At 42.5% G+C, this 121,896-nt stretch overlaps 1 protein-coding gene across 1 annotated transcript; it reads right to left on the bottom strand.

Moving 5' to 3' along the window:
- Positions 1-516: 516 nt before the first annotated feature.
- Positions 517-100,047, bottom strand: FLT1 (fms related receptor tyrosine kinase 1). The gene is made up of 30 exons (XM_015852074.1): positions 99,731-100,047; positions 85,900-85,996; positions 85,364-85,584; positions 76,183-76,307; positions 71,451-71,613; positions 71,227-71,363; positions 69,550-69,724; positions 67,989-68,106; positions 65,875-66,044; positions 65,351-65,510; positions 50,937-51,051; positions 42,266-42,374; positions 36,838-37,128; positions 31,921-32,067; positions 30,021-30,152; positions 26,173-26,279; positions 23,165-23,303; positions 18,673-18,777; positions 16,066-16,179; positions 15,240-15,328; positions 13,679-13,838; positions 13,175-13,272; positions 12,462-12,584; positions 11,649-11,760; positions 9,713-9,812; positions 8,296-8,401; positions 8,090-8,220; positions 7,743-7,827; positions 6,994-7,085; positions 517-3,070 (listed from the first exon to the last, which is right to left on the bottom strand). The coding sequence occupies exons 1-30, from the start codon at positions 100,014-100,016 to the stop codon at positions 2,866-2,868; spliced, it is 4,212 nt and encodes a 1,403-aa protein (XP_015707560.1). The 5' UTR covers positions 100,017-100,047; the 3' UTR covers positions 517-2,865.
- Between the last annotated feature and the right edge of the window lie 21,849 nt (positions 100,048-121,896).

The raw sequence follows: 121,896 nt of genomic DNA, 5'->3' as shown, positions 1-121,896 counted from the left end.
GAATCATGAAACATGGCATAGAGCCCTTGATAGAACATTTAAATAGGGGCAGCAGCTTTGGGTTGTGCATCCAGGGTGGGGATTTGGAGGTTTTCTGAACAAGACTGAACAGGTACTGGGTGCAAGCTGCTAGTTTGTGGCACCGCCAGTTCAGAAACAGGCTTTGTTGGTGACTCCTAGCTTTGTGTGAGCAGACGGGGAACCGCTAAGGGATCTTTGTCACTGGGCTGATTTGTCTTCCCCCACAGTGAAACATTGGCTTTCCTGGTGGCAGAGCTGAGTTTCTGTCTCCAGACAGCAGTAAGCATTTCTTAAATATGCTGAGTTCAGTGGATTTCACTCACACAGGGAAGGAATACAGGTGTCTGTGGCTGCGCGATGTTTGTTGTGCAAAGCAGGCCTTCTGTGCAATTGTTCCATGTTCCTATTTGCTCACAAGACTGGTACATTTGGTGTTTAAATGCTGCTCAGTGCTGAACCCTCTGTTGCAGTAATATTTGATGCTGGATTAACTAATTTGGGAGATTCTTCCAAAAAGCAAACTTTATTGTATGATTTTAGTGATTTATACGAAGACAGAAAATGTGAGATAAAGTAAGAGTTATTCACATCACAGAAACTTAGGGGATTCATATAAAAGTCATCTTTGTAGTTCCGTTTTCTTAAATATTTATGCACCAAAAGCATATTTATATATTTACATTGTGCAAACGCTTCAGAGATGCATTATCCCATAATTTGATTTTTTGCTGAACTGGACTTAAGAAATTGTTCTCTGAATGTTTTTGGCTTTTATTTTTACCAGAAAGAGGTGGTGCAATAGTTTGTATTTAAAACTGGTGATTTTTTGGGGAGGAGGAAGTGGAACTGATACTCAGTTTAGAAGTAGCAGTACATACTTCTTTTACTTGCATACATGAGATCATTTTCCTTCGTAAATATACAAAAGATCATTTGCCTTTAGGTCTGTTAATGGGTTGAGGTCACAGCTCCTATGCTGACTCAAGAGATCAGAATCCTATGTAATATTTTCAATGTTTCAGTGCTGTTAAGTGGCCAAATCCTTGTTCATATTGAATTCAAAGATGAAAGGGGGGTAGTGCATCTCTACACGCCTTTAACAGGGAACATTCACGTCCTTTCTGAGATGGTATACAAAAGCCTTATAAATCAGCGATGCATTTTTATTCCTGTACATATATACTATGAACTAACCTAGAAATTCAACTGCTTGCATTACAAAAAAAAAGCTGCCCTAACTTTTCAGATTGCCACGCCACTTCTAAATAACCCCATTGCACTCTAGACACTCTCTAGAAATTAGTACTTTGCTTAAAGTAAATGCAGTTTAGTAGCCATAGTGTCTTTTCAGACAGATTCCCATAAACAAAACATACTCAGTGCAGTGTTAGGAAGCCCACTAGATTTCACAGACAGAGCTTAGCTTTAGCGTATCATGTTGGTTGTTTCCAGTGTATTTATGTTGGCATATTGACAAAGTGCAAAACTTGAGGAATATCTACCCGGTTCCAGTAGGGTTGACCAAACTGAGTTGATCTGTGTTCCCTCTTATCGTAACACTGGCTCTGATCTTAATTAGGTCTTTTGTATCCTTGCAAACTGTGTTTTGAAATTCTTGCTTTGCAAGATTCCCCTCCCTCTTTTTGTCCTCCAGAGCAGTGAGACGTGTGGTGTCTCATCCCAATCCGGCTCATTCAGAGCAATAGCCTTCCCCAAAGGATCTCAAAGTAGAATCTCCACTGAAAACCATAGTGTGCGATCTACTTCTTGTTTCTCTCTTCTCTGAGCATCCTTCATTTTTCAGCAATACCCAGGTAGCCTTATTATAGACCCAAGCAATAGGGTGCAAATTCCAAGATGCTTTATGCTACAGGCTCGTCCCAACTGCCTCTCCCAACTGGAGGCAGGATTAAAGAAAGGCAGCATTGTGTGCCTTTCTGCTGCCAAGGGAGCAAACCATGAACTTGTTTTGTTTGTAATGATGACTGTTCTGGTTGTCAGAAGCACTGGGAAAGTTATTACAGCTATTGCTGTTCAGCATTAGGAAAATCAAGGCCTAAGCGTTAGTATTTTGCTATGTTTTGTACGTGTATACAGCGGTCTGTAGCAACAAAGATCACTTAGATTGTCAATGATATCCTCTTAAATTTCAGCATAATTAAAATTACTTGGGTCAACATGTTTAAACTGACGTTATTTTAGAGAAATCTTTGAAAAAAATGCATATTATGAGGACTGCTCTAAAAGTAATGCCTCCTATTTTATCATGCTGGTCCATGACATCAGAGGTGGTTGTTGGTGGTATGGCAGTAGAGGTTGAACCTTCCCAGCAATGTTCTGATGTGTATTGTGGTGTGACAGATGGCAGCAGAGATGCAGTCTGACAGAATGGCATCTGACATGAAAGCATGTTTAAAGCAAAGGTGTGTCATTGATTTCCTCCATGCAGAAAAGATGGCACCCACTGACATTCATAGAAGCTTGCTGAACATTTATGGAGACCAAACAGTGGATGTGAGCACAGTGAGGAGGCGGCTGATGCCTTTTGGCAGTGGTGACAAAGACGTGAAAGACAAGGCATCATCCAGATGGCTGTGCACAGCTGTCACACCACAAAATGAAGAGTGTCTCAGTCAACTCATCCACATGAATCAACTAATGGTGACGACTGTATTGAAAAATAACATTTTGTAGCTGGGAATTTGCTGTATCAAATACTGCTGTTCTTGTATCTGCTATAATTTCCATGGGAGAGAAAACAAACAAACAAACAAACAAACAAAAAACCACAAAAAGGAGGCATTACTTTCAGAGCAAGCTATGTAAGTCTTAGCCCATAAATACTTAAATGGACGGCTGAGAGTAATGGACCACTGAGCTGTAGTCAGGAGGGGGAGAGTGGCACGCTTTCATTTTCTCCAGCACTGTGTTCCCATAAGTGTATCTTCGCTTGGAGTCGCTGAGTTGGTCACAACTGAAACTGCAGAAGCTTCTTGGCTTTGTTAATCCAGAAAGCCCCGACTCCTTACTCCTACTGACACTTTTCATGCTGAAATAGAGCAGCATCGTTGTCAGCACGTTTAACTTGTACCAGCATTTGTTATAATGACTTGAGCAAAGCCACGTTACAAGAAGCAGCTTTGTTTTATTCTCAGATGATGGAAACAGCATTGATGCAGATGGGATTGCTTAATGGGACAGCAGAGCAGAGGACTGAAAGAGCCCTTCTGTGTCCCCTTTGAACCCCCTTCTGAGCAGAGATGCTGTGATCAAACATCTTTATTAAAGTGATTGTGCTCATTGTATGTATTATGTGCATAATACTGGCTGAGCATTAGGCCTAAGCTCTGTTGTTCATTTTTGGCTGTTGCTGGAGAGCAAAACTTCACTGTGGGGCAAAGCAGTGAGCAGTGTCTGGCTGCTGAGAGTCTCCATGCTTTATAAGTGAAGACTGAGTGGGAGGATTGAAGTAGCGAAAGGTCTCAAGCTGCGTGATTAAAGCAGAGAGCTGCCAGCATAGATGTATCCAGAGCCCAATGCAATGAGTTTTTAAGACAAGTGACCAATGCTTTTGATCCGAGTGTCTCCTATCTCAGCCTGCCCTCAGCAGCAAATGCAAACTGCTGTTTTTTATTGAAAGCATTCCTGTCCTGCAAAGAACTGGTTATCCTTTAGGCTGCCTTTTGTACAATGCAATACCCTTTAGCAGAGGAGGTCTTCTCAGATGAGTAACAGCTTGAGATGCTGTTCACCTTCCAGCACTTTCTTGCCCTGATTCTGAGAGTTCCAAGCTTAAAAGGGCTCTTTCAAATGATACACAAAGTTAACGCAGAGAGAAGTTTTGTGCTGTTGAGCTTGGATGCTGAAGTTTTACCTGTAGATGCAACAAGCCAGGACAAATTCCATCTTTGATTAAGTGTGAAATCCCAAGTTATGTAGGACTATAATGCCTAAAATTACATTCTCTCTCCCTTATGTTTATAAGTTCATGGGTGTTTTGGCCCTCTCCTTTTAGAAGGTCAAGTACCTTGGCTGTCCTACTCTCGAATTCCACCGAAAACAGAACATCTGTTGAGACTGAGAGCTCAGGATTTTACTTTTAATTTGCACTGTTAGATGTGTGTGATTAGCCCAGGGCCCTTCCCAACTAGGAGTCAGACAAGTAGCACTTTCCCTTAGATTTCATGCTTTCTTGCATCTTTAACTCACAAGCCCATGTGTTTTCTAGAGAGTGAGGTCTACAGTTGGAAGCTTGGAGGGTCCTCCCAATCAGACCACTCCATATTTGTTGGTAGGTGGATGGAGTTTATGAGGAGTCTGCATGATGAGTATTGCAGATGCGTCCCATGTTTTTACATTGCATCTATTGGCAGATGGACAAGTAATTGCCTTGGAACAAATTCCATAGCTATGTGATAAGGTTAGTCACAGCCTTGGTGGACTTTTAAAAATGGTTTCACAAAGAAATGCTTTAGTGAGTCACGTTTGTAATTGCTGAGTCTTAAGGAGCAGTGGGCTGGCAGAAGTGCAGTGTGCATGCTAACTAATGAGCCTTAAAATCACCATACTTGGATCCTCTTATTCCTCATCAGGCTTTGCATCCTGTGAACCTGATTTTTCTTGCAGCCGTGGATCACAAGGTTTTGTTGCTGTAGCCCTAGCTTATTCAGAGAGATTCATTACTTAACAAATAATGCCTCATATCTCAAGGCTGACTTGAAGGCCTGAAACAATACTGTGAAGCTTAAATAAAGGAAGCTTCAGTGCTACACTCAGCCTCTACTGAAGCTAACTGACCCATCTTTGTACCAGTAGAGTGCATCTGTTTGTTCTACCTTGAGTGCACTGGTGCACCTGGGCTCCCACAGTGTGATTTTGTGACCTTAGAGTATTGCTCTGTATTTGCCCCCAGACCTGTCTGTTGGGATCTCTTAACTTCAGGCACTGGAAAGATTGGCAATAGCAAGTCCAAGGCATGTGACAGCCAGGTCAGTAGTTGTGCTCCCCACCACCGTCTGGGCTTGAAAGGCTCATCAGGGCTTGGGGAGGTACTTGTGTTCTGTACTGGGATGGGGTGAATGAGGACACTGCCACTCCTGTGAATGCATTTGCCTGCATCTGCATCCTAAAATCCAGCATTGAGGTGGATGGAAAGGGATAAGGAGCGCTCCAATTTTGGCCAAGCATTGCAGTGAATGTGATCTGGGCTGCTCCTACCAGGGCTGAGCCCTTCCTCATCCCAGCGCTGGCACATCTGCCCTGGCTGTGAGCTGCTCCTGCTTTCTGAGTCTATTTCAGGGTCATCCTTCTGATAACCCAGCAGTCTCAACCAGCTCACTGCAAGGCAAAGTAAGCAGAACAAAGAGGGCAGGAGCACAGAGCAGGACACTTGAGGCGCAAGGGAAGAGGTAGCACTATTGAGTTAGATCAGCTTACATGTGTAGGACGTCTACAAGCTCTATCTTGTCTAGTGTTCAGTATTATGTTTAGAGGTATGTGTGTACTGCTCCAGCTTCAACTAAGTAAAGGATGCTTAGCGAGAAAGCTGCCACTTTTAGGTATGTGTGCACACCAAGGGGTCACTGTTAGCCTACATGAATGCTTTTCAGCTGTAATGCTGCAGCAATGCTTGTTTAGCTTGCAGCCAGATGACCTTGTGTGTTCTCAGCCAACTGCTCTGTTCCCTGAGGATTTATATTCTAGCAGGCATGGCTGAGTTCCATTTTTTTTCCTACCCAAGCATTTTTTCCTTGTGGAGGCGAGCAGGCTTCTTAAAGCCATCTCGGAGTGAAGGCTGGGCACGCTCCATCCTGCCTGTGCCACCCAGAGGAAAAGGCAATACATGCTTTTTATTTGGGGAGGCCACAGTGTTGGCTGTACGACTGAGAGCAGCCCCTGCAAGGCGCTGTGTGTTTTGGCTGTGCAAGCAAGACTGCCTGCATGCTCCCACACCTGTGTATCTGTGTACTTAAGCACTGCCCTCCTGGTCACTGGAGCTTTTCTCAAAGCATGACCTCCCCGCCTTGGCTGCACGTTTCAGCTGGCTGCAATTGTTTGCTGAGACAATACCAGGCTGCCTGCTGCAGAGGTGAGTGGCCCAGAATGGCCAGGCTGGCCTTGACCTCTTGCCAGGGTAAGCCTGGGCCTTCCTCAGTCTTTCCCCGTTGCCAGCTTGGCCGGGCCCAGGGTAGGCTTGGGCTGGCTGTGAGCAGAGAGCTGGAACTAGCTGCAGGCATTGCCAGCATTGAGAAGTGTCTCCCACTTACTTTCAGAGTTGGTGCTGGTGCAGTGCAGTGCTGAGCACAGCCCTCACTCCCTACTTGGGCAGCTGTCAGGAATTAGGTGGAGGAAGGTGGCCAATATATTATAGTGCTTAAAGGCAGGAAGAGAAATGAGGCCCTCACATCCATCTATTGTAAAGTTGCCTCTTCAGCATCCTGAGCCCATGGGTGTTAAATGGACCGTGCTTAGCTGACTCATGTAAAAAGAGGGCAGCAACCAGCAGTGGGAGCCTTGTCCTGGCTTGGGTGCCCTTGGGAACGTGCAGAATGACTGCAAATCCTCCTCAGCCAAGTGTTCCTCCTCCCCCTCATTAAGGGCTGGTTTCCTGCAGCCTCTGCCTCTGTGACACATGCCTGCCCAGACTGGCACAGAGCTGATGGACAGAGCGCTAACCGGTCCTAAGGGCAATGGGCATGGAAGGGGATGAGGGCTATTTGCCTCTCTGAGGAGGAAAGGCTGTGGGAGTTGATTGACTCCTGACCCAAATGCTTAGGCAGGGGTTTGGCCAGGTCATGTCCAGATGTCCCTTTCCACTGCAATCATCCTCTAGTTCTGATGACATCTTAGCAAGGAGCATTGGCAGGGCCTGGGCACACCACAGCTGCTTTCGTTAAGCCTGATTCAGCGCAAGGACATTGAGTCCCTCCTCTGACCTCAAACGTAAAGCAAAAGGGAGTATAAAATACAGACCCAAAGAGTGTCCACTTTTGCTTGCTGCCTGTCCACGTAAAGCGTTTCAGTTCTTCTGAGGCCAGCACCATCCCACTGTCTGCTTGGTAGTCCTTAAAGAAAACAGAAACCTATTAGTTGTTAGCTGTAAAAAGCTGCCTGGCTTGATTCCTATTTAGTAGGTTTTCTTGTTTCTTTTCCAAACTGTCCTCATTGTAGGATGCAGTGAACACATAGACGTGCTGTTAATGCAGATGTAGAGTGATAAAAGAAAGCTGCCTAAAAGCAAGGAGAGGGTCTGGCCAGCCACCATATCAGCCATGAGAGCATCTCAAGCCTTTTCTACCTCCCACTGTAAAACATATATATTGTCTGACTTACTAGAACTACCCACTCACCCAAGCAGCACCGTGCACATGTCCTGTCAATAGACATGGCCCCAGCTTGTCAGCCTGACACTAGGATTTGTTCATTCCGGCAACCTATAGAGGAAGCATAACCCCGAAGTCTAACTTCTGCACTAATATTCAAATGGAAATACAAATCCAAAGGATTTTAAGCAGTGGTCCCATGCCTGTGGGACCAAGGAAGGGCTGCTGCCACCTGCCAGCTCAGATTGGGCAGGGAGTGCTTGCTGCAAACAGAGCTGATTCTGCATCTCTTGTCAGTAAAGCTTGCAAAGCTGCACAACTCCTTGATCATCTTTGTATGAATCTGCCATGCAAATAAGAAGAAATCAGTTGCTAATAGTTTTTCCAAGAGTCGCTTACGTTAAATATGAGTGTTTTCTTGATGGGGAGCTCTTCAAATGTCTTTATGTGCTGGGGTGGCTTTATTTTGAAAGTATTTATGTATCTGTTGAACAAAAAGAGAACAACTTTGGGTGAGAGTGTGAAGTGCCTAAGCAGGAACTGCTGGTTTTTTTTTTCGGTGTTTCTTTCTCTATTTGATTAGCAGCCACTGTGGTGGTTTGCAAAAGGACACCCCAGGGCTGCCCAGATGGCTGGAAGCTCAGGGATTTCTCCCAGTGTCCAGGGATTTCTCCCAGTCAGGGCCTACCCGTGCTGTGCAGCAAGCTGCAACACCCAACAGCCCACCCAAACACTGTGGATCTCACCTGACTCTTTCTGTGCTTCTGCAGTTTGGGCTTGGAGCAGGAAACTTCTCATTGCACAAAGGATCAGACACTGGGGGAAACCCACTTTCAGTTGCAAAGATGGTGTTGAGTGGGATGTAGTCCTTGCCTTCCTGAAAGGGGACAGGAAAGGGCAGTGTTACCCTCATGGACACAGGCAAGGTGGCATCTCATGGGCTCCCATGTACCTGTTGCACACTGGCCTGCAGCAGGTCACCCAGCCGCTTCACCAGCTCCGAGAACCGTGGCCTGTCATTGGGGTTGCTCCGCCAGCAGTCCAGCATGATTTGGTAGCTGTGAGGGTAAAAGGAGCATATGGAGGGTTAGGGCTCCTCTTGATGCAAGGCAGCGCAGGCTTTAATAGCTTTACATTGACAGAGTTAACTCCTGAGCCCGTGAGATTTTATGAAGGCACTGTCCATCACTTACCAGGGCATTTTACTAAGAGTGAGCTTTCCAAAAAAAGAGACAATGGATTTCTTCCCACAGGACACCAGGAAGACCTCGTCAACTGAATAACGTAGCCCAGTAGTCATACTTTCTTTTCTCTATCCCTAATTAAGCATTAAACCTTTGAATAAAACACCTATTAACTGGCAATGTTTAAGTTAAGGCATCCTTAGATGACTTATATGAATGTGTCACTTCCTTGTATTGGCTGAGCCAAGCTTTCCTTCCTGCAATAAAATATGTGGAAGAGCACTGTCACTGGGATAATAAAATCAGCCAATGGTTAATGCTTCCAGATAGATGTGGCTGGCTTGCATCCTTTTGCTGCTCCCAGAACTATTTTTTGGCATGTGTTGCTATTTTGAGTCATGATGCAACACCCAGAAAGGCACTGAGGACATGCCTGGTGGGCAAAATACCCTGGATGTTTATGCTCCTATGTGATATACCCCATGAGGTGTGTGTTTAATGTGCTGCAGTTCACCCTCATGGGAGCAGATGAGGGCAGGACACTCCCTGCTGGGGGGCTGCAGACCTGGGGCCTCAGCTGATCCCTAGTCTCCAGGAATGCTGTGTGGCAGCAGCCGGCAGCAGGAGCTGAGGGAGGCTGAGCCTGGCTGGGAGTCTACAGTCCCTGTCACCTTCCTCTGCCATCAGACAGTGGCTCCAGGAAAGGGTGGACCCTCACCAGTGGCGTGTTTGCAAGGAAGCCTCTACTGCTGCTTCCGAAGTTCAGAAAATGTTCCTAATGTCACATTCCTCCAGCACTTATCTGTGCGCACGTCAGTAAGTGCTAAACCTGGATGGGAATGGGTGACCTTCCTTCTTCTGCTCAGGCGAGACGAGGCTGCATGCATGCTGACTGCACAAGAGGATGGGCGCCAGGGCACTGACCCTGCCTTTGCATGGTCACTGTGGACCCCTGGCCTTGGGCTCACAGCCCACCATGAGTGGCCCTAATAGGTTCATTGTGCTGTTCGCCAACCCTGCCCCATGGGAGGGCCAAGATGTCCAGGGCAACAAGGAGATATGAGGCCATTAATTTCCTGTATGTTTTTGTGGAGTGCTTTTTTGGAGAAGATTATACATTATTAATGTTGCAAGGCGGCCCTAGAGGGTGGAGGGATGCAGGGCAAGTAGAAAAAGGCATCTTACATCTCCTCAGTGGCTTGCTCTGGGGCCCGCATCCTTGTGCCTTCCTTTAGTTTGCTGCAGAAGTCCTCGTCTATTTGGACTCCAGGGTATGGAGATGCACCTGGGGGCAACAGTGGGAAAAGAGTATCATCCATGATTGTATTCATTTATCCATCCATATCCTTCCATCCATCCATCCATCCATCCATCCATCCATCCATCCATCCATCCATCCATCCATCCATCCATCCATCCATCGAGTTAGGTGGGGAATTGCCTCTGCACACAAAGACTCAGCTCTCCTGGCATATGACATGCAAGCAGCAGTCCCCATCCCTGCATTGGCACTCAAGCCCTTGAGTGTGCAACATCTGCCATGTCTGAACATCTGGTTCAGAGCATGGAGAATGATGAAGAAGCACTGATGATGATGCTCCAAGCCCTGCTTCTTGCAGGGTAGCAGGGTCAAACCCAGGGCTATTGGTGGTGTTCACCTGACCTGAATCCAGGAAAATAAACATGAATTTGTCTTGAGAAGAATACCTTAGGAAAAAATAAATCTGATCTCTCTGTGCTTTGGATCGCCCCAAATTCTAGTTAGTTAACAAACCCCAAATGCTCAAAACTACCTTGAAAGTACTAAAATCAAGGCTTAAAATCAGATGACTGCACACTTGCTTTGCTTCCCTTCTCTCTGTGGTTTTAAGGTACAGCCTGATGCTGCTGCTGGTGGTGGTGGTATTTTATTTTTCTCTTTCCTGGAGATAAGACAGCATCAGGAAAAGGGGAAATAAAAAAAGCCCTCTCTGAGAGCCAGTCAGCAGGTTCCAGGAGCTGGGGCTTTTAGGACAAAGCAGCAGGTATTGTGCAGCTGACTGTAAAACGACACTAGTTGGCAGGCAAACCAGCAACGTGTATTTAAAGTAATAAATGATTGTTTGTCCTGCTAATTGTATCCTATTATTTCCTCTGCTGTTCTCCTCATTTGTCAGTCTCTGTTTTAAACCCAATTAAGATTCTTCTGTTATGAAGGCCATTGTTATTCCCTTGCAGTATGTGTTTTGTATCGTCTTCTATTTTCAGTATGGGGAAAAAAAGAAGAAAGAATGAAGAAGAAAGTCTCCTTGGATGTTAATGTTAGACTGCATGCTCCAGCTCATCCTGCAGCATCTGTGTGGATGCATGCTCCTGGGGAGGCTGCTGTGCAGGGCCAGGGCTTCAGGCTGGCAATGGGTTCCCTGCAGGTATCTATGGGCATTGAGGAGATTCCCCAAAGCCTTCTCTTCTCTTGGCTGAGCAGTCTCAACTCTTTCAGTCTGTCCTCTCAAGAGAGATGCTCCAGGCCCTTCAGCATCTTCATGACACTGTGTTTGACCCTTTCCACCATGTACAGGTCTAATGCGTTTAGAGAGAAGTGAGAGAAACCTGGGTTTTGGACATGGCAGAAAGAGATGCACTCTGATAGTCATGCTAACCTTTATGGCTTTCAGCCTGTCAAGTCAGCTCTCTTGGAAACATAAAATCATTAGGGTTGGAGAAGACCAATAAGATAATCTACTCCAACCACCAATCCATCCCTTCCATGCCCACTAACCATGTCCTTCAATGCCACACTCGTACCTCCAGGGATGGTGGAACACCAGCTCCCTGGGCAGCCTATTCCAATGCCTCACCACTCTTTCTGAGAAGAAATCTTTGCTAATGTGCAGCCTGAACCTCCCATGGAGTGACTTAAGGCCATTACGTCTTGTTCACTTGCTTACTGATGCCCTTACAGGCACAAACATTTTCATTTCTCAGAGGCATGATGTGCACAGTTCTCTCTGCCTGCTCCCCACCTTTGTCTGGTTTAGGTTTTTCCTTGTTAAAACCCATGGCTGAGGTGACACACAGGTCTGGCTCTGACAGCAGACCTCTTCCTGGCCCCCTCTCGATCCCAGGAGCAGGTTTAACATACCCAAGGAAAATATTTCCCACAGCAGAACCCCAAAGGACCACACATCACTTTGGGTGGTGTAAACTTTATCAAAGATGGTTTCTGGAGCCATCCACTTGAGAGGAAGTCGAGCCTGGAATGAAGTGGACAAACCTGACTGTTATTTTCAGAGACTTAAGGAATTTAATCATAGATGAATAAACTATATATTGTCATGTAAATAACCGCTATTCAAACAGGAACCTGTGGGATTTCCTTATGGGCATCCTAAAGACAGGGGAGAGAACCCTGTGGCCAAAGACAAATCACTCTGTGTTGGAGATGTTCTTGGGAAAGTATTCAGGTATTGCACCAGCTGCCCACGGAGCCCCTCATCACAGTCCGTGAGTGTCTCCTGAGCAGTCCTGAAGCCATGCAAATAAAGTTTTGCAGCTAATACATAGAGCTGTCAGATTTGAAAGCTACATCCAAATGAGGGTAGAGCTGGCAGGTGGGTGAGACATTCAGGAGGAGAGCCTTGTTTTGGAGGGACTGGTTTCCTTGAAGGAAAGTTACTGGGTACAGGAATCACACTGAAGAGCCATCCAAGAGACAAACATCAGAAAATGTCTGAAGTATTATCAAACAAGGGCTGTGAGCTAGCTGCAGTGTCAGAGCATTCTGCTTGAGGATAGACCTACTTTCTGATACATGACACATCACATTCACATAAAAGCTGTGATAGCTTTCAAGCTCTTGTAAGTTCAGGAAATGCGAACATCTTCAGAACGCTCTGGTGGACAGTTTGAAATGGTGTTATAAACATTCGGGTAAAGAAACAGCATCTTGACTTACATCTCCTTTTCTGACATAATCAGGGTCTTTGTAAATGTCTCGAGCCAAGCCAAAATCACAGATCTTCACCACATTGTTCTCAGACAAAAGGATGTTTCTGGCTGCCAGGTCACGATGGATGCACTATAATAAAACAGTTTCACAATCAGGCTGCATTTCCTTAATCCTGCCCACAAATTTCCTGACTGTCTCCCATATCCTTTTTAAAAATAATAGTATTTGAGAGATCAAGTTAATGTCTTTTTTTTTTTTTTTTTAAGGAAGTCAACCATAGTTACATGAAATGGATGCAAACAGTGACAGTTCTTTTGGGGAAAAAAGAAGAGATTTCCCAAGTCCAGAGAGCTTGGAAAGTTTGGAAGAATTCTTTGATTCTGTGAAAGTCAAATATTTTTAAGCCTATTGATGTTCGCAAGGAAAGCAAAGATTTATCTGGGGCTCCTATATGATGTGTGTTCAAATTGAGGAAAAAAAAAAATCACACCTGGAAGATCATCTCTGAATGAATGAGCTTGACCCACTGCCTCCTGCCATGATCCTGTGTTTATGGACTATGGAGACTTGGATAAACACATGGTTATATTTATAATGTCGAGAGGAAAACAGCTCTTCCTTTGGGACCTCTCCCAAGGAAGGTGTCTCTGAAACGTAGACGTGATTTCACCTCTACATCCCATCCCTCCGCAGGGAAAAGTCCCCGGGGCAAAGCTCACCTTTCTGGAGGAGAGGAACTCCATGCCCCTGGCCACTTGGAAGCTGTATGAAATCAGGTCCTCCATAGTGAGGGGCAGCTTGTAGAGCTCAGCAGCATCTGCACAGGTAGAAAAGAGTTTGTTGCAAAGATCGCTCATGAGGAGGTTATTTTTCCTCTCTCTTACTGATAAAACTGCTCTTATAAATTCAGTCTTCATAGAGTCGTATTTGAAGGTCAGCCCACTGTCACTGGCAACAAAAATAGTGCTTGCTTTATACCCCACACTCTGCGTTTTCCCCAAAGATAAGGAGCAGTCAGAAGTAACAATCACACATTTTCCTGTCAGATTTAGTAACCCTGGAAATAATCTTTTTTTAAATCTTGTACCCTCTGGACATGACCCTGTGAGTGTCTCCCACGGATGTTTATTAGGGTGATAAATGAGGAAAAAAATTTCAGGGATGCACAGTATGTTGTAAAAATATCACAGACCATGTAGGGACAGGAAGGAATTAATACCTACCCTCCTCGTCCTCCTCCGCATCACTCAGACTTTTATCTTCCTGAAACCCAGAGCTCGCAAAGCTCTCACTGCTGGTAACACTGGCCAGTCTCTGTTTCTTGCCCTCCACTGGCTCGATACCCTTTTTGTCTTTCATCAGCTCCCCTTGCAGAGTGGGGTCCTTCAAACAGGCAGAGAAGAGGTACAACATCAGAGGAGTAGGAGAGCACCACAAGATGCTCATCCATGGCACGTGTGGTCCCATCTCCCCTTGGGGTAGGGATCCAGCGCCATGTGGTGGGGCTTTGCAAAGCTTGTGGGTGGATACATGCTCCAGACTGCGGCTCTTCTCAGCCTGAGGACATCTGGAAGGACCTTTCTTTTCCACTTGGAGACAAGGGGCACAGGTGGTTCAGTTAAGAAGAAGTGGCCATAAGCGCAGATGTCCCAGCCCCGCCAAACTAATGTTGGCTTTTACTCTCAGGCTGCAGAAGGCACTTGCCTCTAAGCAGTGTTTGGCACAGGGCTGTAAGCCCAGGTTTCCAACAAGAAGAAAAAGTACTTGAAATACAGCTGCTGAAGGAAGTGACTGGCTGTTCTCTATTTCTTTCACCTAATGTTTTCATGCAGCAGTCAGTGACAATTTAATGGAACACACAAAACACCTCTCAGAGAATGCTTTCTTTGTGATCTGGAGAGCACTCTGGCTGCATGGCCAGGCTCCTCCATGGCCATCTCTCTCCCCTGCCATGCTCCATCCCCCTCTGGAACAGAGGCTCAGCCAAATCCCTTTGGAGATGGTTACTCCTCAGCATGCTCTACCACTGCATTCACAGGACCTTTGTGAAAAGTAATGAGATGCCTCTGAGCTCTTGGCAAGGCTGAAAAAGGATTTTGAGCACTGCAGCTCTGGAGTCATGTTCCTAAATGCCACCTCAGATCTTTTAATCCTCTGGGGGATTTGGCTGGATGTACAGTCAGGGATGTAGTTGGCACATTTAGGTTCAGGTTTGTAATAAGAAACAGGCAGCAGATTTGATTCAGAGTGCTTGTGAGATGTGAGGACAAGACTTTAATCTCTTTTCCTCTGGGTAGCCCTGCTCCTCACACAATAAGAAGATTATTGTCAAATCTCTGAACATTAGGATGTCTTGGAACATTGGCTCTAAATGGCATTATCTTGTTTGTGTTCCCAGCAGCGCTGGAATCAGTGGGCAAAACCACTTCCTTCAGCTTCACTGACACGAGCCTCCAAAGTGACCCCATGCTCAGCAGGAATGGGTTTGTCAGCAGAGGGGTGAGAGCATGTGGGGACACTTTGGATAGGATTCACTTCCTCCCACTGGAGATGGCTCTGTCCACATTAATCACAGCAGGCTCCCTGCATAGGCAATGTGGAGAAATGAGCCCTTTCTTAATGCATTACATCCCGCATCAAACATTTAAAGCAGGTCAGGTGAACTGCACCCAAAAGCAGTTTCTCTCCTTTGGTATCAGATAGGCTAAGGAGACCAGTGCAGAGGCTGATATCTGCACTGCTGTCGTGCTGGGCATGATGAACCTGAGGCATATGCCACCTCACCTTGGTGGGGCTGAAAAAATTCCTCTTGCTTTTCAGATAGTTTGATAAATTCCCGTACTTGCAGTATTCAACAATCACCATCAGAGGCCCTGGGAAAAAAGGAAGCGCATTTTAAACACCGTAAAGTGATACGTGAGAGTTTTAGTTCTGAGAAGATGAATAGTCTTTCATGCCCATAGATATCGCGTGTCCTAAAGAAGCAGAAAGCTGTTTGGAGGACACTGGACATGCTAGCAAAAACAGCACTGTTTGTGAAAAGTAGGGATGGGCCTAATTTTGAGTGCTGTGTCATGACCCTGGGTCCTGAGGGACCCTCTGTTTCCTCTTTGGTCAGTTTGAGTTCAGATTGGAGCGCAGCAGCCCACACACCATCACTGAGCTAAAATAGGTGACATATCTAAAACAAATGACCACTCTCACTGGCTCTTTGATTTTCCTATCATGAAGGACTTTACAATTGTTCCCTTGTGACTCATCACTTGGGGCAAACAGCTGATATCCATTGCTCCCAGTCTGTTCAGATCATGTTAACCTGAGACAGCACTGGAGTGGGTGAGATAAAAGACAACAAGTGGCTCCTTATTCAGCATGGTCCAATATTTGCTCTTCTCCTGTTAACACTCAAAGAGAGTTTAAGTAGGGAAAAGGATAATCACTTCATTAAATAAGTAGAGATCTCTTTCTCTCCTCCTCTTTTCTCACCGAGCAGAGGACGAGCTCCAATATTCTAAGTTAATAACTAGACCTCTGGATGGAAAGCAACAAGGCCAGATGGCTGCTATGGAAGGTCGGTCAAACCATTTTCAGTGCAGTGCTCATTTTTTACCTCCATTTTTTGTGCAGGCTCCCAGCAAATTCACAATATTCAGATGATGGCCAATGTGGATCAGTATTTTAAGCTCAGTCATCAGTGCTTTGTACTCACTAGCTGTGGCCCCTTCTGTAAATGCAAAACACGGTCAATGTGATAAGGCAAAAAACTGGTCCCAGTGAGCTTTACCACTTACTGTCACGTTCCACTGAAATAACTTTCATTACTGAATGTATTTCACATGCTAATATTATTTTCTATTCGTCCCTGCCAAGCATCCTCTTACTTGCAATAAAACCCATAAAAAAGTCAAGCAGTCAACTTCCTCCCAGTAGACTTGGGTATATTTAGAAATGAAAGAATTTTTCACATGTTTTGTAGTTGCAGCCAAAAAAAATGAATGAAAAAATAAAAAGAGGTTTGAAGAGTACTAGAGATCTAGAGTAGTTTTTTAACTGACCTGACTTCAGCCACTTAACAGTTACATATTAGTCTGAACTAGTTGACTTCCCAAGGAGTCAGTGGTAAAGCAAGGTGTTACCAGAGGCTGATCAGTGCTATCGCATGTTCAGAGAAGGGATGAACCACCTTTTGGTGAAGCTCCTCTGAATCTGTTGATCACACAACAAGCCTGAAGTATTGACATAGACTGGACACGTACATTTTAAATGGTTGAACTTTGTGGACAAACTCACTCTTTCTGGATATGATCAATATTAATAGCAACAGCAGTGATGTAAGGAATCTCACAACTAAACATAAAAGTTTCTACTTAGTGTTGAGCAGAATTTTTCATTCTATCCAAGCAAAATTCTGCTGCAGAATTTTGTTTTGGCAAGAAAACAAGGAAAAAAAACCCAACAGTGTTATTTTTCATAGACCCAAGAAGACTAAAAAACTTGAATGTTGCCAAGAGTGAGAACTGTCTGGTGAAAAGAACCCAGAGTCAGGTCTTAAAGGGCTTGGTTTCAACATCGTTTTGGAAGCAGATTTTCTTGGTGGACCCCCACAAAACTGATTATCTAATCAGTAACTCAATATTCATCTGTCCCACCTCATGGGAATTCTGCATGTACAAAGCTCATGAATGCCTCCATAGTTACTGGATAATCTGGTGAGGACATAAGGCATGAGACAGATCTTCCCTATCTTCAGGTAGGGAAAAGTGCCCAAAGGACCCAATCACCACAGGCTCTGTTCACAGGCAACAGAACTATACAAGTGCTCAGAACACCAGACTGTGGGATTTGCCTGAGGATGGGATGAACTGTTCTCATCATTGACAACAAAGGGAGTTTGAGTGACAAACTCAGAAACAAGAACCTACTCTGCACATGCGTACATAAATCCCACCATGAAGGATTCTTGCAGCTGCCATTGCTCCCACCTGTTCTAGGAGTACCCCTGGTGCTTTGGCTGTAGATGTACATAAAGAAATGCTGAATGTGGCAAGCCACTGCCAGATATTTGATGAACTCATCTATCTGTGTGCTGGCAGATCGCGTATTGACCCAGGTTGAAGGCTTCCACTGAAACCTGTGACATGAACAGCTACTGGCCCTCCACTGCGTAAGTTCTTCATAGGGACCAAAGTTTTAGTTTCTTCCCATTTCCCAGACATGCTTACTGGAAGATAGTTGCTCCTTGTGTATTGCTAACAAGGCTTTTCTGTGCTTATGGGATAAGAGAGAGGAGGGAGGTTTGTAACCTTGTCAGCTGAAAATTTCCCCTCTGGGGACAATCCTGGAGTTAGCAGTAGCAGGTGCCCCTTGTACAGGCTCCCCAGTGTCCTCTTTAAATTGATTAGAGTCTTTGTCCTTTCCTCTCCAATGATAAAAATGGAGATGATTTCACCTTGGGATGAGTGCTAGTGTATGGCAATTCCATCACCCTACCTGGGCAACAGCATCCTAACACCATGTAATGAAGCTGCAAGTGTCTCAGAGAGAGCACACCTGCTCAGCAACTCAGAGGTTTAAATTGCTCAGTCTGTTTTGCTTAATAGAAAGGCCTTCATGTAGAAAAACTGCTGGGCCTATACTAATAGAGAGTGTTAGAATGAGAAGCTAAAGCCAGGCAGATGCAAATGAGCTACAATTCACTTGTTTTTAACAACGAGAGGATTAATCATCAGAACTAATGACCAAGGATTATGTGGAAACTTCCACCTGAGTGTCATCAAGGTGGATGCCTTATGGCTCAGCTAAGTTCTATGTACTGTGCTCAGTGCAGGGTCAACACAGCATAATGGCTCAATGCAGGATACATAGTAGTAGTTCCCTGCTCTGATCCCATAAGAGTCACTTCATTCCTTCTTTAAGTAATGGAACAAGACTTTAGGAAACTCAGACTATCGGGCTCTTGGTGCACCTGAAACTTCCTCCTGTTCCACCTGGCAATTTAACTTTTCTACTGTGGACATCATTTTTATTTCAGAGTTCTGCTACTAGGATGGAAGATCTTGGCAGCCTTGAAACTGAGTGTGCACATTTTGGATGCTTTAGACAGCCAGGGGCAGGGGGTAGCATCACACAATACTTCTTTCAACAGAATCATGTTAAAAGTGAGATATGATATGATAAAGAGCCTCATTTTTTCCAGCCTGGGTTGGCAGTGAGGTACCTTTCAGCATTTTCACAGCAACAATTCTGCATGTTGGTGATTTCTTAATTCCAAAAGCAGATGCTTGTACCACCTTCCCGAAGGCCCCATGTCCGAGTGACTTTCCTGAAAAGAAAACAGATTGGAGAGAGGCATTCCCATAAAGAAGAAATTTTACCAGCTAATGAATGGGGAAATAAGGATTTGGAAAGAAAAGTTCTTTACAATGAGTCCTACATGTATATTCCTAACATAATGTGAAGTTGTTTTGGTGTTGTTTGGTGGTTTGGGTTTTTTTTGTTTGTTTGTTTGTTTTGGTTCTCAGTTGTTTTTCTTTGCTTAACATAATCAGACATATCAGACACAGAGTCACTGTAGGGTTAAAACTCCCTGCTCAGGCTGCCCAGGGCCCCATCCTGCCTGGCCTTGAGCTCCAAGGAGGGGGCACCCACAGCTTCCATGGGCATCTGTGCCAGTGCCTTACCACACTCTGAGTGAAGAACTTTCTCTTAACATCTAACATAGGTCTCCCCTCTTCTAGTTTAAAGCCACTGTCCCTTGTCCTGCCACTGTTAGACTGTGTTAGGTTGTTTCATGGTGGGTAGGATGCTTCTAGAACAGACATTTGTGGCATGGTATCGTTGTCATGCTGAGCAGACCTTAGGAGAATAACCCAAGGGCCCTTGAAAGAAATCTATAAACATAGATTTATGTTTATATATATATATATATATATATATAAATGAAATTCTCCAGCAGTAAAATCTGATGGTCCTTTTCTTTCAAGTCCAAACACACTGCTGATCTCATGATCTCCACAGCCCCACTTATGACTCACTGCTGTATGGGGCAGGCAGCATTGACTTTGATACAGTGCTCACGCAGCCAGTTCTGATCAGTGAGATCTTGTCAGTCAATTCATTATCAAAGTATCTCACAGCCAAGCAACTCATTTAGACTGCATTTGTGCTTCACCTTCATCAGAATCCAGGTGCTGGCGTGTCTAGCCAGTATGTAGCAGCAGGCCTTGTCGAGCAGAGGAAAGGAGCAGAAAACAAAGTCCAGCATTCCATAAAGGAAAATAACAATGGAAAAGCTGTGACACTAAGGCCACATTTATTTCTCAGCCGTGCACCTGTCACACAGCCATCTTCACAGGACAATTCCTTTTCTCTGTGATGGGCATCTGATGCAGAAGAGATGAATCACTTCAAAGGGGGCTGCTTGAGTGGCTTTGACTTGGATGTCTACCTTGTGAGACTCTATAGCTGTGAGAAATCAAACCCTCCCAGACACTCACAAGAAGAGAAGGAAGAATTGCCTCTAGTTCTAAAATAACTGGATGCTGCCTTTTACATGTGTAGCATTTCTAAGCTGCAGTTCTCAGTCAATGGAAAGTAAACAGCATATGTTACTAAAGCAATGGAAAGATGAAGTGGAATACACAAAGCAAAAAAACCTCTAGCATTTATTTCCCCTTAAATGTGCAAAAGTGTTGCATTTTTTACAGTAAATAGAAGCCATGAAGAACTTAATATACATGGCTGAAAATCACCTGCAGAGTGAGCCTCGGTGTGTGAAAGGCACTGAGTTTCATATACAAATACAAGTGGAGCAGCGCGTGGTTTGAAGGTCAGCAGCCAACTTCTGTTCCAGTTACTGCAGACAGTTCCTTCATCCAGCAGAAAGATCAGGGAAGAGATGTTGAGACAGGGCCCTCTGTTTTCTTGGGAATTGATGTTCATTTTTAATGTACTGACTGTTCATGGGTTGTACCAGGTGATGTTGCAGGTTGAGATCATGTAAAACCCACTGTAGCTTCATTTAATCCAGAACTTCAACCAGTTCCCATTGCTGTTAACACTTCCCACATCAAGATAACCCATGCAGTCTCTACTTGGAAAACACACAGGTTGTCTTGTAACACTCCACAGAGCTGCCAACCTTTTAGGAAGGAGAATGACCACTGGAAACAACACTTCCTTCTCTAAACAGCATTTATGATTTAATAAGGAACCGTTATAACACCTGCTCTTTGTTGCTCTTTGTTACTCTGCTATCATGCTAAATCTTAGCACAGAATAGGCTTGCTCTGAATATCCGCCGCATAGTTCAAACCCTGTGGCTTATTATGTACACTACATAAAGGATGAATGTAACACTAACAGATTGTCATTGCAAAAGCCCCTTCTGTGTCACACAGTAATTATATAATTATTAAACAGAGCAATTAAACAGGAGAATATGAGGATGGCCATCTGAGCGGCCAACTTGTTCTGGCCCTCCAGTAGCTACCGTGGCCAGGTTCACTGTGTGGTATGAAGCGCTGCAGTATTTGCAGACAGACCAAAGAAGTTCAGTGCTCTCCTTACATTTTCTCTAGCTGACTTCTCAGTTTCTTGGTGGAACTGAGAACTCATTGAAATGAACAGACCTTTCAGTCAAAGAATTTAGGATCAGGAGGTTTCCATTTCCATACCACCTTCGTAAGGTTCTTCAATAGATTTCCAGATATCAAAGTGTGTGAGTAGCTAGACCAGAGGAATCAGCAAAAGGCACTTTCAAGTTCCATGCTCCGTGGGTGAGAGCAGAAGCTCAAAGTTGTTCTCATTGCTCAGGTCCTTGGTCATGGTTTGAGCCATCTGGGCTTCACTGTCAGCAGCTCCCTGTTCTCCACTGTGTGAAGGGAAGGGTTTGGCACACAAAGGAGGATGGGAGCAGTGTGCCTGGTAGAGCAGCAGGGTTTAGGGCACGGTGGGAGCAGGGCTCAGGGAGCCATGTGCCTGACCTCATGCAGAATGGGGCAGTCTGACCTCTGGGAGATCAGGAGTGTCAAGCCCACGATCAGCACTTATGCTGATGCAGCATCGTACCGACCACATTGAAAGTGATTTATAACACCAGCATTCTTCTGGCTAATGAAAAGATGACATTTAGATCTCAGCCAGCCTAATCTACATGGAATGTTAATTATATTGATTTCTGTGGTGCCATATGGTATTTTCTCTAACATATGTTGCTGTGGATGAAGGGGGAGTCCTGTCACACAAGCACTGTACCACACGTGTGGGCTGTGTGTATGTGTTGGAGGAATACAAAGCAAAGGAGACATGGGCTAAAAGCAGAGACTTGCTGCAACAAACACATATCTTTGAGGATGAGTAGGTGGAAAGAGAAAAACACGTATCCGATGCTGAAGGAGTTGCATTTCGAAGTAAAAATGTTTATAAAAAAACATAGAAGCATATTTTGCTCATGAGATGCTGATCCTTGGAGACTGCCAAGGTTATTCAAAGGCTGAGCCAGCTGCCATGTAAGCAGGGCTTGCACTGAGATAATCTTGCATGCTGCACATACCCGGCTTCACCAAATCTGGTTCTCATTCATTGTCAGCATTCTTTATTTGTTTACACCAGTTCTTCCACTTCTAGCTCGTTCCCTGGCCATCATTCCTCACCTCCAGCCTCCAAACACCAGCCTTGCAAGATGTGGGTTTTTCTTGGTGTTTACATTCCATTTCTGCTTGATTCTTTCCATGGGATTTACACACAAATAAAGCATCATATAAAGCAGAGATCGTGCTGTCTGCACATCAAGATCTTGGTCCATCATTGTAAGAAAGCTATTTGAAGACTGAAGGCACTCCAACGCAAGGTTATGTTTCAACATTCCCAGAATTGTGTACGACAATAATAAATGACTTATCCACATCTGGTCACCTTGTGCCTTCTATCAGGCGAATTAAGCGTGATGCTAATTGTACTCATGTTTTAATTATCCATGGTCCCTGATCCCAAGGGGGCAAGGAGAGTTTGTCATGGCTTTTAGATGAATGCAAAGAATTTCTTGCCCCAGCTGTAGGACCCATCTGATGAATGCCTGAAGGAACAAACAGCACTATAGCAACAGGCTAAGTTTACAGCTCATTTTTTTTAAGTATTGACTCTCTTGCTGAAGTCCTTGTGGTTTCTGGAGGGACTCCTCAGCTCTGCAATTGGTCCCAACCCTCCTGCCTCACAGCCAGCTCCAGGCTGGGCTCAGAGAGGACAGAATGCTCTTGAGCCTGTGCCTCTCACTGGGGTGAGTGAGCTGCAGGTTCAGAGTTTGTGAGGGTATTTACTTGTGTGTGGATTGGTACGTCACATTCCTGCACTTTACGGTGCACTGACAAGAATGTCTATAAATCTGTGGCACAGAGGGAGAACAGAGACAGTGGGCTGGAGAGAGGAGGAAAGGAAGAAACTGGGAGGGGAAGGCAAGAAAGAACTCATTTCTGCATAGGCATTTTCCAGCTCAGTGTTTAAGCAGGGAAGAAATGTACAGTAAACTTCAAAATATAGAAACAAGGAAGTCAAATAAACACAGCCTGCTGTGATTCAGCCACAGGGGATGGAGTGCTCTGCATGGAACCTGCAGGACTTGGTGCTGCATGTCCAAACTACATCCAGCACCCATGGTCACATGCACAGCTCACCCAGCAGCCACACACTGATGTGCAGAATGCAAACATTACCCAGCTTCAGCCGTTCCCGTGCAATCTCCCACTTGCTGGCATCATAAGGCAGACGTTCACATTGCTCATCTAAGGGCACTTCGTCTGGATCCATGATGATCGACAGGTAATGATTCGTCTTTGTCTCCGAAAAATAAGGCTACAAAACAAGAATATTCCAAAATGAGAAACAGGAGAACAGCACACGTTGGCAGCTCCCTCTTTGGATCAAGGCTTCCCAGTTAATTCTGTCTGTGGGATGGCATTTCACAGACCAACTGAGGGTTCAGTTATACTACCTTTGGTTTATTTCAATATCGCAAGCCTTTTTGATGTAAAAGAAACTCCTTCCTCTCTCTTTCCCCTATGTGATACATCAGCTTCCTCGATGAAATCAACGTGGGTCTGTATTAACATATGGTGTTACGACACAGGCCCTCTGCATAATCAGAATTATTTTCTTCACATGACTAAACGTTGCTGTTAAAAATAACTTTCCTTCACGATTGTGTAAAGTGGCCATATGCAACAGATGGAGTTCAACTGCCTGTGTTTATTGTTTCCATATGCCCAGCAAAGATAGGTCATATGTGGTTACAAGTTGTGCAAGAATGGTCACCAGGGGACTGATGTTATACATTTCTGAATCTGTTTACAAATGTTTAGAATTTTTTCCTTTCTTTGGTGTCATTTCTTACAAGTTCACTGAAATACTGGGATTTGGAGGTACTCATCATTACCTGCGTTCAAAAACATTATTGGAAGTGAATTTTCCAGGAGCAAAATTTCTATTGAACAAACATATCACCCACTTCACAAAACCAATGTTAAGGGAAAGTTGAGCCTAAGCTCAAAGTTTTCTGCAGTTCATTGATTTCCACTTTGAAATATACTTTCCTTTAAAGAGCACTGAGGTTGGCACTCCAACCCACTGGACTTTTCTTGACACAGGAAGCACTGATATCTCTAGAGAAAAAGTCTGTTTGTTCTTATTTCCTATGGGTTGGAATTTATGGAAAATCTGTTGACTGAGACCACTGATGTTACTTTCCCTAAACACATGGAAATGGCTCAGAGATACATGCTCAAACACACATATATATATCTACACTTCTTCATTGCCCTCTGTGGTTTTCAGCTTTCCTCTTCTACAGCTTGGAAGCACATTCCTAATACTTTCAATTCCAGTCATTTGTTAGATACTGCTGGCTTGATGTGCTTTAGTTGCAAATGTAACCAGAATAAAATGACAGTAGCTAACAGCTCCTGTTCCAGTTGCCTTTCATCATCTCAAAGCTAGTCCCAAGAAGGATTACAATGGTGTTTGGACAAAAGTCAGGTGGCACAAAGCCCAGCTACCAACCCTCCACTGTCCCTGGGTGGGACGTGGATAAGTGGGACAGAGATGGAAAAAGAAGCATGTGAAGTGTTCCAAAAAAACAGCATTTGTTGGTAGTGATGTGTGTTACTGACTGCTTCTACTGATCTCTTTAGAAGAGCTGTTGGGTAGACCCAACCTAAAGAGCAATAGGAGAGTGGGAAGGTGTAGAGAGCTTCATAGAATCATACAACAGCATAGGCTGGAAGAGATCTTAAAGATCATCTAGTGCCAACAAACTTCCAGGTTGCTTTGTTCAGACACAAAGAATACCAAAGCTCTGGCACAACTGGAGCTTTGCAACTACATTTGGAATGGTGAAGAAGTGTTAAGTATATCATTTGTAACAGACAGGCTTTCAGAAAATTCTCAAGGAGCAAAGAAGATTTTTTTTTCCCACTGTGAACGCATCATTTGTATATGAAACTTGATTTTAAGCTAATTCCAGACATAAATCATTGAAAGAGTTTGTAATAGGAACACAGAGAAGACCATAAACACTGACTAATGTTTGTTGGAAAAGCTTGTCTGGAAAGAAGCCTTCACTTGTCATCTAGTTTTAATCCCTTGCTCTGTAGCAAGTACAATTATTTTATTCTCTGTTAACAATCTAACAAGCAAAAAACCCCCACCAAAACAAGAACAAAAAATTCCACATCTCCTCACTACTTTTAAAACTTAGATTTTTCCAAGGGCTGACCCCATAGCTTTGCAGTCCTGTTACTAATTATTTTATGATTACTGGTGAACAGACAGAACCAGTCCCACTTTTTGTAGTTTATCTCCAAAGTTCCTCCACAGCTTTAGTCTCTGTTTTTCTCACCCCACGCAAAACTTCCCACACATTTCTCCTTACAAAAGCTTGCAGTAGAAGGAAGGCGGAAGCATGGCTGCTGCCATACAGACTGGGTCCCGTGTTCTCAACTGTCAATAAGAGTTCTTGGTGGGAAACCTAAATCATGGGCAAGTTGAGATAACATGGTTTTACCTTCTATGGGGAGCTCACACTGGAGCACTGGGTCTTCTATCCCACATTGGCCCACTACCTCTGCACACACCTGCACCCACATATTGCTCCAAGAGCTTTCTGCACCACAAAGGATTGGGTTTTCTGCATTAAGCCATCAGTGCACAGCGTGCACAATTGCACCAGGCAATGGGGACAGGGCTGCCAGCAGAAAGGAGCACTAAGCCACCACTTGAACAAGGAGGAAGGGCAGACAGCATCACCACGCTGATACAGGAGCATCTGTGCCAGAGACTGAGCTGCCAAAATAGCTTCAGTGAAACATCACTTTGCAAGTGATGTAATTGCACCAGACACTATGCATTAACCAGACCCCACCAGGCTCTTTGAAGATCTGTCATCCTTACAAGCTGCAGACTTCAAAGGCACTGAGATGCCAAACTCTCTTGGCCTAAAGGCAATGGGGATGCCTTTGGCAGGAGTCAGGCTCCCCAATGGTGCCATGCCCTGGCTCTGCAGCTCACACTCAGCCCTGTGAGTCATGGTTTCCCTACTGACTGCACAGGGAATGATGGAGAGCAGTGAGGCAGTGAGCAAATCCTATTTTTTGTGTTCCTAGCAATACTGGTAGCCTAACACGAAGGAGAGGCAGGCAGAGCTTGGAGAACCCATCACCACTCTTACCCTCTTCAGTTTGCGGATGAAGAGGGTCAGCAGGAGCCAGAAAAGTGTTGCAGCCACACAGGTACAGGTCAGGGTTATCAGTTCCAGGTTTGATCTCTCCACTGTGCCTGGGAAAATCAAGCAGAAAGCATTTTAGAAAAAGACCTGCAAAGCCAGGAACAGTGTGTGTTTCTCTGTCATTAAAATAAAGTACCAGGAATGGCCAGTCACATTCAATGGGGCATTCATCACTTTTTGGACTGGAGAAAGAATCCTCAGCAAAGCCATTGTGTCGAACACAGCCAAAAGTCACTAGATCCAGTAGCAAGTTTTGGGTAGAAGTCAGCCCATCCTTGGGGAGCAGGAGGTGAAGTGGACAGGTGCGTAGCCTGATGATGGGAGCTCAGCTCATGCTGAGCATGGCACAGGCATCTGGAGCCCCATGGAGTGGTGTGGGCAGAAGGGTGGAGGCAGGGTTTCCTCATACCCAGGGCTCAACCCAAGGTGACCCTGAGCAAACAGGGGACATGTGCTGCCCCAGCAATGCTGGCAGAGCCCTGCTGGGAGTGAGGAAGGATCTCCAACTCCCAGAACAAATTGAACACGGGAAAGGGAAATAAAAATGACAGCAGGAAAGGGAACAGCAGGAGAATATGAACATTAGGAATCTGAAGAGTATTAGAGCTGACTGACAGACCTTAAAAAAATATATGTAACTAAATAAAATTCACTCCACACTGCCACTCAGGGACTCATAAAACTGTTTCAGAGCAATCTGTTGCCACGCTTCCCCCAGTGTATTTTCCTTCTGATTGGTAGCAAATGCAAAAAGAACTTGTGCTCTGCCTCTCATTCTAATGTACCCTGTGGTATATAGGAAGGGCAGTAACTCTGCATAGGATCTCACAGCAGTGCTGCCACCTGTACCTGCAAACCCAGCTGCACCAACGTCACTGCTGCACCCCATGTGCCCCATTCCTACACTGACAGATGATCCTGTGATCACAGCTCTGCAGCACTGGGCAGGGTGCTTGGAGATGCCAAAGGATTCCTATCCTTGGAGGTTTTCACCATTTGGCCAAAGCCATCTCTGACCAGAGGCAGTGTTGCTGATGACTGTGGTTTGAAATGGAGACTAGCTTCCTTTCAGTCCACTCTGGTGATCCTCTGATGTTGCAGGCAGTGGTCTCCTTTTCTTATCTGGTCACTATATAACCCAGGCTGAACCCTGCTCAGTGACCAAGGGAGTTCCAGATACGCTTCATAGAAAGAGTCTTGATGACTTCAGAGTTAGCGTGGCCCAAAACATACAACTTTTTAAGGTACCAATCTAGAAAGGTGGATAGCTACAACAGCTGGCAGCTACATGAAAAGCAAACACCCTTTCCACAGTGTCAGAACTGCTCAGTAAGTTCTTCACAAATGTGATGTTTTCCTTTCTCATCAGCAGAGATGACACAAAGTTGTGGAGCATCACCTCTAATACAGAGCATTTTGCTGTACTGTTTTGACTGTTATAGCTCTGGGTTTCAGTGAGTGTGATGCTGCTTCTTTTGTTCTTCTGCCACCAGCTCTGTCACCAGCTTCCTTCAGGGGTGGTGTGCTGGAGTCCCCAGAAGGAGAAAGGATATGGCCTTAAAGGCAACAGAGACCAATGCAGTAGAGCTGTCCCAGACAGCTTGTGTCCACGTTGTGTCTAGCAGACTGTGCCACCAGGTTGGAGTGACATGCCCCTTTTCCATCTGCTGGCAGCTGTTTGCTGTCCTTGTTCTGTCTTTTCAGATTCAGTGTCCCTTCAGTTCCTCAGCCAAGAGCAAATGGACAGCTTGCTCTGACATGTCCACAAACATGGCCCCACTCCCCTCAGACAGCCCTATGAGCACAGCTTCCAAACCAAACAACGGCTGAGATTATTTAAAGACAGCCCTTGGATTCCACCATCCATTCATCCATCTCTGGTACAAAAATAACACATTGTTTTATCTGTGAGAATAAGAATGTTTTTTCAGGGGAAATAAAAAGAGCAGACTGTTTCCTTCCTGACTCATTTGCAAACTCCTCTCCCAACCGCTAAACACAGACACCAACACGAGGCATTGCTCTGCTGCTTTGATCTGTAGCATCACGACCTGAGAGCCAGTGGGACAGAGGGAAGCGCTGACACTGGAGGCAGTGGCATGATGTGCACCCTGGGAAAGGCAAGGAAGGGGCAAGGCATAGAGAGGGACCCCCATGAAAGCTTCAGTCCCATCGCTGCAGGCTCAGGAGTGGGCTGGGAGGCAGTCCTTCCTCATGAGAAGGTCAGGGACTCCTCTTTGGATAAGACTGATGCATTTGTAATGAGTGAAAACACCTCCAGTGACATCCTGTCATGGGATCAGAAGAGAGAATGTGGGAACGCATTTTTCCTGATTATAGTAGATAAGAAAAACTCTCTGTTTGTCTCATTCAGTCTCAAAGCTATATATTTTAATATGCTAGACTTCATCTCTTGCTTATCTAAGAGCTCCCATAGGAGTCATGCAAACACACTGCTAGAGATCCCTACAGGGCAAGTAACTAGAGAAGAGACCTTCCTGGCTGCGGTCTTCCCTCTACTCTGGTTCATGTAAAAGGAGATATGACTTCCTAGAAGCCTTCTGACAGAATGAGTGTGGTTGTAATAAATAGCCGAGATACAGTGGTACAGTAATCAATACCACAATGTATTACATTGTCCAAAACTATCAACTAGCAAGAGACACCAGACAGCAACCGCTAAGGGACAACTCATTATGTTAGTGATTATAATGGCTATTAAATTCTTGGCATCGTTTGGAAGGAGATGGGTGGTTTTATCTCCTTGATTACATCTGTTAGGCCAGTCCACATGTGTATGTTCCTGTCCTGACCTTTTAAAGTAACTTTATTGCATTATCAATGATGCCCATTAACTGAGACTGCTAAAACATTCACAGCAGAAAATCCATACTGATTTACTAGCTGTAATTGTCTTTTGCTGTAGGGTACTATTGAAATACTCAGTGGTATTCAGATACATTTAGCAATTTTATGAGATGAGCCACAAAGACATAATCCCTGCCTAAGAGACTGGATGGTAGCCAAAGTGTTTTCTATAAGGAGGTACTAAGTGAATTTAGGTCTATTTACTTAACACACGCAATCAATACGATAGGTTATGTCAATTTTGTACATGACAGTGACATAAATGGAGAACGCTAGCCTATTTCCACTGCCTCATAATAGATGAACTAAAAGGATATTCAATAAAACCAAATAGTCACTGAATTAACCTTATTTGAATGCACTCGACAGTTACTTGGTGGAAGTCACTGCCACAGAACACCACGGGGTGTTTAAATGAAGAGCAAAGTAACTCCGGTAATGGCTTCAGAAATAAGGAGATCATACCCACTTCTCACAGTAAATACCTTTAAATGCAGCCTCATCTAGTGCTATCCTGACGTCTATCTAGTTCAGTTGCATTGAAAATAAACAAATGAAAATATCCCGTGCCTCTAATTTCTGTGGAATTAAACCAAAACGGGAAAATGAGGGGTAGGAGGTTGTTCCTTATTTTGGTTTTTGTTTGTTTTGATGATGCTAAATTTACATTTGTCTTCTACCCTGACCCGATCTTTGTTGGGTTGAAGCAATTCTTCTTTTTAGGTCAGTGTAAACACACTCTGAGTTAGCATTTCCTGTTGGGCTTCCTTTCCAACCTGGTACGTTTCCCTTACGAGGACTTCCTTCAGATTGCTGCTTTCAGAGCTTGCTTCATGCTGCCCAAGACATTCCCCATCCCTCCCAGCCACAGCAAGAGCATCCCCCTGGCTGGCCAGCCCTTCCCATGTCATGCCGTGCTTTACCTTGTACAGTGACGTATGCTGTGCTCTCCACAGACCCCTTCAAGTTGGTGGCTATGCACTGGTAAAGTCCTTCATCCTCCTCTTTTACTCTTTCAATAAACAGCATTCGGCTTCCAGGCCCTAAAATTATTCCTGTGAAACGAAATATTTTGCAATGAGCTGGAGCCAGGATATAAACACAAACAGGCACTCATGTAATAATATCTGCTTCAAGTTCTCCTCAAAAGAAATCCGAGCCACAGACTGCACAGCGCGGTGTTATCCACAAGAAAGCCAAATATACTTGGAAGTTTTGGGAATGCTTTGGAAATTGGTTTGCAGAGCACTTGTGTGAGTGAAAAGCTCAGCCCGAGGGAGTGATGCTGGGAGCAGCTGGTATCACGTGTGCTGATTGGCACCGTGGCTCAACTCCCACCCAAACAAGCTCCTCAGCATGACAGTTCTGGGAACTGGGTGGTCTCCTTACTTCCTTCTGCACTCACAGGAGCAGGACTGTCATGCTTCCCTGACCAGCTCCATGTGTCCTCATCGGCCTTAAATTCACCCCAAATCCTACTCACTTATGTGACACTGGGCCCCTTCTCAGAAGGAGCTCAGCTAGTGCAAGGAAAGGTCCCATGAGGTGCACCCTACAACATAGGAGTTACATGAAGTTTTCAACACCTCTTATTCCAGCTTGCGCAACCCAGAGTCCAGCCTTGACAATATTCCAGTGAGTGAGGAAGAGGCAGGCAGCAGATTTGGCATCAGGCCTGCATTACAGATATGATATAGCCAGGAAATGTGCAGTCAAGTACACACTTGTGCATTTGGCTCCATTAGGTCCAAAGTCCCATTGAAATGCATCCCCACCAGCGATTCCAGGTGGCTAATTAAAGTGCTCTGACTGACCCCGTAGAGATGTCTTCCTGGTTCCTAACCTTATGTGTTGCATTGCTCAACACATAGCATCCACTCCAGAAGATAATGCGAAAAATCCACGTCACAACCACGTGGTCACTAATTTTAGTGACTGTGTCGAAAGTCTGTGCATACTTACAGCTCACTTTGACAGATACTCAGAGTTCTTCCCACCGCCTTTGCTTATGACATAGTAATTTCCAGTAGTGTAGGCCAGAACTTCAAACACAAACTTTCTAAAAAGTTAAGACTCCACAGGTTTCAAGTTTCCACAAACCAAATCTCCTTGAACATACTTTTTTTTGCTGAGCCTGTAACATGATCTCATTGTGTAAGCCTGATTTGAATGTGCACAAATTCCCATGAGAAAGACTTTGTCTTTTCACTCGTCTCTATCTGAAACTTCCAAGGAGCACTTCTACAACTGAGGTGTCATGACATAGCATAAACTGATGTTTGAAGCCACGTTTGGACACAGCAGTAAACATCTCCCAGAGTTTTCCTGCAGTAGCACAATGTCACCTGGGAAGCTGTTGTTTTCTGCTGCATAAAACCTGGATTCCATTTCTGGGAACCCATTGGATGGGATTAGTCTGATAGCAGGGCTGTGAATCAAGAAGAGACTTTGGATTCCTGACAACATTCCCTCTGGTAATTGCACAGACATCACTTCAGCTTAGTGTTCTCCTGTCTAGCAGTACTCTGACACCTGACACAGCCAAGACACCCGATCTTTAGGCTCCCTCTATAGTAAGTGGAGGGAAACAGGATTCTCTGGAGATGACTCTTCGAAGATGCAAACTGAGGTATCTGCATTTGTATTTTTCCCACTGACTCCATAGGGACATTTGCACTTGTTGACATTTTGGAGTGAGAAAGTATAACCTAACAGACCCGTAATGCTCAGGCAATGCTGCTTTATGTCTGGGTACCAAAGCCAAGGACTCTGCACACAGTTACAGGACACAACAAAAAGGCTGTACAAGGTCAGAGCTCTCACCTGATTCTTGCTGTATTTCCTCGTGATTTTTAAACCAGGTTATCTGGGGCTCAGGGATGCCATGAACCTGGCACTCCAGCATGGCGGAGTTACTGGTGTTCACCGTCTGATCCACAAGCTGCCGCAGCAGAGCTGGTGCCTCTTGCGCTACGAGACAAAACAACACCTCCATTTTACATTCCCGTAACTGTGGGGCTTTATTATCCTTCCTACCAGCACTTGAGTGATGTAAGGACCTCTAAGGCAGTTCTATCATGTTATCTGTCCACAGATTTTATTTACCATATTGAATAGGCTGTCATGACTGATGAACACCCAATGACTTTGTTTAACAGATTTCCCCTGATTCATTATCAACCACACTGGTTTATCAAAGCTAATACATCTGTATGAAAACTAAGAATTTTGCAGACAGCAGAAACAAACTATGAGACCAGGACCATCAACAATTAGCAGGACACCCTTGTGCCAGAGCATCACTGATGGCACTAAGCAATACACCACGATATCCATGAATGTGACTTTTATGTTTTACTTACTTTAAAGAATGCATTTATGAATCATATTCAGTAAACCTTCACAGTTTTAAACCAGAAATGACGATAACAAAAACATTGTGTTACGCATTCCAACAGCGTCACAGATTTTTCCACCTTTGTGTTTCGACTCAGCACAGCGCAGTTGAATATGCCCATATCCTCTGGGAGCCCACGGATGCTTTGGCCCCAGAGGCCAAAGCGAAACACTAGAGTTCCATGCAGCATAGCAATGCTGCTCTTTTTTTGCTTTTATCTACCAAAATTCGGGTGAATGCAGTGTAATAAAACACATCCATTCCATTTAGTGATACTGCATGTATGAAGTGCAGCTCGCATTGAATGTTCTCCCAGCTGAATGGAAGGGCATTTCCAAAACACTTCATGGACGTCACAGTAAAAACATCTCCAAGAGAAGCAAAACAACAAATCCTTCCCATCCTCATTTCAGCATTTTAGCACTCCTTCCCCTGTTTCATACAGAGCTGGATGGTGTTCTGACAAAGGCATCTGCAGCATTTATGTGCTTTATAGGGGAATAGTTTTCTGTGACACTGACAGCTCTCACATGATTCCTTCTGATGTTTGGGTTCCTTAGAAGCAGTGATGGAGAGGGGAGTTCCTGAGCCATCTCTCGATGCAGAGGCACAGCAGATTCCCTTGAATTTCCCCAGACTTACAAGAACTGAATTATTTACAGTCTTTCCTTTTGAGGATGCTGCCAGGATTAGTAGAGACTGACATGGTAAGATATTGTAAAATATGAAATAGACCAAAATGAAATAAAAAAGCACTCTTTGCTGATATTTTCATTTGGAGTGCAGTAGATATCAATACATCCAGTATAATTCTGTCTAAATTTCTGTCATTCTGTGTTAGGAAGATTGTATTTTGTCCTTCATGAAAAACTGACTGTCTATCAGATGTTTTCATCTTCACAATTGCTCTGTTACCAGCTGTGAATAAAAGCTCTCCAGAAAAGTAAAGCACCTACGTACCACTGGCTTACACAGTGTGGCTTACACAGCATGAGCCCTGTAGCACTAAAAGCTTTTTCATGCTTTTACTGAAGTCTACCTTTGCTATGCTCTTATCTCTTGAAATTAATGCAGCGGCCAGTTTGTGGCTTCTCTGAGCTGCAAGTCTGTAATTCCCAAGGGCAATGTTATTATTTGTTGACAGCGTAGCAGACAGTCTGTTCTCACTCCATGAGCAGCAATGCCTATGAGAGCATCTGTACAGCACATTCTTCACTGAATACCTACATAAATGATATGGTCAACAACATCTGCCCTATAGCCAAGGAGGCAGTTCTCTTCTCATTGTCACCTTCTGTGATTTTTGCACATTTCTCATTTTTTTCACAACAGTCTGTCTATGAGAAGGCATCTTTTGACACACATCCACATCCATAAACTGAGAAGAGCTCCACGTTTTGCATTAATCAACGATAAACAATGGGCACCCCAGCCCACACATGTAAAGTGAAGACAGATGACAGAACAAAGGCAAATCACACATTCTATGGGTTATTTGTGATTATTTTAATTTGTTTATAGCCATACACTAAAGTTGGGTTTCCACATCAAGAAAAACTGTCTTGCTTAAAACTTAGTTCCAGTCACCATTCACATATTTCCAATAATTTATCTGCTGCAATCAGCTGATTTTTCAAGGACGTGGTCAACCTGAGGATTAGGTTTGCCAACCACCTGCTTTCTCTTTGCTCACTTTTGCAGCACAGCCAAGCAGAGAGAGTTCCAAATGGGAGCTGTGCTGCCCTACTCCGCTCGCCCCGAAGCCAAGGGCCAGACTCTGCTCTCAGTTGCCCCAAGGAACTTCATTGTAGGCAGAGTGTGGTCCAGGGAGGTGACAGGAGGTCACAGAGGGGAGAAGGGGACACTGGTGTCACAGCACGCGGCCGACCCGGAGCAGAACGGAGGAATACATTATGATTTGTTCATCTGGGGAAATATTTTCCATTCTGTACATCTTTGCCCTCTGTTATAGTCATGTTGTTTTTTCACTTATTTTATTAACCAGTACAAAAATATAAATACAAGCTTTAATTTTAACACTTAAAAAAAAAAAAAAAGGAAATATAATCCACACCTTTCTCCCTAAGTAATATATTACACAATAAAAGATAAACTCCCCAAACCACTGAGGTTCTCCCATCATCTGAGGACATCAAAAGCAACAGTCTAGCCGCCAAGAACTGCTTTCCAGTGAGGTTTCCCCATGCCTCCCAGCACGGGCAGGTCCACAGTGACCTCCCAACACCCTCACATAGTGGGGCTTTCCAAGGCTGGCAGGACGTACACTCAACAGTGATGCACATCATTGCAGCTCGCAGCCATTTCACAGAGGAACAGACTAATGGGCACGTCTTTTTTTGACCCACACTTATATTGTCTGGCCACTGGCTGCTACAAAGCATCACTCTCTGGCTCCCAAGGCCATGGAAAATTCAGAATGTCCTGTCATCACCGCCCACCTTGCCATCAAATGTCTTCCCACAAAACAGCCTTGTAAAAAGGGGGATTCGGTATTGAAATTCTTCTGAAGACTTGCAAATGCTCCAGAGTGCATTTGCCCTATTTTTAAGCCATCACCAATGATTTCACTTGCTTTTTAGGCATATTTAAGGGGAAAAAAAAAGAGAGACCCAGGTCCCTTTGCAAGAAGGTATTGTTTCTGGAAGCCATCACATAATAATGAACAAAAGAGCTACTGTATACAAGCAGGCTATAGGTGACATTTCAAGATATAAATGATTATTCTTTTCTTTACTCTGACAACTTCCAGGTTATCAATTGTTTTCTAAGCATTTTAGGCTCCATGAAGCTGGCATTATGGGGAAATGCTATTGTTTACCCTTTCACACTTGACAAAAGCAATTCCCACGTGAAAGACAAGTTTAGCCGTGGGACACAGTCTCGATACCTAAAGGAGGAAATTGTCTGGTGAGTTCCCAAGCACAAGAAACTGTCATGTTGTCAACCTCTATTTTAGAAGCACGACCACTTTGTTCCTTTGCTGTAGCTATTTTGGTCACTACGGCCTGTTTTGTTATGGCTTATGTAAATGCTATATAAATGATCAATCATAAATGTAACCAAAAATAATAAAAGCTATGTATTGTAAAAAAAATAAATTTATCAGATCTATTAAAAATAGTAACTTCTCCCTTATACAGAATTTATAATACACAGAAACATCTCATAGCAAAATCATGACGAAAGAAAAGAAAAAAAATAAAGGGAAATGCTCACAAGGAAGTTTAAGGTTGCCCTTAATTCTCCTTCAGCAGTTTGTCTGTCTGGTTCTTAATCCCCATAATAAATCCAATTGACATCAGATACCAAAAGCAATGAATATTTTTAATGGCTTCAGTTTGGGACCTGTACTTATAAAAATGTATTAAACCTCTCACTGCGCTGGCTGCAATCTTGTGGGATATTTCTTTTAATAAAATAATCACAACATTACAAATTCCTGTATCGTCAGGCCAGAAACAACACTCACACTTTTATCGACAGCTGTTTACATTAGTGAAGAACTGACTTTAAAAATCGACCAACACAGCAACTGGAAATCTACCTGGATTTATTTGGAGAAACACAATTCACGTCTGTCAGTTTTTAAATCATCATTATTATAAATGATATGATAGAGCTGTGCATAATATCAACATTTTTATTTCTTCCCTGCATACTTCCTTTAGAAGATACTTTTTAAGATTAATGTACTTTAGTGTATAAAATAATTTCAAATAAATAAGCATTAGAACTTGCTCAGCAGGTAATAAGTCCATCAAGATCAGATTAAAATAAAAAATATATAGTCCAGTCAATGGCAAACTGAGTTGTGCTCATTCTGCACATTAACGTTAACTTATTAAATGTCCGTTGTTGACTGAAAACAGCAGTTTTTAAAGTTAATCAGTTTATTCAGCTTTGACTTTTGACGAGGCCGATACCAAAGTGGAAGAAAAGATTGATCCAAAGTTTTCCTGATCACTCAGCAGGAGGCAGCAAGAGAAAAAAAAAGAACAATATGCAAAATGTAGCGCAGGGGATCTTCCAAACCCCAGCTTCCACGTGCTTTGTCAAAGCAGAAAATACCCGTCTGAACTCAACTGGAAGCTCACGCAAAGATTTTGTTTGCTACTCCTCCTACGTCCAACCCATGGGGGAATGTGCACCACCTCAGGGCCTGAAGGGTGGCAACAGCAATAAGAAATCAAGATGATATGAGACACCTGATACTGTTTAATGAGTCCTTTAATGTTTTACATTGCTTTGTGTTGTACAATCATTCCTTGTGCTCTTATATTTGAGGATCCGAGAGTAAACAGCCTTTTTGTTGCAGTGCTCACCTCTGATTGAAACGTCTTTCTTTTGAAGCACTTCTTTCCCCGTGAATATGTTCCTTGCTCGGCAGGTATAGGTGCCTGAGTGTGCCAGGGAAACGTTCTTGATGGTCAGAGTGAGGGTGATGGAGTGATCCTTGTTGAGGGCCTTTCTTGCTTTCGTTTGATTAGTAACTGTCCTCGGTAAAATCCAAGAAATGTCTTTGTACATGTATTTGTTGGCTGAACAGGACAATACCAGATTCTCTCCTTCAATGGGAACTTTTTCCAAACTAATGTGGAATCCATTTGGTACATCTGTCAAAAATCAAGAACACTTTTTAGTTTATGTGAAGTGAATGAGCCAAAATTAACATGGCGTATATCATCCCCTTTATCAGAAAGTCTTTGAACTAATGAATGTCGTTGTCTTCCTGCTGAAGTCTCTCAGCTTTCCTTTCTCATGGTAGGCTCCAGCTATTTGATAATTTGTCTTAGAGCTACAAGATACATGGGTTGGACATCATCTGGTGTAAACTGAAGCTGATCTTGGAAGTATTGAGTTTGTATAAATGTTATGACAAGGCAAGACAGACTGGGGCAAGGTACCAAAAGCAGAATTATTTAAAGACAGCATGCTGGGACTATGAAAAAAGAGATAAATTCTGGTCTCAGCTGCAGCTTGTGAACTGTGTAAGAGAAGTTGAATCTCTAGACAGTGAGAGAAAAATACTGCGGCTCATCATACTTATGTTGTTTTCTCATTATTCATGAGTAGTCAGATAATTTATGTCTATTTCTTAGATATGCTTAAAATCTGGAGAAATTGTGCAATATGTGATTACATGCCTGAGCTTCACTCAGAACAGAGATATTTACTTCCATGCACATAAAACACTTTGGACACATGACAGAAAAGCAGAATCAGTGCTCTCTGGCCTGGTGGCAGTATTGAGACAAAGATCACCTCTATTCAGACTTCTTGGCACTAAATGTAGATGAATAACATCTCTACATGAGAGAAACCAAGGATCACCGCACCAAGCATTTCCCAAGCACAGGCAGTTCAATTAATCCTATAGTTGAAAGAAATATCCTTGGTGAAGCCATGTGGGCAACTGCTTGTAAGATTTACATCACTTGGAGAAAGGACCTGTGGTCCTGATGGCCACCTCCAGGCCCTTTCTACCAGGTGGAAGGCAGAGGCGTGCTGCTGGCATAAGTGAAAGTAGAGGCAGGTTCCTGAGAGAAAACATTTCCAAGTTTTTCTCCTAGAATGCAGTCTCTCCCTGTTTATTTGTAGCCAATATTCCGATAAAGTCATTTCCTTCTCCTTTCAGTGAAATCAGCTTTGGCCAATTTCAATTGTTTTCTCATTGCTAATTGCTACAGCACTTGGCTGTGAAATCACCTCAAATTGTAAGTACTGTTTTGTCTTTTATAAGGGAGAATTATGCTTTCTTTTCTTGTCTCGTAGAGCATGAACAGCTCAACACAGGCTTCCATTCAGCTGCACGCATGCAAGTGTCGCTTTGGACCTAATGTGAAGAGTAGGTCTCCAGTGAATAACATCTCACACTCTTCCAATTACTTCTTTCACTGATTGGCCAATCCACCAGAAAGCTTCTCTCGACTCTCTAAATCCCCTCAGTGCAAACTGAGCTACCTTGTCTCCCCCAGGATCAACAGACATGATTTGCTCACCACTGGTATTCACAGAGTCCTGCTGTCACTAGCTCCCTTAACTGTGTTTGTGTCTCTTTTCTGTACTGAGTGTTAAACATAGGAAAAAAAATGAACTCTTGTTATATTGAAGTATATGTTGACTGAAAGTAGTAAAATAAACCTTTCCCTACAGAACAAAAAACGTATTTAATGTAAGCCATTAAAATGCAGCATCTGTTGAATGTAGTTGTTTTATGGGCAAAGGCTTACAGCCCATGGAGTGATGCAGGCACCTCCAGAGGGCAATGCAGCCCCATCTTCTTTGGATGAGTCAAATTCCAGAGGTCCTGCTCTGTCATGGGATAGACACCCAATCTACACACTTCAGTTAGATGAAGTGAATTGTCTGCTTGATTTTGTTAAAAGCCATTGAGTTCAAAAGCACTTAAATCCAGTCAAGGTGTAAAATTTTGTTTGTGCATAAGTGTTCTAATCTATGAAATTGCTGTATCTTACTTCATATCTGAAATTGTTCTAATATGTTTTGGGAAAGGAAGCTTATTGGTTTGGAATGCTGCTAATTTTGGACTTTTGGATATGCCAGTGCTCAGGAAAGAGCTAAGAAGTGTCAGGCAAATCTCTAAGATGAAATTACGGATCCCCTGGGTCTGAGGCAAACGAACTTCTTTCAACATAAAAGGATAGCGTGCCAGCATAACAATATAGTTGCTACTACTTCCACGTTGTCGGGTCTGGAACACTTCCTAGATGTGTCTTCTGTGAAGAAAGACTATTTTCTGAATAAACCTAAGGACAAAAGTAAATGCACAGGATTCCAAGAGAATCATTTGTTTAAAGGCATCAAGCCCCCTAATATATGACACCTCTCACCAATTGTTACAGACTCAGGCTAGCTAAATAACGTGGCAGGGAATAATGTAAAAGGGTTTTATTTACTTTAGTGATTTGAAGCTTCCTGTGGAAATAGCTCCCAGGTTTCCTGATGGAAGATTTTGTTTATCTTTGCCAAGCACCATCGGGAATCTCAAAATAAAATGCGCTCAGTGACATTGGGAAACCAGGGAGATAAGGCTGAGCTGTTCCTGTTTTACCCTGTATAATTGCAAACACACCCATGAGCCTGCTGTGTGCCAGCAAAACAGCCCAAAATGTAGGGAAAGGGGCAGGCTGGAGGGAAGGGGGCTACCACAGCTGAATTTGGTATAAAGGTGTTTTTGCAGATTGTTTCATCATCAACAAGCAGGAGAGCTCAGAAATCACCTTTCCATATCACTTGCATATAAGACTCACAGCTGCTGTTGTACACAAACACAGGTTGGGATTAGAAACAGGTTAGTGTGCCAGCACCCCAAAAATGCCCTTCATCTGAAAAAAGCAAAAGGAAAGGGAAGCTACCAAGAGCCCATGGAATTCATGTCCTGTACCTTCAGGCACAAAGCAAAAAAATATACCACCCTCGTATCTCCCAGAAAGTCACGTGCAAGCCCAGAAATAATGATATGTACAATAATTTTATAATAAGGCCTTGACATTACTGAGTCCCCTCTGCTACACTTTCTTGCACTAAACTTCTCACATCTACCTTTCCATGAATGGGCTGACAGTGCAGAACTAGGGCTGCTGGGATGGTCTCTGCCTTACCACTGCCTTCCCAGCAGTCTTGACCTGTTGGGAAGAGATTCCTCACACCACCACAGCTGCTCCGCTGGAGTATGTGCTTTTCCTCTTCCTGAAGACAAGGCCTGAGCATGATTGCCTCACAGAAATGGGATTCTTCCTGTCTCTCTCTACTCTCTGGGATCCTTTCTGGCTTGTTCCTCAGTAGCTCCTCCTCCTATAATAAACTGCCTTCTCTGTTTAGACACTTTCCCCTTTTGCACTCAGTTTTGCGTGGTTTAGGCTGGCTTCATATGGCGCCAGCAGTCCCAACAACATGAGATAAACTAACCCCAGGTTGTCACCCACGACCCAAAATGCTGGTTTAGAATTCATCAGAAGTAAATACTCTGTGGTGTCTTCCCATTTCTTTCACACCCATCACTATTTGGGCTCATGATTTTAATTCTCTCCCTATGTATTTCAATGAATCCTGGATATATTTACGTATTTCATTCCTTGAAGTGAAACACAAGCAGTTTGGTCTCAGCCTGACAGAAGAGAATTATGATTACATCACACAATCAACTGATGTGCTGTGTGCACAGAAGAATGAGTCTAACAACATTCTCGTAAGAACAACGCAGAAGCATTGTTTAAATAAGCTGCCTTCAATCAGCACAACTGAGCGTCAGCAGATGAGCAGGACTTTCCATGTCTCACAGTTTATGTTGCTTAGCTCCAGGAACTCAAAGGAAAAATGCTTTTCAGCATCACCGCCTTATACAAAAAGACTGCCACCGGTCAAGCTGTTTCCAAGCCATAATAAAGCACTCCTCTTCTGAACACCAGCCAATGCCAGAGCCTTCAAAGGAAAGTTGTAATATTCTGTACGTTCTCATGCAAGCTCTGATATCAAGGAGAAGGATTTCCTTCAGTCCCTGGTCAAGATCTGAGAATGTGAGTTCTAGGAAGGGAAACTAATCCTCTCACATGTCACAATGCTAAAATGTCTGAAACAGTCAGCATATTAGTCAGCCATCCCTGGATGTGTTTAAGAGCCATTTGGATGTGGTGCTCAGGGATATGATTTAGCAGAGGGTTTTTAGAGTTAGGTTACTATGGTTAGGCTGTGGTTGGACTTGATCTTAGAGGTCTTTTCCAACCTGGGTCATTCTATGATTCTGTAACTTTGAAAGGGAGATTTGCATATTACAAATAAAAATGCAGCTTTGTTTGATTCCAGGATCTTCCATGTCACATTCTGAAGACTGATAATTAAGAGCTAGAGAAGCTCATATTCATTACCTTGCACATTCAATGAGCAACAACCTCTGTGACTCTCAGCCACTGCTCAAAGTTCTGTGCAGTCCTCACACGAGGGTGAAAATACAGCTCAAACAGCACATTAAGTTAGGAGCAATTATGAGTTGATATGTACTACTACAGCCAAAACACTTCAGAAACAAAGTTTTTGGTTCACAAAATGAGTATGGGGGTGTTGTGATATTTCTGAATGGATTACATTGCTTTAATGACCTATCTTGAGAACTGTCATTAGATTAAGTGCTCTGTGAGCTACTACTGTTTTGTAAACAAAACCAAAATAAAATATTTCACTAGGAAACAAATCCTTCTTGATGGCATCTGCAAACATTATGCTGCTAAATCATGCAGTAGTTATTCTCCTAAATTTGTGAGGTTTTTTCCCAGTGATTCCTGAGGTCAAATAATTTCAGTTTGTTTCTAAACCTGCCTATGCTTATATAGTGATGGGAGGAAAAAAAGGAAACATGCTAACATGATGAGCCTTAGTGTCATGACCAAAGCTACATCCAAGGCCATGTCTCAGAAGACTTACTGCCAGGTGAAAATGAAGTGCCATTGCAGGTCTGGAAAGACTGCAGAAGCTAGGTGATTTCAAAGGAGGAATTACAGGTTGCTATAGTCAGGAGGAATCTGTGTCATGCAGGGATACTTGTTGAAGCCGTGAGTCATTTACCAAGTTTGGTGCCTTTCTTACAAATTCAAGCCAGCTGCTGTCACAAATCCTTTCCAGGGACACCAATAAGCATGGAGTAAGTTTACAAATGCACATATCACAACACCACCCAAACTTAGGTATGTGAAAAATCCATCACAAATATAATCATAGGACTAGAGTAGATCGTACCTGTTACAAGGAAGCTGACGTTTCTTTCGGCTTTTCCTACTTTGTTGGATGCCACGCAGCTGTAGATTCCAGAAGATCTGGCTTCAGCTACAACAAGAGTGCTAGCAGTCTGCAAAAAAATAGATGATATTCAGTTTTCATTGGATCAGGAGCTCGGTTAAACCTTCCCTTTTCATTTTCCTAAGATGACAGCCCTATTTCAGTCTTTCCATTCATTATGTGACAGACACCACTGAAGTTATTTAACAAAGTTATCATCATATAAAGTTTAGAAAGAATAATAGGAAACAAGCTCCTTGATAGACAGTTATATTATCAGAGCTGTCATAGCCAAAAATCTTTGAATGTCTTTCAGATTGATTTGTCTCTTGCTGCTAATAAGCCTCAAAAGACAAAGAGTGACACAAGATGATTTGCCCAAGGAGATGACCACACTGTAGGGCAGCCAGACTGCAAAGGGAATGGATGGGGAGTGCTTCAGGCACTTCAGTAATGCTGGGAAAAAAGTTTATCACTCAATGCATTTCATTTCTCTTTTGTTTTCTCTCGTAAGTGTTAGATGAGAAATGACATGGGAAAAGAGAAGTTCACTCATTCTCTTTTGGACTTTCTCCTATTCTTGGACTTAGTATTTCTAACATTAAGTAATAATACATTGCAGTCCTTTTCACTGTATCCTAGCACCATCTTAAGAGGTTCAGCATACTACATATTTTCATGAAGTGATATATATATAATTTACAAGACGAGACCTTGGCAGGCCAGGGGATGATAACCAGAGTGCCTTTGGAAAAAAACATTGTAGTAATTATAGTTATACCTTCAGGGTGATGGAAAGCCACGCTATAATGTCTTGGGCACTAAGTGAAAGAAGAAAGTCATGCACAGACAACCAAGGTGTCAGTCTGATTTGGAGCTGAGACAAGGGGCATTCACTGGGGGCTCAGCAGAAGGACATACACTCAGATACAATAGCAGCTTAAGTTTCTGTCTGCTTCCACTTCAGTTCTTCCATAAAACATACTTTGGCTAAAGTTATGAGAAGAACTGGGATTGTGATAAAAATAATTTGTGTGGCCGTGGAATCCTGTTGTTTGGAATTATTTGCCTTTTCTGAAAGTATTCAAAATAATTTTTGTGCAATTAATACATTCTTTTAAGTCTGTCTGACTGGAGGGGCTCTGAGACAAGCACAAGATAAGTCAATGGTAAAGAATCAGTTATCTACAATTTTACATCAGGTCTGGCTGAGCATTTGCTTGCTTCTGTGTCTCCTACTCAGAGTCTTCATGGCAATCCCCAAAGTCCTTACTGTATCCCTAAATAATGTAGACCTTCTGGTTTCCAAACATTCTGTGGTGGAAAGAGTCTGTTACTTTTCTTCCTATGCAAGCAAACACAGTGAAGTCAGGTTGTTTGATTTTGGCTAGGTTGTTTGTTTTAGAAAGCTGCCTTATCCCACTTCAAAACTATTGACGTTAATGGCACCTCTACGCTAAGCTGTCTCAATGGCCACCTACTTATCCACTACTAAACAGCATCTCATTTCCACCTAGAATTTATATTTTTGGGTCTTCTGAAAGAGGCTCAGTAATACCAGACATATAATTATAGTCCTTAAAAAAAAATCATGCTCTTCTGTTAAATTCAGTAGGCTGGCCTCTTCAAATTCCTAATTATGAAGCATGTGTCCAGCCATGTCTGTATTTTGTCGTTCTCTTTCAATTCCTTCCAATTTTTAAACATCATCTCATACAGTGTGGACACAGGGCCCAGAGGCAGGATTATTGCAGCCATTTCATCAATGCTGATGAAATCGTGTTGAGAAGGAAGTTCGACAACCTCTGCCAGATGGTTAATGTGGGTGGCTAAAAGCTGTGTCTGCCATCCCAGCCTTTCCACAACAAAACCAGCTTTTCTTGTGTCACTTTGTGCTACCTTGGAGACCCTTTGCCTGGGTAGCAATGATCTGTGACATAAAACAACAGTGAAGGAGAACAAGACTTTCCATCTCTGACTCCAGGGCACCTGTCTTGATCCTACTACAAACAGAACCAGACTGTTTATGTGACTGAAAAATGCAAGCCAATTACTGCTCCCACAAGTACTTCAATATTTTGGATTTTTTTTGAAGGTAGCATCAAACTGTATTTTGCCCTAACATTATCAGGTCTTAGATTTTAATGAAAAAAATATTTATTTTATCTGAGCTTTGCTGCTCCATTCCACAACTATGTGATTATTACTTCTATTATGTTCAGTATGTCACTTGCAATCATAGTCAAGCAGCATGACCATAGTTACTGGCTAGACTGCTTGTAGACGATGCCTTTTCTTATACATTAAAAGACTTTACAAGACATTCGTACGTACTGAAATGCAATGATTTAAACTGCTACCTTGTTCCTAACATTATTTTGGTTTTGACCAACTTGCATTGTCCCAAATGCTACTTTAGGACAGGCTAAGGTTCACTCCCAGCAGGCAGCTTCCATGCGACCATCGTCATTTGAAGAGCAAGGGAAACAAATGTTTTGAACACAGTCCTTAGTGCCATACCAATGGCATATTTACTTGAGTAATGCAGAGATAGCCATAGTGTCTAGCAAAAGCAATAATGACTTTGCAACAAAACAGAGTGTTTTAGAGACAAAATGTCTCTGCATAAATCTCTTAGTTTATAAATAAGTCACAAGGATAAGATAACATCTGTTTAAACAGGTTGTGAGCCCTCCAGTGGTTCAGTCTGTGTTCTGCACTGTGGATGCCAGCCAAAACCCACCAGAGAAGCAGTATATACAAAACTAAGCCTGGCATGCTGCTGTTTATTGAGTAATTATGGTTTTTAGGTCCGTTTGTGCTGCGTAGTTTCTCTATACAACTATTACTGCAAAAGGAGCAAGATGCAAATTTTTGCACCTCTGTATCACCTATCTTTGCAACGAAGAGTTTCAAGCCATGGATTTGCAACCACATTATATACAGAAAGTCTGAACTGCTTTGCCATGATCAGAGTGGAGCAAATCCTACCAGGCATGCTTAACACACTGAATCTGCTCGTCTGTCCACAAGACCTGTTTAACACCAAAGCTTTGATCCTTTCTTCCTGCACCCATCTCAGCTGAAGCACCATGCTACAGACTCAGTTCAGAGCCAGGGGCTGGGGAAACGAATCACACATCGCTGCTGCATTTGCCAACAAATGAAAGAGGTATAAAGCAGAAAGCCTGAGATGGAAGAGGAAATTACAGATCTATTTGTGGTGGAAACTATTGAGGAAAAGACCTCAGAAGTCATTGCAAAGCAAGAGGATGATTGTTGTGGTTGGACCACATTGGTCTGGTCTTTCCCTTGCTGTGCCTGCTTGAATTTCTCTTCCCATAGTACTTTACATAGAGGATTCCTACCGCTCCAGCTGATGGCAGTGGAGTGAGTGGAAGTTTCAGCAAACAGCAAGTTTGTTCCTAACTCCTAGAAAGCCTCTGGAGACACATGCAGATACATGTTCCATTCAGAGATTGTTTTGCCAGCTTCTCTCAGTGCTCATATATTTAAAAGGTAAAATATCCTTTCAGCACCAAGCAGGTTAGTGTAAGTCTGCCAAACACTGTTGATTCCCTTCTAGTTATGATTTTAAGAAAACACATTTGTTGAAAGATTTGGTTTATTTCCTACATATATGCTCTCCTTGTCCCCTTGGATTTATCTTTGGATAAGAGGATAATATTTAGGAAGATACAGATTGAAATATTGGCAGTACACCGCTGCCTTGTTTTGCTTATGCCAGACATATCATCTGCATGCCTTGTGTTGGAAAGAAGCCTCAATGCAAGACATCTGGACACCATGCTTCACCTTCAGAACCACCACTATGTTCACAGAATAAACACCAAAATATCTACAATAGCAGGACATAAATGTGTACGGATGAGCACCTTCTTTCCCCTGAGTCAGTCAGGTAAATCACTGCTGTTTAACAGCAGAGATCCTGTTTCCCTCTGCATCACATTGTACTCTTGGGCAGGCTGAGAATGAGTGCTTCCATCTGACCCATAGGGAGATCGTGATACAGATGGCTTCAGATCCACAGGTACCTCCTACCCTCCTTCTAAGGGTCTACATAGAGTAAAATTTTGCTTTCCTGTGTGCACCAAGGGAGGGAATGTGTTGCAGCAGGGAGATGCAGCTCAGCAGAGGCAGGTGCCAAGTTCTCCTGGTTTTCATCTCACCAAGTGCTTGGCTCAGCTGTCACCTTCGAGTCCTCTTTTTGAAAGTGCTGACAGCAATTCTAGTAGCACTCGGGAAGGCCCCAAGAGATGTTACAATGTGCTGAAAGGGAGGCAGGCTGTGCTCCCAGCACTATGCTTAGTCTGGCTTCCTAGGAAGTTCACACTGTTTGCCTGTCTCTATACAAGTTCTCTGTCCTCAGCAATGCCCCAGTTGCAGCCAAAACGGACAGATAAATTCATGAGCCTTCATGAGTGTTTCATGAAAACCATCTGCCAGTAAACGAGGAAGACCAAAATGAGTGCTGTTGCAATGAGCTGTTCAGCTCATTGTGTGCCAGTTGGCCAACCAACTGGCCACATGGATGTGCTGGCCAGTCAGCTGGTATACCCAGGGACTCAAGTCAGACACAGTATAAGCTTCCTTTTCTCATCTGTAAGACAAGGTCATGGGAGAGAGACAGAGGTTTAAGGCTTGGCATAGAAGATTCTGAGGAGATGGACTAGTCCATATATTCCATTCCAGTTTCTTATCACGTCCAAAAGGGACCAACTCTCCACCTCTGTGTTGAACCGTCACACTTTCTGAATCTACCCACAATCAGCATATGGGTGGATGATCCATCACTGTCAGTCAATCTAAAGGTGGGCAACAGTGAGACTAGGTTTGGTCTTACAGAACCTTCTTACAGGGTCATTACTTTCCAGTTACCCTTAAGTCAGGAAGCTTTGTCTCTCAAAGAGGATTGGACCACTAAAAGTGTGGATCAGTAAGCTATTAATGCAGTGGAAATAAAAGGCTATATATGTACATATGTATATGATAAAACATAACTTCATGCATTAGTACTGTTTATGCACACTTGCCTTCCTATCTACTATCTCCTTCTGTTGATACTCTCGTCCTTTCTTCCTGACCAACACCTTCTCTTTTAACTCATCTGAACACACCTTTCTGGCTCTCTTCTGTACACTCTGTATCCCCAGGATCTTCGTACAGCCCCTCCTGCAGCTCCCAGTGCAAGCAGTACTGCCTCCTTCTCTCAAAGCTTTTGATAAACCAATATGTGGTGTTCCCAGTGACTGCACACAGGGGGCACGTATATACTGCAGAGTTACCAATGAGTGACTGAGCTCTTTGTATCTCATTGTTGCAGGTCATTCACAGTTTGGCACTACTACAAACCACTGATGCTAAAAACAATAATGACCAGTACTAGCCCTGAGCTACAGGTAGGAGCAAGCTTTAGCTGAGAACTCTGAGAAGTGATGGCTTTTAGTAGTTGAATGACAAGGGAGTGTCTGTGATGTGTTTACAAGCCTAAGAATAGCTCAGTTTTGTAGGAAGTCACTGATAATCTCCTACAAAATGAGAACGAAAACTTTGGGTGGGGGAATCAAATCAAGAGTCATTTTATGATGAAGTATTATGACTTCTGTTACAAACTTTTTCCATTATACCACTTGAGTTTCTCAATGTCTGTTTAGAAAGGCTTCAACGGAAATGTTACTAAAACACAGTTGTCACGGTTTCTCTGTCACCAGGGCAGGCTTTCTGCATTACTTTAACCATGCAGACACAGGGTTTGAGGTTTTTCTAACTTTAAAAATATACTTGTGGCTACCTTGATAACCTCAGACAAACAACCAATCAACCTACTACCACAAAAGGCCAAACATTCAGAGGGACTTGGGTGCTTTACAGACAGGAAACAAAGGAACTGGTACAAGGTCTTTGACTAAGGCAAAAACAGCTACCTTGAGAGCTAAAAGAAACCTTTTGAGCATTCCTCATTCATCTCTTCCCTTGATCATAATAATATCCTGTGGACATCCCCATTTTTCCTTTCATGCTAACCCAAAAGTGCAATTTTTGAGTCTCTCCGTTGACTTCCTACTGCTTTGTCTCCTGCTACTTTGTTGTTTCCATTGAGTTTGAGATCTTTTTTTACCATGCTTGCTATGCTCGGATGTGGAAGCAGGGTAGACACTGTTTAGATAGCAGGACTCCATTGATGTGGAAGTGCCTTGGAGAGCTGTTCTTCGCTGTTTGCAGTAGCAGGCTACTCACAGTCACACTTCATCAGAGCCAGACACTTGTGATGACATGCTGTATTCAATGAACTCAGTGCTATTAACAGCTTTACAATATCCCAGCCCATCAGGAAGGGTTTTGTCTGGACTGCGTCCCTTTGAGTTTGCTCTGGGAGACCAAGAATGAACCTTGGACTGCAAAGAGTGAAAGCTATAGACTCTCACAGAGGAAAAAAAAAATATCCTGGATGCTCTAGAGCAGCTGTGTGGACACAAATCATGCGACTTATTTTGGCCAGGAACCCAGGCTTAGAGAGCATTTTCTACTTACAATAGCAGTCCAGCTGTGCCTGGAAAGCTATGGAAGAGCAACAGAAATGAAGAAACCTTTGAAACGCAGTTCTCAGAAGTGGAAAGAACTGACTTCAAGCTAAGTACTTGAAAACTGCAGATGATGTGCGTGTTTCAAGCAAGGATAGTATGCAAGTCAGAAGATTGGTGGAAGCCATTATCTGCAGGCTATGTTCTTCTGAACAGCACTGCAACCAAGAAAACTTGAAATATCTGGGAAAAGAGATTATTTCACTTACTGCCCTTTCCTCATATGGGTCAGAAGGGATAAAGCAATGCAAGATGGGCCTTACTTAGATAGACTAAACAGAATGAGGAAAAATGAGGAGAACTGCTATGTTTTGCTGAAAAACTTTCCACGTAACACATGCAGAGATCATTTCTTCATTCATTTCTGGGAAGATATACATATATATAAAAAAAGGGACTGCTTGCCAAAGATGCGAAACAAAACCTGCAGTTCTGCCACAAGGACCCATTATCAGCATCTTCCTCCACAGAGGAATTTATTTGCTGTTGACTGGAAGCCGGTTTGACATTTCAGCCACTTCTGCTGTCTTCAAAACACAGAGCACACAAGGCGAATGAAGTCTGGTTGTTAGATCTTGTAAGCAGGTAGGCACCATCTATATATAAGCGTACCTTGATCTCTTCTGGAAAATTACTGGTTCTCATGAGTTCATTGCTCCCCCTTTGGAATACGCTGTCTTCCTGTGCTTCAAATGATTTCCCTTTCCTCCTGCAAATCTCTCCTTATATGTCAGTTTTCATGTGCTTTCCTACAATAGTATCTCCCAGGAAGCCATTTGCTCCCATCTTTGCCTTGATCTCTAAGCATATACTGGGCGCCAACGAAATAGAGCAAATGCCCCACTAGGATCCAGCATATTTCTGCACGCTGGAACTGTGCCATGAACACCTGTGGTACTGCCTAAGTAATACAACAGCAGTAGAAAATTCAGTCCCAGGCATGAATCTTGGCTGCATTCAAAGCCGTGTTTATTCCATGGTGTGTGAAAGGGCCTTGGTGTGAGAGTAATTACAAACTGTATCCATTTTCACATGCAAAAGACTGAAAGAAGACATCAAGGAAAGAACACCTGTATCTCCGGTGTCCTCAGAACTATGAGAAGTGTTTCAGTGTCCTTGGAAATAACTATTCTAGAATAGGGTAGGCTTTCAGGTTTACAACTTCATCTGTTGTTCCTGCCTCAGACCAAACCAATCTGAACACAGATGCTGTAATGGCGACACAGCGTTGTGCACCAACTCCTGAGCTCCTCTGTGGCAAGGGCTGCCCAACCACATCAAACCAGCATCGTGTCTAGCCAAGAAAAGTGTGGCTGATTAGGGCATCCTCCAGCAAAACATCTTGATTTAAAGGCTTTGGCTAACTGAGAATTCTCCATGGACCCTCAAAAGCATGTTTACTTCAGCCCTCCTTCAGAAGTGCCTGTCCCTTCTCATGCCTTATGCTTGACCCGGACTTGACACCTAACAATGGACAGTTAATGCAGATAGGGCGACATTCACCATGCAGTCTGTCTCTCTTAAACTTTGCTTCTGTAATCTGGATTCATTTGTCCCTTTAAAATTTTTATTGAAAGAAAAGTCTTGGTCATTTAATAACCCAGGACCGCATCTGTGAATAAACTTTCAGATGAGAGTAAATAGTTTTACTCTCATAGGAAAAACAACAGGAAATTGTGCAATGGCACAAAATGAAGCAAAGATGGCCTGGAGCCCTGCCTTACTCCTCCTAAGGTGTGCTGGCGTGCTGCAGGCCTGCTCTAAGTAAGCTTAGATAGATATATATAATTACACTACTTACCTTAATAGGTCAGCATGCAGGAACAGTACATCTCTACATCTCAGCAGATAGATAACACATCTCTGTCTTCGCAAATGTAGAATTTATTTGCATTTGTGTGATAGTATATATAATATAGTATATTATAAATGTAATATAGAAATACTGGCTTTCCCACTGTAACCTCAACAACAGTTTGAAGTATTGCTCCAGCTAACACAGAGAGATCATTTGCACTTAGGAATCATACCTTGTTTTTGCCCTCTATGATGGCTGTTCGCTCAATGATGCTCTGGATCCTGTTTCCTATGTTGCTGCCAGTTTTCAGGTTGAAAGATCCATCAGTGTGAGAGCAAAAGCCACGCCTGAAGGAAAAAAAAAAAAAAAAAAGAAAGAAAAAAAATAGAAAAAAAATAGAGATTTCATTGATAAATTGCAGCTTGTATAAACCAAAACTGTTCTTCTAGGAACAAAAATCATCTGGGGAAATTGAGTGTGCTGTGACCAGCAGGCGAGGACAACTACATTCCACGAAGTCTTGATGCTAAAAGCCGGATCACTGGCTTCATTTGCACAGCTGCCCCCAGAACACTGGATTTTTGGAGTAAGTCTGAATGTTTCCACTCACTGTGGACTGGGAGGTCAGAATTTACAATTAAAGCCTAATTATAGGATTGTGTGAATCCTGTAATTAGGACTCCAGTGCCCCTAACTTGTCAGTCCTTATCATGATTTAGGCTTGGCTTCAAACTTGAGTTTATATTTTTTTCAGTCCTAAGCTTAAGACAACACTTAATTTGTTTAAAGATCCATTCCTTGTGCTCTTGCAGCCCCAAATGCCAACAGTTTCCTGGGCTGCATCAAAAGAGGAATGGCAACAGGAAAAGGGAGAGGATTGTCTCCCTTTGCTCTGGACTTGTGAGGTTCCATCTGGAGTATTGCGCTCAAGCCTGGGGATTGATGCAGAGGTGTTGGAATGGGTCCAAGAGGAGGACACAAAGATGATCAGAGAGCTGGAAGGGAGCTTACAAGCAGGAGGTAGACCAACATTTTACACAGTCTGATAGCGACAGGACAAGGAGAAATGGTTGTAAACTAAAAGAGGGGAGATTTAGGTTAGATGTTAGGAAGGAATTTTTTGCCCAGTATGTAGTGAGGCATTGGAACAGGTTGCCCAAAGAAGCTGTGGATATCCCATCCCTGGAGGCATTCAGGGCCAGGTTGGATGGGTACATGGGTAACCTGATTCGGTGGCTGGCAGCTCTACACATGGCAGGGGAGTAGGAAATAGACGATCTTAAGGTCACTTCCCACCTAAGCTATTCTATGATTCTATGAATTAACTTTGTGTAGGTTTTTATTATGATCCCCAAAAATACTACATTTTCTCAATTCTGTTTACAAATGTTTAGAATTCTAACATGTTTCCCAAAGTGTAATTCAGTACACATGGGAAATAAACACATTGGAATGGTTCTTACATTCTGTCCATCCCTACTCTTTGAGGATACTGAGTTTTGCTTTTCATCCAGCATTTAGATATTGCTTGTTCAACTCCAGCATCAATGGAAGAGTTAAAATATCAGTCAGGGTCAAGGTCTCTCAAACACAGTGCTTCTCTGGATTTCCCTCTATGTGACGGACAACGAGTATAGTACCCATAAGCAAGTAGTTCTGAAAGGCTGCTGACTGCATCACAGCAACTGATGCAATCCTGACTAAAGAATGAGGTTTATTTCCTTTCAGCCAACTGTGCAGTTTTGTTAAACTTTGTGTTGTTTACAGTATCAGTAACACAATGACTTTATATTGTGTTTAATTGTGCAGCACTGCGTCAAATCAACCACCATCTAAGAAGATAGTGCAGCTTAAAGAAAAATTACATGTAAAGTAACTTACACTGCAATCGTTAGCACAGATACATGATTGTGTGCCCAAATTCCTTAATATGCATCAAGAGTCTCAGTGAGCTAAAAAAGCCAAAAACCAGGAGCAGGCCATGGTCATCCATGCATGGAGAGAGAGCAAGGAGCAATAGCATGGGAAGGAAGCCTGAGCTACACAACCACTTCATCAGGCTCTGGTTTGAGGGCCAACTCCTAATACACTGTTGTTGAAGCCAGGGTGGATGGAAGAGTGGTACATTAGGACAGCTGATGTATTCAAAAGGGAAATAAGCTTGACATTTACTCAGAAAAGTAGTTGCCATTTACTTTGCACATTTAATACTTTAAGAAGTCTGTTTTTTTAACAAGACCTGAACACAGGTGGTACTGGTGATATTAGCCAATAACAGTTCCATGCCATGGCAGGTGTCACTGTTCATTACAGGGGGAGCTGGGCTGAATGATCCCTGAACATCCCTTCCAACTCAAATGATTCTACCACTCTGTGTAGTTCTCTCAGGATTCCAGCACTACAAACACACACAGAGGCAGAATCAAAGGCACAGCCTTGTGACTGGGCAATCTCTGTACAGACAGATTCATTTCATTTCATTCTTACTGATTTGATCTTTACTAAGTCCTTCAAAAATGTCATTCCTCTCAAACAGGTGGAATTAGTTTGTTCTCCCAGAGAATTTATTTGTTTCTTTGTTATAATATTGAAAAGTTGTGCTTTTTTAGAATAAAAGTCCTCACTGAGTCCCTTTTTAGTAAACAATGGAAAGAAGGTGTAATGCATGCTCAGAAACTGCATATGTATCTCCAGAAGGTATTTCCAATCTATTTTCCTGCAGCTCTACATCCATAAGCTTAGTAATTACTATATTCTGTCTTGAGAAGGACTGTATGTATGTATTTAGGTTGCAGAATCTGAGGGATGAGGACAGGGTAATGCCTTTGCCAATGCCTAGCACAATGGGGTGCTGATTACTCATTAATACCATAATACAAACCACCACCATAGTTACAATAACACTGCAATAATAAGAAAAACACACATGTAAAACTCTAGGTGAAATTTTAGCCCTGGAGGCGCATACAGGAGCTCCACTGCCTTCACATACCACATTACCTGCTGACTGCAATGTTAACGCAATTATAGCAGAAAATCAAATGCATTTAATAGCAGTTGTCCACCGGCTTAATAAAGGAGTCAGAATCCAGCTGTGAGCACATTACCTGGCAGCTCATGGCATGCAGCAGGAGACGCTCTGCGCTCTGCCACTTCACCCCATGCTTTGCTGGCTCAGCACACCTCTGCAAATCATCTGCAGCACAGCTGCCAGGCAAACCCTGGGACAAGGCTCAGCCTCATTCCTCTGGATGCAGAAACAGATGCTTTCCCTCCTCAGCTGCCAAACGCTCTCACTGTAACCTCAGATGCACTAGCACGGCTGCAGGCCCCCACACGGGTTCCTCGGGTTATTACTCTGCCATCCTTCCTCTCCTTGCTTTCATTGGTGCCATATGAGGTACAGCTTGAGATTAGTGGGCAGAGATGGGTCTGGGGCAAATGGGAGCAATGAGGAGCCCTGCCTTCATCTCCCAACAACAGACATTTGTAACCAAGAGGGAATAGGCTCTGTGAACTCATCAAATTGAATGTTTGTGTTCAGTACAGATGCTTGGAATGGAGAAGCAAGAAGGAAAAGATAAAATTGCACTCTGTCCGGGGCCAAAATATCAAATTGCCATCCAGTTAATTCAGTTGATTTTCATGTCGTGTGTCCTCATACAAATCAGCTATGCATTTTTATGTCTTGTAAAGAAATTATAAGTTACACCAAACTACTGACTAAACAAAACAGAGAGGGCTTCCTGCTTGTAGCAAAACCTGGTGTTATTTGCAGGGAAACCCCCAGCAAACACTGGAGCTCTTACTCCAGTTATCCTCATGTTCCTGACTTGGTTTTCTGCTGGGATAATCTTCATTGCTTTGCATCTTCACAAAGTTAGCAGCAGGGTTACCATGAGGTTAATGAGAAAGCACACAGTGTGCACAAAGGCTGATAAGCTGATATCTGCCAGCACGTTTCTAAGCAGCTCTTACACCTGTTTTTCTTCTACGCATTCCTGCTTTGTGGCTGAACATAGCTCTGCACATATATAGAGAGACTGTATATAAGAAATGCTAATACTGCATGCATACAAAGGTACGCTTATAAACATTATGTAAGCTCAGATCAAGGTAATCCTGTTCTGTGTACTGCTCTGCTGTCCCAAGTAAGTGGTTTCTGAGATGTGCCTGTGTGCATGCTTGCATGTGCATTCCCAGTGTGCACAGGCAAAGTGGAGCCGGGGGGGAGGCACGAGGAGGGGGGGCCTGTGGGGAATGCCAGGAGCAGAACAATCTCCAAGGGCTGCCCAGAGACCCATACAGTGCATGCAGATTAGGGAGTTTGCCCCTCTCTGGGCGGACAGAGGGTGTTTATGCAACCGGAAGCAATCTGGGTTTTAAAAAACGTCTGTGATGTGCGGTGCTGGCACCAAGAGGGGCCGGGAGAAGTGGTCGGGGGGAGGGGAGCCAGCCTGCTGCTCAAGAATACATCAAGCCTTGAGGAAGCAGAGTGTGCCATGTTTGAAGATGCAAAGATAATCACAGTGCTGGGAACCGTCTTGTGTAGCGGAGGAAGCCAAACAACAAGAGGAAAGCAGCATATGCTCCTGATTTCGCACAGGAAGCTAACAGCACCTCCTGCCAAAGTGAGATAAGAAAACTCCCATGGCCTATTCTGGACAAGGCCATGGTTATCAACCTTAGCTTCACACTGTCCTCACACTGCTCCGCAGCCCGCTCCCTTTCCTAATGAGTTTCAGAGCCCTCACCTCTATTAGCATACAGCATGCCAAGCACAATAGTGTGGTATATTTATAACCACTGATGGGGAAAAGTTTCCAGGGTAAGAGTGTACTTCATGTCATCTTGATATATTTCACTGGAATGGGACTACAAACCAGCTCCAAACTGAGGTCCTGCCTGTGAAACTACTGGTATCAGAATAAAAGTAGTTTTGCCTACAACAGAGCCCAGGAGCCAGAGTACAGGGCTCGTCAGATGATTATAGATGTGACTTTCTGCATGACAGAGTCCTACACAAAAGACCCAAGCCCAGCTTGTGCGCAGACACATCTTCTTTTCCATTCTGTAGACAATGCCACAATGCTTACCAATGCTCAACTGGTGTCAAATGCCAGCATGAATGCCTCAATTCCATTTCAGTTGGAAAAATAACATTATCGATTTTATCATTCCAGTTCCCCCCTCCTTACGCCCTCCTACACCTTCACAGTCCTTCTCCAGTGTAAAATCCTAACCAGTTTCTTAACTATTCCTCTTAGCAAAGACACTGTCAGTCCCCATCATATGTCTATTTGTTGATGTAGTATTTGGCAATTACATCTGTGCTAGGAGCAAGAAGAAGGCATCCTGTAACCAACAGTAAGTATTTTTGAGAGTGATTAATACCAGAAATGTTTGTTTTTATTTCTGTTTTCTCAGCACCTATACCTTTATAGGACAGCAATCGATTCTTTGCAGTGGCAGGGCAGCATTGTTACAAACCCAAGTTGAGCTGACACGTCTTCTGAGACGCAATGATTACAGCACTACGTTCAAGACAGGAACTCTGGGAGTTCCTGGACTTGTAAAGAACATATAGGAACTGTTTCCCACTTGGAGGTTATCAGAAGCATCTGAATGACACAGGCCTTGCCTGCCCCGTGCCTCAGAGCTCAGTGCCGCACAACTGGTGGCAGTGGGCTTGCGTGGCCACACGTTCTGGGGAACACTGAGTCACAGTGAAGCCGGAAACAAAAGAGGGAAAATAGTAACAAGGAGCACGTATAGGCTGTGAAACGTGTGTTCTGGGGGAGGGGGAACATGCCCTGGCTCCCTGCCAGCTTTGGCTACGACGTGATAATGTGCTTGTCTCTGTAGGATCTACGAGAGTTCCCATTTCTCCATCAAAAATAACTCGTTCTGGGTTGAAATGCTGGCCCTGCTGTTTTGGGTAGGAAAGAATTTCTCATCATCCCCATGCATTAGGCTTAGTTGGAACCCTGGTGCAGTGCAGTTGCCAGAGTGAGGATTGAGTTATTTTTGTGGGATGCTCTATGACAAAACTGAGGTGATATTTGGAGGGAAAGCTCACTCTTTAGGGAAAACTCAAGATATCCTTAATGCCCCATCCTCACAGTGAGCATCTTTGGTACTGCTTCATTAGAAGCAGGGTATATGACATTCATGGCCTCACTGTGTATCTTTATGGAGTTATGGAGTAGGAAATTTTGCCAGTTGCACACTGTCTTTCCTGCTGTTAATCTCCATGCAACTAGATTAAAGCATGGTGCTTCCTTTTCACAGTCATCATTTACAAACTTTATGGCTTATCCTGAAATACTCCAGGGCACTGCCAAAGAAAGATGGTTGATCAAAAGAAGCACAAAAATCAGCAGCAGTCCCACCTGTCCCATCTTTCACTCCTTCATCACTTCGTGTTTGCATTCCCATAGGAAAAAAAACCCAAAAACTTGAGACTCCTGAGTGTTCAGCATTTGGAAGTAGTTTTTCTGTTGTTTTTTTTTTGTTTATTTGTTTGTTTGCACATCCTGATGTGACCTGAAATTTTCTCACCTTGAGTTTCTTATCAGATAATTATATTTTTCTTCTTGACCCTCAGTTTCCTGCTTCACACTGCTTAGCGGTTTTCATGGACACAGAATATGATTGCATTTTGGCCAATCCTTCCTTCCTTCCTTGTTCACCTCCTTTCCCTCCTTTGCTAGGCTGCAATCATTCTCACTCCCATGTGGTCACTGTGACTCAGCCTCCACTTTCTCTCACCAGCCATGTCCTTCCCAAAGGAGCTGCATGTTGGCTGGAACTACTGAATTTTCAAAGGATGGGGTTTTTACAAACATCTAGAACTTCTTTCTGGGAAAATCTGTTTGATTTTAATAGTTTATGGCAGCACTGAAAGGAAGAAATCTCCTCCAATTTGAACAACAACAACAACAAAAAAAGCTCTAGATATACAGCCTAGGATTTTATTCAGAACGTTCTGGAATAAGTTATTTTCTACGCACAAGCCATTCATAACAGCTCACTCAACTCAGAGGCATCCCCTCATGCCTATACCCTTCCAAGATCCAGGTCTATCCAGCACCTTCCTTCTTATAATACTGAAATTCCATTCTTTTTCTTTGCTGTCCTGACTGGATCCTTCTAGGTCTATAAAGGAGCAATTCTTTTCTAATCTATATACACCATCCTTAATTTTCTCTACCTTGCTGACAAGCTGGAAGCATGGTGAACACCCTTCCAATTTTCCAGCAATCAGCAGAGAAGATGAAAGGGCTAATGTTGCACTGAGGTATTTTTCAAGATGGAATGTTTTCAGCCTCACTTCATGTAGGAGTCTGAAAGCAGCTCTGGGCTGCCTGGAGCCAGGGACTGGAAGTGCAGGCAGAAAACAAAGAAGGGATGAGAAAGAATGGAGGGAAACATTTTTAAGGAGAGAGGGGAGTTGATTAGAGGGAAAACAGGAAGAGAAAATAGTGACAGACGTGGACATAAGACCAAGGATCCTTCTACCCCATATCCTGTCTCAACAATGACCACAAGCAGATGGTTGGGGATGAGTAAGAACAGGACTAACTTCAGATACTTCCTCCCAATACTCCCCCAGTCACCAATTATTATCAGCTCAAGAACTTCCTGTAAGCGAGGCCATTTCTACACTTAAGTAAGTCCCAGTGGATTTCTCTTCTAGGGCTTCAAGTGATCTCCCTTTGAAGCCAGTCAAACTTTTAGCACCCACAAAGCCTTCTAGCAAGGAGTTTCACAGATTTACTATCCACTGAATGGACAATCATCTCCTTTTCATTTCGAATTGCAGACCTACTAGTTTCATTTCATGGCCCCTACTTCTTGAACTGGAAAAGGCATATACAACTGAGACCCAGAAATCTGTGTCCTTCACTAGTCCGTAAATCTCTATTGTGTAGCTCACAAGTCAGCTATTTTTTTTCGGGCCACAAAGCCCTGACTTCCCTCCTTACTCATCCCTCAAACACTCCTCACATTCCTTAAAGTTCCTTTGATTCTATTTGTTGTCCTTCTTGATATTTTTTCCTGTTTGGATGTATCCTTTTAAATGAAAAGATCAAAACTGATCCTAGTACATTACTTAATGCATTTATGTGGAGTTATCATGGCATTCTCAGTTTTCTTCTATTCTACATAGATCGCAACAAAACTAATGCCTCCTATTTATTTCCATGAAAACTACAGCAGCTACAAGGAGCAAAATAACACTATCTGATAGAGAAAATTCTCAACTATAAAGCACTGTTTTTCAACACAATCACCATCATTAGCTGTGTATTTTCACCAGCAATGAACAAGAGCTTGCATGCTGTGCTCATAAAAACCTGCACAAGTGGAGGTGATCCACTGCTGCTATTGCAACTGTGAAAAGCACCATTCATGGCCTCACTGTGCTCATGTCCATTGTTGGGTTTTAATAAACACTCAGCAAGTGCTGATGAATGTTGATGGGTGCCATTTTTTTTCCCACATGGAGGAATCCCATGACACATCTTTGCTTCATATGCACTACCACCAACATCCACCTCTGATGTCATGGGCCAACATAATAAAATAGGAGGAACTGCTTTTGGAGCAGACCTTGTACAATTTTTAAGCTTCAATTTTTTTTTGAGCTGCTCCTGATTGCCACTGCTTGCACAAAGGCATGTACCACAATGCTCAGTTCTCTCTGTATATCAGTAATGATCGACAGTGGTTCATCATTTTACATGCAAAAGTAGGAAAATTTTCTCCTATGTGCATCACACACATTTATCTTCATTGAACTTCATCTGGCACTTTATCAGCCAGATACTCAGATTCATACCATTCTGCATTTCTCTGCAATCAGCCGCCATCATCAAAGATCTGAATGACTTAATATCATCAGCAAGCTCTGTCACCTCCTCACCACCATTTCCAAGTTATTTCTGAACATGTTGACAAGCACAGACCCCAGCACCAGCTCCTGAAACACTTCACTGGTCACCTCCCTACATGGCGAGAACTGGCTGTTCCCTCCTAACCTCTGCTTCCTATTTTTTAACTGAATATTTTTCTTTCTGACACGATCTTACCTCATACAGCATGTATCTTCAAAGCCTTCTGCAAAGAGTTTTTGAAGGGAATATACATAAAAGGAAAAAGGATGCTAGTTGAAGTTTGTATATTTTTGTAAAAGGTGTACTCAGTCCAATAATAGCGCTCCATTTATAATCACTCCTGAGCACACACAGTTTGACCCTGGGTCTTCCCAGCTAAGAGCTCCTGCTAGGACAGAAGAACATTTCTGTCTGTAGGGTGGGATGTACCCACGTCTCAGACACTGCTCTGCCCCACTGAGAGTTAAATATCAAGCAGTAAACAACCACCTTCATGACCCCACATCTTCCTTTAGAGTGGGTGTCAGACCATCCTCAGCAAAGCCAAGATGTCGTGCTGTGAAGGAAACCATGGGAAAAGATAGTGGGAAAAAAAAAAAGACTGACAAGAAGGTAGACAAGACAGAGTCTAAAGCACCACACAAAGCAGAGCTTTGAGAAGTTACTGTAGTTCTTATATGTTAGGTTTGATTCATTACCGATTAAAAAAAATGACTTGTGCGAGATAATGATAAAATGTTTTCTATTAGACTCTGAACATTTTAATTTAAAGCGATCTGAAAATTAGCAAAACCAGAATTGGAAAGCTTAACCTTCTGGTTCAACTACAATCCACAATAAAGCCTTTGAGAGCATTTACTGCTTGCAAAGTAAATTCATCAGTGCATTCACTACAACACCCTTGGGACAGACTGTGGCAAACTGTACTGCATGTACAATGTGTATTTATCGGGCTTATTTATACATACGTGTAAGCCTGGGCTGAGTCATATGGCATTTAGTAAGTAAAATATTTTAAAAGATATTTTCCAAAATATTGACTGAGGACATGGAAGCTGCCCTACCAGATCTTCGCAAACACAAACAAGCACTGGCTTTTGGCTCATAGAGGAAGTGGAGAATGTGATGCTTCAGTGAACTACATAGCAGGTCTGAGTCAGATCAGACCCTATTCTACTCCTTTCAACCTCAAGCTCTCTGCAAGTCTATGGTGCAACAATGTACTTTCATTTTCATTTCTCTGCAATTATCAGAAAGAAAAGTGAAAATGACACAGCTTGATTTTTATTTACACACAGCCATTTCCACAGCCACAGACAAACAGGAAATAGTAGGCATACCTCTTGGTGTACCCACTGTAAGTACCTTTACACTACTACCAGATCACTGCAAGAGGATTTTCATGCACAGAGAAGGAATGGAAGGCACAAAGGTCTCAGCCAGCATGAATTTGGAGCTGAGGATCTGGCCATATGTCAAATTAAACAAAGACATTTTTGCACTACCTGTTTATTAATGGCATCTGACCTACTTTCACCAGAGCTAAGGACTCAGACTTCCTCTTCCTGAAAATAGAAGGTGGCATGGCGAACAAAAACATTTGCTGTGGACAAACTAATGGGCATCAGTGTTTGCAGACATCCACAATTAAATTTGGGTGGTTCAGTACATTTCTAATTAAGTACAATTAACATTTGTGCATTTTACATACCTCGCTGATGCTCCAAACCTAGTTTCCCCTGATAATCTATCCAAGCACATCCTAATCATTCTGCCTTTCAGTCCTTTATTAATGCCCTGACATAAACAATGCAGAAATGCAATTAGACTGCTATGCACACATGTCCCACTTCCTCTTACACTGAAGCTGGTGAGAGTCAGGCCATGCACTTCTGTGATGGCAGTTCCAAGCTCTCTATCTCCATGCAGGTACCAGTGTACTTGACTACCTTCTTTTTGTAGTTATCTCTACAATTCCATTATGCTTTTCTTTTTCTTATGCACACACACTAAAATACAGATTTTAAAAGCCCTGACAGATGCAACAGCAAAGTCATAAATTAATACTCTGACATTGGGTTTGAGGCTAACTGTAACTGATAGCTCAAGGAGAGAGGAAGGCAGCAAGATGACGGGAGAGCTGGAACACCCAAGACAAAATTGTATTGCTGCATCTGTCTGCAGATACTGGAGGGATGATGGGTCAAGTCTTGGTCAGAGCACAGTGAAGGTCTCTCTGAAACTGCCCTCTGATGATGCTGCACAAGAGCTGAGGAAGCCAGTGCTTACACTAAGCAATATCAATATCTCACATGCCTTTCTTGGCAACCTCTGCCAAACTAAGATAAACAGAAATCTGCTGATGAGACTCGGGTCAGGACCCATTCTCATCAAGCATGTCTCCAGCATGGAGACGCTCATTCTGCAGCCTCAGAGTGGATGGGTCATAGGCAGAGATCAGCCTTGGTGGATCCCAAGAACCTCAGCAAGCCCTGCCCTGTCTGCTCCTCCACAGAACTCTGCCAATAACTCAACCTCAGCAAAACCAAGGCCAGAAATACAGGATCAGAGTGTCAGGGAAGAGGACAGGGAGACCGCTTAGGCTACAAGCGAAGGATGGAGGTCATCAGAGTGCCTTCTGCTATATCCACTGAGCAGTGGATGGATGCATCTGCGGTATCTACTGCCACTCTGGAGTAAGGTGACACTGAATAAGATATTTCTCGGGAAATAACACTCATTTAAGAATATCTACTCTTTTACTTTTCTATTGCATTTTATTTTAACTCATTCCATTCTCCATTGGATTTTGCCTGCCATATCTGAATTTGTTAGATCTGAATATCCTTAAAAAAAAAACAAAAAAAAAAACACAAGAAAAACAACAACACAGAGCTTTATTTTTTGCTCCAGCTTTTCTTGACTCTTCTGTGATTCTAGTTAATGAAAGGTTATTTAATGGTAATAGAGTTGGCTAAGCAAAGTTATTTTAAAAGAAAACAAAGAAAATGGAATTTTAATGATGTTCTCAGTTTTTCAGCATTCCAAAAAGTTAAATTTGTTAAACTACAGGAATTGTTACGTTTGGCTTGTCACCTGCTACTGGCCTGAAAAAAAGGGGTCAGCAGAGAGTTATGGAAATTGACTGCACCAGTTACAAAGCACCAAAATATATCTGCACTTTATTTTAATCAATGGAACCCACTGAGTTATTTGTATATTTTTAAAACAGAAAAACTGAAACAGCAACTGTTAGAAACAGACAGAGTACCTAATGGCTTCTACTAAGGAGTCCGTAGACAACAGTCATTCACAACTACAAAGGTCTCATTTATGCACTGTGAGTCATTCCCTGGTGTTCACTGGTAGTATTCCAGCAGTGTAAAGTTAAGCATATGTATTAATCTTGAAGCCAAGAGATCTGTGCACCTCAAGGTCTTTCAGCAATCAAATCTTTATTCTCAGACTGAGCTGTGTCCTTTGGCACGGGACCCAGAAACTCATGACAATCCGTACTGTGATATGATGAATAATGGTAACCTGCATTGGTTTATCAACTTAAGGTACCATTTTTTCACCTGTGCACAGAAATAGGCAATATCTATGATCACAAACAGAGCAACATTTTATCCTTGGAAAGCTAGTATTGGACAGATAAGTCCAAAGAAGAGATGGGAGAACAAGACATATTTCTGATCTGCTGCACAAAGTACCTTCATAATTAATCTGATGCACTGAGAGAAAAATGGTGAAAAAGGTGGAATTAAAGGGTTTTCCCATTCTTCATGGAGAAGACCTGTGTTGGCCATGCCAGTTGAAAGGCTTTCTGTTCCCCTCCTGAAGGAGGAGACAAAATTCAGGTATTGCTGCCATTCTGTGACACTTAATTGTTTTCACATGGGTCACTCCAGTCATCTTAGGCAAAACATTAAAAATCGTGTTCTCCAGACTGCTCCTTCAATGAGAGTCTGGAGGATAAGGAAAGGGAGGATGCAAAAAAGAATTGTCATAGAACAGTGATGAAGGCAATTTGGAAACAAGTCTGGAAACAGTCTTGTAACATAGCCAATACCTGATGCTGAACTTGCTACCTTTCTCCTTTGATCACCTGTTCAAACACACTTCTAATTAGGATTTAATTGAGTCTACAGCTTAGTATTTTATTACACACCTGCTTGAGGATATTAATTTTTAGTGTTGATGACACGATCCATGCTGCAGAGCTTGTTAACAGAAGGAAATATTTGACAGTGGAAGAGCCTCACTTCTACTCTCAAAGAAGAGCCAACTGTTTTACCTTGGCCACACTGTGATATCAGTCCAGAGTATGTATTAATATGCATAAACTATTGCAAGAAATTAAAAGGTTAAAAACATTCACATATGCTTTTCACAGGGACCACCTACTTAAAAGACATTGCGATTTCTTTTACCTTACACTTCATACCTACAAGGCAAAATAAATAATTACTTAGAATTTCTGTGACCAGAGCTTCAAAGAACACATAAAAGAGAGGGGAAATGTTATCCTTACCTGTCCTCGAACTTGAGAATTTCAGATTTTACCTATTCTAGCAAAAGGAGAGATTGCTAGTGCCACCTCTTGGTGAGAGGGGCACAGAAAGTCATTCATTTGCATTATCGCGAATTAAGACATAATGGAAAATGCAATATGTGTTTCCAAGAAGAGGTGTCCAGCACTTATAGGTACCCTTAGCATGAAATACAGTGAACGTCCTATTTCATTCAATCAGGTGTCTCGTGTCTTTGCAGTTAAGCACCTATATCAGTGTTCAAGCATGTATGTATGTTTGGCTGGATTGACACTAACATTCAATTCTTTGGAAGTGTTAAACAATTTAAATCCCATGTAAAGAGATCACCTTCAAATAAGACAGAAAATACTGGGTTCTTAGTTTTCATTAGGTTCTTAAATATTTTTATTGTGCTATGCTCCAAATATATTGCATGTTTCAACCGTAAAAGAGTAGCTTAATGCTACTGTTAGTGTTAATCATTAAGACTGTACCAGATATTGGGATACAGGAAGAGCTTTGGATAATGAGTCAACATACAAACTTGTCACCATCAGACACAAAGTTCAAAAGAAAGCTTAAATATAAAAGAGGATTCATTAATCAAGTGCCACATCAGGATCGAATAAGCCTGTATGATGCTACTTATATTTTACCTGGTTGAAATATCATCTGGAGAATGCTGGGCAACTGTGTCTTGCTGAACTGAACCTATGAGTCAATGTATCATAAGAAAGATGTGACCTTCATAATAGAGAAGGTTTTTAAGATCATTTCTGTTGAATTAGAAAAACAAACAAACAAAAAAAACCCACACAGTGGAATCACTGTACGATGACAAAAGCATGGAGAAAACAAGGAAGTTTCCTTCATGAGAAAGAATGTGAACTTAGCAAGACGTTGCCTGCAAGGCTTACCTCATAAAAATTAAAAAGCAATTATCACTTCTGAACACTGCACGCATGAATAGCAGTGAACTGTAAATGAAAATAAGCAACAGCACGAAACAATGGCTCTGCTCTCTATTCTCAAATAACGATGCAGAAAAAAACCCTGCATTGTTTCTGCTTGTTTCCTTAAAAATACATTGATTAAAAATATACATATTTTACTAGCTAAACAAAAGTCACAGTGCGCTTTATTATTAAGGCAGTCTTTAGGTAAAAATGGAAGGAAACACAAACTAAATATAAGTAAAGAAGCTGTCCTACCTTGTTTTAGAATGGTTCTGTCTACAGGGATACCACATCCATGTAATTTTTGGCGGAGGAATACCATACACGGTGCATGTCAGCACTTGTTTGCTGCTCAGTAAATACAGATTTGGATCTGGGAATGATGACACAGCATTTTCATATATCTGGGGTTTCACTGTAAGAAATAAAAATTGGAAAGCGATTAAAAGCAGCTCATCTCCAATGATCGTGAGAATACCGCATTCCTGCAGGATGAGTAATCAAAAAAGTCCCTGGGAAAAGAAAGAAAAACAGCAGGATACATTTAAGTAATAGGGAACAAATATATGACCATGGAAGATAGAAGCCCTTCCAATGGAAACCAGTGTCTATTTGCTGACTTCAAGAAGGGTCCCTCACCCCTACACCTCGGGCTTGGATTTGTGTCCATGAAAACTGGTAAGAAAGTCTACAGAGACCTGGACCATGCAATATGAACTGTTCAATGATAGCTTAGTGCTTATGTTCAGGAGAAGTGTGGGAACATGCTGCACACTCACCATTTACTTTAAGAGTGACTGTAAGATTCTTGGATAAGTTCCACTGTCGTAAGCTCAATATTATAGTGTAGTTTCCAGCATCTTCCTCAGCAACATCCTTGATGATTAATGAATAGTTTTTAACCATGTACCGGGCACACTTTTCAGCAGCAGGCAACCCATCTTTTAACCTGTTCAGAAGAAGTCCAGAAATAAAATAATTGAAAAATAGAGCTGCTTTAACAGCCTATGTTTCTTTATTTCCCATTTCTTGATCTTTGGATGAACACTGAATTCACAAGCTAAGATTCTTTTTACCAGAATCTTACCAATCTAAGATTTGGTTTACCTTCCCTTACAGATTGCTGATATTTATACAGCACTTCTATATGTTAAAATTGATAACAATCTGATAGGGCTCTATAATATTTGAGAGTTTCTGAAAATTGGAACTTTCCCTCTGAAGGTCCCTTCTTTCCTTGCTTGTGCTGTGTTGTCTAGAAGACAACCATTTTGTCTTCAAATCACTAAAGCAAATAAAGGTTGCATCACCCAGCACCAACTATTTCTTACAACTTCAGTATACAACCCAGGGCAAAGTATTACTGTAGCCTAAGCACAGCTGTGATTTTAGGAAGAGGAAGAGTAAGAAGATTAGATAAGCGCTTAAGAATCAGATATCCTGCTATCAAAGTGAATGTTTTTAAAGATAACAGAAAATCAACACAGAAAGAGAGAAGTGTTACTTCACACACAGATTCCCGAATAAGCAGACCATTTTTATTCCAAGTTTAAAATATGGCAAAAAGCACATTTTTGTAGGTTGTTGAAGACTTATGTGATGTTAGCGGAAAAGTGCAACTGCTTCACTGTGATCATGGGCTTAATTATATTGTTTCTTGTGTTCTCATGCTCTTTCAGTCATTAGAGAAGCCCTAAAAATGAGTCTATGGACCATGGATTTAGGCATTTCACTGTACACATATTTAATGGAACTACAGAACGTTTGATGCTGAAAGAGCCTCTCGAGGTTGCCTGTCCACCCCCCTCCTTAGTTAAGGTCATCAGGTTGTCCAGGACTGTGTCCATTCAGATTTTAAACGTCTCATGAGAAGGAGAATCCACAGCCTCCTCCGGGCAACTTGTTCTAGTGTTTTACCAACTTCACAGTAATAAATAAATTAATATTCTTATGTTTAAATATATTTTTTTTTTCCCAGAAGATTCAGATGTAAAAGTGCATTCAACAAGCCCAACCATTAAAGAAACAGAAAACACCATATAAATGACAAGTATCATCTTCACTTTCATCCATTAATTTTCCATGTGGAACTGTAAATGCAGAGGGGATTGTAAAAATAAAACAAAATGTTTGGAACTAAAATAATTTCTGGCTGTGAGTAACATGAACTTTCACTGTTCATGTATGTATGGTTTGTTTTCTTAATCATTCTTGTCATAGACTCTTCGTTAAATTTCAATGAATTGAGCCACAGCTATTGCCATTTAAAATTATTAAAACAACAACAAAAAACCCCCAGCACCTTGAGATCACAAGTAGATAACATTGTTTTATAGAAAGGTGGTTAAGACAAAAAACTGTTTAAAAGAATCCTTAACTCAGTATACTTGAGCCAAAGTGAAAGCTCTGCTCACTAGTGTAGACCTAAAACTGGCAGACTGCCATATAACAAAGCCCGTTTCCACTGCTCTTCCCATAGTCCATGGCTGTATGAATCAACTCAGTCACTTACTTGAATAAAGTTTTTCTTTTCTCATTGTGTCTAAAAGACAAATTCAGGTCTGCGTGCTGGATGATGCACTGACTCAGTCAAGACTAGTAGATATAGCTTTAGACTGTCCACTGATTTCAGTAAGTGACATATCTAATGTATTTGAGGACCTGAACTTTATACTTTCCAGGCATCTTATTTAGAACTCACATAATGGGGCTGATGTTCTTTTAAATTGTTAAAACTCAGGAAGACCCTGAAAAGCCCAATAAAACTCTACAGTTACGCTGTTCCCATTATATTGTCATTTTAAGGGGTTTTATTAGAATATTTTATCAACGTATCACTTTTCATTTAAGAAGAGATTTAGTGTGTATAAGTTGTAAGTAATTGTTATCCTACCATGTAACTTCTGGAGAGGGAAATGCCTTCACTTTCATTGGCAAACGATAGGATTTTCTTCCTGCTACAGCCTCCAGCATAGTTTTTCTTCGACGTTTTAAATTAATGAATCTCTTATCTTAAAGAAATAAAAGGAAAAAAGCACACTCATGTTAACAATTTTCACTCTGAAAAAAAGAGTTGCTCTTCTAAAAAGAAGAGGAATCCAAATAAAAATGCTCTTTATTAATTTTATTGTTCCCACATGGCAAAAGCAAGAATAAAACCAACTCTTCTAAAGAGAAAAATGCCACAAATAAAAAAGAAACTGAGATACAACTTCCAAGTCATGAATGTATACAGAAGAGATACACTCTAGTCAAATTCATGCTTCAGTCAAAAGAGGAAAGAAAAGGGAAAAGGAAACAGAAAAGGAAAAAGGAAAAAGGAAAAAGGAAAAAGGAAAAAGGAAAAAGGAAAAAAGAAAAAGGAAAAAGGAAAAGAGTAGATAATTCATGGTATATGGGAAGATTAACTAGATGAGCAGATGATCTCTCCTCCCCTGAAGGCTGGGAATCAATGGATGTTCCAAACTAAAATATTTGTTTGGAGGGGAATTAAATGATCTTCAGAGAAACAGCAAAGGAAAAGACAGAAACCTCCTCTAGCATTGGTAAACAGCTGTTTAATCCAACAAACATATTTTATCACTTCATTGGAACAACCTCAAACTGCTGGAATTCTTTCTTTCCCAGTTGTATTGCCCTGTATTTCAAACTCTGATGAATTGGTGGATTTCATCAGAGGCAAGGAAACATAATATTTATAGAACACACTGAATATTTTCTTTCCAAAATGCAATTAAACAAAATAAAATATATAAAATACGAAAAAAGAAAAAAAAAAAAAAAGTGTCCTTTGACAGTACTTACAGTGCAACATTTACTTACATTATGGATTGGATATGGATATTGCATATATATTAAGTAAGAGCAATATTTAGTCACATTTATGGCATGCACTGATAGGAATTTGTTCAGGACAACTCAGTAGTTTAATTACAAAAGTCAGGTTATACCTAAAGACACAACTGATTCAGCAAACCCTTATTCAAAGTCTTTACCCAATATGAGTATCCCATTGATGAGGCTGTTTACAGAAGTAAGAGTTTACAGGCTAGCTTCAATAGCTCCAGCTTCTCTGACTTGTTTCAGTTTTGTGAATGGTTTAGGAGCTGTCTTCCCATGTAGAGCTATTATATCTGTTTCTTTTCACATTTCATAGAGAGCAGCAGAGCAAGTACTGTAGAAGAGGAACTGGAACTGTCAGAACCGATTGAGAACAGGATATCACAGATCTCAGCGGGAACTGTTGATCAAACTAAACACTAATGCCTCTACTGCCAACAAGACAAAACAGTCATGAAGCAAAAGGCATGTATTTTCACTGCTCTCCATCCTTTTCTATCTACGATGTCCAGGCTAGAAATTTCTTTCCACTTTTTACCAAGATAAAAAGCCATCGTGTGACTGAACTTGGTAAGTAAGCATTCACTATTCTAGACATTCAAGGTGTTTCTTACCATAAACTATGACTGTTGTGTTGACTAATTTGTTTGAGGGTCCACTCTTCACGTGGCAGGCATACTGGCCTTTATCAATATCACGAACTTTGTCAATAACAAGAATACTGTAAAAAATATTGGCTTCTCTATTCTTCTGGTCTATGCGCTGTGTTACAGAACCTCTCTTCATGGCCTGTTAAAGCAGAAATTAACATTAAAGAGCTGAATCAAATTTTCATGAACACAATTTTCAATTGGCTGTTCTGCTACCAAGTTTTAAAACAACATATATCCACACCCTTTTGTGCAGGACGAACCTTAAAAGGATGCCTAAAATTTCCAGAGAATCAACAATAAAAATAGAAAGTAACTTTATCTGTCAATTCATTATTACTTCCATTCAAGTTTAGTAGCATCCAAACTCCTTTCCAGATGAAGACCAACACATCTGCACAGCCTGCCATAGTAATGTGCTCAGCTCCCCACCACTCCTCACCCAGCATTGCTCATGAATAGCCCAGAGCTGGCACGTGAAAGGCAGTACACAGCTTGGCAGACATATAGAAGATGAGGGCTTTAACACAAGGAGGGGAGAATTCTGGAAACGCTATAGATGGAGAAGTGACGGAGATCTGGCAAAGGAGTAACAGGGTGGAACTGAAGATAATGCAAGGCTGAGGAGTTATTTCCTGCAACTCCCCCTCAGCCTTTGGCCTCAAAGTTTATTTAACCCAGGACATTGTTGTGGTCTTATAAACACCGAACACCCTTCAGTTACCGTCCAAATAAAACCCAAGCAAGTTTCACAAGTGTGGTGCTATGCAATGGCTTGGGAAGGCAACAGTGAACAAATCTAATATATTTGGAGCATTTCTTGTTGCTAATTTCTTTACTTCTGTGGGGAAAAATGCCAGGGAAAATGTCTACAGCATGCAAGAAATTATTGCATTAGTCTTCCCCATATAATGTATTCATAATTTTAGCTTGTGATTAGGCACAATGAGTGACATAATAAATGATCTTGACTTGAATCATCAGCATAAATCAAACTGACATGAAAGGAATGGGAGTTGTAAACCTTAAACTAATGTCAAATTTCTTATCAGCTTTACATGAACTTCTGGCAGTTATTCTGTAAGTGACAAATATTTATGAGGATGCTCCCAACGTGATGGGAGGAGAAGTGCATTCAAGATCATTCCTGTAGTTGTCAAAACAAGTGGATTGTTCATGTGACACTTAACAAATGAGATTTTGGCTAGCTAAATCAAAATATCTTTTCTAAACATGCTTGAGTCGGGTGCCTGACTGTCTGCCAGTCTTTGAAATGAATGTGTTAAGAAAGACAGCCTCAACGAAAATTTTTAGTCACAAGAGAGAGTGCCTGCCTGGGACCGGGTGATGAATTTCAATCATTCTCTCAGGTTGGAAAGAAACTTCCAGGGATGAAAGAATTCTAGTGCTCACTCATGATTATGCAATATAGGAGAGTACAGTGTGTAAACATGTTTACTTATTCAATTAACCACGAGAAAGAAAAGAGGGGAAAAAAATCTTAAAAGCCATGTCAGCAAGGGTCACAGGGATGGAATGTGAAACATGGCAAGCATTTTGAGGCAGAATTCTTCCTGGGATGCAAGATGCAGCGTGATCTATGGGAACCCCTCATTACTCCCTTTCAGCCCCAGCACTCACCTCCCCAGGATAAGTCCACGTCATTTGCACGCGGGTGTTCCAGGCTGCCTTGACAGTGCAGTTGATTGCCAGGCTGTCTCCCTTCAGCAGCTTGACAAGGCGTGGGGTGCTCAACTTAATGTCAAAAATTGTGTTGGCTGCACATCATGAAGAGAAGGAGAATTCAGAAACATCCCCAGGGCAGAGTGCCTTCCAAAAGCGGGGGAGCAGGGAAAGCCACTTACTCTCTCGGTGTGTTAGGTACTTTGTGCTATACTTGTGCCCACCGATGGTTGTCTCACAGCTCAGAAGCCCTATGAATCTGTAGGTTGCCTCAGGTATTCTGAAGCCTCTCATGTTGTCCCAGATTATCGTTTTGCCATCAGGAATTAGGGTTTCTCTGGGAATCTAAAAGTGGCAAGCACACATCATAAAAACAACTTATCCTCATGCCATGCTTTAATCAAAACAACCTCCAAAAAAAAGGAGTAGGAAGAAAAAATTAAAAAAAAAATGTCAATCAAAGTAGAAAGGATGACATTTAATTATGCAGATTTTTCAAGTCACATTTTCATCACAAAGTAGAGGAAAAAATCTGAGTGAAGAATGTGAATGTTTTATTTGTTTCCAAGATTTCATTATTTGTAACAGGATGTAATTTATGACACAATAGATTGACACTATCATTAGCCCCAGTGCTTGGGCTGATATTCTGTTGGCTTCCAGTTGGCAGCAAAAGTGCTCCTCTTGGAGAACCTTTGCAATTAATTGTCCTGGTGTTACCACAGAGACACAAATGCACATTTTTCAATGGCAGTGACAAATGGACTTGATTTGCTGACATTCTGTGGCTTTAACAAATTCCTGGCAGGATTCAATCTGATCCGTCACAGGTTTATATTGTCTAAAGGACTAGACTGTTAAAAAAAATATTATTATTTGTTCCAAAGCTGAGACATCACAGAGCACACATCTCTCTAAGTCATTACATAAAGCATGAGCTCAGATTTCAAAGCCACAAAGCTTTTTTAGGTATGAAAACTACAGTTCATACTCAAGGAGGAAAGTCATTTTGAGTAGTGATTCTGACAGGACACCTTAAAATTCGAAATATTTCCAGAGGAAAAGTGTTCAGCACATTCAAAAAAATTGGCACTTCTAAGTCTCTCAAAAGTTAAGGGCCCGGCAAGTAATTAATGTAAAGCCATCAGATGTTTTATAAACTTATGACCTGAAGTCTAATGCAGACTAAAATATGGCTACGTGGGGTCAAGTGTCCACTTTGTCAGCAGAACAAGTGATTTTTTTCTTTAGCATTCTTTGATTTTTAAGAGCGAATTTAATAAGAAATAAAAAAAATTTTGGAAAGACAAAGGGTGACATGGGCATTGAGGCTCAGGTAACACCTCTTGTTTTCACATCAATGCTTGTTTGCCATTACACAGCTTTATTGCTGGAATAAATGCCACTACTTGGGTAACAGAGATCAGACATCTGTACAAAGCCTGGTTGCAAATCTGCTTTCATAAAGTTTGGCATCCCCCTCTTCACCATCTTTCCCTTAATTTGAGCAGAGGATTTGCATGCTGGCCAGCCCTCTCTTCCTCCATCCACAGCCAGCATGGGTGGCTGCCAGCTACCTGGTACCATCCTGCATGGCACAGCATCCCCCAAACATAGCACCCTCTGTGCTGCCCGTGCAGTGTACATCCAAACTGCCCTTGGGCTCACCTCAACTTGTCTCAAGACATTTCCTCCAACAGAAACACATGATGAATCAAAGGAACAATAATTACAAGGAGCACGAAAGTGCTGAGGTAGAATTCTTTACAACAGCTGATAAGATACTATAATAAGAACACAAATCACAGGGGAAGTGTGTGTTACACACACATAGCTAAAGCCATTACATTATAGCTGGCCACCATTCAACCATATCTTGGTTTCTAAGAACTCTTCTGCCATTCCTGTCTCCAAAGCAAATATCTAAGCTTTGGTTTAACTAGCTCATAATCATGCATTCAAGAGCTTCAGATAGATCTATCCTCCTTTGCTTCAGTGGAAGACAAACAGTTTGAGCATACCCTTCCACATATTTTCACATACATCAAGAAGATAGAGTCAAGACAGAGACTCAGAATCTCTCCAGACTGATGTTTCTTGGCAAATGCATTAACTCTACATTAATTAGTTACTTGATACTTCTCTTTCTTACCTGGCTCTTCTCTGCCATACCACTGGTTCAAGTGACCAGTTTTCCACTCTCATAGAAATATGCAGGGCTTGATTCTGCCCTAAGCAGAAGCAACCAGCCAGAGATATGGCATGGTGTTGTGATAGCATGGGACAGAGGATCCTAGAACCACACAGAAACTGAGGTTGGAAGGGACTCTAGGGACCACCTGGTTCACACCCTGCCAAAGAAGGGTCCAGCAGCTCAGGGCCATACCACAGGGCTTAGCCACTTATTCACCACTAGCCAGGAGGTCCATGGAGCAACACTGTGCTGGAAGAGCATGATCTCCACTGAAGCAACAGAGGATAAAGCCAGCTGAAATAACAGGTTACAGATGGAAACCTGCAGATAGTCAGAGACATTCAAAGAAGCCATTTGTTGTGATGGCTGCAGTAAACATGGAATTTACTGTCTACATACTTAACTGCACACGCCACAGTGCTGTGGATCCCAATGCAGCATTGGCCTTCATGCCATTCAAATGAAGGAATAAGAGAAGTGCATACCTTATTTGTAATGCATTTTATCTTATTTTAGGAATTTTGAATGAGACTGTTATAATCGTATCAATAGGAGTAATGGTTTCAGAGATTGCGGATATCTCTATTAAACATAAGGTCAAAACCATCAATCGATTTTACCATTTCATCTTATGGTGAAGTAGAGAAAGAACTATCAGCTACTGCAGATGTAGGACCTGAATGTAATAGGATTTTATTAAAAATAGATGTAACAGGATCTGAAGGCTGATTTTGAAAATAGGAATGAAAAGCTCAATCCCTATTTTCTTCCCCATTTTTAAGACTCCTATGTTACATATGATTGTCATGCAATACAATACAATCTGTACAAGTGTTCAGCCTGGAAGAATATCTCAAAAACGATGAGCAATGTATAGATGCAGTTTTAGTAATGAAATCATATGTAGTGTTGAAAATGGATTATACACCTTTCCCACATGGTCCACTACAACTATAAAGTAGCACTGCATAGGAACAAGGCGCTGGGAGGTAGTGTTCATGCGGCTTTACCCATGAGTCCTTTCAAAAGAAAGACATTACAAAAAAATATTCCATGTTTTGACTCCCCGACAATGTAAAATACAGACTCTAATAAACCCAGTGCTGGGCTTTTCTTTCTATCTCCAGCAGATTGCACTATGGGGACAATGGCTTCTCCCTTTAATGTTAAATGGAAAAAAATAGATAGGCTTTTGCCAGCTCTCCAGAAGCAATATGCTAGCAGATGGGAAATGCGTTTAGCACATCTCTTAATTGTAATGCGAGGAAAAACTTGCTGGAATCTTCACACATGAAAGTCACAGATGATAAATAAAGTAAGATATGATGTAATGCATTGTAATTTACATACTTCAGGAAATTCTGGGAACACATCTCTTTTTCCTGGAATGCAAAACATGTAAGCAACTGATCCTTTCTTTCAATACTTGGCTCCACCTCCTCTTTCTCCTTCCCAGAGAATTACATCTGGTTTTGATGGTGGAAAGATGCATCATCACCACAACCCCAATCTAAGGGCAAGCTGATATAAGAGAGTAGATATGCCTCAACCTCCTCCAAATAAGGAGAACGATTTCCTTTTTGCATTGTTTCATAAGATGAGAACTCCCAGGGGAATTTTCTCATCTAGAAACTTAATATGCTGAGATTTCAGATGCAGCACCACAGTGCCCAGATAAATCCTAATTTTACATCATTTTACATTTTTACAGAGAGCCAAGTCCTATTTAATAGCGATTCTATAGCCACAGAGTCTTCTGCATCATCCACCTCTGGTACAGCTCTTGCTAGTGTGTGTGTATGCATGCGAGTATATGTGTGCAGTCACATTACTTGGGAGCTACTTTCCTTTCTCTGCATTTAGCTTGTTTCAGCAATCATATATTACAAAATAAATAATTTGCTACCTCATAAAAGTGCTGAACATTGGTTCCACTATGTACAGAGCTCTCTCACTATATATACGTATATATTTTAGAAACATCACTGGCTCCTCCACACATTTTTTAAGCCAGACAAAAGAACTCTAAAAAAGAAGCACCATTCTCTGTGCCAGTACTATGCACTTTACTACACACATACAGTCACTTAACTCTCCATGTAGCTCTTAAGCATCTTAGGAAAGAAATGCTTTTCCTAAAACACAAAAAATGTTCTGTAACTGTACTCACCATCTCAAATCCTGACCAAATTTCCCAACAAAGAGAAGTCACCCGCTGTTTGATAAGTGCATTTGGACAAGAAAATAAGAAGCAAAGCTGAAGGGGAAAGGAAAAGTTTGAAGAGATGCCCTATGCAGACCCAGTATATCTCCAGGCTGGTCCAGCAGACAGGAGGAGAGGAAAGAGGAGAAAGGCCAGGGGAAAAGAAGGGAAGAAATCTCTTCTCTGATCAAGAAATTCACCCCAGGGCTTAAGAAACCTTTGTCTTCAGAAGTTAAACTTCTTAGTAACAATGGACTTTCAATACAATTACACAAAACACTAAAGTTTAGAAAACTCTCATCCAAACTAAGAGATCTGATGAAGCACTTCTTTGAGATACAAGACCAATCTGCATAAGTTGAAATACTTCTAGACATGCTGACACCCAGGAATCTATTTTAAAAACACTAAATAGTTAAAATAGTTCAAAATCTCCACAATAGTTCTAAACAACAACAACAAAATGCAGCATCCACATCAACAAGAACACCGTCAGAGTATGCTTGGATTGCAGTACCTTTTTTAACGTGACAGCAATGTTTGGTGCTGTGACTCTGCAAGGAATGACCATTTCTTTTCCCACAGTCATGTGTATTATTTTAGGTATATCACTGTGCATCTCTACAAATGGATGGCTTGTATCTGTGGGAAGAGGAGAAGAAAAAGAAAAGGTTAATATTTGAAATCTTCAGAGAGTGTATGGAAATTGTAACAGCCTGGAAAGATCCAATCAATCCTATTTATAATGGAAAGTCCTCAAATTACTCTTACTTTTATCTAAAAAACTTCAGTTGTTTAATATTCATGCTCTCAACACAGGAAATCAATGGTGGAAAATAAAATCACCAAAAACAACACACTGACTTTGCTAGGGAGACCATATAATTCATCTGTATTTCCAGCCACATACTCTCAGAATATGGGCTAGCAAGAGTTAACTATTCTTCTCCCTACCATTATCACAATATCACAAATATCTCTTTTGTGATAAGGAAAATGCCAGGAAAGCATTTATTTCATTCAACTCAGTAACGAAAGCATGGCAGAATAGTTTACCATCCCTCAAACAGTCTCTTTAACAAAGGGCATTGTCATAAATAGCTTGCACTGGGAACGAGGAACGCTGCTGCTGCTATTGTTTGAACCAGTTAACAAAGAGGGGCTCAAGCCACTGACTCCAGCTCCAAATCTTCTTTGCAGGTGTTGAGATGTGAATGTTTGGTTTGACTCAAAAGTGCAGAGAGATTACCTCCAAATTCATGTAAGTTTTGGCTTTTAACTCTTAAAAAAGTGGAACACTTAGGTCTTAGTTCCACACTTATCTATGGCTCCAATGTTTTTTCAGGCAAATCCTATTATTTTCACTCAGTCAAAAGCCATACAAATAACAATGAAAATCTTTCTTGGAAAAGAAATGAGTAAAGCAACCAAGAATTGACCCTTTACAAAACCTTAAACTGTAACACTACCAGAATTCCGCACATTGACCTATGTTCACTCAAGTAGTTCTTCAAATGCAACACCTTTTCTTCTCCTTCCTAAGTACAATCTGCACTTCCCACTATTATATTCCCACTATATTCCTGTAATATTGTTCTGCCCATAGGATCTTCTTTCTTGTGATAAGCAAAAATACTTTTGTTTGAGATGTGTAATGGGAAGAAAAGCAAATTCTACCCTAATTTATACGAGGGAGAATCCTAAGGTCAGGTATCTGAACTATATCCCAGGGTACTGAAAAAGTTTTCCCAAAGAGGTTTTGTGAATTTGTAACATATTTTATGAAATAAGACTATCACAATGATTCATTTAGTAATAGGTGTTAAACATTCATCGAGATCGCAAAAGGAACTTGTGAGTAATAGAGGATGCGTATGTAATAAAAAGAACTCTAAGGATGTGTTAGGCTAGTTTCCTTTGCAATACGATTCAAGGAAAGACCAAGAATGAACCTGTTTGTAGTATGGCAAAAAGACCTTTTTGTGTTTTTTTCACGGGTCGCAGCCATGGAAGAGGTCACCTGTCCCTTAACATCAACAGAAAATCAGATTTACTGCTCCCCAATGACTTGTTCGTCTTTGTCATAAAATTAAGAGCTCCAGCCCCAAACCAGCAAGCTCTGCAAAGTACTTTCCTGTATAATAATCTCCAGATCATTCCAAGAGTGAGGAAGAGCTGCCCTAGAGATTAACAGTGCTGTCTGCAGACATAGTGTCACCACTGACTGATGCCAACAGCGAGGCCATGGGGGCTGTGCAGTTTAGACCTCACAGGATTCCTGTCCGTCCGAAGTCAGGGACAGGAAACGAGCACAAAACACCATTTTTAGGCTTTTTTTTTTCTTTTTTCCTTTTCCAATAGCAATGCACATTCACATCTGGAAAAGTCAATGAAGTGCTGTATAAAAGTCAACAGAATGCCCTGGCTCCTCTAGGTGAGCTTCAAAGCTTGGTGACAGCCTTCCCCAGTCAGTTCCTGCAGTGGCATGCCAAGGCACAGGGACACCAGGAGACGACTCCATGCCCTACGATTCGCGTGCAGAGCTCCCATTGACATCACTGGGACTTCCGCCATGGGCCGGAGGGCAATTGATGGCCCCAAGTGCTCCAAATGCCTTCCTGCTTTTGATTAAAAGGAATACACATCATGTTTCCTAGCACAGTTTTGTTTTTATAATGAGTGTGGAGGCTTTTCCTGATTCCCTTTGATTTTATTCCCCTTCCGTCTTAATGGCCATTAGGGATACTCAGTACTTTGAGACCAGGACCCGCTGCACAGTCTCCCAGCACGGAGAAGGCAGAGCTGAACCCACAGAACCAGAACAGAATACACTAATGACATGGAATTCCCTTTCTCACTTAAATAATTGCACATCTTGCTTCTTTTTTTCTTTTTTATCTCCCATCACAGCTTTAGCTATAGCCAGTGGCTGCCACTACATTTCCTCCCAGTTCCTTCCTGCAGGGAGGTAAATGCCATATTTCCCTTTCCTTGGAAATTGGCTGGGAGTGCATCTGGGATGACCTAAACTCCTGCTAGTGGTCTTCTGAGCCATCTCCACATACTTTGAGGTTCTGAAAGCTCTAAACATAAAACAGTCTGTCCAGTAGAGTGACCGTCCCTGGAGGTGTTCAAGAAATGAGATGTGACACTGAAGGATGTGGTTTAGTGGGCATGGTGGTGATAGGGTGGAAGTTGGACTTGACGACCTTTATGGTCTTTTCTAATCCCAGTGATTCTATGGAAAGGAACATCATGCATCAACCAGTCTTAAAGACTAATCTGAGTTCCATATTCAACTCCATTGGGATATGGAATACAACAACTAAGTGAGTGAATGTTTGAGGTTTTGTTCATTTGTTTTGTACCAGAGTTGCTTGCAAGGGTAGCAAGGTGAAGGATGGATAACCAAAATTTTACATATGCTAAAGGTTGCTTTAAATGTCACTTTATAATATTTTTAACCGTGCCTGTAACGTGTAGTGGTTTGATCGTGCTCCTTACAATATCTCTCATCTACAATCAACATGAAACCACAATGAACAGTCATGAAATCATGAAATTTGAAGGTCATTTGCTATATTGTTAAAGAATACAAATAGCAGCTTTTTCCAAAGCTGGTTGGCAGCCAGATAAAAAACTGATAAGAGGCTTAATACAAGCAATATTATGCCTCATATTACTAACCAGTCTAGGCTATTTATGGGGTTTGCACAAACAACCAAATTAGCCAACACTGAAATGTCAGATTCTGAAAAGATGGTGAGGTTCTTTATTTCCACATGCTTCAGCTACTGTGCCTGGCTTTGTTTTGTTTTTAACAATCTGAGCTATGTAAGTCAGAGTGTCTACACATTTGCAAGAAGAAAACCCTCTGCAGGAGTCTGAGCTCCTTGGAATCTCCGAAGGTTTCTCCTTCCAAAATATGTATTTACACCTGGCTCATTATTAACGTTTATTACTCAGGCCAAAAGAATCAAGTCTCCTCACATTCATATAACAATCTTTTCCCCTCATGCATATGCACAAAAGTATAGGCACATGAACTTCACTAAAGCTAATGTTCCAATTACCAAATTCTCCTTTCCTTTCTTAGGATTTAGCTTGACTAGCTGTAGTTATCCTGACTGCATCAATAGGATTACTCAAAGTCATTCAAGAACTTTTTCAGATTGGGGGGGGATCTCACTTCACTTACCCATCTAAAACATAGACTCCCCTCTCTGAGCTACATGGCCAAACCAGTCATGGTTCGGTTCTGGAGTGGGACCTGACCTCACCTGACCTGTTCCAGACATCTGTTTAAGGCTAAGATTAATCATGCTCTAGGAAAGGTATCTACTTGGTCAACTCATGAGTAGTTGACTATGATCCTTATGAAAAAAAAATCCCATTTTATATGGGGTTAAGTACAAGAAGCACAGTGCCTTTCTCTAATATGGGCTTTTCCACTTTTGCCTTGGCTTAAACTGTAAAATAAGACTCTTAATAAAACTTGATATCCTCTTTATAAAACTTGAAGGAGGGAGATCACGAGCTATGAATTAATAAACATAGAAGTTAAGAAAAGAAATAAAAAGAAAAAGGAGGGGAATACTTTATATCTGGAGCACATTCAGACTCAAAGCATTGCTAGCATAGTTGTAGTGATCTCTAGGTAGGGTTTGTTTTCCTTTGGGGCTAGTTACACTATGCTATCATCGACGTAGGTTCATAACAGACTGAAAAAGTGGCTGCAGTTCTTATGAAAAAAATACTCTCATCCACTTTAACCAGGAAATTCACACTGCAGTAATTACCATGTTCAGAAAGTTAACTCTAGAGAGGCCATTGGTCCTCAGATCATTTTTTTGGTTACGTCCCTCCCTCATGATGGATCATCTTGAAAATGGATTTCCATTTCAGTGACAGCCATAAGCCCTGGTGAGGAAATGGGACCTCAGAGAGTAGAGTGTGCCCCATTTGACGTTGCCAAAGCTCCTGAACCTCCTCTGCTCAACATAGTGAATCACAATGTGAAGACCACGCTGACACAATTACACTATGCATGTACAGAAATTAGTGGTAATACAGATCAGTGAGTCCGAGAAAGCTCAGTTTTCTAACAGGAACATCATTAGTCACCAAAAATATGCCTGTGTGCTCAGTACAGATGTAGCGCAGTTTATTCCCAACTAGTTTCCTTTTCATAACAGAGGTGCTATCATATCATTGAATCTGACAGCATAAGCCAGAAAGTACTGCTCATATGCTAGAACTGTGCCAAAAGCAAAGAAAGAAAAAGTTTTAACAACAGCAAGTTGTTTTATGGGTACATTACTTCTGAAGAAGGAGAAAGATCATGTTCTTCTTTACTCTTAGCATCCAAAGTATTTTGTTGTGCTGCTGTTTCCAGCTGAATTATTATGACTTCGAAGCTTCTCATCTTAGAGACCCCTTGGAGGAACTACTGTGATTCCCCCCCTGTTCTGCACTGTGGTACTTTTGGGGTTCCAGGAGTCAATCTACTCAACCTAAGTGTTAAATCCATGGATCCAACTAGCAGTCAACAACTGGACCTCCCAGGGAGACAGGACATGCTCTGCCCTGGTAGGATGCAATTATAGAGTTTGAAAAGGCACTCAAAACCCTGCATATTTTGGTACTTCAGAGTCTCATATTTTGAAGCATTCAATAAAGTTAAAGCCCTTCATTTTGGACTGTCCAAACTGAGACACATCTGAAGTCAAACACACAAAATTAGTGGACATGTTTGATATTCCAGTCATCAGTAAGTATAAGTGAAGCTCTAAGGACCTTTTGTTATCCAGCTGTGATTTGTCTCATTTGACTGAAATCCTCACAAAGGAAGACATCCCACCTAAAAAATCTTGAGGAAAATCTTATCATGTCAGTGATGAAAAACATGTATCAGAAAGTACATTTTTTCCTCTCTGTTAAGCACAGAAAGAGAACAGACAACTAACTTAGCACAGAGGTGTGATTTTAAAACAGAATATTTTAAGTGGTGCTCAATTGAAGTATCATTAAATGTCTTTGCAAGGCCAGAAACATGCACAGTGGGAGTGTGAGGAGTGAAGAGGAGAGAAAGAACTGTGACTAAGTCCTGGGCTAATATCTGAAGTCAAGTAAGACTTCACTTACAAAGTCCCTGCTGCAGTAGAACTAAAACATTGCTCTTGTATATCGATTGCTGAAAGCTGACTTCATCACAGGAAGTAGCAACAATTAAACCTGAATCAAATTTCATTCAAATTCCTGCAACAATCTAAAGTTGTTATATTAATGCAATTGAACTTATTTTTCTCTGTTACATCACGGGAACAGGTGATCAAAGGCAAAGGAAGAAAGAGATGAGAGCAAAGAATGAAGAGGACTAGAGATTTTTGGAGAAGATGAAAATAAATGAGCTCCACTGAGTGGAGAAGAGTGTCTTGGAACTACAGGAATGAAGGCAGACAGAAAGAAAAGCCTTTAGCAACACCCTTGGGGACATCTGTGTAGGTTTCAAAATGGCCTGCTCCTACTCTGGGTTTTTTTAACTGTCTTTTTTACATAATGGTCTCTTTACAAGTAGAAAACTGCCCACGTCTTACCCCATGTATATAGCAAGAATTCATTACAAATCTTTCTATTTAATTTACAGATCGCAGTTGTGCAACAAAACAAAGATCAGAGCAGTTTTGGGACCAGAGCAGTGAAGAAATTGACATAAAGGCTTATGTTTCATTTTGGATTTTTCCCATGGCTCATGGTAGAAATCAGGATATCAGCTTTCTTAGAACAAAATCCAAGGCTCTTGAGAAGCTTTATTTCCCTTGCTTGATGTCTCAATTCCTGAGCAGTGTGTGGTTAAGTGTTGCTGCAGCACTCACTCCACTGTGCAACTCAGTAGTGACCTCTCCAGCTAAAAGCAGGGTGGTGTCAGGACTAGCTCCTGAGAAAAACTTCACCAGCCTGCTGGTTCTTGAACACTCAAACACTGCGATTCATCACTTCACAGATGTGTTAACACATCCCAAGACATGTGGGATTTGCATTTTCTTCTCATCATCTTGCATCTCATTTTTGTCTGCAGAAACTCACCTTCTGCTGTAGCATATTCTCAATCCTGAACAGAAGGATTTACTGGATTTACTCTGTTTCTCTTTTTTCCACCCCCTTAATCCAGTTCATTTTCAGTATCACTCTAATTACGGAAATGAATAACGTTTTTAAAACAATCAGTGATGACTTCCTGTACAAACAATATCAGCTTTCCTGATTTGGACCCTGTGTTTGTAAATAGCAACTATTTGTTCTCATCTACAGCATGCTAAAACATGGGAAACAGGCACCTTGGGGATCCACATGGAGCTAATATGGGAAATGGACTGACACAACGTCCTGCCACAGGAAACAATACAAACCTAGGAGGGACCTGACTTTTACAAATGTTTATTTCCTAAGCATCCAAAATCTTCTTTAAAATAAAATTAAACTCAATAAAGATAGTCTTAACAGAACATTTTACTATCCTCTTTTCCACCCAACCCAGATAATTGAATTTCATGTATGCTCACAGAGACAATAACTTATATTAAGTGGTTCCTTATTCTCTTTCCAATGCTAATGCAACACTGCTCAGAAAGGGTGAGTTTTGGTACTCACAGTCTTGTTTCTTTTCAATTTGCTCAACATTTCTCCCTGAAATTGTAGCTTTCCTCACCTTGGGGCAGAGCGGGTCTTTCAACAGTCATTACACGAGCAGTTAGCTTGCAGCCTCCTTTGTCCTCAGTAGATTACCAAACTCACAGATATATTTTGTGAGACACAATCAACATTTAAGTGTTAAGAAATTGTCTTTCAATCAAAAGTTTTGTCATATTCAAAGAACTAAGATGCCAAAGATGTCTAAGCCTGCTACAGGATTGTCCCTTCTACATATTACTGTTTTGAGGCAGGAAAGTAAGGATGAAAACGGCCTAAAGCAATTTCAATGGCAATATCAGTGTTTAATAGCCACTCTAAAAAAAATCTATGGCACTCAGGTCTTGTGCTTTATCTTTAGCAGATTTTTTGAGGGAGCTCAGGGGTTGTCCAAAAGCTATTTTTTAATGACATACTTGTCTTCTGACACGTGATTTAGGCAGATTAACTGATTGACATATGTCTAATTGAGGCTCTCTTTCAGGTGCAAGGTAGCCATTCACAGCTCAGGAAGCAGTGAAGAGTTAGGATGACCAACAGTGTCTTCAATTTGTAATAATTCAGGACCCAGAAAAATTAACATGCCAAACAGAAAGGAGATCAAGAGAACATGAAGGAAACTCATATAATACAATGTGCGCTAGCAGAGAGGTTCATAGTCAGGGTCACAAACGTCCTTGCTCTTCTCACATCATAAATGGAGAGGATCGGGGGTTGATCTTAACTAAAGATAACGTCCAAGGCAGGAGGTTCAAGGAGGTCCCATGATGTGAAAGTCAAAGAAATCATCCAAGAAAGCTGTAAATTTTCCTAGGCAGAAGCAAATGTCGATTGCTAAAAGAATAACCTTCTACTTTCACCATGCCTTTTTGATGCATCCATTGTTGGATATCCAGTAAATTACAGGTAAGTAGTCAGGTGAGGAAAATACTAATTGTGTTCCAGATGAAACAGAGCTGGATGAATGGTATGAATTATTCAATAATTATCAGTAATGCAACACACAGTAATGTGGAGAGCTATCTTATCTTCTGTCACTGTAGTGAGCGGTCCATTTGGTTCTGATTTTCCATAGCATCAGTCCCACTCTTTGTGTCACAGACTGAAAACAAAGGCTAATTCACTCTGATGTGAACTCATTAGAAGCAGCAGACAGATCATTTGGAAAAGTTCCAGTTGCACATTCTCTCTAATACAGGCTTCCAAAATCTGTGAATCCTGATAGCCCATAGTAATCTGTTAACTTTGTGTTTTAAAAATTGAGAAAAATTCAACTATATAATACAATGATAAAGCCAAAAGTTTAATAATCTCTTCTTTTACTGCTGTTCACCTTGAATTCAGCTGTTTTGAGAATTGTCTGATTAATATCCTGGAAGAAAACGGGATCGGAAAGCAATTTCTGTTATAGCCTAACTGACCTAATTCCAGCATTTCCCATATATTGCACAACACTCATTTGCTGAACACAATTTTGCATTTATTTTGAATCCAATTATTCTAGATTTTTACAATTGGAGTAACATGAGCTGCAGAGTACTTTTCTGAATGTGACTTGCATGCAAATATTACTTCGCTGTAGCATGAGAAAGTTCAGTGATACAGAAAGACAGCTTTGACATCTTTCCGTCTAGAAATGCAGTCTTCGGTTAAAGTGGACACAGCACCAGACAAATGGTTTTCATCGGCCATCCTCTGATTAAGACATGCTTTCACAAATTCACTTCTAGTGTACATTCATGCAGAGTTTGAGTTACTCCAGGGGTCTGATTGGGTTTGGTACTATTTCTTTCTTCATTTTATCTTAACAAATAAAACATGTTTTCAGAAGCTCTGACAAAGCAGATTTTATACATAAATCAGTAAATTATCATGATGTTCGTGAAGCTGAAAATATAATTAAAAGTCTACTATTTAAACACACCTGATGTGCATTTTTTATCCATTTTGATGCACTGAAAAAAAAAAAAAAAAAGTACTAAGAAGCATTAAAAAAACCATGATCTTACCATTAATAAATACATAGACTGTAGATTCCCTCTTCTTTTTCGCTGGACTTGTTGGGTATCTGCAGCTATATCTTCCAGTGTCATTTGCTTGAGTTCTGCTCAAGGTCAGAGTGCTGCAGGACTGTGTCCCATTCCTTCCACATGCGTACTTAGTTACGTTCAGCCGTTTGCTGTCCTTACTTAGAGTTTCAGGCAAAGACCATGAATGAAGCATTTCCCCCCTGCAAATACAGATAAGAAAGCAGAAACAATTATGTTGGGCTGCAGTGATATAGCTCCAGTTCCCAAGCTTTCTGTTTTATTATATTAGGCTATTTTTGGGGTTCTCTTTTATCTTGTTCTCCAAAAACAACAACAGAAACAACAAAGAACTACTAAACAATTGCCATTGAAGTTCACTCCCCACCTTTCCCCACACCGTAAGGTTTCTTTTTTCTTTTTTTTTTTTTTTTAAATTTCAGCTAAAAAAAATAATAAAATAGTATCAAGTATATAAATTCCCAGCCAAATTATGAGAAGCCAGCTCAGCTGGTTACCTGCATGTGAGATTTAAAGTCTGGCCTGCTTGAACAACGTGCTGCCTGCCATTCACGCTCAGCACAGGAACTTTTAATTTTGATCCTGAAGTCGATCCTAGAAAAACAAAGAAGAAAGGCATTAACAATGACAAATCATCCAGCTCCAAGTCCACTCACGTTTAGGATGTTATACTGGAAGGAGAAAGCAAAGCAAAGGCGGTGCTGCCCTCACCACACATACTTCTTTCCTCTGGGCAAAATCATGCTGCTCTGACTCAGGACTTGCATCCTTCTCAGAAAGAATTACTCAGAAAAGAAAGAAGATGTGGAAGCAATGCAAGATCTGGTCAACAATTTATTCTCAGGTTGTTCGCTGAGTGAACCGAGAAGAAAGCTCAGGACCTTGTGGCTGCACAATGAACCAGGGAAGTGTGTCCTCCAGCACTGCTGGCTGTGTTTCCTTAGGAAATGGCAGCCTCTTTAATAGTTGGCCACAACCAGACATTGACCTCTGAGATCCCGAACTCTCACTCAAACACCTCACTGCAAAGCTGAGACGGCTTTGGAAGGAGGCAAAGGGGATTTAGGACCTTCCCTTCCTGTCTCTGAAGGTCACGGCAGTGTCACACCACAGTCCCTCACTAGCTGCAGGCTTCCTTAGGTAAAGTTGTGTCAAAAGACAACTGGACAGCTCTACAGTAAACTTTAAGAAAAAGTACCAGACCTGCTGCTTGCTGAGAAAGCAAATGTGCCAACAAAGATCCCATCTTGGCCAGACCAGTCTGGTGTGATGAGTGAAACCCTTCATTCCTGGATATCAGTATAGCATAGGGTGGCTTGGGATGCTTGAAAAACATCAAAGCAGATTTCTTGCAAGTTGTGTGAAGGCAACTTGCAGAAGGTCAATGGAAAAGCATCATGGTCAGAAGAACAGAGGACTGCAGGACCTTCTTGTGCATTAAGCCAACAAGTGGCAGAAGGTGTAATGCTGTATCTTTGCACCATAATAGGCTATTCCACAAAAGCTTTCATGGCAAGCAGAGAGAAATGCATGGCCAGGTAAAGAAGCAGTCCTTGATCCTACTGCCTCACACTGACAGCAAAGTGTTCCAGAAGAAAGGAACATAAATATTTTGCAAGATACAAAACCCATTCAAGTCTAAACATGAACCTGACTGCAATTTGTTTTTAAAAAGATTTTAGTGTTGTGAGAGAAGATCAGAGAGTACCCCAGCTAACTTCACTCCAAGAGAAGGTAATTTTCAACACAAGGTTTCTACCACAACCAAATACCAACTGCTGAGTGTATAACACACAGTAGAAATAGATGAGTGGCTGTTATGAATGACCACTGAGAAGGCCAATCTTCCACTGACTATATAGAAGGAACTACAAGGCAACATCTCTAGCTGATTTTGGCAACTAAATATTGAATGTACAAACTCTGTTCAACTGTATGCTCCAAATTCATCAACTTTTACTCAGCAGTTATGTATCTGAGGATGCGAACTCCTTCAGTCTGAGAAAGGCCTAGAAGGCAACTCTCCACTTTTGGGGAGTGATGCTAAAAGCACAAGGATTTTGTACAAAAGGTAAGGAGGTGCTGCCTTCATTTGCTCTTGTTTAGCTTCTCCTGAAAATGCCAGCTGTTCTCCATTTGTCAGTAAGTATTTCCTATTGTAGCTGTGGCTGTAGTGGTGTTCCTATACATACTAACATCCATCTCTGTTCAAAAGAAAACAAAGCGTGCGCATAAATGTACAGATAAACTAAGTTATAGCCCACTTGAACAGGCTTCAAGCAAGGACGTAACAAGTTTTCAGAACAAAGAGAAGTTTTCAGGACTTTACTACAAGTATTACCAGAATTTGAATGGCGATACAGTACAAATACACAAACTTCCTCTAAGATTTGTCTAGAAAAATCAGACCTGGACCTAAACATGAATACATTTTTCCAGCTGTTAGCAGGAGAGAAAGAACATCTTTGAAGGAGTAATTTGTTAGGTGGTATCTTGCAGGCATACATTCTCCTCACCTGCCATATAAGGATCTTAACTCTGAAATGGCGGGTCTTCCAAATAGCACACCATGCTTTTATGGGGTAGTCTCTTGTAGACGAATGCAGCCTTTCAGTCTACTAACTTTCAGTTCTGAAATAACATCCCTGAAGCTAAATGCTGAGAACTTGAGAGAAGTTCTGTGTTTCTCTCATCATCTATCTATTATCAGAGGATGAGATGCTCCATGCTGGGTGCAGGGCTTTGCTCAGCACTGCAGGAAGTACCCTGCCAGCAGCAAAGGCAGCCTGCAGTGGTGTGCTGGTGCCTGACCCACACCAGGACCAGGAGACCAGACCAGGGAATGGGGGCTGCTGTTGTTTTCCAAGTCTGCCAAAGGTAAAGGGCAAGAAAGCATCATAAAGGTTACAAGCTTTTATCTTGGTAGCTCTACATAGATATAAGAAAAGACCCCCATATACAAATCTCAAGGTTTGTCTTAAATTAAGCTCACGGAACATGACAGCTTGGTAGTACATGGCTTTAGAGTTATTAAAATCAAGTGAAGAGAAAAAATAATCTTTTCACCTTTACCCTTTAGGCAAAAAAAGGAAGCCAGATGTGCCATGTACGTATTGAAGCTTTTTCCCTCTTACACATATCATATGTCTCTAAAAGACACAACAGTATTTGCAGACATTATGGGTGCAGCTTTAGGGAGTGCTTAGTTTTTGTCTAACTTTGCTCCCATTGATGTACACCAGAATTACACCATTGATTCCAAGTACATGTCAGACACAACTCCAGTATGAATCACATTAATATTCAAGACCTAGTATCAGTGTATTTGCTACCATAAATCAGATTTTTAATGTATTCATTAATTTAGCTTTCTGCTAACAAAAAGCTGAAGCAAAAGATGATATGTTTCTGGCCAAGACAAGACAATACTTTTTACCAGCAGAGATGCTCAGTCTGAAGAAAAATAACTTAATTGGACATCCTATCTACTTACGGGTCATTAGCTTTGTTACATTTTTAAATGCTCCAAAACTGACGCAGAGTACAAATGCAATGGAGTTTGACATGTTTACTAGAAAAGAAAAGGAAAGGAGAATAGCAAGGAAATTCCCACTGTCAATATTTAGAAGTGGATTATGCCTTCTCTGTACCTTCTCCGGGCATTTTACTTGACACCATCTTTTCTGAAGGGTCATGGCTCAACAGGACACATTCACTTATCATTATGCCTGTCACTAGGCGACCATCAGCAACCTACCCTCACACTGACCTACATTGAGGGGTGCAACTTCTTTTCAACAGACAACAAGAGAACTAATTAACCCTGATAACTGAGGAATCTCTTCTCATAAGGAGGAGAAAGGGGTGATCTTCCTGCATATTCTATTTGGTTTGGAAGGCTTATTACCTGTATTTGTGAGAGTCAACCAACATGATTGCTTAATTAACAAACGAACATCAATTTAGACTGCAGAAGTTAGTCTGTCTGTCTAAAACTAATTATGGAAGGAATTTTTTCTTAGTAAAAACAGAGGGTATAATCTATAATTTACAAGGAAACAAAAGAATGATATTTGTTCAACTATTTTTTGCCTTGCAAAAGTGCAATTGCTCTTTCTGAATGAACAGAACTTTGAATCATTTGTTAACAAAAAACACACTATCAGTAATTAAAAGATAAAATATCTGAACCTGCATTTATTTTCCAATATGATGTGTGAGTTCAGTTCTACAGCCAACCAAGTAACTATGCATACATGATCAACCTTCCCCTGACTTTGGATAAATTTCAATTTCTCTTAAAAGAACAGATTCACTGAACTCAAGATCAGGATCATATACCAGATTATTGCCTCTGTTCTAATTTTTCCAGCCCTACTTTTACATTTTCTTTTTAATGAACTTTGAATTTCTGTTACCTAAAGACAAACGAAAGTCAACTCAAGAGATAACTCTGTGCCTTAGTTCAAAGAAACAAACTACATTAAAAGCTATTAGAAACCGCCTCAAGGTGAACAGGCTTGGTGGTCTTTGACATCCTTTTCCTAATTTGAGGCTAAGTGATCCTCCAGCCACCACAATTACCCTGAACACGTTGACTAATCTGTTTTCACCTGCACAATGAGAGGTTAAAGAGAATGTTCCGTTTATCTTTGCAGCTTCAGTGTATATAAAGAATCTGACCTTCTGGGTTTCAAGTGCCATCTGTGAGCAATAAAGTTATCCATCAAGAAGTAATTGCCTCAGTCATCGTTGGATTTGCACGAGTGTTAAAGCTGGTTAAACATAACCAATTATTTGTGATTTTTAGCACCAAATATCATCTCCTCCTGATTCAAACACATTCTTCAAAAATATATATTGCATGAGACAGTCATGAACTGGAAATGGAATACATGTGGTATCTTAATCAGGTCTTCACCTCTCCGTGCTCCTTAAGTTGCAGGTCATTCAGATCAAATGCAGCCTGAGACTTCACTCTTGCTTATGACCACTTCCTTGTGAGTCATCTCATTGAAGAGAATGGGGACACCTACACATGTGCAACTAGTAGGAAATTGTAGAATCTGGCCAGAATGCTCGGGAGTGCTCAGAGGTCTGACCTTCAGCGTGTTTCCAGTGAAAAAAGTTGAATGACCTGCAGCACTTTAACCAGGACACAGCCACAAGTGAATCTCATATGGGGTGTGTGGCTTGACTTCATTTTGTAAAATCTGGGATAGTGGGAGCTTTCCTTATTTCAAAGTTCTTCTTGTAAGCTGCCATATCACCATCTCTTCTAAAGGTACTTCAAAGGAGCACAAATATGGCCTTTGTTTTTTTTTTGGTCAGACAGCTGTATCTATCCGTAAGAAATTTGTTTCTATAATTATGCCATATATTGCCATCTATTTAAAACATACGAGAAGGAGAAAAAGGAACTTCTTGTAGACTCCAAAGAGCTATTTAAAGCTGTGGTTTACATCCTATCGTAACGAGAACAATTGACCAACAGTTCCCCATAGTTTAATCAGCACTGAAATTCCCACCAGCTTCAGTACTTGCGTTTATAAGACAAATAAAATAAAATAAAATAAAATAAAATAAAATAAAATAAAATAAAATAAAATAAAATAAAATAAAATAAAATAAAATAAAATAAGAAGTTCCTAGGCTGAACTGGATCAAAACTTAACAGGTGTCTGGGAAAAAAGAATTATTTTTGTGCCCCAAACAGGACAGTCTGGCTTAATTTTCTACGGGACAAGAAGGGAAGTAATTGCCCCATATAATGAATCATAGAATGGCCTGGGTTGAAAAGGACCACAATGATCATGTAGGTTCAACCCTCCTGCCATGTGCGGGGTTGCCAGCCACCAGACCAGGCTGCACAGAGCCACAACCAACCTGGTCCTGAATGCCTCCAGGGATGGGGCATCCACAACCTTTCCAGGCAACCCTCTTCACCACCCTCTGAGTGAAAAACTTCCTCCTAATATCTAACCTAAACCTCCCCTGTCTCAGTTTAAACCCTTTGTCCTATCACTATCCACCCCCATAAATAGTTTTTAATCAAGCTTTCAGGTGCCACCTAGGCCTCTGCTCCAAAGGAAGCCTCACAGTCCTTCACACACCTGACCACACATCATGTTTCTGAAGCAAATCCAACCCCACACCTAAACCTGGCCAAAGAGGAGCTAGGAGAATTTATCTGCCATGGAGCATGCAGAGAGGCCTACAGTGCAAGCTGACCCTGAGCTGAGCAAGCACCTGGTCCAAAGCACCAAAACATAACCTTTATTTTGATGCAAGCAGATCTTTGCAGGGTCATCAAGGGCTGCAGGGTATGGCAAGGGTTAACAGACCCGTGAGCCATGAGGTGGCTTTGTCCTTGTTTCCTGTTTGCTTGGTGCAAGGAGAGGCACTGATCGTGCTGGCAAGCAGGAGCACACTGTGGGCAGGATAAGTGCTTCAAGCTGTCTCACTCCTCCATGGATCTGTCCCTCCTACACGCCTCTGCTGTGACTGAAATGTGCTCTCGTTTGCTTTCAAGATCAAGAAAACTGTTAGAAGCTACTCTCTTACAAAACACACACCGATTCATGAAAAGCATCTATCCAGTGATGAATCCCTTCCAGGTTCAGAACAGACATTGCAATTATCAGGTCTGATGCACTGCACAACATAACGACCAGCGATTTCTGGATCAAATGCTTGCAGTGGCTGAATCTCAACTGTAAATTAAGAATGTAAGGTGCTATTAGGATGCAACAGTCAGCCAATAAAATGGATAAGTTAATGAGTGAGAGAGATGGGTTTCTGTGTGACAGTGCTTCATAATTAAGCCTGAAAAGAATAAGGTTTATATCAATGGACTGGAGAGTCCTATGCAGGCTAAAATGCCTTGACCCTGTCTCCATAACCTAGAATTAAAAATGTCAGCAGGGTAAATGGACTCATTACTGCCTGAGAAAGGTCTCTACCAACACAAAATGATGTGTGCCTACTATTTGAACTGTCTTTCTCCTCTCAGTTCTGGATCTTGGAGCAAGAGATAAGAGTTTATTTACTGAGTGTATGCACTTTCTGTGCATGGATGTGTAAGCATGCTGATACAAGATTAGATGCTACCGAGGTAGGGCATGATGTCAAGGGCCCAAAAATAGAGCAGGTGCAATTCTGATAGCACTTCATTAACTCATCTGAGCAGGATGCACTACTGGGCCAACATGGCCAATTGCCATAAATACAAACAGATTTCCCCAATACTTGCCACTCATTTACTCAATATCTTGCCAGTATTTTGCTCCAGCTAAGTAAAGCACAGCTCAGCGGTTCAAGATGCCTGACATAAAGCCATTTTGGTTTAGTTGTTCATGTAGATATTAAGAAAGGCAGATTTGGAAATTTAACAAGCTGAAATCACACCTGGCTATTCAAAATAAATGTGACACCAGTTACTACCATTTGAAAACACCACAACTTCCTGTCATACCCAGGCAGCTGAAAAGCCACAAGGATGGCCAAGGCAAAGTAATTCAATGCATTGTGCCCAAGCAATGTCTGCTTGAAGACACTCAGATCACCATTTCATCGGACTTTGTGTCCTGTCCACCCTAAGGTCAACAGGTGACTGCTAGGCCTGCACACTTCACACAAGGCCAGTTAAAAATTAATTCTGGAATTGAGCATTCAGGCAACCTGAGTGAGAAAAACAAAACCTCAGTTTCCTCTTTCATCCATCCAAAATGTATTGCATCTGGAAACTTGGTGTCTGAAATGAGAACAATTGCCACCATCTAGCATGGCAATGGTGCTTGTTTTGTTGGCTATGTAATGAGAAAGCCATTAACAAAGAAGAAGCAAAATCATGCATGGTGACAAACTTTTTCCCATTGAGTATATGGAATTGAAAATGGGAATCCAAATGTTTAGCCAAACACCTCCATTACAAACTATTAAAAACCATTACAAACACCTCCACTGTAAACACATGCCAGTCTTTCCATTAACTAGCATAGTAGAAAAGTACTGATACAACATAAAGGCAAAGAATGTACATTAAAAACACAATTCATTTTAATTTCCTATAATCAGGAATTAAGGGATTAAATTATTTTTTCTTTTCCTTACCAAATTACATTTCTTTACCAGCTTGATACTTAAGATTTGTTACAAATTTCCTGACAAGAGAAATTAAGTAATGTAGTAGGACTGAACTGGATGAGTGATTCAGATCAATGTCTCAGAAGGCAAACGGCTTAGCTGCCAATAATTTGCCAACTCAGCCAGCAAAACGGCCCTACCAAATCCATTTGAGACCACATTGTTCATTAAGTTCTGCACACAGGGATAGATTCAGAATGAAGTTAAATAAAATTTAAAGCTGTTGGGTATTACTTCTGATGTTCTCCTATTACAGCTGAACCTGCCCAAGGAGAAAAAAAATAAAATAAAATAAAATAAAATAAAATAAAATAAAATAAAATAAAATAAAATAAAATAAAATAAAATAAAATAAAAATACTTGGAAAGCAGCTTTCTAGCCATCCTGATGTTACCTACAGAACAGCTATAAATGGTGAAAATGAGGAAATAACTAATGCAAAGCAACAGTTTAAACCAGAGAGGTGAGTAGAAAAAGAGTCCATACAGAGGACTTTTTTTATTCTAGAACCACCTCTACTCTGAAGTTTAATTTTGCTCACAAATTAATCAAAAGTAATGCAAGAATATCCAGAGTGAGCTTCCTCCTAAAGCTGATGCTACGGTGGGACTGCTCCCTTTGGCTTATGATTCCTCTGGGCTCTGCATTGGGAATCCCTCCATCCTTCATCATGAAGTCAGCACTCTCACCAAAGGCTGGTATGAAACAAGTCAGTGCTTCAGTTGGTTCAGAATGTGAACTGTAGCACTGCCTGAAACAAAAGCAGGTTTTCACATCAAACCCTACCAGCACAGCAAAAGAAGAAAACCTTCTGTGCTGCATAACACAATGTAATGTAACCCCACCATAGTGTATCCATTTGCCATAAACAGACAAAATCTGAATTTTGGCAGGCTAATTTTGGTTATCCCGTCTCTCAGTCCAACATTCTCTTAGTAAATCACGGTGGACTGGAGAGCATACTACCAAAATAATAATAATAAAATAATAAATTAAAAAAAAAAATCCTCTCTGAAGAATTTGTTTAAGTAAATGCTTTTTTGTGCAAGGTTTCTTGAGCCTTCCCTGAAGATTAAATGTTGGACACCATTGAAGACACAACACGGAGCTACTGGGAGCTGACCCAGGATGGCAGCTCTCACGCTTCTCTTACTGCTGGTCCACAGTGACCCCGAGGAGAGGTTTTTCCATGGAGGAAGGACAATGGAAACAAAAGGAACAAAGTTCTGTGGCCAAGAAGGATCCCACAGGAAGGACGCAGGGGCGAGCTGTGTGAAGTTGTGGAATGCCTCTCATGAAGTGCCCTCGTGCTCCTCCCTCACTGCTCCCCACGCACTGAGCAGGGGGTCCCGTTCCCAGAGCTTCCCGAGGGAACTTCCCAGGGGGAGGACATCTGCTCAGGGTCCTCACTCTGCAAGGGCCACTGTGCCCACTCACCTCCGTCTCTGGGAGCAGAGCAGAAATAGTATCAACCTATTGCCCTAGTGTCTCCAAACCACTGAAATCCTGGAAACGGTTTCCTCCTGAGCACCTCCCTGGCCTCCAGCTGCTACAGCAGCAAAGAACACCTTGTTTCAAGGCAATAGCTCCAAAAGGGGGGATGGGACTTAAAAGGGATTGTATTTATGAGGGCTTACAGTTGGATATCAATGGATGCTAGAAGGGTATACCTATCACCCAGCAAAGTATTGAAATCACACAAACAGAAGCTTCTGTCAATCCCATCACACTGGACTGTGATATAAGTATTGTATATGCGTGACTTAACAATGGGAATATAGACAAATTGATTCCGGTTGTGAAAATCAACTGTAGTTTGATGGAGAAACAACAGAGACAGTAAAACCAGGTCATAGTAAATGTGAGCCTTTCTCTCTTTCGTTAAGACAAACCAAACCAAAATCGAGGGTAGGAGATGAATAAATCAGTCAACCATTTTTCAAAAAGCAATCACAGTCTTGAATAACACAGAGATGTCATTAGCAATATCTTCCTCCTCTCCATCACTGTTGACATGTCAAGGGTAGCACAGCTCCAGCCACCATGCATAAAACAAAACAACTACCAACCATGATGCAAAGCAGAAGAAACAGACTTCTACACTCCCAGTACAAACTCCTCCATATATCATAGTAGTTCAGGGCTTCCACTGCAGGCAGCAGGTTTGAATTTTTTCTCCCACACCCTGTTATTTCTCAACACACTACAGTTTTTATTATCTCTGGCATGAAGTCATTCTGCCAGTCATAATGGGCATAATATTGCACCACGTTTGGCTTTGGAGTGAGCACTTGCTTTTCACTTTTCCAACTGCCGCTTGCTGCATGAATGACTTTTTCTCTTAACCACACGGATTTATATGGCGCTGAATCCAACCACACAACAATGAAACTGAACTTGGTAAGAGACAACTGTCTGCACACCCTCCCGTCCATCCCTCAACCAGCCTTTAGATGAGCAGTTCCTTCATGGCAAGATGAGAAGTCAGATTGCTCAGAGCTGGAAGTGCTAGGAAGATCGTTCCCCATCTACAGCCTGCATGTAGAAGTTCATCGCAACAGCAAAGAGAAAAGAGGCAGGTGCTGCCCATGGGTAGAATCCATGCTAAAGTACACATAGAAATGATTTCCCATGTACTTACAAATGTTAATAGATGGGGAAAAAACAGCAACAGACTGCTGGGGGCAAAGAAGGACACAAAGATGAAGCATGTCTGAAGGGGGTAATTTGCTGCTGAAGGTGTCACCCCAATGGGAGGTGTTTGCCTCCAGCTGCAGAGGTGGCAGTGGTGGCTGAGTACACACCACCAGTGCTGCACGGCAATGCTCTCAGAGCAGGGTGGCTTTCCATTCCCCCAGGGGCTGCAAGAGGAATTCCAGCTCCTAGATTCAGGGAATCCAAGGGAGCAGTTTTGCTGATAAAGCACCATCACAGCCCCACTGGACACGGATTGCTGAAATGCCAGACCTGCACCCTCATCTGCTGCGCCTCTTCCTTCCCCAATCTCAGTCGGACACAAAAACCAGCAACTTGATAAATATTTGTGCTCCAAGTTTCCAAACCACATTAAAGTGTAAGGAATCAACAATTGTCCTGAAAATCTGGACAACTTCCTTTTGTCCTGTACACCCACGCGGTGCGAAGGGCTACTGGTTTCAGACTTCGTAGCATCTGACAGTGATAGCTTGGCTTGTTGGTTACTGTTCACATGTATTAAAGAAAGAGAAAAGAAGAAAAACAACAAACCACAACCAAACTAATCTCCAGTTGTCCAATTCCCTTTTATGGTTCTAAACGTACTGGGTGATTCGCGATATGAAGCTCTTTTCTAGGGTACATGTCAAGTTACCCATTTCCTTGTGCATGAACCATAAAGAACTTGCTGCCTTAGCCCAAAGAAATTGCTCCAGATTACACAAACTATGAGAGGACGAAATATGGATTTCTGTAGAGTATGTGAGCACAGCACCTGCCTGGTAACACACTGGTAAGTAATTTAATGGATTTTCTTCAGGAATGCCAAAAACCATGTATAAAACTTCTTAAAAGCCCGCATTGTATTACAAGGTATAACTCTTCTGCCCAACACGAATGTAGCTTCACATGTTTTAGGGAACCCAAGTTCCATAAAGATTCAGAAGTGGGAAAGTCCATTTTTCAGCACTCTGTTGAGATCTCCAGCCCTAATCCTAAATTAGACCACTGTAGCTGCACGTCTGTTTCAGATGAGCACTCAAATCAAATAGAAACCTTAACACAGGAGCTTTAATCTGATCAGCACTTTTGAAGAAGTCAGGTTAGTTATTGCAAGAAATTAACCTCAAAGCAGTTTAGATTTGACCTGGAATTACTTGCTTCATTTTTTGCATCTGACCATGAAATTGAAAAGTCCATCGGTCGCTGGAGATGTTGATGATATAGTTCCAACTGAAATAACTCAGGCTTGTATAGCAGTGTCCACAGATAAGATTGTAATATATTCTCTATATCTTCTAGCCACTAATTGTGAGGTATTGCCAGAGTGCTGACAGCTGGAAATAAAGCTGATTTATCCATCTCACGTTTCTGAAAATACGGACACATCATCCTTGCTGCAGGCTGCAGAACCTGATCATTTCAGAATTAAAGCTCAGTCCTTTACATTCTCAAATGCCATTGATTAAAATTATTGTCATACGAAGTCTGTGACTGGGAGATCAAACCTAAATATGGTACTGAAGTCTTCATGTCGACCATTGTGTATACAGTCTTTAGGACAATTGTATGCAATATATTTTGTGGAATAAATACACACAAAGTATGAGAGAAATATATGTAAGTACTGCACAAAACAGAGACAAAACATTCTTCTTTCCTCTGATATCTGAAATACAGATGTGCACAGAAATAGCAGAGATATAGCAGAAATAGCTGAAGTGCTCAAGACTCACGAGTCAAAGAAACATAATTTCCCATTATTTCCTTTATCTCCTTTTTCAAACAGAAACTTTTAGTTTTCACGTTGTCTGGAGGCAATTGGAATTATTAAGTAGCTATATACAAATTAAAGATCTCTTTCTGTTCCTTCATTATGGAGATGTCTATAACACCTGAACCACTGACTCTTCTCCAGTACCAGTCAGTAAATGCTCAGCTGACACCTGCAGAGACTGAATTACAAGAGTGAAGCCTTAAGAATACTTAAAAGGGGAAGTACTGGACAGCTTGAGTGAGAGTTTCAGGTAAGAAGGCAGTGAAGCAGGGTGAAATGGGAAGGAATGCCTCGAGGTGACTAGCAGAGAACATCCCATCACTTCACTGACAACTCTGAAATGCCGTATGCCGATGAGAGCTTCAGTTCTGGCTCAGAAGAAGTTTGTTCATCCTATGTGGGATGTCCAGCCAAACCTCCACAGTGAGGAGAAAGAGAAAGAAAGAAGGAAGGAAAACACAACAAAATAGAAGATGCTTAAAAAGTCTGAGCTCTGGACTGGAGCCAGATTTCCTTTAAGAGAGGAAAGAAATACAAATTTCCAGCAAGCCAGTTGTAAAGGCATTCAGCTACACAACAGAGAGGCACCGCTCCGTACCTATTGCACTTTGAGCCAGCTCTAGTGTCCGTGTCCCCACTGCCCAGCACCCAGCACGCCAGGCTTCCCCTAACCAAGCCAAGCCTTTCCCATTGGACTCGGTGTAGGGTGTGCATGCCCCTGACAGTGCCTGGAGCAGAAAAGCAAGCCAGGGTCCCTTACAGCACCTCAATCCCACAGTCCACCTTCTCCCAGGACAGTGGGTTTGCAGCAGTTTGCACAATGGGAAACCTTTCCGACAGGAAAGAGGAAGCCGATGCCCCAGCGAAGCTCGGCACCGCGGGAGCCCATGTGGGAGAGGGACACCGAAGTTCAAGCTCAAGCTGTGAAGGAGGCCTGGCAAGGATTTCGACCCGTGTTTCCTGCATCCACAATGAGAGTCCGACGCCTGTGTCTATTCCATCCTTATGCCAAGGAGGGCACAGCAGTGAAAAAACAACGCGGGGAAATTAACACTTCCCTGGCGGGGGATGGGGGGGGGGAATATAGCATACCTATATGTCTATAACAAAGCTGATGAATCAGCACTTCCCGAGCAGGAAAACGGCTCCGTGTAGCACCGCAGCACCGGGGCCGCTCCCACGGTACTCAGCCCCCGGCGGGGACACGCTGCCCACGATAACGGTGCTTTTCTTTTTCGGAGTGGGAAAAGCCGAAGCAACCAATCCCCAAAACCATCGCCATTAGGCACAGCGGACTTTCGCAGTGGGTGCGGAGCCATCCCGTCACACGCAGCCCCGCGGGATGCGGGCGGCCTCCTCCTGCCCCGCCGGGAGGGTCCCGCACCGCGCTCCCTGCCCTGCCCGCACCGGGAGCACCTTTCTGCCTCACGGGCATTGGTGACTCTCGGAAAACAAAGCGGGCTGCAAAGCAGCCCACCTCGCGACCACGGCTTGTTTTTCCTCCCCGAAACACGGATTAGGACATCGCGACTACCCGCGCTGCGGAGCGGCTCGGCATCCTCGGGTACCCCCTCACTGCGCCCTACTGGGGAGCGGGCGGGCGGGCAGGTGCCCACCGGCTGCCGCGACGCGGCGGGGTGAACCGCCGATGGGGAGCGTCCCGGGGAGCCTGGGGCAGGGCGGGGGCCAGCGGGAGCCGGCGGACTCCTACCTGCGAGCAGGAAGGCGGCTCCCAGCAGCACGGTCCCTGAGAGCAGCTGGCGGGGCATGGTCCTGCCCGAGGCGGCGCGGGGCTCTTTCCGTGAAGACGGCAGACAGGCGGAGGCGCCGACCGAGTTCCGACGGGCTCTGCTCGGTGCCGGGCTCCTCCCGCGGTGGCGGAGATAGCGGCGCGGCATCAGCATCCAGCGGCCCCGCAGCCCTCCCCGCCCGCCCCGTCCCGCGGAAAGGGAGTGTCCGCGGCCAGCCGCCCAGCCAGCTTCACCTCCCGCGGACATCAATTAGCGGCCGGCCCCGGCTTCGCTGATTTATAACTTCTCCACCCCCCACCGCGAACCCCCTCCCGCCCCCGGCACATCCTCCGCCGGGAGCACGCCCTCCACGGGCCGCCTCCCCGCCGACGGCGGGCACCGACCGCTCCCCGCGGGGCTCTCGTCCCCGGCTCCGGCCCCTCGGAGTTTCCAGCCCAGCCGGCGGACCCCGACTGTCCCGCACCGCCCAGGTGCGGTGCTCGGAGCGCCCCGGGGGGACTGGCAGAGCGGCCCCGAGTGCACAGAGCGGCCAAGGCAGGGAGGGGCGCTGCTAGCGGCGTCCCCAGCGCTAAGGATGTCCCAGGAGCCCGGCCTCCCTATGGGGCCACAGAATTAGGTCTTTGGACTGATCCAGTGCGGCTCTTCCTATATTTGTATGATATAAAGGAAGTCTCGAGAACATATACATAGGGCAGGTAAATGGAATCAACCCCTGCATTAAGGAGAAGGAAATGGAGACACATTGAGACATAAGTTGGCTGGTCCAAGGCCATAGGAAGCTGGTGACAAGAATCACAAATAGAATGCAGATCTTTTGCGTCCCACCAGATCATCCTGTGTGACAAAAAGGATGAGAGGTCGGTGTTGTTTTCAACTCAAGAACTGTTTAACTTTCAAGTTTCAAGTCGGTGAGCACGTTTCCTGCGTGCTTCTATCCAACTCCCGTTCACAAGTGACACCCTGAGTTAAGAATTTCAGGCTGCATTTTCCAATCTTCCTGCTCCCAGCTGAGACCTTGGAAATAAAATAGTTATGGATATCTTCCCCCTCATCTGCTTGCACCATGGGGGGGAAGAACCCAGAAGTTTTTTCCTGAAGAGGATGACTCATGACAAGTCACCTCCTCCAGAGGAGAGGACAGCAGCTGGGAAAACAGCCGCTCAATGAAGACAGTGCAGCCAGAAGTAGGAACTAGGACACTGGGCATCCTGACAGCTCAGACCCCCTAGGAGCCAGGGCTCCTGTGCACGGAGCAAAGGGAACTGAATGTCCCTGCCTCTGACCTACCCAGCGCTGAGTACGTGCTGAGTCTGAGATGATGCAGGCCCCATCACAAGCCCTGCGGCTATACCACACAAGTTCCACACCCTCTTCACACCTCCTACGTCACAGCTGCATTCATTCATGTCCTCCAAAGACCACAGCACTTTGGCAAGATGTACCTCCTTCCTTCTCCAAAGGATGTCCTCAGCTCCTGACCCACCCGAGGGGCTGAGGAACAGGGAGGGCAAACCTGAAGACCTGCTCATAAGCCCTCATCACTCTCCTTGTGCTAAAGTCTGGGGGGGAGAGACATGGAGTTTACACAAAAATTGGAAGGACCTGTGTAGTTAGATACAGGGAAGAAAGAGGCACTGGACGTTCTTAAGAGTAAAAATGCAATGGGAATCCTGTGCTTCAATGAAAGGCATGTCTGAACACTTCATCTGAAGCACCTGGATAGATGGATAGGGCAGTTCCTATTTTTGTGTGTTTTGGCATAACTGTTGACACACTCTGCATAGTAGTTCAGGTGCTGTGGCCATGCAGATAGACACAAACCATAGGCAGTGTGAACTCTTCATATCCAAACCTCAGGTGCTGGTTAGGTCAAAACCATGGTCTGACACTAAGAAGGAAGTGGAATACACAAAGACAATTTTTATCCTTTGGGGTTTCAAGGCAGTTGTTACGTTTTCTTCAGTTGTGAAATGTGGAAATTTCCCCCTTTCTAGCATTTATTAAAACGGTTATCACTGTAAACTCGAAAGGAAACCAGCCAAATTTAGAAGCTGAGAGTAAGCACTCTTTGAAATGTATCAGGCTAACATCTTTGCTTCAGGGCTATTCATCTCCAGTGCTACAGAAGCTGTGACAGACTGAGAAGAAACAGCCTTTGCAGTAGACATCATCAGTTTTTCACATTTGCTCGCAGCTCGGCATCACTGTACTGCTGATGAATTTCACCCCGCTCTGGAGGAAGAGGGTTTGTGCCAAGCCTCCTGCCTGAGCAGCCCATACATCTGGCACCGAGATAATCAAGTTGTCAAGCAGCGGCTCCCCAGTGTGCATCCCTTACCACTCCCTGGCTAGCGAGATTCACTGGAACAACACAGAAAGTAAGCAACAGGAAATCAGATTGAAAAGATGAGTAGTCGGGGCATTTGGTTGGGAAGAGGCCAAACCCAGCGCTGCGATCCGCCTTCAGCTGCAAAGAAACGCAGACACCACCCTGAGCACGTAGGACCTCTCAGAGCTCAATGCTTAACTGAGGCACAACCTCATCTGCTCCCTGCTGGCCTTTCTGACTCTTGAGTGTCTGATTTCAAGAGTTAGGTGGAGTGGAGGGTCCTCTCAACCCGGATATGACTTAGTGGAGTTGCTAGGACACATCCTGAGGTGCTGGATTCTGCTCCCCATTGGAAGCAGAACACTTGGAACATCCTGAGCTTTAGCCAGGTCTCTTGGGAGGAATCATGTGGGTAGTTCCAGTGGACCTGGAAAAAAAAAAGAAAAAAGAAAAAAAAGCCTGGAAAATGCTGCTCACACCAGTAGCTGATAGGCTCCCTACCTCACCTGACTCTTTCCAGTCATGGAAGCAATTTTGGATTCACACTAGTGCTCAAAATAGCTCCCCGTGGTACTGATTGCAATGCTTAGAGCATTACCTCTAGGTTATCACAAGCATCTGCACAGCAGGTGCCTGCCCTTAGGATAAGGCTGCATGGGCTAGAGACGTAGCTGAGGGACATCGTGATTTGTTTGATCCCTGCACTCACAGAGGCCCGGCAGGAGCAGCAGAGATGTCTTGGAGATGCTCTCAAGCTCCAGCCGTTGGGAAAAGAGGGAAAGATGGCAAAGCGGCGCAGATTGGATCTCCCCCTGCAGGTCTTCCAGCAATCTGCAACTCCCCGCTGATTTCTTTTTCAAAGGACTGACAATTTAGGGTAAGGAGTATTTGAGTTCACTGCCTGAAGGCATTAAGATATTTCAGTCAGTGCTCCCTGCCCACTAGTGGGAGCCTCCCATTACCCCATGCTGTAGTCCTTCGCTGGCACTGGCACAACTGTTTCTGGAGCTCAGTGTAGGAGAGTTTGATTAAATAATCCAGAGTATATCTTGCCTGCTTTCTGTGAGGGACTGCTCATACCCTGGGTTGTTTCGTGGATAGGATTGTACAGCACCTTCCCACAATAGGAGATGCAGTGAGCTGAGATGGCTGGAGAAATATCAGAGCTTCCTATAGTGATCCAGCTATTGGGGACTGCAGCCTAAAGCAAGTCCCCAGGTGAAATAGGTGCACACTACCCTTTCTCTGGCTCTTTTCCCCACTCTTTTCAGTGAGCTACTTTCCACCACCATTATCTTTGTGCCCTCTGGTTTCTTCTCCCTGTGGAAGAGACAGAGTTGAAACAACACATTATCTAGTCAATCCCATTTGCCAACTATATTATTATAATTCTAGCTGTTATTGTCAGGTTTAATTAAGAGTGAACAAGAGATGCCACTACATTCAAACTTCATTTAGACCAAGGTAAATCTACTTCATTTTCTTCAGTGTCATGAAAAGAGAAAGATTGAAGTCTAAAATATGTGTATGTAAGTATATGTGAAGACAAAAAGCACAGCTGTGGCTGGGCTTTCCCAGCCTCTTTGCTCTGAATCTGGGCAAGGTTTTGCCAAGGACAACCCAAAGCTGCAGGAAAGCATTAGGGATTGTAGGACAGCCTTACAGCACAGCTACCCATCATTTAGAGCAGGATGCAACGCTGGTTGTGTCACCCCCTCATTCACACTTCTTGCCATCTGCACCAAAGGCAGTGGAGCAGGCAACTGTCTGGCCATGGCAAGGAAGGAGAGGCAATGGGAGCTCGTGCTGTGTTCTTTTTTATATTATAGTTTTTATTACAGTTAGACAACTTGCATGAGCAGTTAGGTTGTTCACACTTCATTGGGAAGTTATGAAGCTAAGTGCTCCAGAAGCTCTTGGGGCAGGCCCTGGAGCACCCAATCTGGACACAGAAAGCACCCTTTAGAGGAGTTCCGTGGCTGAACACAGAGTTTAGCCAACAAAGCCAGATCCTTTGCTGACAGAAAAAAGAAGGGAGAAAGCCAGAGGTGAAAGTCTGCCCTTATTGACCCTGGAGTCTGCTTTTAAATTGAGGCTGTACCACTGGTCTCTGCTTGTGCCATGTCTCTATAGTGTATCTGCAGCAACAGCTGCACCCAGTCCTGTACCGCTGTGACTCTATCTCTGCCCATTGCTCTACCTACTCTTCTCCTCTCAGGTCCACGTGGCAGGATGCCAGCAATTCTGTCCCTATTACTGGAAGCAAAGTCTATTGCCATACACATTTTCTTTCAAAATACAACACAATTGGTTTTATATGTGCATTCAGCAATTTTTTCACTAAACAGGAAAGAAAAAAGAGTGGAACAAGACTTTTTTTTTTCCCATGAAAAATGCAAGTACAATAGAAGAATGCCAGTAAGCGTTTCCACTGCATGCACATGTATGCGGGCTGGACTCCCCTTGTAGGCAGGCACACCTGCATCAATATAGGAATGACCCACTTGAGGCAGCCTGGGTCAGTGTGGTAGGGATGCAGTGCTCTCCGCTTGCCTCCCATGCTGCTCAAACCTTGTCCCACGGCATTGCTTCTTTGCTTTATCTGGGAGGATATATATGATGCCCTTCCTGGAGCCATCTCTACATGAATGTACCAGGATAAGTGTTCAGAAAGAGGCAAGACCACATGAAAGAAGCAATTGCATCTCCTCTCTGTGGAATCAGGCCAAGGCCACTGAATTTCAGTGGGAAAGACAACCAGAAGGTCAGCAAAAGAACCACAAAACCAAACCAAAACATGTCAAAAAGGGAAAACTACCCAAGAAAATATTGGGTCATAGAAAGAAAACCAGCCTTACATTGCAGAGCTCTTTTCCTCTTACCACCCCAAACATTCGCCCTGAAGGAACAGTGCTTCCCTCACCATAACACAAAGCAGCTCTCCGAGCTGGGAGCCGTGCAGCTGCTGCTCACAGCAGAGCTGGTGACTCAGGGATGTGCACGAATACCAACGTCCTGATTATTTTGGAACAAACCAGACACAAAATGTGAACAAAAGCAAACAGCGATCTGACCACAGAAACGATGTTCACAGGAGCATCTAAGGAGGTGCAGTGGGAAATGTGGGATACGTGCAACGCTGTCAAGGTCTTGTAGCACTGGATAATGCATATGGTTATCCCACACATCCCAAACTGCAGGGCTCGTGTGATCCTTGCCCCAAGTGCTGGTTCACTTACAGAACTGTGAGCAATGTAGTTGCAGGAGAAAGGATTCAGGGCACAGCTATGGAGCTCTGGTGATGTCCAACTAAGCCAAATCAATAGCAACGTGACTGCATTGGATGTGTGGAAAGAAAGAGGGAAGAAAGAGGGCCCACTGCAGGGTTTACCTAGAACCATGCTGCTTCTGACTGCAAACTGCAAGGAGCAAGGATGGGGCTTTACAGGGGAAGAAGAACAAGAGCTGCTCCAGCCTGGGAAAATAAAAGAACTTCTTTTGTAATGCACTGCAGTTGTTCTTAAAAGTTCTTAAAAGAAAGGGAAAAAGAAACAAACAAGCAAAAAATGTCAAAAAAACCCCAAACCACAGAACTGGCAATAGGATAAGTTAAAAGACCTTTTCAATTCCAGTTCCATGAGATACTTGTGGTGATGAGAGAGGTCACTACCTATGTGATGCAACAGTGTCATTTCCACACTATGAAATTAGCGTCTTTGGTTCCTCAGTGAAGGAAAACCATAACCAGCAGGTCAGCACAACGTGGGGACAGAAAAGGACTGCCTGCTGACTTGGCAAGCCTCAGAACTTCCCAGCTGGCGCTGAAACCCCACCTGGGAATGCTTGCATGTCACTGAGTCCAGCAATGGGATCCAGCTCAGGTCTAGCAGGGAGGATGGGCTGTGAAGAAGCTAATCTCATAGGCAATGAGGCTGCTGGTACAGCTTACGGGCATCCTCCCCTCTTGGAGCTGCTGACCTAAGGAGGTGCACTGAAGCTGTTGAAGTTGCTGTTTGTGAGAGAAAAAAAGGCAAAAAGAGCAGACTAGAAAACTTCGGTGGTGGGAATTCTGGGGTCCCCAGTTTGCAAGGCCTTCTTGCCAGTCCCAGCAAGGGGCAGACAGCAGGACAGGAAAGCCAGAACTCAGTTACAGACACTGAATCAAACCCCACATTTCTCTGCACAACATGTGGTAATGAAGATCTCATTATCCCTGGATGCACTCAAGACCAGGCTGGATAGGACTTTGGACACCCTGATCTGGCAGTCCATGGCAGTGGGTCAGAACAGGATGGGCTTTAAGGTTCTTTCCAACCAATGCCATGCTGTGATTCTATTTTATTATCAAAGGTCATCTGAAGAACAGCCCTCTTATGGAAAGCTTATAAGACTTTACACACAACTTTTCTTGAGGTGAAACTCACCCCAAGGGTCTACATCTCTACTAGGTCTCTTTCAACCCTTCAATCCCTGTGGCTGTGCCCCTCTGAGCATCTCCAGGACTGGCTCAGGAAGACATTTCATGTTTCATCACCAAGAGTCAGGCTGGTTTGGGCAGGGCGGCAGGGCTCAGCTCTTCCCCTGCACCCAGAGGATGCGGCGAGGAGGCCGCTGCCGCTTCCCTTCCCGAGAGCCGAATTTCCCGGGGTGTGTACGGTCAGCAATAAAAAGAGAAACGCACGATCCAAGTTAATTTTCCACCCCCGAAAGGAAATTCTGCTTCCTGTATTATGCAAGGCTGGTGCCAACAGCACTGACACAGGAGTCTATTGTCCTTTGCACAAAGCCATGGTGGGGAAGGACGCCTGAGAAAATAGTCCTTGTGCAACAGCAAGGAGCTTTTGATCTCTGGGAGAGGAAAAAAAAAGAGAAAAAAAAAGGGAAAATTGGGTGCGTGCCGGAGGCTGTGAGGGATGCAGGGTCGGTACTGGTGCTCCTCACTGTGCCTCCAGCCCCACTCACACACCCAGGATGCTCCAAGTGCCTGCAATTGCCTTCCCTTTTCCACACAGAGCAATCAGCTGACTTCAGACCTGCTTCCTATGTGTGCAAGATGGCACAAAGACACTCAGGACCAAGAGCCCCTTCCTGCCTCCCAGCTCATAGCTCAGTTAAATGGGGCTTACAGAGCCTCCAGAGCTGGGAAGGAGCTCCTGGCCCCCATGCTGGGATTAGAGACACTGTAGTCTCCTCACTCTGTCCTGGGGGAATAGCTGCCACCCTGTTTGGTGCAACAACCTGGATCCCCTCAAGCTGGTGCCAGGGCCAGCTGCAAGTCCCAGTGGCTCCTCAGCAGGAAAAGATAAGTCACATCAGAAGAGCCGCACTGCTTCCAAAGCACTTTGGGAAGCATTTTTTTTCCTGTCAGAGGCTTTAAAAATATCATGCTTTTCTTTCCCTGAAATCAGTAATAGAGGCTGGAACACTTTATTACTACTGTATAAGTGTCATCTTGATCCAAAAGAAGACATTTGGGTAGTTGGGTTCATTCAGTGTTGCCACTCCTTTCTCCTCGTGCTCTCTCTTGATAAATCATTTTTCAAGGGATAATCTTTCCTTACAAGAACTCTTAAAAGAGCGTTTCATATGCCCAAAATAGTTCTTATAAACTTTCTTATTAGTTCTTATAAAGGCGAGTTCCTGCCTTTCTTAATGGGGCACCGAACCCATTTCCAAGGGAAGTCCACGTCCAGCAGGAGCAGCGGGGTCAGGTTCTCACTCTGGCTGTTTTCTGGCACAGCTCTGCCTGCAGGATGAAGATGCTTTGAGACTAAGTACAAATGATGTCTCATTAGGAGAAAATGGAAACCCTTTAACCGTTTGCCATCAAAAAGAGAACCTAATGTTACTCTTCACATGTGTAGGCAGGCTGATGTAAAGGCATTTTAGGGAAAGAGGATATGAGGAAATTTCAAGAGTAACTGTATAAAAATAGAAATGTATTTCATGTCCAAGAGCAGGGTTAATTTAAAAAAAAAACCCTAAATCTTGCTCAATTTTTGCACCTCCTTTGTTGCGAAAACAAAACAGAACAAAAACCACAGAGCAGAACTGGCTTCGCAGGGGCTTGCAAGGTGCTCTCTGCTGAATACAGCTGGTTGCAAATAGTGTTGAAGACACCGGTGGCCCAACTCCACACTGCCAAGACTCAGGTTCGGCTCTGCTGCTCCCAACTCTGTGCCTGACCCCAGCCTATGGCGTCCATTTCAGCCCAGCCCCAGCAATCCCTCAGATGTCAGCAGGCAGCTCAGCTCCCAGGCTCCTTCCAGGCAGGAAAAGCTGTACTCCTGCCCCTGGTACCGCCTGCCCTTCCCCCAGCCCTTAGATGTGAGCAATTCAAGTTTATCTCCCACAGACTCTGCCACAGACTTCTGTTATCTGGAAAGAGCCCCAGAGGCACAAATCCTTAAAGGCATTGAAGTGCCTAACTCCCATCAGAATGAGGGATGTCGTTGTCTAAACACCTCTGATAATCACAGAGTTGCTCACGATTTGTGTAGCAGAGAGCACGTCAGTACCTGCAGGCTGACACAGGCAGGGGTTCTTTGGTTGTTACCGCTGCTGCTGATTCCTCTATCACTCAGCATCCGTGCTGTGGGATACCCAAACATCCAGGAGCTGGGATTCCACTGAAAGACTGCATTCAGCTGCCTTGTGCTTTGAGTGACACCAGAAGCAGATTCGTCACGTTAAAGGCATGTTTCTGCTGCCCCTCCGATGACTGCTGATCAGTGGGTATCACACGACCCACACTAAAACCTCTATTACCCAGCTATGGAAAAAAAACACTCAGCCAAACTCAGGTCCCCACAGGGAACAGGTTGGGAACAGGAAGGATACTGTCCTCGCACCCAGCTATGTTGGTACGTGTCTGAACTACTCGTTGTGAAACACAAAGTGCACTTTCGAATTTAGAAATGTGGGAAATGTCTCTCCTCCGCTGGATGCAGCCAGCGACAAAGTTAGGATGTCCATCATTTGGGTGAGATGGATGAGGATTATTAAGAGAGGAAATAGGCACAGCCCTACGGGATAGGATATACCAAACGAGCACCTAAAAATAAACTCTTTGTTTTTCCTGTTCCATGAAAGCTATTGTTGAAGTTGCCACAGAAATATTTCATAACCATGAAACAAAAAAACCACCAGGGAGGTGATCTCTCCTCTACCTGTGATTTCTCAGTACAGTACATACTATGTAATGATTTGAAGAAGTCAGTGCACCTGGATGGGCAATAGTTTGTAGGAGTTTATCATCATTATCACTCAATAAAAACACAAAACCCACCATAATTACCGACAGGTAGAACTCAAACACCGCAAAGCAGCATCTGGCTGAAGTTGTCAGTTGTCCACTTTGTGGGGGGAGGGTCTGCAGGAATGTTTTAATTTGAGAGGTCCGATATATTTGAAATGATCTGCCCAACTACACACAGCATGAGTGACAGTGTCAGAAAGTGAATTCTCTTGGTCAGGTCATCAGGATGAATCCTGCCACAGTCAGACACTTCATTCACTCCCTCCCAGCAAGTAGAAAGCTCCAGAGTGTTAGAAACATAGTGCTGTGACCACAGGAATGAAGGAAACCTGGTTTCCTATGTAGTTTGAGGTTTTGGTGTTTGAGAAAAGTGTGAGATCTGTTCAGTGCTTTTCCCGTGGGTGAACAATCATAAATGCCTGGTGAGCCCAGGAGCTCGCTGATGACTAATGAGGTATGAGTTCACACTGAAGTCTTCCCCTCAGTTATTTCTCGTATGGGTTCTCTTTGCACTGCCTGGCCCCAGTTGTCATGAAATCTACAGAACGGTAATTAACCTTGAAACCTATTCCTCTATATCAGCTTTAATTAAAACTGGGCCACAGACTCCAAGGGGCTTTTTTGGTGAGGTGAGAACCGCATAGGTACACACAGGTGCTCAAATACTCTAATTTCATTAGAAAACAGTGTTATTTGCATACACTTCTTGCTGTTCCTGTTGTTTCGAAAGAAAAATTATAGCAAAATCTTACTCCTCTTCTTAAGAGGGGAGAAATATCCCCTGCTCTGAACCCGTCTCTTTCACTGTGACAACTACTGAGGGCATGGGAAGGCTTCACCAGCCTGCCTGTTGAGGATGGAAAGCCTTGAAGGCCTGTGACGTGAAGTATTTCTCACTTGGACACCACTGAGGAGACAAATTCTTACTTATTCATATATTTTCAACGGCTCTACCATTTTTGACAAGACACTGTGTGACATGGTTTTATGGTATGGTGGGGATGGGTTGGTGGTTGGACTAGATGACCTTAGTGGTCTCTTCCAACCTTAATGATTCTGTGACTCTGTTATTTTTGGCCTACACACAGGGTTCAGTTTTGTTGCCAAACACAGGTTTCTAATCTCACCTGTGGCAACCTGGGACATGGGAGTCATTCACTCAGAGATGGTGCAGGTAAAGGATGCCTAGTCCCTCAATTGCAACATCCAAAGCAATGTCTGTAGACCAGTGTCTGGGCAATGGAATGGTCCCCCAGGCTTTTTTAGTAACATATCTTAGGAAGCTGGATCTTCTTTTCTGGGTAACTTTAGAGATAAGACGCTGATGAGTTCTTTTGAAATTTGTTGTAATTTAATACCACTTAATACCTGATACTTTCTTAGGAATTTACTTTCAAAGGCATCTAGGCCTAGATTTAGACAAAGTTCTTGTAACTGATATTTTCTATGGCTTACAAACCTAGAGAGAGCCAATAGGAAACACAAATCACGGAGACCAAAGTGGGCTTTGGTTCACCTGACTGAAGACCATCATCGCAGCAGTGGGTGCAGACAGACCTGGACCCATAGCAGAACTATCATTAACCTTTGAACTGGAAATACTGAGGAATTGCTGAGTTCAGGTGACTGAAAAGAGGCAGCCAAGATCTGGACACAGTGTAGTAGTGTCACTGAAGCTATTTCTGAGCTAAGGCACTCCATAGCGAACTGCCACAAATGATACTTGATGCATCTTTAAAACACTGATGAAGTTCATCATTATACCATTATACCACACCACAATACCTAAGATATTCCCAAATGTGTCTGGCTATGAAGGTTGCCTATATGTCATCTTTACACCCATAAACTGAATGAGGAGTGTCTCTTGCTTTGTTTTCTTTTTCCCATTTAACACTATTCCAGGATTGGTCAATCTTCCTTTTGTTGATTCTAAGAGTATCCAGCTTTTCAGAAAAAGGAAGAGATTATGAGAATTTCTTGTAGGGTTGTTACAATTCTTTTTTCACTTGGTGAAAAGTAAGCTAAGCTGCTTTTATGTTTATTCTCCCTTCATTTGGCTTGCCTGCTTGAGTGGAGAATGTGTGTGTGTGTGTTCTTCTGGCTGAAATATGGAAATTAAAACTATTCTGTGGTTTGCTGTTCCCAGAATGAAAATTAACTCACAGGCAGTAGCTTGAGGAATCGTGGCTGAAGAACTGATCTTCTGTGCTTCCCTTATTTGTCATCAGTAGTTTCCTTTATTCTACTTCGGACAATACTGCAGAAAACTCATCTGTGTCTGAACAGAACATAACACATACTCAGATGTCACAGTCACTTTGGTCACATTTCTTTGTCATTGTGTTTACAACTTCCTTTTATTTAAGAGAACAGAAACCCAATGATGTTTCCTCATCACTACTACCAAGGCTTTTAAGTATTTCCCCATAAGTTAATCCTCACCTGCACCTTTCTTGTAATTTTTTTTGCATGTTTCAATTCTGATCGCATCCAGTACGGCATTTCATTTTCAGCTGGAATTCTTTAGGAGCTTTCTTCCCACAGTCTCTCTCTCCCCCTCATGTTCTCAAGGACTCATCTTGTTTGGTGTGAATTTGCAAGCCAAGAGAGGGTTGATCTGACACAGCATTTCACTCTTCTCTCTTTCACAAGTGACCGTAACTTCTTTCATTACATTTTCAACTTATTTTTTTCCTATTTTATTATTTTTTCCCAGTGCTTTGTTTTTTTTGTTTCATGGAGAATTTTATCTGCTTCTTTACATAAAAGGAGACAAAAAGTTGTCTCATCTCATTTGTCTTCCTTTTCTGATGCTGCTCTTAGTTACCTAGACCTAAGTTTCATCCACCTACAAACTATAAATGGTTATTGCAGGGTCAAATCTATTCATGCCAGCTGAAAGTGCCATGAGCGACCTGGCATCTTCCCTTCTTAGTTTTATTTATTCTTTTTTTTCTTTTCTTTTTTGAAAGGAAATCAGAGAACAAGAAAATAAAATAACCATGTAATACAGAATGCCTGTCACAGTACAAAATATAGAGCCCATACCATCTGGCTAAAGCATTACAAGTACACATTTATCTTTTCCTCAGTCTCTCTTTCAAATTGCTACAATTACAGGAGAAAAGTGTCCAGGTCGTAAATCACTTCACCCTTTTTAATGTTAATGGTTTAAATCATTAAAACTTAAAAAATTTTTGAATAGCTTTACAAAGTACTTCCTTAAAGTTATGACACAGCCACTGTTCCAGAACGTAGCAATATATCATTTTAAGCCTTTCTGCCTGGTGTTTTCAGCTACTAATTAAAAAAGAAAACATGAAGTATGTTGACAGACAGCGGTAGCCCTGGACACAAAGGCAGAAAAACAATAGTAGCATGATTGCTATGGAAATGGAAGTAGTCATTAACTAATCCCGGGGAAAGATAAGACTAACATCAGATTCACAGAACACAAGAGAAACTAATGTTGTAGAAACAGGAAAGATGTGAAAAACAATTCCATAAAAAATCAACAGAAAAATACTCTGGTATTTGTATTAGGTGTGCATTTTTTCTCCTCTCCTCTCCTCTCCTCTCCTCTCCTCTCCTCTCCTCTCCTCTCTCCTCGTTTCCATTTATGTTATCTCCCCCTCATACTTTTTCAATCCCTAATTAATTAAATATTAATTAATGCAATGGATGTGGATTTTCCTTTTAATCTATGGGTTTCAGTGGAGGAGCTGGGAGATTCTCCAAACAAAGAAAGTGCCTTTATAGAGAAGGAAACAATCATTAAATGATGGACTCTGGGATGCTTCAGGATCTTGCCAATGATTGAGGTGTTCTATGTCAAATGCTCATTAAGGAAAGAAATGAATACCCTAAAACTTGCTGTCAGATACAAGAAATGTTAGAGAAATAGATCTGAAAACACCTCCTGAAGGAGAACAATGCCATTATTGCATTTCATATACTTCAAAAGTAAAGACAGGAAGAAGGCTGAACTCAAATTGACTTGAGATTTGCCTCTCACAAGAGAGAGAAAACAGCAGTAATGCAGAGATTATGGTCAGTATCATAACCATACTTGAACCTTGTGAAATGTAAGATCACAAATCCAAACCTCAGGCTGGATACTATGAGAACTGAGAGAAAAGTGATACCTTGCCAAACAGTGTTAATGTGGTGAGGGAATAGATGCACCCATTAGAGCCAGAATTTCCATAAGAGAGTAACAAATGATATTGGAAACTGATGTTCAGAAAGTACCATGTTCTGAAATTCAAGACTTTTGGAGACTGTCATGTAAGCTGCCTACAAAATTACACAACAAAATCATCTCTGACAGTCTGTAAATGCTGTAGTTTCTTCATAACTTCATCCCTGCAGCAGCAGGGAAGACAGAGATGACAGTAATGTCAGGAGGCAAAACTGCAATGTGAGGAAGGCCAGTCACTGACTGTAAAACACAGAGACTCTGGTGTCAGGAAATGTTGAGCTAATGAGGAAGAAACTTGAGCAGAAGAGTAAAAACTCCTCCAGCCCTGCCCACACAGTTACTGTAGAACTGCCCTTCCCATTCCTGCTAGCAAAAGCAGCACCTTCTTCATCTTAGACTTTCAGACAAGAAAATCAAACAAATCAAAGCAAAATACAATTAGGCTGGAAATGAAAGTGCACAGGTTTATCAGGTGAATGCAGAGGGTTTCATTTCCCCAGTAAGCACTGTCTGGTACACAGTATACACCGATGCCACATCACAGGTGAGATGCAATATTCTCTCCTGTAACATGGCTACAAAAGCCCAATGTTTTTCAAACCCTTCTGAAGCCCTTTAGCCTTTTGTCCTGTATTGTTGGTCTAAAAGGATAGAGGAAAAATTCCAATTACATGTAAAATTCATGTTTGGGAGTGGAAAATGGGAAAAATATCCTTAAGAAGAAGCCATGGCATCTCCTGATTAACATTTTTTGCTGCCATCGTGACTACTATGTATTATTATGTGTGGCTTCATTCTCTACTCCCCTTCCTCTTGTACCTTACCATACAAGGTCTATCTTACTACTTCAATTTTGCCTATCTATCTGTGTGCTCTGTAATACACGCAAAATGGTGTGACATCCCAACAGACTCTTTGGAAGACCTTTAGTGAGTCTCTCTTTGCTTTCCTTCAGTCACCAAAACCCATCCATGCAAAACCTATTTGAGCAGTGCTGTCAATCATAGAATGGCCTGGGTTGAAAAGGGCCACAAAGATCATCCAGCTTCACATCTCCTGCTATGTGCAGGGTTGTTGACCACCAGACCAGGCTGCCCAGAGCCACATCCAGCCTGGCCTTGAATGCCTCTAGGTATGTGGCATCCACAACCTCCTTGGGCAACCTGTTCCAGTGCGTCACCACCCTCTGAGTGAAAAACTTTCTACTAATATCTAACCTAAACCTCCCCTGTCTCAGTTTAAAATTGATCCCTCTTGTCCTATCACTATCCACCCTTGTAAACAGTCTATCCCCCTCCTGTTTTTACACTCCCTTCAAGTACTGGAAGGCCACAATGAGGTCTCCCAAGAGCCTTCTCTTCTCCAAGCTAAACAAGCCCAGTTCCCTCGACCTTTCCTCAGAGAGGTGCTACAGCCCTCTGATCATTATAGTGGCCCCCCTCTGGACCCACTCTGAGAGCTCCATGTCCATGTGAAATGTAGGTAGTAACGTAGGCAGTAACACCAGCTTACCATGAAAATGTTTATTTTCCAAACAGAAAGCAAAGATATGGTCGACTTAGTAGCCTGATTTGAAGTATTAATATAGAATTCTATATGATTTTTTCTGCTTGCACACTCCTATCTTGTGACAAAAAACTTCTAAGAGTGACACAGTCTGAAAAGTTCATACTGCAGTTCTTGTCTCAGTTTGAAAACACACTTCCTTAGTTCGAAAGGTGCTTAGAACTGACATTGTTAAATGAAGTTAATGGGAGGTACAAATGTTCTGCATCCTTTGGAATAACAGGACACGGTTGCCCACTTGGTTGTCTGGTTTTAGACATCTATGGCTGAAGCAGTTTTTACAAAGTATATCTCGCAGGGCCAGGACTCCCAAGAAGGTAAGCCAAAAGGAAGTGGCAGCTGAAGTAAGAGGTAGGATATAGCCTCAGAATAAAAGGGATTAGCACGGCATATTTTTAGATGCTTGGGAATGAGGTCCAGAAAGAATAAAACTGTGCAATCAAGGACACTGCTTCCCCTTTCAATCACACACACACTCTCTATATTGTATCTAATCACTCAGAGTTATGGAGTCATTTCCTTAGGAGTTTTAAGGGAATCACACTGGGATTCCAAAATGTATAAGCAATGCATTAATTTTATTCTGTAGAAACTGACATCGGAAGTCCCTGACCAAAATGTTCAGCGTTTAGAGCACAGTATCATTCTTCCAGTCCCTTTGCAGTTTTGCACCTGGTATATCTTACAAGGATGCACATTAGCTTAGAAAATAAAGAGAATAGAAATTAAATTGGCCCTCAACTGATAATGAAACCTTGCATGACTTTGTTGTCACATTTAGCAATATGTTTAAACACAAGTAAAAGGAATCTTGGCTAATCTCTTGTTTCTGAGAAAAGGACTGTACAAGGAAGAGTGGGTGGCTGAATAAGATCCCACAAAATATCCAGCCTGTGACATCCAAGGCAAATGCACTGAGATATGAAACAAAAACTCAGTGTGTTATCACTGAGTCACGGATTAAGATGTGTTATGTTGACATAGAACATGAAAAATATCAAAATGATATCATATAATGCCAAGCAAAAAGCAGCAGAATATATGAGGTTTTAAAATGATTGTGCATAAAGATTGACATCATGCAACACCCCCACAACCTGGCACTTACACTGTCATTAGGACAGTTAGAACAACAATGACAAGTAAAGCCATTTCAAGGCTTGTGGACTGAAGCACAGCAACCAGAGGTATTTTTATTTCTTATCAGCTTTAACATTCAAAATTCCACTTTGTTTGAAAAAAATCAGTATAATTTTACATGGCTGAGCTCTGAATGTGATAATGCAATCTAGACATATGCCACAATACAGGAGTTGCAGCAATAAGTACATATATATACATAAATGTATAGAAGGAGACGTAATTATTATTAGTTCATTTTAGAAGTCACTATTCCCTGGGGCACAATTATCAGGCAATAAATTCCCACACGCTACTGAAGTTTAGAGATTAGTGTTTGCCAGCCAAAGAGTGGAAAAGCATTTACACCTAATAAAATAAGTTTGATTAGCTGTTTAAATAATAGGAAATGTCAATCAGGGTCCACAAAAGGCTTTGAACAACAACTAAACCCATCACCGATGAATGGACACGTGTTTTACAAAAGGTCAAATACTAAACATCTAAAGGATCATTTGATGTTTGTCGGGTAATACAAGCAAGAGGGATGTGTGCATAAGTGGTACATACAGAGGTACAAGAGAAGTTATTACTTTTTTTTCTGGAGTACTTGAATTTGCCACAGTTTCACCAAGCAAAACCTATTCCCAAGACATTCAGCATCTGTCAAGAGTGCTGTTGCCTTACAAGGGCAAAACAGATTTGCAATGGGAACAATCCATTCTTCAGCTAAGATTCCTGGGAAACATGCATTAAAATGACACATCACGTAGCATTGACAAAACAGAATAAATAACCTAATGTGGTTTTGATGCCAGTCCAAAGCTAAGTCCAAAGGCTGGTAGCATGTGCTGCATTTGGGGAATTTTCTTATTCTGGACTTCTCATCCATGGCAGGGAAATAGCTCTTGGGCAACAAACAGAAGTGATCTCACATGGTTATGAATAAAAGCAGGATCTGCTCAGTGCTTGTGCTGTTTGTCCACTTTGCTGCATTGGCTGCTCTGCAGCAATATTCCCCTGCAGCACCAAATGATAACCGTGCCCTGCATAAGTAGGAGCATAGCCTGTCGGTTGAGCAAAGGAATTTTCTCCCAGTCAGAACTACTGTGACCACATGGGGGTTCTTCAGTCCAAAGACACAAACGAAATACAGCAAGACCAGCAGAAGAGCTACTAACCTTTTTAAGGGACTGGGGTACGTGACACAGGAAGAGAGGGTGAGAGAACTGGACTCTTTCAGCTTGCAAAACAGAAGGCTAAGGACAGATCTGATTGCTCTCTACCACTGTAATTATATAACTGTAATTAACAGGTGCTTATAGCAAAGAGATTCTTGCAGAGGCAAGCAGCAGACAGGGAAGATCTTGTTAGATATAAGGAAAAAATCTTCTTGGTAAAGCACTCAGGTAGGAGAACAGGTTCCTATGGACTCCTCATCTTCAGAGATACTCAAGGCCCTGAGCAACATGGTGGAATTTCAAAGGTGGTGGGGGAAGGTTTTCAGACCAGATAATGTCTTAAGACCCTTTACAACCCAAATTATTGTGTGATTTACAAGATTGTGACAGAAGCACAATACAGGGAAGCAGCTAAGCCACACAAAGAAACCCAGTTACGTTGCAGTGGTATGTGTCTGAATTATTTCAATAAGAAGTAAATACAGCTGCACCACATATAGAGATAAAGTTCCTATATATAGCTTCAAAATTCAGAAGAAGGGAAAGATGTTCTGTGTAGGCTGCCAGGTTGAAAACAAGGAGGTTGTTTTTCATTTCCAGGATTTAATATAAGATCTTCTGTGTTAAATAACTTAATCTCACTGTAAATCAGCCGCTGACTTATTAAGTAACAGGATAAATCCATTAATACTTAGATATTCTGTGAGTCCCGCAGATAATACTAAAATTAAGTTCAAAAGCAGAATCCAGCAGAGCAAAGGATAGAATATGTTTCCTTAAGTTAGGAGTCACGCATCTCAGTGTGAGTGTCACTGACAGTCAAGCTTTAGCTCCAGGATAGACACCTACCACGTAGACATCTGGATTTAGTTAGAAAGATCTCACCCAGGAAGTTGTGATGTAAAACTTCTGCCTCATGCCAGAGGTATTCAGATGCAGCATTCATCAGAATGGAATAATCGGAGGTGGGACGGATGTACTACATTACAAAAACACATGATAATCTCTGTATTAAAAAAGCACAACAACCAACAACAATAAACCAACAACAGCAGCGCATAACAATAGTTATTACAATCACCAAACTTCCCCCAGTGAATTCCAAGAAACAAACTTCTGGACGAAAGACAAATGGTTCAAATTAAATTGAGATAAATCTGAATGATGATTGGGAAAAACACCTTTGGAATTGTCCTCAGACTGCTACACACACCAAAGAGATCTTTGCTGGTCCTTTACACTGTGCAAACCCCTTGCATTGTATAAATCCCCCTGAACACTGAACTATTGGAATGCCAAGATCACCACTGGATGAGCCACTGCATCCTCCATACACCTACTGGAGACTGCACCCTTTATTATAACCAATAGTATGTCTGCCTGTGCTTCCCATACACCCTAACTTGCTCACTGCATCACGGGGTGTAGGACAGTAAGTGAAAGAATACAGAAGCAGAAGTGAACTTCTGCCACAAGTCTGAGTCCAATAAACAAAAATATTCAGCTTCTTCACTGTGATGTATGTATTGAGTCCTCTCAAAAGCAAACTGAGTTTGCCAACTTGTTGCCTGCTGCCACGTCTGTTTTCCTAACCATGTTTCTAGAAAGTCCCAGCTGAGCTCTCCTGATGTGTCCCACTTTGACGTTCTTCCCAGAATTACAATTCCTATTAGGCTGACAATCTCATTAGCATAAAGAGGATGTACACATGTTCCACTGCAGCATTACTTACATTCTTTAAGCTTGCATCTCTGTGTCTAGTCTATGCCTAGGGCATTTTAAATCCATGTCACTTACTCATCTGTGACAAAGGCTGTAGGGCTGGTAAACAAACTTCATCTCTTGGGCTTTTTCACTCGCTCAGTTTGTAAACATGTTACAGCAGAACTGTTCCTTTCATTCTCTGTGCACTACTGAGCACAGCGCAACCTTTGTCCAGTATCAGATTGCCTGCATATTTTACACTGACACAGATAACTAATGGCTATGAGAAAAATCATGTGTGCTTGTGTGTGTGTATAAGAGAGAAAACCTGAATGAGAAAGAGATGACTGACAGCTTCAGAAAGCAGTAAAATCTCTACATGGAAGGACAAGTAAAATCCAGGAGGAAAAAAAAAAGATCAAAATCTGTTGTCACAGTTGAAAGATCTTAACGACTGGATGTGGTTAAAAACCATTAAAATCACAGTTGATTGGGTCCTGGGGAAGTCGTAGGGTAGATCCAAGCAAATAAGAACAGCAAACACATCTCACTCTGTGCCGATACAAGGTCGTGGGCGATTCCCCCTGGGGTATCCAGCAGAATCCACTGGAGCTGCACGTTTGAAGCGTGCGCGCTTCCTTATGCCGCTGCCTGGTTTCCTCCTCGCTGCATCCAAGAACAATGAAGTGAAGGGGGCTGAGCGCTGGGGAGTGCTCAGTCTGCAGGACAGCCCGAGCCAGAACTGTCAGCATTTCCACTCTTTCACACGCGTCCAAACTTCAGACGGGGATTACATCATTTTAACCACTTTTCTCACATTTAAAAAAGTCAAAATTAGTCAAAACAAAAACAGCAGCCATGTGTGCTCAGGGATGTGAGCGGAGAAATAAGAATAAACAAATCTGCTGTCTTGCATATCCTACCAGCAGTTCGTCTCAGCGTGATCCTTCAAGCCAGCAGGGCGCCTCGCCTCAGCTTTTATCAAATAACATTTATAGGACACCCCACATTCCCTACCAGTGGACCACAAGTTACCAACAGGGAATTAATAGGCTGTCCTTTATTTTCGGAATGCTAGGATCCAGCTTACTCAAAAAATACTACGGTGTGTTTTCTTTTGTGTTGTTTTATAGCATGGGAAAGAACAAATGAGAAGTGACCCATTCAGGCTTACATGTACAAAATCAAAGCTCATGTTGCACATGTATTTATGAAGAGAACTGTGTGGCAGCATAAGATGAAATGGCTTTCACTGTGATTTCAGTTCTGAATCGTAGTTCTTGGATACAAGCTTGCTATACAGGTAGTTTTAAGGGGATGTCCATTTTGCAGCATAGGAAGAGGGATGACAGGCTCTAGTATGTCTAGACAGATGCGTTCAGGGATGTCGTCCCTAGACAGCAGAGGATATATGGCTTTAAAGAAGGACAAAGATTGGCTTTGCTATAAAAGAACAAGCCACTTCCTGCAGAGGAAGATGCACTGATTTTTTAGGAAAGCACAAGCACATTGTGAGCTCCAAGGAACAGTGACCTAGTGAGGAAGGAAGAGGCTGCAGCGTGAGGACTAAACATCACCTACCTATAAACTTTGTAATTAAGGCTCATAGCCTGTTATAAATGAGTCTTCGTACAATCTTCACCTAGATGTCAAGAAGCAAATGCTTTATTTTATGTATTTATTGTTTTCCTCTTCTTCTTCTCTCTTGCCCGATAAAAGTCTTGTAAAACACACCTGTAATATGGATTTCACTACTGGCAGGAGGAAAAACAAGGCTGAATAAGAAAGAAAAGGATCTGTGTTCAAAAAAAGAACACAAAAATAAGAGACCAAGAAAAGTCCCTGCTAATGAGGGGAGATTTCCCATTGAGATGCCATGAGTCTGTGCTCATCCACTGGCTCCTTGGACTCCCAGAGTTTCGAGGAAAAGCTGGCACTGCTACATTCACATAGTTGGATGGAAAACAGGAAATGTTTTCCAAAGTTTTAATAACATATTTTGCAGTGTCAGAATCTTACATTCTCTTCCATGATTCCTGCTGTGGCTTTTAATTTCTCAGTAAACTTTCTCAGTTGAATTTCTTTCTCCATCATCTTCCAGATGAAGAAAATACTTTAGAAGTACTATGGATAATGGTGTTGTGATGCTTTACCTACAGTAATTTCACAGCCTGCAGTTTCAAAATGCCAGGAAAGGTGGGGGGAGTGGTAGAGAGCAGGGGTGAGACAGACACAAAACCCTTTGAACAGAGAAATAATCCTGAAATCCACTCTTCTCCTCCTTATCACCTAACATTCACCCCTTATTATGCTCATATATGCCAGACAGGTAGTAATAGATAAGTGTATCTAAGAATGAAAGACAAACACGTAATTTCATGCTCCTTATCTCTGTAATCTTCATTCAGAGGAATTCTCTTCTGCTTCTGGAATCTGGGGCAACTTTTCTGGAAATGGCAGCAATAGCAAACTGCAGTTAACACTGTAAGTTACCAGTCCCCACAATACGTGTGAGTTGCAGCTGAATGTAGAGCAGATGAAGATATCAACTAACAGCAGATTTTTTCCATAATACATATCATTAGACTGAAGAAAGTGCACTAGGTATGAAGCTGAGATTACATAACTTCATGAGTCTTTAAGAAACTATGTACGTGAGGCCTGGGCTCTAGTCTTGCATTCACAAAAATGGGTGTGAAATGAGACAAGCATACACAGAAATCTCTCCTGAACTGAGAGAAAGGAGGAGTTGAAACATCTTGCCA

The sequence above is a fragment of the Coturnix japonica genome, chromosome 1 (genome assembly GCF_001577835.2).
Source record: "Coturnix japonica isolate 7356 chromosome 1, Coturnix japonica 2.1, whole genome shotgun sequence".
Classification (NCBI taxonomy): domain Eukaryota; kingdom Metazoa; phylum Chordata; class Aves; order Galliformes; family Phasianidae; genus Coturnix; species Coturnix japonica.
This window is presented reverse-complemented; position numbering and strand designations above follow the sequence as displayed.

Coding starts and splice junctions, on each gene's coding strand:
- FLT1 (XM_015852074.1), bottom strand. CDS start 100,016: ATGTCCGCGGGAGGTGAAGCTGGCTGGGCGGCTGGCCGCGGACACTCC. Junction 65,511..65,874: donor AGTCACTCTTAAAGTAAATG/GTGAGTGTGCAG, acceptor TATTTCTTACAG/TGAAACCCCAGATATATGAA. Junction 37,129..42,265: donor CGTCAGCTTCCTTGTAACAG/GTACGATCTACT, acceptor GATTTTTGACAG/ATGTACCAAATGGATTCCAC.